This window comes from Trachurus japonicus, chromosome 3 (genome assembly GCF_045865225.1).
Source record: "Trachurus japonicus isolate A0001 chromosome 3, Traja_1.0".
Classification (NCBI taxonomy): Eukaryota; Metazoa; Chordata; class Actinopteri; order Carangiformes; family Carangidae; genus Trachurus; species Trachurus japonicus.
Genome location: NC_140909.1, coordinates 40,340,943 through 40,485,121, shown reverse-complemented (window position 1 = coordinate 40,485,121; position 144,179 = coordinate 40,340,943). Strand labels below are relative to the sequence as shown.

The 144,179-nt window shown below is 41.5% G+C and overlaps 1 protein-coding gene across 5 annotated transcripts; it reads right to left on the bottom strand.

The window, feature by feature from the left end:
* Positions 1–75,258: 75,258 nt before the first annotated feature.
* uacab (uveal autoantigen with coiled-coil domains and ankyrin repeats b) lies at positions 75,259–143,324 on the bottom strand. Of its 5 annotated transcripts, none has more exons than XM_085772724.1 (19): positions 143,093–143,324; positions 99,872–100,002; positions 95,691–95,779; positions 93,201–93,265; positions 91,417–91,474; positions 90,799–90,869; positions 90,394–90,500; positions 87,881–88,062; positions 87,317–87,354; positions 86,873–86,929; positions 85,991–86,098; positions 85,138–85,170; positions 84,430–84,522; positions 83,846–83,876; positions 83,697–83,746; positions 80,802–83,516; positions 79,722–79,874; positions 78,514–78,579; positions 75,259–75,714 (listed from the first exon to the last, which is right to left on the bottom strand). In XM_085772724.1, exons 1-19 carry the CDS (start codon positions 143,138–143,140, stop codon positions 75,643–75,645), a joined length of 4,167 nt encoding a protein of 1,388 aa, XP_085628850.1. In that variant the 5' UTR covers positions 143,141–143,324; the 3' UTR covers positions 75,259–75,642. The 5 variants fall into 5 exon arrangements, with proteins under 5 accessions (XP_085628850.1, XP_085628857.1, XP_085628870.1 ...); XM_085772731.1 differs by lacking the exon at positions 143,093–143,324 and adding an exon at positions 100,502–101,217; XM_085772744.1 differs by lacking the exon at positions 84,430–84,522.
* Positions 143,325–144,179: the final 855 nt, after the last annotated feature.

Genomic DNA, 144,179 nt, shown 5'->3' with positions numbered 1-144,179 from the left:
TCTGAACAGGGCTGTTTTGAGAGGATGAAAAGAGCTGTGATGTTTGATCCTTGGGGGATTTTGACCAAAGCATGTCACAGACATGTCTTTAAGACACCTGGGAACTTAACTATTTTGTTTGTGGCTATTGTGTAATTTGTGGAAAGGGGGCATAATATGTCTCCTTTAAATAAGTCATAACAATGGCACATGTCTGGGATAGATGGTGAGTGAACAGTTGGGTCTCCTGGTCAAATGTGTTAGAGGGTGGAGAAATATGTGGGTGCAAGAACCTAAAGGATATAAATCCTTATGATTAAACAGAGTTAGCACATCTCATCTAAAACACCAACACTTGTGGGCTGCTCCCAGTTCCTAGTGGTAAGAACCTACTGACAGAGGCCTGAGGAGGGACAAACCTTGAACTGGCAAGCGGGTGTTGGGGGGTGGGGGTGTACTGGAAGACTAATCCATGGCAGCTCAACCTCAAAACTTACAGGACTTAAAGGATCTGCTAGTGTAGAGTCCATGTCCCAGTGAGTCAGAGCTGCATCAGGGAACCAGGAGCTAACAGTAACTGTGAGGTGTGGTCATAATGATCATCTGGAACAAATAAGTGATAATAAAATGTTTTGCTTGTCTATCCACATGTGCACTACTCCAAATGAACCCACAAGTCACTGCTCTTTTCTCTGCATAAATACATTTGTTATAGTTGAACCTTGTTGCTTCTCATCCCCCTGAGCTGAAAAAGAAAATATTATGGGATTTAAATTTAGCCCAGCCTCGAAAACAGGTGTCAGTGGACAGCAGAGCTGATCACCTGACTACAGCAAGATACCCGTCTGCAGGTGCCTTAATAATTCAATAGGAGTTTTATTCGCAATCACAATGTCAGTGCTCGCTGAGCCGTTTGTAGACTATCCCTCAGGCCTCAATAGTTATTAAAGACTGAAATTATATATTCATAACATAGGATATTGCTGCTTGTTTATTTATAGCTTGCTTCCATTTTCAGTGGTATTTTGTCAGTCGACTTCCAAGCTATCTACCTTGCTTTGCCTTGAGCAATGTATACCTCTCCCCCACCACCCCCACCCAGAAAAAAAAGAGGAGAAAACCTCAGGAATGGCTAAATTGAAAGCGCGCGTTTTCCATTATTTTCAGGTTCAACCACAGCCAGGCTATTTTCTTGTTTGCTTGTGCCCAGACTTTGCAATGAGGATGTCTCTTTCTTTCACGGCCTCACAAGGCGGCGTGCGCGGTTCAGCTGCTGTCAAGGGACTGCAGAGGATGCTGGAGAGAGCGCAGGTCTAACATTGTTCACCGTAGTCAGGGGCTCCCAAGGACAAGATGATATTATCACTCTCGGGGAGATGTGTGTGTATGTGTTTTATTTTTATGTTTCCCATTATGCCTTTCAAATGAAACGATGGGAGTGTTTTTCTGTGAAGCAACAGAAAATCGGCAAACAATATATAAAAAATAACAATCCTGTGGTTTCCAAAAAAAAACAAAAAACGTTTTTTTGTTTCATTTGGTGATAAAATTTACAATGCAACTTGCTACTTGGTCCTTTGATGTGCCTTTGTTTACCCCTGTGCAACACAGGCATCCTGCTGGACACACAGTCAGTCTATCATCCCCCCAAAATGTTGGCACAGATGAGCGGTGGCAATAAGCTTTATGCAAGCCATCAACCAGAATCCCCTAAGAGCCAAAAAGCGACTTTCACACATTTAACAGAACCCCCACATGAGAGATATTCTATCCCATTTCCCTTTCCAAAAAGCTGTTGTCACAGCACATTTGCTCCCACTTAGCACTCAACATTCACATAGAGACAGTGAAATCCTTGTTGTTCAGAGTGATTAGCAGGAAGGGAAGGGAAAAACACATTTCCCTAAAAAGTGGCTGCCTTCCAAAAGACATTTGTCTTCATTTGTCAAAGGTGAGCCGCTCCGTTCTGCTGCGTGGAGCACTCGGACTGCGAAAGCAGCGAGTTGGCTCGGTATTGACGAGTCAATCAGCAAAGGTCAGCAGGTTTAGGGGAAGTGGGACACCTGAGCACGACTTAATCTCCTTCGTCCTTTAAGTGAAGGATTTTGGATGAATAAGCAGGTGCTGCAGAGCTATTACCTACCCACCTTCCCTGGGTTTGTCATCAGCCAAGAGGAGAAGGGCTTGGAGAAATGCCAAGTGCGTCTCCGAACACACACACACACACACACTTACATTTGCAGGAGAGCCAGAAGTTGGCTCCTGCCATTTTGACTCTCTGATAGGCATCTAATGCAGTCTCCCTCTGTTCCCGTACCTCTCCTCTCCTACTCAACCCCTCTCCTCGGAGACATAAACAAATCAAAGTAATGGGTGTACAGCTGTAGCCTGTGTCCTCTGCTGGATAACTGACATAACAGCCCCCCCACCCCCCACCCCACACTCTCCTCATCTGCTGCTTAATGGAGACAATGTGCACATCTGACATCCGTGTAAGTGCACCAATTCCCTAAGTGACATGACAGTGTTTACGAGTCCACAGGCCCAGAGTGTCGGAAGTTTCTAAATTTGTAGCCAATTGAACAATAGTTTACAGATGATTGCACTGTGTCCGGGAACATCAATGAGATGTCTGAATATTTGAGGCAGGGAAAAAGGGCTGAAAGAGACTTACAAAGTTATGTAGCAAGACACTCCACACTGTAGAAGGTTGTGGACTTTATAAATTGGCATAATCAACTGCAGAGATGTTGAACGTGAAATAACAGCACTGGCCCGAGCCTTTCACAAGATCCAAAATGTGGATCGTGGAGGAAGAGAAAAGGATGACGACGAGTGTTTGTTTAAGTCAAAATGTTCCAAGTGAAATGCACCAGCGGGAGGGATCTCATCGAGTGTCTCCATCATGGCCACCAGTGGCAAAAAGTTAATAAAAACATGGACTCGGCTCCGTATGACTGAGGCCGCTCACTCGAAGTGCTAGACAAACCGGTTCCACACACACATCTACTTGGCTGTCAGACGTGTGGAGGTCAGGGGAGCCAGGGTCAAAGCCACTCAGGAGAGGGTTTGTTTTCCTCTTGTCAGTCTAACCTCGGTGATGTCAGTGGATATTTCAGAATAAATCTAAAACTTTGTATGAAAAGTCCCAAGAATAACAGGAGGGAGCGCACCAGGACAATGAAGCATGTCAAGATCTTGGAAATCGACCTACGAAAATATTTTTTTCCCCCCGAGTTTGTTTTTCTGCCCTGTAACACCTCAAATCCTCACGTTTCCTCACAGCTACATTGTATGGTAGCTGTTCTCTAACACAACAGAAAAGAAAGCCATCCACTCTCCACCATATGGTTGACCTTCAAACCTGATGTACAGACATTCTTTAGTTAAACAAGACTAAAAGTCAAAAGCCAACCCACTAATCACAATGCACAATCCCAATAGATTTCAAGAACAATAGTCAGAGAGTAGTCCACTCAGGGGTGTGTGCACTGCACCTTTACTACATGACAGCACATAGTGACAGACATATTATATAACATTTTATAATACCTGACCTTATAAGTCATGATAAAATGCTTTATAGTGTGTTATGGTTTTTTTATTTTATTTTTTTTTATTTAGCACAAACAATATCATATAAATAAACAACATGAACAATCAACATTACTGGGATGTGCAAAGGGGAGGTATGAAACCCAAGAGGGCTTATATGAAAACCTCACCCAACATATTCTAATATCAAATTTGTTACAGTTTAAAAACAACATAGGAAAATAATTGAACAATAATGAGAAATAAGTAGAAAAGTGTAGAGATTAAACAGTAAAATATAAGGAAAAAAATAATAAGAATAAGAATACATACATAGATGAATAATACAAAACAAAAATAATGAATAAGCTCATAAGGAGAGAGAGAGAGAGAGAGAGAGGGGCCAGAGAGAGAGAGAGAGAGAGAGAGAGGAAAAACACAACAATAATTATCTTATGTTTGATGATACATGGTTGACTGATGAGGTACTTCTTGAGAGCCTTTTTAAATGATGTTAAGTTAATAATTTTTTTCAGATAGTCAGGTAGCTGATTCCAGAGACGTGGACCTTGATAACGAATTGAAAATTGACCAAGAGCAGTTCTAAAGAAGGCAGTGTGGAGGTTGGAAGAGTTTCGTGTCTGGTAGCTATGGACTTGGTTGTTGGACATAAATATGTGAGAGAAACTACAAGGTAAAATATTCATTCTATGCTGAAACACAAATAAACAAATCTGATACACATTGATATCATAAACATTCATGAAATTAAGTTCTTGAAACAGAGGACCTGAACTTGCAAGTGGCTCAGAGTATGTAACCATTCTAACAAATCGTTTCTGTAAAGTAACAAGGTGTTTGAGGTTTGTTTTGTAAGTGCTTGCCCATACAAGATTGCAATAAGTGAGAAAAGGATATATTAAAGTATAATAAAGTGATATAAGGATTTTTCTGGTTATTGTTATAAAGCATTATGGTCATTTATGAGTGTTTAGAACTATAGTTATACAGTGCTATAACTGCATTATAACTCATAAGTATGGTTATAATGTGTTATAGAGATCAAATAAAGTGTCACCAAAAAAAAAAAAAAAAAAACGGAGGCTGGTGCTGGCCATTTAATGGATGACCAACTCCGAAAAAAGGGGGGAAAAATTGAATAATACTCTAACAGAGAATGTCTTTGGTCATCAATGCAATTTCTCTTTCTCTTGATCACTGAACGATCACTGATGGTGAGGTCAACACGTAATAAAAGAAAATGGACCGAAAACTATGAGTGGAGCAGAAAAAAAGAGGGTAAAGAAACTCATGACTGCACTGGCTGATGAGGAAAAGTCCGCAAAAATATTAAATAGGTTGTGCAATGGTCTGTTGGATCTGGTTCTGGATGACCTTTTTGGTTCCAGTCCTTCACTGACAGCAAAACATACTTGCAACCACTATGACAGAATGGAAAATTAACATTTCATTATGTCTGTCATTCAAGATGCGATTCCACCTTTGATGACAGTGTTGGTTGACTGTACTGTAGACTCCACGGGGCAGACGGGTTTGTCGTGTAATGTGAACATCTAGTTTCCTCCAGACCCAAAATAGGTTGTGTGACTTTATATTTTGTTGGAATAAAATCTCAGATCTTGTTTCGTTTCATTAGAATTTAACGTGTGATTCTTAAAACAAGAAGCTGTGGCTTTCAGGCTCTTGTCACTCTACATTCTTGGTTGCATTCATTTGAAAGTTGAACTGATTCACTAAATACATTCAGAGGGCTCTTGGCGTTACCACATATAGACCCTGCTCCACTTAGGTCAGCATCCACTACATTCTCTGGGGTGTGATACTGTAGTGTATGGTGATAATTGTCAGTGTCGATCAATAACAATACATCACATTGATATCATTGGCCATATTGATCAGTCCTACTGTCCTTTGCTGCATTAACCTTTGTTGTGCATTAGTAACACACTGACAAACAGCATCTGAGTCTAGAACAAAAGCCTAAGATGGTTCCTTCATGCCACTGACAAAATTAAACACGTTAACATGCCAACGTCATCATTTTAGTAGTTGGCAAAGTATTTTTAAAAAGTGACTGGAACACCGCAACCGACCTCCTGACACTTAATACCTGGAAGCTCACACAACGCTCCCATTAGCTTCCTGTGGAGCAGGCGCTCATTGGAGAAGAGAAAGAAAATGCTGAGAGAATTAGCAATGTTGCCAAAGCAATATCTATAATTAGGACACAGTGCCAATGGAGAATGAACCCGGAGCTTGGCTCCTTCCCGCAAGCAATTAAGATTGAGGCAGACAAATCACTGTGTCAGAGGTTTGATTGAAGACGGGCCCAAATGCACAGCCGACGATGTTATGGCTTTCAAGCTGAGCACGTTTTACTGCGCTGACAAAATAGTCGTCAGCCACTTTTGTTTGTTTTACTGATTTAGCCGTTTAGTATCACTTAGCATACTCCAAAGTCAGAAGTTTGGGATCAGGAGGGAAATTTATGCGTGCTGTCTTAAGCAAACATCAGCACGAGCCAAGAAATCAGGAGAACAAAATAGATTCTCTGCAAGCTTTTATTTCTGTCTTCAACTGACCTTCCTGTGTCTTCACTGTGGAGAGACTAGGGCTGTCACTTTTTATTCGACATTCGAATATTCGTTTCGAATTTGACATTCGAATATTTGTTCGAATGTGGGGTGAAAAGTTTGTATTTGAGCGGTAATGACCTGCTCGATATGTAGGCTGCAGCAAAGATACTCTATTTACCGTCTTTGGCTGCAGTGCCCAGTACCTGCATAGCGCCGCAGAACGTCCACCGGACGTGGAAGGGCCGCGAAGAGCCGAGAAGCGGAGCCAGTTTACTTTCTGTGCCCATATTAACCGCTGGTGTGGTGTTGCGGCGTGCACCTCCGCGGCCGGCTCGCGCCCTGCAGCTATTGTTTCGCCGTCTGGTCTATTTTGTGCGAGAGCCGCAAGTCAAACATGAAACACGGAGAGTATCCGGACAATTTTCAAAATAAAACACCATGACTGTGTATGCTGCGGCGGCGCACACGCGGGGGGGGTGATAATATTCGAATATATTATGAATATATTCGAACAAATTACGGGTCATTCAATATTCGTTCGAACCTCATTTTTCTAAAAACTGACAGCCCTAGGAGAGACTGACCAGTTTCTTTTCTCTCGCACTGAATGTACCACAGAATCCTTTTGTACTGTTTCTTAGTATCAAACATGCAACAGAAAATATCCCACACACTGTCTACACTTCCGAAAGGTTAAGATTCATTAAGAAAACAACATTTCGGTCCTCAGTGTAGAACGAGAGAACATCTTAAACAGGCTGGGCTATGTATCTTCTCTTACTCCATCTCTTCTTGGGTCCAGTTCAGGAACTTACTTTATCTTACCTAAGCTTTTTTATTACTTGTTATTAGATGCTATGTTTTTAAGCTCTATGTATTTCATTGTCTATTATATTGCTGACTGATAGCATGCCGTGACTTTATGTTATTCTTCTCGCTGTATGATGTCATTCTTTTGTGAGATCTGATTGGTCCATGTGGGTCACCCAGCCTATTTAAGATGTACTCTCATTCTACACTATAAGATTACCTGATGAATCTATAACCAATGGCAAGTGTAGACAGTGTGTGGCAGTATTTTTTGTTTCACTTTGTCGGGCCGTTGTCCATTTTTAAAAGGTGTGCATAACTGCTTGCAGTACCGAACGTGCAAAACCTAATTTGATTTTTTGGAAGTCGTGACAGAGGAACCGATGCTTGTTATATTTCAGTGAGACAAAATAAAAGGAGTTTGTGAGTTTGCCTGGATCACAGGGCTTAATTAGCCAGAGACTGAAACGGAGAGAGAGAAAACGTTATGAGTCACACCTGTACTTCTGCTCTTTAACATCAGCCTGTTCTAACTGAAGACACCTGCACACAGAGCACGGCCTCCAAAAGAGTTGTGGCAAACTATTTATTAATTAGCAACTATTTTAATACCGAAAGAATCATTTCAAGCCATTTTTTAGTTCCAGCTTCTCTTATATGAAGATTTTATGGATTGTTTTATTGTACAGTGACAATATGTGTGTGGATTTGGTTTTGGGACGACAAGAAGAGGTCTTTCTTTGATATTTTATAGAAAACAAGTGATTCAAGTTTTAAGTCCACTCGGAGTCTGGTATTTATCATGTAAACAGGAAAATGAGCTTTCTCTGAGTGCACGTAAACGCAGCATCCCTAATATATTCATAATGATCATAAAGATATGACTCAAAACTGGGACACACAAGTCCATGAAACCATATGATGAAAATAAGTGTCAGTTTCAGCCCTTGTTTGTGACATGGCTACAGATCTGAACCAGACTACCACAAGTTAAAAAATATCATATGAACAGGTTGACTTCCCATTAACCTTGAGCAGATTCCCCTCACAGAAAAAGAAGATAAATCACAGGGTGATAACTCTAATAGGATTACTTGAACTGAAGGAATAGGTCAAACCACAGACCCATCTTACTTTAAACCCTTGATTCACAACTGAACTCCAGACTCCTCCTCCCTCCTTGCAAATACTCACCAGAAAAGATCAAACAGGACTAAATATATCGCCGGCATAATCTATTCAGTCTGTTTGTTGGACACTAACCCCGCTGAGCCCAACACTTACTGATATCAAGCACCAAATCCTTTGAAACTCCCTTTAAAGAACAGAATTATAAACTTCTTAAATTACATTTAGATCTGCTCAGTGAAACAGTAATCATACTTGAGTTTTCTTTTTTTTTTCTTTTTCTTTTTTCGAATAACTGCACACTTCCTTTTAATGGAGAGAGCAGTACAAATGAATAGGCGGTTGCTTGAATAAATAAATGAATAATGCATGAGTTAAAAAGCACACACAGACAAATACATACAAGCGTGTGCTTGCACGGGCGAGGACACACATCTTAGGATGGGCTCAGTGAGAGGCTGCATGTGTGCATATGTGCATTTTAATATTATATGCATAGCTAGTGACATTAAATTTAATAAGGAATTTACATTTCAAATGGAGGGCACATCGACAGTAAAATGTGTTGATCTACAAACCGCAATTTCCTCTGCGTTAAACATGTTAGAAAATGTAAACCTCAGTGCAGATTCCCACTGAAAGGAATAAACTGTAAGAATCTTCAGGCGCTCTGCCTAATTGGTCCCTCTATGATATTTTTTTACAGATCCCTTGAAGATTTGTTGATATTAATATTTTATGAGCATGATTTTGCAGACTCTGGCCAACTTTTTGGAAATTAATGAGCTGAGATGAGGTTCCACAGGATCCCCTGCCAGCGTTCGCAACTAATCTACTGCAGTATTTATCACTAGTATGGCCTTTATATTGTGTGAGTAGAGTTTGGCTGGATGAGCATGACCTCAGTTTTCCTGTGTGTCTATTTTCATTATTTTTCATGTTTTTTTTGTTTTGTTTCGTGTTTTTATTTTTTATTTTTTATCCAAAGCAACCCTTGAGTAAACTCACTCAGATGTTCTCTGGACTGGACTTTGCAATGAGAGGAAAAGATTTAAACTCAGATAGTTTTACAAGATCAATGAAAGGCAAGTTCACGCTCCCCTGGTGACAGAAATAGGGGATTAATATTATGTATGCACAGACTGTCCTCTTCCAAAACTCTTAAGAACAGCTTCACTGGTTTGAGGAGGGAAATCGGCAGCCGCACGGACGCAAGAGACTAGGAACCAGTTTAATCTTTACAGAGTAGATCACTCAAATCATGAAACATTAAGGAGAAAGGTCTCGTCTTGTTTTAGTATTTTTCATTGTCAGAGGATAAGTTGACTCTCTGTGTATCCACTAAAACATTAATATGACTTTGGAAGGCTCATCCTGTCTGAAGTGAGGTTGCCAAGCTTTTCCCCCGACCTCGGTGTATGAAATCTCGGCCAAAACAGACAAGTGTCTTCTATTATTACCATTACATTCAGACTCCATGGTGATTTATCTCACCTCGATCCAGGGCACTGCTCTTGTAGTTTTCACCACTTCGCAGTGATCAATAGCCGTTTAGAATTTAAGGCATTATATTTTTTTTTTGTCTGTAAAGATCTTCCTCCGACACACAATGTGAGGGAACGCTCTGTTCCAGGTTGTTCGCCATCTGCACGGTTATTTCAGTTTTCTTTGATCAAATAATCTGCGAGAATCAAAAGGCCAAGGTGCGCCTGTCAGCACACGGAGCCGTCGTCAGACATGTGGGGAGCTCCACTCAGGGCGAACCTCTGGTAACAATAAAACCATTCAGAGCTACTTTTAAAATTACCAACATCATGAGGCAATTATCAGTTTCCTGGCGACCTCAGATGAAACACGTGTCATCCAGAGAGGGCTTATGACTGAAGATAAACATCTTCACTTAGATTACATTCAGTGATTCTTTCCTGACAAACTGAGGAGGGTTTCTATTTTCTGACGCAGGCTTGATGAGTCCACTTTATGCAAATAAGCTGCATTTAAAACCCTAAGAGCAACACTAATATGAAATCCAAACATTTGTTTTTCATTTAGCCAGGCTGAGCTGCAACGTAGAGAGAAGTGAGTGTGACCCAGAGCAGCGACCCCTGAGGCCAGGAGGTGAAGCCACCGGTGGCTGCCTTTCTCAGTAAGTAACAAATTACTGTCTTTTTGAAGTAATGAGTAGTGTAACTGATGCTATTACCACTATTTATATGGGCTTATACTCATCTATTTATATGAAAACAGGATTATACAGTTTATGCTCACTGATCACCTGACTTGGTGGGTGTGGTAACAACACTACACAATGGAGGAGCGTTCAGGGTTGAGTCTACCGACGTGGAAACACAGGCGGTATTTTTCTCCTCTAGAGATAAGGGACAAGAGTGGTGATCTGCTGTCTGTGTGCAAAAAAAACTGTATCCACAACAAAGACTAGTAATTCTAATCTTCTGAAGCACTGAACCAGACATCACACCACAACCCCCGTCACTAAAGCCTTGTCATGAAGGCCTGTCAAAGCTTCACTTAATACATGTATCAAAAGTTTCAAAATGGATCGATAGGTTGTGTTTTATTCCTCTGATAATGAAACTTTGACACACTGTGCCTCAGGAACACCACAATAACAGCCTGTGTGTGCATCATAAGAGAATTAAAGAGAAAAAGGAATGAAAAAGTTACTTCCAAGCAAATAATTGTATTTATAAAGCGGTCATTTATAAAGTAATTCAATTAATTCTGGAAAAAAGTAACCAGTTATTGTAACTAATAACTCATTTTCAGTAACTTTCCTGACACTGATCCCCATAGACTCCCATTTTAAAATGCACAACTTTACCGTAGAGATAAACATGTAGCACCAGCCTGGTGCAGAAAACTGCAGGCTCCACAGCTAATTCTCTCTACGACGACCAAATGTAAATCTATACACTAACCAAATTACATTTTATTAAGGCTTAAAGTTTTGCGTAATTGAGGGCATGACCCTTTGAATGACAGGCCACACCCAGGTCCTGCTCCACCTCTTTGTCTAATTTTAGGACTAGTCAGAAGTTGAGAGGGGTCAGACGGTGCTAACGTGGCCACAGCAGAGCGGCTCTTCAGAAACCTATAGGTGACATCACAGAGGCTACGCCTATCTCCCTATCACCCGACCCGACTATACAAACACAAGCATGAGGCATCACCCATAAGTGTTGTTCTGCTTCTCTAACACTCCTCTTAACCACTTTACTCACTCCATGTTTTTCAAGGTCAACTGTCACAGGTGTCAGAAGTTCCCTCAGCTCTAACATGAGACAGGAGTCAAAATGATAATGTAGTGATAGTGAAGTAAGGCCTCATTTTCATTTGGTATTAAAAGGAAACAATGGTTTATTACAACTGGAGTTTCATTTTCATACTGTAGCTTTGGCAACTGGTGCGGTTATGATAAGTTATTAAAAATAAGTCCAACTGGGCAATAAGTTCAGTCCATCAATCAGGTCATACAACTCTCAGGTGAGCTCAACAGAGAAACCAAAGGAAAATAGATGACATCAATTAAACTGTGAACATCCATTACAGTTTACAGCTCAGTTCAACACTGATCTATTGTTTTCCTGTGCAATAAAAGATCATTAGCAACATTATGCACACACATGCTTTCGGTTTAACCTCAGAATAATGAGGATGCTGATCAGGCTAAACTTGTTTTACAGCCTGTCTCATCATACGACCTGTGATTGATGTCCCGCTGAACCCACTTTTAGTTGTTACTTTGGTAGATAGTGTTATCACAATGATAAAAGGTATCTTGATAGGTAATAGATACTAGACAATATAATGGATCATTCAATCATGATCCCATATTCACATCTGATATTTCTTGTGCTCTGCAGTCAACCCACATCACGCCTGGATCTTGTTGGTCACGGGGGAGGGAAGTTCCAAGTCTCAAGAAACTCATCATGTATAGTAGGTTACACCATGAGGTGACGTTCAAAGGTTACAAGGTTCAGAGGTAACTGTACACTGTGCTCTTCCTTTACTGCACAAAGGCAGATAATTACATATGGTTGACATAATTTGAGTCAGGCTGGAAGTTGTCTGGCAGGTCTGATCAGTATCTGAACCGCATGGTTTTACACCTTTTCACTGACACAAGCAGTTCCTGACCCAGATTAGATAACCAGCTACATGAGGTTAAATGTCTATCAACTACATGACTTTACATGTAGTCTTTTAGCAGACTCTTAATCCAAAGTGACTGACAAATGAAGGACGCCTCTTAAATTCACTTCAACTAAACTATTCAGCTTTGTTTTTTTGAATACAAACACTTTCTAAAGTTTCTCTGTTTTTTCTATTATGCGAGACAACTCAAGAGTGTTGTTATGGTAAATAACAAAACATATTCTGGAAAAATACATTCAAATGTTTCAGTAATGATTACGAGTGATCATCGAGGTAAAAGGGAGACAAATGTGGGAGATGGAGGAGAGGAAGAAATCTGCATTAGGAATGGAGGAAAGCCAGGAGGGGAAGAAATAGCAACTCAGGGGGCAAAGAAAGCATAAACACAGGAAATTATTCATAGACTGAAAGTTGTGTTATTCGCAGGATTCGCACAAACACTGAACGAACACAACTAAACACACGCGCGCGCACACATGCGTGCGTATAGTAGACACACACACTTGCTTGGCTTTGTGCAGCATGTTTGGGAGCCACATCTCTGGAGTGCGGTGCAGTCTTCCACTCTGCTCAATATTGCATGAGTCTCCACTAAAGTTGAACCTTGCCTTTTGTTTTAGTTAAGCAGCAAAATAAATAGAGCATAGCCGCGGCATCATAGGGACAATTAAATAAACAGCAGCACAGGGTTTTAGGAGACGTTGTCGTGCTAATCACTCGCTGCACTGAGAGCAGTGTGCTGTGGTACAATTAAATCACAGCCATTTATTAAACTGTAAACTAAAGCCAGGGAGAAAAAAAAGAGACAGGGATTAGGGGTATATTTTCTTTCTAAATGTGTAACATGGGCACTGAGCATGCTTCACTGTAAAATTGCAAAGGGATTCTGTGTGTGCATGTGTGTGTGTGTTGGGGTGCTTCTCAAGCTCGAGACTTTAAAACAGTGCAAGGGATATTTGAAATAATAACTGATGCAAAACAGCGGATTTGAAAGGGGATTTATTCGGTTCTGCATCACAACCGTTGAGTCAGCCTTTATGCCGTAAACCAAAGCTTATCTGTCTGTTAGGATGGGTATGATAATACTGCACTGAAGAATAGACAGCATCGGAAAGAGGATGAATTCACACATACATTTATGTGGGTGTGTCACTTTTTTCCATGTTTCTCTGCAGACACACACACACACTGCATGAAGCAAACCAGAAGCTACAGTGTAAATGTAAAATACAACTCGTCTTATCTTTTACGAGATGATTAAAGCGAGATGAACTCTTTTCAATGGAGCATAATGTAAATAGTGCTTCTAAATGACATTAGACAGCAGAGAAAATTGATGAAAGAGACCACCAGCCATTAGCTACTAACTGACTCATTTACTGCTCTTTACTGTAATGTGATGGAATACTGTGGTGTGAGATGGTGAAGGTGTTGCCACTGCTGCGTCAAAACAGTTAGGCTATGAAGTGTATGATGGAAAGGTGTATGATTTCATTATGTTGTATATGTTATAATACATTTTCAAAGTGATCAAAGAGGAATCATACAAGTAGTTTTTATGAAAGAAAGGGAATATGTGACCTGATTCCAGCATGAATAGAAATTGCTACAACCACACTACATGTAGCAGCTCATGCTAATGTGAAACAGATGTGTTTGCCATGTTCACCATCTTTATTTAATGCGTTAACATACAAACATTAGCTAAAAGACACGCAAAGGGATTTCTTGACCTGAGGGTGGTGCTACAGGAAAATTCAGAAACAACCAAAGCCAGTGGGATCCACTGTCAACGACTGCAGCTACACTGCTAAGAAGATCATGAAACACTTTGCTCAACGCAAAGTGAACAAAATCGCAAATTACTGGTCGCATCAATTTATTACAAAGTGAAGCTGAGTTCTTGGTCTGTTGGTACACAGGAAACAATACCATGTTAATCTGCATTAATATTCCTGGTCTTCAGAAGGAGTCCTCAATTAAAGTGATGTGAGGGAACGTGCCCTTGGTTTATTACTCAGACAAGTGACAACACTCCACCACAATTAGCCATCCATTCACTCAGATATATATCGTTTCCATTATTTGATTGTATTTGCTTCAAAGCAGATGCAACAAGTACATAATTATGGCTGTAATTAAGCTGCAAAAAAAAAAACACAAGCCCTGCCACATGAGCACCTTTGAAACAATGAGTGCTCGATTCATTAGCATCTGCTGTAAGCTTATTAATCATCTAACAGGCAATTAGCAAGCTGTTACCATTGGCGGCTGGTATGTAAATATATTCCTGGGTTAATTTCTTCCTCAGATAATAAAGGAAACATTATGAAAATGAGCTGTGCCGCTATGTAAATGATCTATGCTGTTAATTGCACTGCACTGTTTCAACTTGGAGCAGCAAACGGCAGTGTGATGGCCTGGCACTGAGGTTATACGCCAGGCTGCCGGGGGAATGGAACTGGTAGGCATCACACTGCAGCCTGCATGACAATTTATGGGGTGTTCAAATGCCTTCCACCAGCCCTTCTGTCAAATAGATAATAAACCTTGGCTTGCAGAGGTGGGCCCAGAGGGACTGGCTATGTGCGAAAGGGTGGGGGAGTAGAGGCAATAAATATATATATATAAAAAGGGCCTATGTGTGTGTTTTCTAGTCCTCACATGAACTGAACTACTCCACTCCACACTAGCTTATATTACACCAAAGATAGTTACTGGGAAAGTGACAAAAACAGCTAAAAAAAACACAAAAAAAACAAAAGCACCAAATCACGATAACTCATCCAAACATGTCCTATTTTCCATTAGCAAATTAGTCTTCACTGCACATGTGCACATGTCCCCAGCCATGGCTACGCTAACAGGATATCAAGCCATGCTGAGAGGATTTTCTGGCAATCTACTGCTGAATTCACAGCACAACAGCACTAATGACACTCGGGCCCGACATCCATCATGGCAATGTTCATAAAGCCTGTGCCAACATGTAGCTTCCCTTCGGCCCTCGGTGCTAATCAATGCAGTGCAGGCGCGGAGAAGCCATTACAGCTCTGAATACATGATGAGGCTCACAGCTAATGCTCCTCTCCACACCGGAGGGAGGTTGGAGGACGAGAGGCAATATAATTGAGGCCAGGAGGCAGATTGTGATCTATTGACATTAAGCTAGTGCTCTTAATCTTGACAGTTGTTCCCTCGGAGATGTTGACAGACAGCTGGGTGGGCAGCCACAGCCTCATACATGGATACACGCCACATTGTCACGACTATAATATTCATGCCACCCCCAGCCCGGTGTCAGCGGTCTTTTCCGGCTGCATCAGGAGGCGGTTAAATGTGCATCTACAAAATAAAGCTCTGACTTACTGTCACTTACTGCTTTTGGTGAGTATTAAGTAAAGCCCCAGCATGCTTGATTTCATTATTACGTTAAGGTCTTTGTCACAGGACAAAGAGATGGAGAGCAACATGCAACAAATTACCCAGATAACATTTGGTTTGATTCAATTATTTAATTTCCAGCTATTCACATAACTGATCACTTGTTTAGGCCATTTCATAAATTCGGCCTTGTATGAGATTAAACTAAATATGTTTGGGCTTTTGGACTGTTGATCACACAAAACAAGAACCATAGCTGAATAATTGATGATCAACAAAAATGAATCTCCAACTGCATCATTTTTCAAGCAGAAATGTCAAAACATCAAAGTTTGAGCTTCTCAGTTGTCAACATAGAGATCAGCTGAGAAATAATCAAAAAATGAATTAATAATGAAAGTAATTACTGCAGCCTGACATGAGTAAAGAAGGCCAGGCTGTAATGAAATGTCTGGATCATACTCTGAACACACACTGGCTACTGATCAGTGGCACTCTGAGTGTGGATGCACACACACACACACACACACACACAAAACTACTGTGTGCCAGCAGTGTGAAATTCTTTCATTCCTAAATTTCACACACTCTGCTCTGTGAAAGAAAAAAAAACACACACATCTACTCTCTCTCACACAAACTGCTCTTCCGTCTGTGGTGTGCAGCCAATTAGATTACGTCGGTGAGTCACATGCTAAACGGCTTCACCACTTAAGTGTTCCCAAACGGCAGCCATTTCTTTCCACTGTCTTGAGTGCACCAGGCTGTGATGTGTGGCCCAATCAGCAACAGAGCCCTTGTATATTTAAATATGCGTGACTACAGGGCATGTTATTCTCCCCACATGTTCCCTGGTCTGCCAGTAGAGCGTACTGATTTATTGACGCTCAGTGACATGGGGAGGAGATAGCAGATAGCGTAGTGGGAATCCAATGCACCACAAATGATGTGAAAAGCAGCCCAGCGCCTGAAATCATTTGCAGTTGCACTCCCAAGGCCCCAGTGATTTAAAGAGACATACTTCAGAGGGCCTCGGTGCCTGGCAGGGAAATGTAGTCACATCACATTAGAACCAAAGGCATGCAAATAAATGCTGGGCCAGTGGAATCAATCCAGGCACATCACTGTTTCAAGGTTTCATTTCAAGTTCAACATACTTCATGGAGGGCTATTGAGTTTCATTCTGCACGGCCCTCACGCCTACATTGCAGCACGTTTGAATATCATTTAATGGCACAAGTACCTTGAACTGTCAAGCTGAACCAGTCCACGGGAAAAAAAATTCCTGCCGATCTAAAAACAGGCTCATTTGTGACAGCCACATTGACGGAAACTTCGACCACTCCTTTTAAAAACCCTCTACCGTGCAATCAATGTGGAGTCTGAGTAATGCCAGGCCCATTAGAACCAACCAAATTGCTGCGGGAGGCAGAGAAAGAGTGTCATCTATTGTGGGAAACGATTGCTTAATATAGCAGCAGGGGCTTGAAGGAGTGCTTACCAGAGCACAATCCACTAAAATCAATAGCAACAGTCAGGCTATATTGTTTCAAACGAGGAAAAAGTGCGGCTACGATAAAAAGCACTCAATATTGGTGTCTGGGCCGGTGAGACGCTGAGTCAGGAGTCAGGAGTAAGTAATGCAGTGCTGGAGGGAAGGATAGAGGGAGGGAGGGATGGAGGGAGGGAGGGAGGGAGGAGAGCAGGGGAGGGGTGAAGGGATAAAGAGGGGAGAAACAAACTCCATCCATCCTGGCGGTCAGTAAACTTTCAGGTTACAGATACATTTCATCCATCCCAGCAGAACCCTTCACATTCGTCTTCTGAAATCAATGAGCTCATGTTTTACTTCACTTTAGAACAGCTTCAGTTCAGATGAGCAAGGAATGACAGGAATACATGATTACATCTAACACAGGCAGGTGTTTTTTTCTAACTGTTCATGATAAAGTATATTACAGCCCAGCTTAAAATAAAAGCCAATCAATATAGTTTAATTGCAGACAGCTCAGTCTTTCTAACAGGAAGTCTGTCTGCAGTCCCTTGTCTCTCTGTTATTTAGAGAAGTGCTTATCTCTTGTTTTATTGTCTGGACCTGTAGAAGCACAATACGAGGGGGGAGCCATTATCCTCCTCACATCTCTATAAACCATAAACCAGTCTTCATATTTACATACAGTATCAATAGGTTGTTTCTTTCAGCGACCTATGTGACTGTTTGATAGCTTTATCAAATCTGAATCCTTCCAATTACCTTATTGATTTTTTTTCCCAAAGACTTGTGGTTGTGAATAAAAACATCTGTCATTTTCAAAGGATGCACTGTTGTTGTTTCACTCGGCCTGGTGACAAAACAGACTTCAACTGTTTAGATCAAAATTGAGTTTCTTATAATCATGTTCCAAAACACAATCGGTCATTTTAATTGTGATTTAGGAGCCAATTAGCAGAGAGGCATGACACTGACACTGATGGAAATGAGGGTAATTAAGAAATAAACCTGCACCATGGATATTCTGCTGTGTTGAAGGGCTGGGGTGCTTTCAAGCACATGTTTTACTGCTGCTCCGTGACACTCATTAACCCTGTCCTCACTCTTTTTTTTCCCTTTTTGCTACATTTGCATGGGGGGGGGCTGTGCTGCAGCTGCAAAAACTAAAGTGGAAATCAAAATCAGATTAATTCTACTTCATCATTATGAATATCAACCAACTATGGACAATGTGTAACGGAGGTCTGCGGGTATAGCCACAGTCACAAGGTACCAGTAAGTGACAGCGTGTGGCGGTTCGCAGGACTGAAGTTAAACTCACTCACCCATAAAAGACGTGCAAACCCACTTGCCAAGTGGTCATTGACCTCTTGGCAAAACGGTTTGCATCGTCGTCCACGGTGCGGGACACCCGGGTTCGAAACTCACTGGGCAGGCCAGACAACATCGGTCACAAATGCGCTAATGCTACTTCGACATACAGAACCTGTAGAGTCGCAGAATGGTGCATAACATCAACAAGAAATAATTGAAGAGCTTGTTTGTGAGCTGTTTCAATATAACGTGTTCCCCACCAATCAGGCCGAAGCTAGCTGGTTAGCATGCTGCTAATTTCAGTAGAAGATGCGAGTTATCATGAATTTGTTAACAGGGGTTTTATACTAAAGACTTGAGCGATTAACAAAACAGGTATCTGTTCATGCTAAAACCTGCATTAACTTCTTCAGCCACCTGGGGGCAGAACACGGTACAGACATGTTATTACCTCATAAAGTTGTTATGGAAAACTATTATAGGAATACCTTTATCTAGCAGGGCCTCAAGAGGTTGCTACTCAAAAAATCTTTGAGCAGTTTTTGTGAATCCAGACCGATTGTAACCAGGACTTTCAGTAAAAAATGATTGAAGTTTTCTTCTGGTATGTTTCCATCTGACTCCGTCTCCCACTTCTTTCACATATACCGTATAGATATGTTTCTTATAAGGAAACTTCAGGAAATTTCCAAAGGTACAAAAATAAGAAATAAAAAAATAACATTCCACCCACAAACCGCAGCTTCATTGTGATTCCACCATCCTGAACTCAGTCAGCCCGGTTTGTGTGTTTTGACTGAAGGAGAATGTCTCTTTGAGCTGCAGCCTCGAGTCCAGCTCACCTCATCAGTATGTATGTGCCCTCTTCACCCCCCCACCACAACAACAGAGGCAGCAGGATGAAAAAGCGAATGGGATCCCTTAATAAAACAGGGCTGGATGGAGCCTTCTGAAGCCACATTCCCTTCATTCTGGACCTGATATTTGTTGAGCACAGACAGCAGACTCTTCAAAGGCAGGGAACATTCCTGCAGGCCTCCTCAGATCTGAGACTGGGCTGCCCTCACTGCACCCACCACACACACACACACACACACAAAAAAGCGGTGCAAACACACCTTCTATTCCTTACTTTTGCTGACCAGTCAGAGCAGATCAGGACAAAGTTCATTAGTGTGCGCAGTGTGCATGTAGTTTATCAATAAGTTCATCATGACAGCAGCATCCATCAACTGCTCTTTAATCAGCAACACATCATCAAACATCACAGTTCATTCAGGTGTTTAGGTTTGTAGTTGCTCATAAGTTTATGACATTAGCTGTGCACTATGTACACACATTTAAAAAGTCACAGAAGCTGTTACAGAAATGTTGACATTATAAGATTCTCCCTCTGGACACAATGTGCACCACAGAAGACTGAATACAAAAGTGAAGTCACTTTGCCTCAGAGCTGTTGCTGAAACCATTTGTCAAGTGAAACTGCTGTGATAACCCAGCGTTTAATTTGACAAGCAAAAAAAAAAAAAAAAAAAAAAAATGTGTAGACTGGGTTAACAATAACGTTAAAAGTGATTTTGCATTATTCCAAATTATGGGGACGTACAGAAAAAGTGTTGTTTTTTTTTTCAGGGATCAACTACTGTAGGTTCTTCTACCTATGGAAGCAAATCAAGTCAAACAAAAGCCATCTACTGCATCCTCTGTGTAGCCTACTATATGTATACTATATGTATATGTACTATGCTGCGATCATGGTGGCAGGAAAAAGTTGGTCAGCAGTTCATCCTGCAGTCATATGATGCCCCAAAACATAACTCTAAGATAATTCAGCTGCACCTGAGAGGAACGGAGCAAACAACAGGCTTCAGATGATGGAGGAGCAGCCACAGTCACAGTGCAGGCTTCAACCCCACAGAGAACGTCAGGGACAGACTGCGAAGGCAAAAGCAACCTGCAAGTTCAGCACATTTGTGGGAACTTCTTCAACAGCGTTGGGACCAACTTTCCACTGCTGAGAGAATACCATGTGTGTGTTTGGCTGTTGGATAAGGTGGAGTTAAAGAAAAATAAAGGTTAAAAATAAAACTTTATTAACCCATTTGTGCCCAAATTTTTTTTGGAGTTGTAAGGCATATCATTTTATCAGTTGAGTCCCTCTGAATCACGTTATGTATTTATTTTTTCCATTTTGTACTTTGTTTTGAAGAAAATTGCATTTTTATGACTGGCAACAATTGTTGCCAGTGGGCACACAGCTTGTAACTAGGTTGAATGTCGCCTAATAGTAATAGTAATAACAAAATAATAATATAGTCATAGTAAATACTTTAAATAACAAAAAGGTGGAGGGGGGGTAAAAGAAAATGTTTTTTTTTTTTTGGTGGGGGGGGGGGGGGGGCATCACATCACATCAACATTTTTTTTTTACCTCATTGAAACGGGGTTATTCCCACAGGCCTATGTTTCCACATTATAAGATTTACTTTACAAAATTTTACAAAATTAGGCCCTATGTTCCCACATTTCCTTTTTCATGAATTTGAGACTGATTTCATTCCCTCTTCATATACCCTTTTGTATTTTCATTTAGGCTAAAATGTCCAGGTGTGCCTGACCTCAGTAGTCACAACAACAATGATCAGACAGACCTGGATTAATGAATTTGTCCAATAATGAAAGACAGGAATTAAAGGAGCTGACTGAAGTTCAGGGAGTAGGAGTGGAGCTGTGCATACAGCCAATTGTAGTTTGTAAGTGGTTGAAGGCCTAGTGATTTTAGCTTTCTTGTACACCTGTCTTGAAATGTAAGGGATACTGGAGCTTGGTTGGGGTGGTGGGATGGCTCGTGGCGGGCGCCTGTAAATTTCCCTTATTTTCAAATCCAAAACTACATGCTTCATTGCCCTGCCTTGTTATCCACTGTCTTGTCTTGTTTTGCACCTGTTGACTAAACTACACTCTACTGTCCCAACTCAAATTCCTAAATATGTTTACATGTTATAACAATAAGACTTCTGACTTCATATTTCATTTATTTCGCACACCACACTACTCTGTGACAATAACACTGGATACTTATGCAAGTAACACCGTGGATATATTATTATTATTATTATTAGATTAGATTTTAGATTTCATCGTCCTCTACAAAGATAACTGTTTCCACCTCTGTACATTGACCATTTTGTAGGCCTACATATAAAATCACACCCATAGACACCTTTCCACACGTATTTGCATGGTGGTGTCATCGCAGCAGTGCATGCGCCGTGTGATAAATCGCAAATGTGGGAATATAGGGCTGGTGGAACATATGGCTGTGGGAACATGGCTGTGGGAACATAGGGCTGTGGGAACATAGAGCTGTGGGAACTTAGGGCTGTGGGAACATAAGGCTGTGGGGACATAGGCATGGGCCCAGTGAAACACAAGCTAATGTTAGCTAACAGAGAAAGATCGCTTAGCAGCTAGCAAGAAAATTATACCAAAGTCCTGTAGACACAGGTTTTGAATACCTGTGAATTTATTTAGCTAGAGAGAGTATTCTAAGAGGACTAAAATGAGCCGTTGTACACCATTCTACAATTTGAAATAAGTAAATTATGAGCAATCCTGCAGACAGTGTTTTCCTTTAGTTCGGTACAAGCTATGTGCCCACTGGCAACTATTGTTGCCACTCACAGAAATCAGCCCATGAGCAAAAAAATATTTATCCCAGGTACAATTTTTTGGGGGAGGGTTACTCAAGAGACTTGAATGATTAAATAATAATTAATATGTTTGGGGGGAAAATCATAAGAAATTTATGAAAATGACCTCTTTCCAGGAGGATTTGCATCCGCCATGTCTTCCGCCGGAAGGAGCAGGGAGTAGATGATGTCATGTGATAGGAAGCACTTAGAAACAATTTTTTATAAATCAAAACCTTTGTCTAAGTTGTCTACTAGCATATAAGTGGAAAAAGTTGCCTTAGTACCTTTGAGATTTTTAATTGTGAGTAGAAAATGACAGTGATACACTTCGGCAACAATTGTTGCCAGTGGGGCAAAATGGGTTAAACAAAAAAGATTGAATGACTTGCTTCTTTTAAACTAATCTCCAGTTGGTAATTTCAAAATGAAGCGAGACATTAAATTGGAAAGACCCTCTAAAATTAATTGTAGTTAACATTAAAGCAGAAGTAAGCGGAATATTTGTGTTAATATAAGTCTTAAATAGTTATATCTTCCGACAGCAATCACTTATATAGAGTGTTTGGTCCGAAACACGGGTCTGTCAGTCACTCTGCTCTGCTGTAAGCTGAGGAGAAAACTTTCCTTGTATCCTACAACCTTTATCCAATGAGGAGAGAGAACGGCATAAAGGGGCGGTCCTCTCTGTGTGTGAAGCCAAGGGATGCGCGTGAATGTGGTGATGTAGGGACGAGGACGGGGACTGCTAACTCCATCTGCTGACAAGAAGTTAGCCAAAACGACCGGATCGCTTACTTCTGCTTTTATGCAACTAAACTCAAACTATGTAATATGACTGTCAGTGTTGGCTGAATAATTAGAGTCAGGGGAGCTGAAGAGGACCAGAGACCAGACTAACAACAAATTAAAAAAAATGCAAATACAAATTCCCATCATTAGAACATGTTCTAACAAAGTGACCTATAAAACTGAACTGCTCGCACCAGGAAACCCTTTTGTAATGAGACATTTTCTTACAGCAGGCTATGGCAGCCCGCGTCTCTCAGAGGCATTAAATGACATCAGTTCACAGTGACTGACTCATCCCTGTTGAGTAACATTCTTGAATGTCATCTTAGTCATTTTCCACTTTCTTAAATCACTGCATCCACTTAGAAGCCCAATCAGCTCTGAGTAATTAATAGTAAACCAGATATGTAAGCTCTACAGTAACAGTGACAGATGTACATTAATTCTATGAGGAAATAAAAAAGAAAAATATGCATGCGTGGCCTGAAGGCGCACGACTACGAGCTGCTTGCTGTAAACAGATTAGCAGTAGTTGTGCTGGCGCATGGAGATGGCACTAACAACATATTAGCCCTGTCGCTTTGTTTACCTCAGGGCACAGCTTTCCTAGAGGCTACTAAATTAGCATTAGCCAGCACAGCAATACACAATTAAGCCCAGTCTGCTCCATGTCAAAGGCAGATCAACACCATGCAAAGTCATGCTAATTGGCTTAGCACTAAGCCTGTCTGAAGTGTGCTCAGTAGTGGCACGGGCTTACAACTGATGCACAGTTCTGGCCTCATCAATGTGGCGCCCGGGCAGCCTTACAGAGCTACATCTCTGATTGATTCATTCAGAACCCTCTGTGCAGTTGATTGTGGGGACTTCACATTGTGGCTGCAAGGCTGTGGTGGGTTCACTGCTGTTTTCAAAGCTGGAGAAATCTGTGAAAGAGAAGTGAATGCGAAACACAGAACAACTGCCAACCTGAAACCTCTAATGACTCAGGTTGAGCTCCCAATAGCAAGAATTGACAAAAAGCTGATTATACTGAGGTGTGTGCACTGAAATGAACGATCAGCCACTCAGTAATTTAATTTTGTCGGCAAACCAATGGAGATAACGCGGCATGAAATAAACACAGCATATTGTTTGAATTCAAGCAGCTTACGGGGGGCATTTCCCACCTTTCTCCCTTCATCCTGTTAAAATATGTCAGGACTCTCAAGGACATGAATCTGGATCTGCTTGTGTATGACTACCTGTCTGCAGCCTCTTCACCTGCCAAATTTGGGTATTACATTCAGTATTTTTCAGGGACAGCAATAAATCTGAATTTATTTGAGAGGGATGATGCGTACAGGTGTGAATATGGAGAGAAGAAAGTCTTGCTTGATCTGCTCTTGTCTGCCAACAGGCTGACAGCGTCTCCCTTTCCAGGAACATATTAGCATTCCTGCAGCGCACACCAATCCAAATACTCCTTGTTGGGTCAGAGAAATCAAAGCGGTGCACATCTGAAGAATAACAGAGAGGGGACGCATAGATTAGTGCCCACGGGTTGTATCGCTAATTAAAGAATAAGAGGGAAAATGGTGCTTGGCTGCTCTCTGAGGATAGACTGCTGTGAAGTGATTGGCTGCAGGTAATCAATAAGCTCCCTGGGTTGGAGAAACTGCGGGATGGGACCTTACTTTTGAATCCAGAATAAAAACAAATTTGCCTTCCAGTGAAGGAATCGAATTACTAACGTTAGTTTTTTTTTTTTTTTTTTTCCTTTTTGAGGTGAAATGGGGGAAAACTGAGCATGGAATCTATAATGGTAAGAGACAGGGAGCTGTGTGTTTCCAAAATCAATCATGGTGATTCTTGTTTATGTCCACAGTCATGCAGGATCCTTGTCCTTGTACTTTTAAGGATGCATGGAGCAATCCTTAAGCAAAACCCATGTTTAAATTTAATTGCAAATTTAAATTATCATCTTGATTAAAAATGAAAAATTGGTAAATACCTTCCACTGTACAACAGCACCAAAAAATAAGCTCTAAACCAGTGTGGCTGCTGGAGTAAGCTCATTTTTGGACTGCACCATAAAATTTGTCCATTTATTTATACTCCCACAACCCCGCCTGCAGTATAATGAATGAACAAACTATATAACAAAACTATATTAAACTTGAACAAGGAAATGTGAGAATTATGTTAAACCAAAACGAGGAAATGCTATGATTGTGTTTTATACCAAGATACCAGCTGCAGTTTGTCTCATGCAAATTCTGCAATGGGACTGAACTCAACAATCCTTAGTCGTAATTTATGTTTCAAAATCACTGTCAATCAAAAAGGGATTCAGCCTTTAGACAGATCCTCCAATCATCATGCTGAAGCCCAGCATCCTGCATTAGTCAGTGAAATGTAAACACAACACTTCATATTTGACCATTTATTTTTTGACATTTAGCTTCCCTTGAAGTCTTAGAGCAATCACCTCTGCTCTAAACTACCAAAGTAAAGGAACTGATGAGCATCAGCAGTAATCACACAGAATCATTGTTCTGGTGAAGACACACTATCAGTCAGTCAGTACGTTTACATGACACTAGAGAAAACCAAATTATTGCCTTAATCCGGCTATAACTGGACAACTGAGTGCATGTAAACGCATTAGTCCAACTAATATCAGGGTTCTCCAACTCTGATTAAGACACCCAGATAATGCGATTGGAATTCGACTGTCTCCGGCATGTATACGCCTTAATCGGAGTTTAACTGGACGATGCATGTGCGCATGCTCCACACCCCCTCATGCTGGCGTAAGACCCCGGAAAAAAAACATCCAAGAAAGCCGGTCACAGAAGCTGTTGTTGTAGCGTTACAGTGTTCTTGTCTGCCTCTCGAAATCACCATGAACAAGGGATGGCATGCACCTTATCTGAACAATAAATAACATGCACATTACATACAAGATGAACAAAGCTGTACGATTCACCATCTTGCTGTTGTTCGAAAAAGGCTAATAGGTCAACCGGAAAAGGTTCCGTATTAACCTGTTGAAACGACTCATATTGCCACCTGGTGTTGAGGAGGAGAACAAGTTCCTGTCAGTTATTCCAATTTCTCAGTTGCATGTAAACTGGGACAAGGACAGAAGTCGATTAGACGCCAAAATCTAATTTTGAGCATAGCTCTATTAAGCTCTGCTTGTAAACGTACTGACTGACACTGGGTGAATGTAGTGGTGTATTGAACAGCTTAGGAGATAACTTAGTTGGTGGAGACCAAAAACAGAACTCAAAGAAGAGCAGAATTGTACTCGTCAAGTCAACTCTAAACAAATATGATGTTTCTCTACTGTACCTGCTGAACGTATAAATGAGCAAACTTTGTTGTGTTCAATTCAAAAATCTAAATTTTCAGCTTTAAAGTTGAGCAAGGAAAACATTTATTCCCCGATATCAAATGAAGTCCCTCAAAATAATTTCTCTATCATTCTAAAGGTTTCCCACAACTATTCATCAAGCTAAAAAAGCCAACATGCAGACAGTCTAATAACTGTGAGATGGAGGGAGACAGTTCTGGCAGCCAGAACTGTGGATGGTGGCAGGCTTGTTTTGTTTACAGGCCACCTACTGCAACATTCCCATGTAAGAAATGTCTGAATCCTGTCTGCAGGCATAACAAAGCCCTTCAGACACACAAGCCGGTGCCGAGGTAATACTACGGGAGCAGAAAAAGGACTCCTCATAACCTCTCTCCCTTCCTATTTATCCCACAAACCCCTGCTGTGATCAGTGAACGTGTCCTCAGGGATGCCGGCAACAACAGAGCAGGTAATTCTCCCTCGCCCCCTCCTGAGTCCATCATGTCCACAGTGCAAAACAAGCCAGTGTCCCAACAGAGTTGACCCTGATTTAAACCCAACACTCCAACCTTTACTATCCTCTGAGGAAAGGCCCTGTTTATTACCTAACGTGCACTGATGGCTCCACGTGAGGGAGGAAACGCTATGCAAGGCTAGACAGGAGACAAAGTAAAAAGGATTAGAGCACGGGCGAGGATCGAATACAGCCTTATTTACAACTGACAATGATTCGGTGGAGAAGCCACCCTTAATTTGCTGCTTAATAACTGACTTCCACCACCATGTTCAAATCCCCCTGAGAGGCTTTTGTGGTTTGTTCGCAAGATGTCTCCGCTGCCTGCACTGCAAATTAGCCTTTCAGAAAAGGCGCCTCACCTTCCGGCCACAGCTTGCAACACACAAGGATTTACCCCTCGCCTTTCTACTTCTATCTGCCACTAATAACCTTCAACTAACCTTTAAACCACTGTGAATAATTTAAATCCTATTTTCATATCAATGGAGGAGTCAAGCCAGGCAATTATCTTTTATCTGTGTACTTTGCTGTCGGAGCAAAGCATAATAAAGTCTTCCCAGGAGAGAGGGAGCGAGAGGGAGCGAGAGGGAGAGAGAGAGAGAAGGCATGGAAAGTGTAGAGAAGCCATAGGCCATAGAGGCTTAGTGAAGGAGGATAGGAGAGAAAGTTGATGAGAAAGAAAGACAGCAAGAGGAAAACACAAAGAACAGAAATAGAAAGTGTGGATGCTTGTGATGCTATCTGGAAGACTCTAATGAAAAAGAATGAATAATTCACTAATGAGCAGCAGATCTGTCATGGAGAGAAACACTGCTTACATCTGCACTGGTTTCTGGGAGGGGGGTGTGTGGGGTGGGGTGGGGGGGTGCGGTGAGTGCCGCATGTGTGGTTTGGAGGCTGGTGGGAGACGGTGAAGATAAACATGACAAATTGGCAGTTCAATTAGGACTTTTGGAGCAGAGTTTTCTTGGTGCGTAGCCGATGGCTCCATTTAGTGACACGCTGTTGTCCAGGCCAGAGCCAGACTGTGTTAAAAGCTCATTTGTGTGACAGTGATTTAGAGCCACGTAGTAGACGGGTGCATCCCTGGAAAAAAAAAAAAGAGAGAGAGAGAGAGAGAAAAGGAAAGGAAGCGAGTAAAAAATTGTGAAGAAGAAATTCCCCCTGGTACTCATTAAAATTCAGCAGTACAGCAACACCCCCCTCGCTTTGCTCTTCTTACCCCTCCCTCTCTCTCTTTCTCTCCCCTCCGTCTGTTCCAACAGCCATCGTCTCGCCTTGTTGCCTCCCTGCATGCCTCCCCGGACTGTCCATGATCGTTTTGATGAATTCATAAAACTCGCTGCATTCTTGATTGAGATGGAGCAGTGGAGAAAACAAGAGTCACGGACAGAAGAAAAAGCAATATCCACATCCAGAGGGGGGATAACAAGATGCAGAGATAACAAGAGAAAGAGAGGGGAGAGGATGAGGGTAACAGCTATAGGCTTTGCAATATTAATCTATGGAGCAGAGATGAAAAGAGCAGGTGAGCACTGAGAGTGAAGGCAGGATTTCCTTTAGCTGAGAGTGAGAGCAGGGCATGATTTTGAAAGAGCTGCCATCTTTGAACCCACACCAAACTTTTTCTTGACTTCCGTGTGCCTTCTCCTGAAAAACCTCTGAAGAGCAGGCCAGAGCCAGAGCTCATAATGCCCAGGATCAGATCACACAAGGCTCTTCTTTCAGCTGCTCAGTGAAGCCACATGGCAGAGAGATTTAATATCAAACAGCCTAGTAGCATTCATTTGAAGTCATTCACTGTGTTTACATGCATGTTAACAATCTGATCAGAACCAGACAGATCAACAACATGAGTGAGTTACCCCAGGCAATTCACCATTAATTGATTCAACATAATATTTGAAATGAATTTCAAACATTATATATACACACACACACACACACACACACACACACACACACACACACACACACGTGTATATATACTGTATATATAGTATATACTGTGTGTATATATACTGTATATAACCTAAAATGTTTTGAAAATTCTTGCCATGGTAACAAGTCACACCTGATGTGCATCACTTCACCAAAACTAAAATAAAAAAAACAAAACATCTCTGCTAAAATAAGAAAGTACTATCACAATTTTATGAATTGTAATGTTAAGGTTCAGAGGAAATTAGAAAACCAAATATCTAATGAGCTCATGATTGTTTCACTTGTCTTCGCGTAATTAATACAATAATGAAATGAGATGCATCACAAACTTTCCAAACCGGCTCAGTTTGACGAGGTTCAGCGAGGTTTCAGGCACATTCAGGTGGAGTTGGTATGGTCAGATTGTGATTTTTGCATCTAAAATGTGATCAGATGTTATTTCAAAAAATACTTCTTTTCTTTTTTTACAACTGCATTTGGATTGATACAGTGATGGCACCCACAGGCAGAATAGTGGGGGAGGAGGTGTCAGTGGCTCCTACATGGAGCAGCTGCCATGAGCCCACAGCAATGGCAAGCAGTTGCTGTCAAGCTTATTTTGCAAAGGAACATGTGTGTGTGTTACATCTCATCCATCTGTTTGCATGGTCTCTGACTATAGGTGCAGAACCAGTCTGGGTGCGTTACATATGTAGGTGATGCATGTTCACAGGTCCTGCAGAGCCATCCTACAGGACACAGCAATATGACTACAGAGCTCCACTGTGGCTCCCTGTGTAACAAAGAGAACTATCGTCAGATGAGGCCATAAAACCCCATTAAGCAGATGTATGACAGCTTATTTTAATATGACATTGACTATGATAAAAAACAAAACAAAATATAAAACATCCAAAGTAGATACACGATTTCAAAATGTTGAGTGTGATTGCACCGAATCTATGACCTACTAACACAGTGACACACATGTGCAGAGCATGAGCTCTCTAATTACATAGCAAACATAATTTTAAGTAACATTTACATAACGCGTCAAATTCCCTGGGATCAGCAAGAGATTCCAAACTGCTAACCTACATACATCTCAGTAGGTGTGTTTCCAACCAACCAAATCACAAATTTTAACCAAATAAAAAAAGTGCAAATGAATGCATGTTCTCTCTCCCTCAGGCTAAAAACATGCACAATAGCTTGACAGCAGAGCAGACTCTAAAATATATGTCTTGAGTGGCAACCTCTCCTGGGTGTACCCCACCCTAACCCTTTGTGTCCCCCCCCCCCGCAACCCTGCACAGGTAAGCAGTGTACAGACAAAGGATGGATGGAAGTCACATGGTTCATGTACGTCATGACTTATTCTCTTTGTCTGTTTACCTTTAGCCTGAAATGAAGGAATATGATAAGGAGCATTCAGTCTACAAGAGTGCATTTCTCCTGCCTTGCAAAAGAGTGTCAAAAAGGCGATTACATGTAACAGTAATCATTTCAAATGGTCCAGAGAGCAAGATGAGAAAAAATATTCTTTACAACAAATTTTGTGGCAGGATGAGGCACACTCGGCTGCAAGTTGATATCTTAAATACACAGTAGTCCAGAAGCACAATTTTAAAAAGAAACAAAAATATATTATCTTATCAAGAATATTTCCAAATAGCAGGAAAATAAATGCATTATCTACCATCAGGCACATATGATGTAATGTATATTCTCTAACAAAAACCGGTGATCTGATCATTGCTGTGTTATGTAGGCCTATTCCATTAGGTCAGTAATGTGGCTTGAAACTTTGTTTAACCAGCAGGTCACTTACAAACCAATTGTAAGACAAACATGCAGGCATATGGCAGTTTCAAGAGGCCAGATTAATTAGCTCTAGGTCAAGTATTCATTAAAGCCCATCTTTTTTATATGATGGCCCTTAACCTTCCACCCCCACTCATACAAAGACATATACAAATCAGAAAATACATACTCTCCATTTCCCGCTGGTCGTTTCTCAGCCTTTGAATTACACACACTGACTAATCGACCAACAGCCTGGTGCAGAATCTATCCCCGGAGAAAAAGCACTGAGAGGGAGATAGGAGGCTGGTTAAGCACAATCACAATGGGAGCAGACTTAATGATGTGCCGAACATCAAGAAAAAAAAAAGAAAGTCCTTAATAAGCTTAGAAAATTTCTCCATATTTCCACTTGCAAACAGCTCTTCTTCTAAAACATACTGTATATGTTTCTTTAGAAGAGCACAATTAGACACGTACACTAAAAAGTATAAATATCATTAAGACATATTCAGAGCTAATTAATTTAGAGGATGTAGCATCCTCGTGTGGGGAAGGAAATGGGAAATACAGAAATAATAGAGGCGGAGAATGTTGCATTCAATTTTCTTTTTGTTAATTTGCAGACTTCCCACTGGGAGAGGTAAAATAACCCCCAGCCAGACTTTTTTCTTTTGCTGTTAATAATAATAGAGTTGCTTTTTCAAGCTAGGCAAATACAAAGTGTGATTTGCATAGCTTAGGCTGTGCATCGCTGCAGAAAAAGGGCCAAAATGTCCCTAAAAGCTGCAGCAGCTTCAGTGTGTTTTTGTTTTTGTTTTGCTGCCTCTTCTTTCGCTTTAATGTGCTAATACCTTGTCAGAGGCAGCTCTCTGGATTTTTGGCACAGGCACATACACAACAAGTTCTCATTATTCCTTTATCAGCACCACCTTTTCACTATTCCTCTCTCTCTGTGCCATTCTTACCTCTTTCTCACCCACTGCTCCCCCCACCCCCCCACCCAACCCTCCTCTGTCTCCCAGAGGAAAGATGCCCAGGCTTCTCTCATGACAGATCTGGTCCCTGCAGATTTGATCTGCGCATCCCGCCTCTCTTCAAGGTGACAGACTGTTGTCTGCTGCGCTTTACCCCAAAGCTCGCCCCAATGTCTTACTCGCACTTTCTTCTGCACAAAGCACAAGCATTTCCCACAGATCAAAACGCCATCTTGTCCCTGTAAACTTTATCAAAGACTAGCTGGGAACAAATGCGATGAAAAACACCTCGATGAGCTGCCATAGGGAACTACACAAATTACTATGTGAGCATGCAGAAGCCAGAAGCACTGGTGTGTAACTAGTGTTTATTCAATAATAATGTGCATTTATAAAGCACTTTTCTAAACACGTTAGAAAATTAACAGACCAAATGCGTTGGCACCATCAATAAGGTGATCAGTAAAAATAAACAAGGAGAAAGTTGTCAATGAAAGAAAAAAAAAAACTTGGGAAAAGCTCTGTGATAAAAGTACGTTTTAAGAAGAGACTTAAAGCAGAAGTAAGCAGAATATTTGTCTTAATATAAATCTTAAATAGTTATATCTTTCAACAGCAATCACTTACATAGAGTGTTTGGTCCGAAACACGGGTCTGTCAGTCACTCTGCTCTGCTGTAAGCCGAGGAGAAAACTTCTTGTATACTTCCTTGTATCCTACAAGCTTTATCCAATGAGGAGAGAGAACGGCATGAAGGGCTGTGTGTGCAGCCAAGGGATGCGCGTGAATGTGGTGACGTAGGGATGAGGACCAATAGATCCATGACGAGGGCGGGGACTGCTAACTTCATTGGCTGACAAGAAGTTGGCCAAAACAACCGGATCGCTTACTTCTGCTTTAAAGAAGACACCGACTCAGCCGACCTGATTTCCTCAGGCAGCTGGTTCTGGTGTTTCAGGTCCGTCTGTGACAGATCTATCATCTGTGGTTTTTAGCCTTGCCTTGTCACTGATTTGATATTTTACATATTAAGGTTAATGTGGGGTTGATTCCAAAAGCTGTTGGGGATATGTGTGGGTATTTATAGGTGTTGTAAAGTGTACAGTGTTTATTCAGGCAACGCTGACACAGATGGGCTTTAAGCTAACGTCAGCATGGTAACATGCTAATCAGCATGTTAGTTGCAAAGCAGTTGCAAAAGCTTCAGCTTGATGCATCATTCAAATCGATTAAGTATCTTGTCACACACCTAGACAGTAAACAAATCAATATTTTGGCCTGATGACCCATCCAGTAGTTAGTAGGGCTGGGACGATATGCTTTTCTCCCGATTCGATTCTTCTACGATTTTTTGGATGCCGATTCGATTTAAATTGCGATTCTACGATATTGCCGATTCTCTCGATTTTTAGTCGCATTTTTAACATTTATCTGCACACAAACACTGTAGGAGCCTATAAATTAACATACTCCATTATAAAATGAACTTAAACCCTTTTCAAAGCCTGTACTCTCTGTATGTAAAAGAGGCTAACAAATACACATTGCACAATATTTAAAAAAATTCAAAAAAAATTTTTTCAAAAATTCAAAAAAAATTTTTTTTTCAAAAAAAAAAAAAATCGATTTTTGAAAAAAAAAATCGATTTAAAAATCGTCAAAAAAGATATCGCGATATCTATGTGAATCGATTTTTTCTCCCACCCCTAGTAGTTAGTGAGAAATTTAAGTCAGTATATCAATATTAGTTTTTTCCCCTCTAACAGGTTGAGTTTAATTATTGTAATTTGTAAAGAGAATTGGCTTCAATACTGTCCAATAATGGTCATTGATATATTTTTCCTTCTTTACTCTTAAAGCAGAAGTAAGCGATCCGGTCATTTTGGCTAACTTCTTGTCAGCCGATGGAGTTAGCAGTCCCCGCCCTCGTCCCTACGTCACCACGTTCACGCGCATCCCTTGGCTGCACACACAGAGAGGACCGCCCCTTTATGCCGTTCTCTCTCCTCATTGGATAAAGGTTGTAGGATACAAGGAAAGTTTTCTCCTCGGCTTACAGCAGAGTAGAGTGACTGACAGACTTGGTTTCCCTCATCAAACTCATCAAACACACAATCCAACAACTCCAAAATGCTCTGGTGGACAAGTTGTAACCTGCACTCTTCACCACGCTATGAGATAACAACAGAACGTTAGAGTTGTTTTCGAGGTAAATGCAGAGACTTCTTGCCGAAAAACTGCTCCCGACGGGAAGGCTTTTCAGCGGTTTTGCATGAATTTACCTCAAAAACAACACTGTCTTGTAACATTCTGTTATTATTGTGTCTCATAACGGAACGTATGTTGCAAATTGTTCTTGCAGCTCTGAATGTGCAGGTCACAACTTGTCCCAAGAGCGTTTTTGAGTTGTTGGATTGTATTTGATGAAGGAAAGCAAGAAATTCCATTAGCCTCTGTAGCGTAACTCTGACCAGCTCGCGGTTCTGCTCCGCCATTTTAAAAATAGCTTGCACGAACCTACTCCTAAATATATAGGAATTATAGCAATAGGCTAATTTGCCAAAATGTTGAACTATCCCTTTAAGAACACCCTGAGCAAGATGGGAATGCTTGGCTAATGTAGAAAAGAAGGAGTGGGTCATGATGACAAAGCAATGCAAGATGTCTGACAGGAACAGGGGCCTGAATGAATACATAATCTTAGAATAATAGTGATGGTGTAAGAGGAAAGAGGGAGAAGGAGCTGTCTGATGTCCATCACTTCCACTTGCATGTAAAGACCACACCTTCAGCAGAATGTCAGAGGGTGCAGTTCAGCTGTGAATCAGACACGTTTATGTGCTAAATGAGGCGTTCTGACAGCAGCTCGCTCCGACAGCGCCGCGACCAACCTTCAGGTTTCAAAGGGTTTCAACAAGACACCTGAGAGTATCCGAGATGACCACTCTTCTTCTCATCCATCGCATCCAATAAATGTGAAACAGGAAAGGCTGCGGATGAGACTTTTTTTTTCTTATCCAGCCTTTTACTCTCTTTTCACTTCAAGCTAGTCAGAGCGAGTTAGCATCTCACAACGATGTGTTCATAATTCAAATGGCTGGACTGTCTGTTGTGGTGATGTGCCATGCATTATTCAGCGCAATGCTTTCCACTCGCAAACAGACAAATAGAGCTCTATTATGGCGCCACTAAGGCACACAGCAAACAATCAAAAGAGCAGACATTAATTGCTTAATTAAGAGAGAAAACAATTGGAAGTTATCAATGAGGGCGCAGTCACTTTATATTGGCAGGCAGCTATACATAATTTGAACCTGGCTCAGATTATGTTACAGTGCAACAGGTGCAAGTGAAGGTTAAACAATTAATCATACAAACTGCTGTGTATGAATAATGTTGTACTCTAAACATAAACATAACATTGTAGGGAATGTTACCAAAATAGTGTGTATTATATATTTTGTGTCTATATGCTACTAAATGCTAAATAAAGCATAATGTGTTTGAATGGCATCCAAAGCAGAGAATACTGTGATATTTGTGGTAAATGTTTGATTTTTAGAAAAAAACAAAAAACAAAACTTAAAATGTGGAAAGTAGGAATCGCACAATGAAAGAGAACAAATTAATGATTTGCAGTTTCTTGCTCATTCTGGTCAGATTAGAGGAAAATCGGACACAGCCCTCGGTTACTTCAGTGTAAACTCAGGCCATTGATTAAATCTGACTTACTGCTTAGAGGTGCAGCAAGGATCAAATAATGTAATGGCCTGGGTGTATGTATAGACCTTTTGTTTGATGATCTGGATCAATACTGTCAATGCAATCATGGGTAAAGAGTGTGAGGTGAGGCAGTGAGACGTGGCCTCTGCCCCAGGTTGATTAAAGGCAGACTATAATCCCAGACGGACTCACAGAGTCTCAGTGGACAAACACCAGAGAATAATCACTACTTTTTCAGGTGCCTATGGTGCTCATCAGTCAGATAGGCTAACCATCAAAGATACGATTCTGCTCCTATGGATCCCGTTTCAGTTAAACTGCAGATAATGTTTATATATTAACTACGTTGTTCGAGGGGCTGGTTGCACGTGATATCTAATTATTCAAATGAAGATCAAAGCCCTACTTGTCACCATTTAGTTGTGGCGAATGTAATGCAGGATGCCAGACATCTGTGTGCTTTGGTTTAGACAATGAAAACACTTAAATATAATTAAACACATTATTTCTCAAGCAAAGAAGGGTTTTCCTTTCTATAATAAACCAGACTACAATTGGACCTGGCCTAAACACAAATATGAAAAGTTTAATAAAGCTGCAGTGACAAGTAGATACTGTGAAAACATAAACAAACATCTCCTCATTATGTTGATGGAAATCAGAATCTGCTCGTAATTATGTTTCTCTCAAAACGTATTTGTTACAAATGAGTTGTATATATAAATGATTTCCAGGAGACGAGGTTGTTTTCAGTGGAAGCATAATCTAATCCCCAAACTGTTGATCAGCAACAAGCTGTCAGAGTCTCCCGCTGTTCAAAGCAGCCACTGAAATGACAACACATTACCTTAAAACTCACACAGCGTACACCAAAGCAGTGGAACAAGAGCTTCCAGCCTGATAAACTGGTAGCATGTCAGTTCATACCCAGCGGTGTGTATGTGTGTGTGTGTGTGTGTGTGTGTGTGAGGAGGCCAAGTCGTAGGGAGGGGATGTTGTTCCACCTGACACACATTCCCCACCTCCACAACAACAAAGCGCTAATTTGTGGGAGCGGTTGTTGCTTTGTTTCTCAGAGGAACAGAGCCACCAGGTGGCCGCTCAACCTGTCTGCTCCAGTCCCATCGCACAAACCCTAACGCAGCACGGACACATTAGAGCAAGTGCAAAAAGAAAACACACACACACACACACACACACACACACACACACACACACACACACACACACACACACATCCATGCACTTAATGCTTCTGCCATCACAGAAATGTTGTTGGACATGCAAGCATGCACAAAAACACACACAAATACACACCCACACACACACACACACCTGCCACACATGAGGTGCAAAAAGCAAAAAGGAGGAGACACTTGTTCTAAAAAGACACTGATTTATATTCCAAAGTGCTCGTGTCAGATCCCGCCATGTAAAAAGGGTTCTATTACTAATAAATGAACATACGATAAAAAGGAAAATATTCCCTTCAAATCTGCCCGTGTTACGTGAATCTTTTATGCAAATGGAATTTCAAATGAGGTGGAGCTATCTTCAGAGACCTTGACTGTTTTTCCACAGCCCTCTATTAAAATTTATGCCACCGCTGATTTATAAATTTTATTAATAGCCCGCTGCTGAGGAAAGAAGCGAAAGTGATGAAACAGCTTCACTTCTGTCTTTCTTCTTCGCGGCCCCTCTTTCCAGTTGCTGGTCCAGCAGGTCCCTTGTCACTCACTCTCTCACTCTTTCATGCTCCCTCCCTCGCTCTGCTCCTCACGCTCACTCTCTCTTACTCCTCTGTGGCGTCTCAGTGATTTTATAATTGGGCTCTGCTCATTGTTATTCAAAACCCTGTAGAACCAATTAGTGGCAGACCTCCCGACCTTCAGTTGCTATGTAATGGTGGTAACTAAAGACTCTAAGTGAGGCAGCTGAGAGCAAAGGTCTGAATTTTCCTTAGTTCCTGATTAATAATTCTGTCAACCCTATCACATGCAGACATTAAACAGAATTGCAAGTTTAGGGCCTTCGTCTTTTTTTAGAGCTTTCTTTTCTCTATTTTACTGCCTTTTATTAATTTTTAAAGATGGCCTGGATGCTCCCTCCCTGCTCTCTTGTCAGATAAATGTCGAGATAAAAGGATAATGAGACTTTGCAGGGAACCTGGTACAGTCGAGGAGAGGTGGAAAGTGACCTCTGCCAACAAGTGGACAGTCAGAAACAGCTGATTTCCAGCGAGAAAGTCGAGGAGACAAGGTTTTTTTTTATTACCGCTGCCGTGAAGACGTCCCACTTTCCACCACATCTCAGTGTTGTATCCCTGATGTTGACTTTTATTAAAGCCTTTAACAGTTCGTGCAGTTCTTGGCAGAGACAGATTTTTCCGCTTTTATTATTCAGCCGCATGACCATGAAAATGCAGATTCACAGTCGCAGCCTGCCGACAGACTGGGAATTATGATGCAATGCTGTGACAAAAAAAAATACATCTGAAGCTGTGAAATTTTATGTTATTACAGCAAGTTCTAAAAAAATGCCACTTGATTTTTCAGTTATCAAATGTAGCACTCACCCTGAAATTAATCATTTCTTGAAGATGCAGAAGTGTAAAATTTCCTCAAAAATGGCAAAGACAATATTCTAGTTGCAGTCTACTTTGTAATAGAATCAAAAATAACATGTTGACATACCTTAGATGGATAGATACTCTACATACTTTATTCATCTGCTGAGGGAGATTCATGCGTCCAGTAGCTCAATAAAAAAAAAAGATCACAGTTCAGTTGGCTGAGGTGTAGTACAGTCCAGTGGAGTACAGTAGAGCTCTGACCAGCTGTGAGAGGAGATGTTGTGTTGGCTGTGGTGTGGAGAGGGTGGTCGGTGTTGTCCCACATGTCCTGCATCTTAAATTGCACATGTCACTCAACAACAGTCCTGAGTGAGTCCAGACTCCTGTCAATCACCAGCTTTTTTTGAACCATTTGTCCAGTCTCCTTGTGTTCAGGTCAGAGATGCTGCAGCATAAAACAGCTCTCTGACCACCACTGACTTCCCATAGAAGTTCCAACAGATGGATCTGTGCTCAGGGATCAATTGCACACCTAGATGTTCATCACTCTGCACCACCTCAGTAACTCTCTGAATGAGGGGCCTAGACCTCTGAAGGTCAGTGACCATCTCTTTCTTAATAAGTGGGTTAGGGTTGTGCCGATTGGCGATCCAATCGTCTATCGGCGATTGGAAGGACGATCGGCGATGTTTTGTTTTCTTGCCGATTTTACACACACACATACTCGCTACTTTTTCGCTACTTTTTGATCTAATGCGCAATCTGTTTGTTTTGTTTTAATGAAGCTGCTTGGCTTGCTGCTTCCAACAGATACTCTGTCAAATGACAGTGTTTCACCGATCAAATGCAGCCACTGGCGACGTCCAATCAGACGGAGCCAGGTAGTCATATGACCACACACAAACTCTCTGTGGTAAACAGGGTGGCCACTCCGCCTCAAATTTGAGGAAACACGTTTAGCTGGTATTGTGGCTGTGACGCTGCCGACGCCAGCCCTGTAACTGTATGTCACAGCCCGACGAGGTGTTCACTAATGCCACAAATAAATTGCGTCCGCCATGAATAGATTTTTCGGCTTTCGGCAACGCAATAGCGTTCCGTTTATTGATCATAGTGCTCTTTCTCCGTTATTAGCCCTCACACACACACACACACAGAGAGAAGCGCGCATGCATGACAGCAGGGCACGGTGAAAGCGAAACTCATACTACGCCCCCTCCCCCCCGGTCGAACGAACACGTGGAACCCACGTCGCCGCCGCCAACCCCCCCCCCCCCCCCCGGCGATAGATAGGTGTATCGGCGACCTCCAGGGCGATTGGGACGATCAGAGAATGTCAAAATCGCCCAACACTAAAGTGGGTAGTTCATGTTGCTCCATCCACTGAAGGCCACTGTCAGATCCGTGTATTCCACTCCCTGCTTGTTCCTGACACACACCTTATCTCAATATTTCTGGATGCGGGAAGACTCAGGGTTGTATAAAGTCCAGCATGGACAGAGTGAACAGGAACAGAGCCAGAACAGTCCCGCTGTGAAGTCCCAGTGCTGCCAATCACTGTCTCAGAGACACAGTTGTCCAGGACATGAAGCAGGTATCCTATACCAACACTTTGATCTTTAATTTGATCTTTGATCTTCAGGGATTGGGTGCTGTTAAATCCAAATTAAATAACATACTCCTCAAATCAAAGAGTGTACCCCTCATTTAACCATCTGGCTCATCCAAGTAAGAATGGCCCTGGTGGAGTACTATGTTCCTCATAGGGAAACAGAAAGAGGTCTTGAGCACATTCAGAAGACAGGAGTAGCTGCTCCATGATCTTCATGAGGTGTGGGCCACTGATCTGTTGTCATTCATCTCAGCTGGACACTCTCTACGTCGTGTACCCGAGCAAAACGTAATGTTCTCAACAAGACCAGGAAATTCTCTGTTAACTTGAACACTAGTCTCTTAAGAGTCTCATGAGCTGTACCCTTTAAAGGGGAACTTTGCAAGTCTGGTCGCTTTTTCCGCTGTTTTGCTAACCCTCCTCCCAGCCATGTGCATTTGTTTACAACAAAGAAAGCAATCCATAGAGCATCAGATAATGTTATTCATCATATATGGGTTACAATCTGTATATTTGTGTAGTCTTATCTTTCATGAACAATAGATTACAGGTTATGGGGTGTGTTTGTGTTACGGTGCGCCGAGACGAGAGCTGGGACACCAGGTCGGAGGCTCTGATCTTGTAAAGTTGGTTTTCAGCCAAGAGACGCTAGGTGGAAGGCAGAGAGCCTCCATTGTCCCTGGAACTAGTTACAAGTCATTTATTTAAAGCAGAAGTAAGCGATCGGTCGTTTACCAAACACTCTATGTAAGTGATTGCTGTCGGAAGATATAACTATTTAAGACTTATATTAACACAAATATTCCGCTTACTTCTGCTTTAACCATCACAATTACTCTGAAGCTGTTTAACTAAGGTAAAAAATGTAGCATGGTTGATCTTAAAATCTTGCATAGTTCCTTAACATCCTCAGACACACATCATCCAGCCCAGCTGCTCTTCCATTACCATCACCTCACTGTTCAAGTTTTATATAATTAGATGCACAATGTGAAAGATGTCTTGACCCACAGACCACTATCATGCAATAGTTTTTTTTTTCCAACCACCAACTTCAACTTCTTCGTTCTCACTGCTCTCGTTGCGTCATCATCAGCATGCATCATCATCACTGCCGTACCACACATCAGATAAACAACGTTAGTGATGGGAGGCTGAGCAGAGTAGAACACAGAGCAACTAAAGAGGCTGATAGTTCACTTACTCCACAAAATAGAGCTAAAAGAAAAGTCAAAATAAGATGTATGTATTACCATACGGCTAAAAAAAAGACTCCAATAACTGTTGTGGCCCAAATAGGCAATAATAAAAAAAAAAAAAGGGAAGCAGATTTAAGAAGATTACACTTAGACTAAGTGGTCACAGACTCAATTTAGATCAAGCCAAAGTATGACTCTTTGTGTGTGTTGACAATGCAAACTGTTGGGCCTAAAACGCCTTTACCTGTATTACAGAAACTTCATCTTAGATTAAATCTCCTCAGCTGCTTGTGAGTTTCCTCATCCACACTTACAAAACTGAAGTGTTTCATTGTGAGGCTTTGGTGACAGAGTTCACTGACTCTTATCTCTGAGGAACTTCCTTAAATGAATTCTGCTAATCTGTCTTTGTATGCCTGATACTGTACATACTTCACAAAACCATAAAAAAAGAAGCCAGAGATGCAAAAGTGGAGGAAATGAGAAAGACAGAGAAGGAGAAAAAAAAATTCAACTTCACCTGAACGCCCGTGTGACGTCGTCCTTTGACATCCACAGAGAAATGTCTCCATCAGCCCAGCCTAAACAAAGACAACCTGCCACAGTCTATACACGTCTGGCTGGGCCGCGGTCATGCTCCCAACAAACACAACGATGAACTTTCTATGACCTTGTCAACACTGAGTCCCAGGCGGGAGAGAAGAGGAGAAGTCTTTGTTTACCTACAACAGTAAATACTGACAAATGTCATCAGACAGTCCACAGTCATGACAGATAACTCAGATATAACATTTGGCTTAGTCAGATGTCACCCACTAACACTTAGGCAGCACCTGACAGCACCCGGCGTCGTAAGGAAACATCTAACATGCAGAGAGAAAGCCTCAGGAAAATCCTCTAAATATATCCGCAGAGAGACGACAAACACACAGATGTAACGCTGACTTATTGATGGACGTGCAGACAGATGGAGGTAGACAGACAGAGGTATTCCCGGCTCCAGACTGCGACCGAAATGGTCACATATGTGGCTGCTTTTTGTGAGTGTGAGTTCAAATTACTCATGCTTGCATATGGGAGTGCACAGTGATTATTCATTGGGCTGTTTTGCTTCCTCACATGTACGGAATTGGAGCTGAAAGTTGTTTTTTTCCCTTTATAACATTTTTATTGTAAAAACATTGTAAAAAAAAAAAAAAAGTGTCAGAACTTCATTCATGAAGAAACAGGCTGTAATGTGCTGGTGCACCCAACTACACACAACACTTCTTCTTCTGGTTTTCCAAATTTAGAAGATGCTTGAGATGAGGCATGTTACCGCACACATCAGTTTTAAATTCATGCTCATGATGGGAAAGAAATAAAACCCTCACACTACAACAATCAGACATTAAACCACACAATTATTCATCCTGTAGATCAAATGTTGGTTTTGAACTATCAATTCAAGGATTTTCATTTTTACCCATCTTTTTTGTTAGTTTTTTTTAAAATTTTCTTTCGTTTCCTGTCCAGACCCCTGCTTCACACCTGAGAAGTTTGTTGAAAGTCAACCTGACTTTGACCTGTGGCCTGTGTCCACCTCCTTGGTGGCAATATCTGTGTCGTTTCAGCAGGTTTATACATACAGACCCTATTTCGGTTGACCTTTCTGTCCCCTGTAAATAATTGGATATAAATAACTTTGCGTTCTCAACTACAGTTCCCGACCGTATGTGCCGGTCCAGGCCAGGTTTGGGCTGAAAATACAAATGACTTGGCTCATGTTGGGCTATGAGCTTCCTTTTTTTTTAAAAAAAGATATAAAACACATCTTCTCGCTGGTTGCACTGTTTGAAATGCACTCAATCAGCACTTATTTTTTTGAGTTTGGGTCCATTTCTATACACTTTGTGCGGTCTCTACTGTTATGAAGCATGTGCACATGCAGGATGTTGTTACGATGCCATGTAAAGCCCTTTGAGACAAACTGTTTGTAAAAACGGGCTATACAAATAAAATTGCCTTGCCTTGCCTTGCCTTGCATTGTCCAGCTTCAGTCAGATCATACATGCAGAAGAAAACCGGTTTCTAATCGCATTATCTGGGTGTTTTAGTCAGAGTAGCGCGTTAACATGCACCTTAGTTGTACGGTAATAGTCGGATGAACACCATAATTCGTTTTTTTCTTATTTCCTTCGTCACTAGAAAGTTGTGATGTCCTGTTTCTGATGCTCCTCAGCCATCAGCCTGAGGGGAGGGAGACAAACAGTCCGTTTGCTGGGTGGGGTGGGGGGGTGTTGCCCTTCATGATGGAGGAAGCTCACCCACCCACTGAAACTCAGTGCTGACAAAGCATAAAAATCTGCATCAGTTATTTAATTAAAAAGCTCCGCAGTACAGTAATTGTGATTATTAACTACATGACTTGCGACTTGTTACGAGTGAGAACGGAGGCTCTCTGCCTTCCACCTGCCGTCTCACGGCTGAAAACCAACCTTGCAACATCAGTGTAGTAGCTGGCCGCTGCCCCGGTGTCCCAGCACTCGTCTCTGCACATCGCGACACAAACACACTCCATAACCCACAATCTTTTGTTTACGACAGTTAAGACTACACAGACACATTATAACATTGTATGTGTTATATAAGTTATCCACCGCTCCATGGATTGATTTTTTGCCAGCTTTATTAAAAACAAATGCACATGACAGAGAGGAGGGTTAGCAAAACAGAGGAAAAGGACTTGCATAGTTCCTCACGAGGAAGTTTTGGAAAGCGAAGTGTTCTCACACTACATTGAATGAATGAATGAATGAATAAATACTTTATTTCAAACATGTGAATAAGATATTACACTTGTGAATAACATATTACACTTGAAGCACTAGTCGATAAATTTACCATGAGAAACTCCTCGTTGTCCCTTTAAGGTAAAAATGTGGCATAGCCACGGGAGAAATTCTGCTTAGTTCCTCTTTAAATCCTCCAAGTTTCAATGACAACTGATCATGTCCTTTAACCAGAGAGCTTAAAAGTTAATACTGTCACATCATTCGCATAATAATCTATTTCTAGACATAATGGATGTTTTTATAGCTTTTTCCATCCATAAATACAGACTTATGTTTTCCATTCTGACTCATTCATGCGTATTCAAAGAAGAGTGCATTCTTGGAGCACGGAGCAAAGAGTTTTAGCCTAATTAGCCTAAGATGGACTATAACTGTCGTCATCACCACAGGCTGCAGCTGCTGCTCATCACTTTTCAGCATCTCTCCTAATGAACTTCACATTATCAACAAAATTAGAGCTGTGAAAATAATCAGCCTAATGCTTCAGAAACCTCCAAAATGTGTTTTTGACATTTTCTAGGGGGTCCCGGGTGTTAATTAGGGAATTTGAGGAGGATACACAAATAGAGACAGTCAGTGCATCTTTGGAGGAATGCTGTCAGGAGCAGAGGCTATCCAACAGCAGTGGCCTAATCAGTCTGAGATACCTGTCAAACTCCTCAGGCCCTAATTGACATCTTATATTAAATTCTGATCGACAGCCCAACATGTTGACCAGATTGGCCTGAGAACCTGAGCTTCACCGCCATGTGCACAGTAAACTGCAGGAGTAATTGGACCCGGAGCTGGATGGAAAATAAATGCTTTTATCGCAAGTGGCATAATGTGCAGTGATTGACATCGAAAAGCAACGACCGCCATTTCAATAATCTCACTTTAATAAGAATTCATGAGGGTGGTTTGCCTGATTCTCCTCTCTATGCTTGTGTGTGAGTGCATGTGTGAGTGCTCAGAGAGGAAGAGTGTGTGGGTGCACATTTGTATATGTGCATGATTGAGATACTGCACAGTGTGAAAAAGCTGATGGAGGAGTGGGTGCAGAAAAAGACAGACAGCAAAACAACATCAAATATCTTATTTTCACTCGTGGGCTGCCGGAGGGAAAAAAAAAACTAATGAAAAGCAGAAAAGGCCTATTTTCAGTGCTCCTGTGTACAGACACCAACGGCTTGTGTAAGAGGAACTAATGACACAGATGAGAAAACAGGCCTCTGGTTAGTCCCATTAGCTTCACAAATAATGAACTTTGAGACCTTTCACACAGCAGCCTGAAATCCCCTTAGCTCGGGGTGCTAGGGGCCATTTCGCTGTGCATAATGCTAATCCATTAGGGGGCCACAGTTGGCCCTAATCAGCACTGCTCCTCTCTCTGGTGTAATAAATACTGGATAATTTAAAACTGATACTTCCTCTTACCAAACTGGCAGTTAGCAGACCGCTCCAACCACAAAATTCACAGCGATTATTAAAACATGCATGCATGAGCACAAACACAAACACAAAGACGCTCCCACACATGCGCTTACTTCTGCCGCACGATATCAAGCCTGGAACTAATGATCGGCACCGCTAGCCGAGGCATGAGTCAGACACGTCTCTTCTTCATAGCTCCGGTATGAAAGGACCCGTTGATAATTGGCGGAGGATATTATGTGAACAGTATGACAACAATGGAGGCAACGTCTCCATCTAGAGACCAAAATATATGTCAAGGCATCCATACTTGAGATGCCGAAAATTCTCTCTCAGCAAGCGCCGTCTGCAGCAGCTCATGCCTGTCGCATTCCTAAATTGTTTACTTATATCTTTGCTGATATCAAACAGCCCCATCTCCTCTGGCCCTGCTTTTATTGTAACCCCATCTGTCACAGAGAGATAGACATCAACAATTCCCCTTTTATATATTGCAAAAATACAGCTGGATCCCTCATATGGCAGCCTTGTTTACTCTCTTGTAACACCAGCCTTGTTTCAGCATCTTCTTTTATTTAAATCGGAGCGCTTGTGAAGATAGGGGGGGGACGGATGAACAATTTTTTGGCAGGATATTAAATGAAGCTTCCTGCTTTTTATTGGGATGCTGGTGGGATCACAGGACACAGCGGAGGATGTGTGGTTTTTGTGGGAAGAAGAAAAAAGCCCGGTGGCTTCTTCAGATGGCTCAGACATACTACATGTTGACTGTGTGTAAGTACAAGGGCTGCCATATGTTAACAAGCGTTATTCATTCAGATTGGTTGAAATGCAGCCCACATAGCCTGCCCTGAAACACCTTCTACAATTAACATAGTCATGTTCATTTCCATGTTTTGCATATTCTGTGTTATAAACTGTTTTCTTGTCTGTAACAACATCCATTGCACGTCTGCCCGTCCTGGGTGAGGGATCCCTCCTCTGTTGCTCACCCTGAGGTTTCTCCACATTTTTCCTAGTTAAAAGGGTTTCTGGGAGTTTTTCCTCAGTCGATGTGAGGGTCTAAGGACAGAGGATGTTGTTATGATGTTATGTAAAGCCCTTTTAGACAAACTGTTTGTAAAAATGGGCTATACAAATAAAATTGCCTTGCCTTACTGAGCCTCCTCTGCTTCAACGATGTGACAGCATTACTGTGAGGAGTTGTGTAGAAGCCATGTGTTTGATTTGTGTGACCATCCTCCAGACACCAGGAGGTGAGGTAAGGCCAAGGACATCCACACAACACTTAACCTCTAGGACAGTAAAGTCAGCTGCTTATTGTAACCGGTGACTGTTTTCAGACTGGTGACTTTCAACTTTGCTAGGCATGACTGGACATTAGTACCTGACACATTGTACCTGAACCCGAATACGTTATTCGGAAGAACACAGATAATGCTTTGATCAGAATAGTTTTTCTGTCCAAAGTTTCTCCTGATTATTCGGGAGCTTTTTTCGTAAGAAAAAGAAAGGTTTGGATGAGTGTTTTACTACTACAAGAGATTAAAACAGAACAGAACAAAAAAACATGTTTTGGCCTGTTTTGAGCCAATCACATCTATGCACCAGAAACTGCCACAGTTTGGTTTTGGTGAAGAGAGCCCTTAGGCTCAGTCCCTTACGTCATCGCAGAGGAGCAACAGCACATAACCAGATGACTGTGGTTCACACTCCAACACAGTAGGTGGCGCTAATGCACCTTAACGGGAAAAGAAGCAACTATAAAATGGTGGATAATTTTTTTTGAGTGTCACAACCCCGCAAAACAACTTGTTTCTCTACCAGAATTTGATCCATTCAGTCCAATTACGTTTGGAAATTCTAGAAGAGCCGCGCGATTAAATTATTTTATTCCCTTCTTAGTTAGCCGGCTAGCTCAGCAGAAGTCTCTAGTGCGCCCACTTCCGGTTTCTTCCCAAATACGAACAACGAACCCCAAGTATTTTAAAAAGCCTGAATCCGAACTCGAATACAAATAGTGCACTGGCTGTACACCCCTACTGGTGACTCACTAAAGCATCTATGCCGTCATACTCACTACTTTTGATTTGCTATTTGTCTTTGAACAATTATCAGTGTCTGTTTTTCACAATGCAATCTTCGTATTCCGACTTGAACAAGCTTCTCACCACTGCTCATCTTTGATTCACCACTGTCAGGTAGCTATGACTGATAAGCCAATCAGAAGGTGAGGCTGTTGTCTGAGTTTCTTCTCATTCAAACTACCAGCAGTGTTTCCAAATGTTTTAGAGGCTCAAAAACTCTGCAGAGGTGGCAACGTTATTACTAGCATTTAAAAACCTATTTGAGGCTTTGTTTGTGCATGTTAGTTTTTTACTCATTACCTGCACGAGCTATGTAAAGCTGAACATCATTTTTTTTTTAAGTGTGAGCAAGCCAAAAGTCAGTGAAAGGTTCTACATATAAATTCAGTTCACATTAACACACATCAGAGTCAATACTTGCTTGGTTTATGCAATTTTTGCTTCTTGCTCATTTTATAGCACTTTTACATTACATTGAACTTTACCTTATGCACTGAATTTTTACGTAATGCACTGTCCTTGTCCTTTGTTTTGTATGACGTATGTATCTTTTTTGGACGTCATGCCAGTGCCAGAGATAATTTTCCATTTTATGCAAGTTTAATGGATAATAAAGTTGTTTGAATTTGAATCTAAGTACTGTACTCGCCTGAGCTGCAGTCTCAGGGAAGTGACTGTGTAAATTCTGCAGAGGTACAGGTTAACAAACCAGGTCATTAGAGGTGAACCTTCAGTGACTTGAAAAGAGTCGGTTTTCTAAATCGTCTGACTCTCACTGAGATGTTAACACCACTCACGCTGCACATTGTAACACCAGAATCACCAGGTAACACTCTGTATTCAGGTGCTGCAAGGGACCGTGTGAAGGTTTCCAAACCTATGATAGTCAGGAAAACATTTTTGGACAGAACAGCGTCACCATGACCTTTACTTTGACACTGCTTTTATCTTGTTGTATTGAAGTCGTGAGGCACCAATGACTCGATTTTTTTTTTTTTTTTTAGGGAAATGGTGGTGTCGCAATTAAGTTCGGTTCTGTGGGCTGACAGTGAAATGACACAGCAGCAGGCGGGAGGGGAAGCTGAGGTTGCAGAGAGGCTGAACTGAAAGTTCAGCATGAGAGAGAGAGAAAGGATGGAGTAAGGACAGACAGAGTGGGCGAGAGAGATGACAGATACTAAACCAGCCTGATGAGAGAGGAAAGCTGAAGGAGACAAAAGGAGAAATGAGAAAGGGGAAGTAGACGGATGAGGGGGGGAGAAAAAAAGTAGGTGTGAAATGCAAGATGAAGTAGTCATGTTGGGCTATGGTTAAAGCATCATGTGGTTGTGGTGAGAGAGCACGGGCATCCGTCCATCTGAGCAGAGAGGGCAGGTTGTGAAAGACAAATATGCTGACCCAAACCCATGATGTTCCGCAAAAGTCAAAAGTGGTTTCATGTTCACACAATAAAACATACACAAACAAGGTGAAAATTCAAGTTGACTAACTCAGGCATGTCATGTTCCTCTTTTTTTTTCTTCTTTTTTTTTTCCCCCACGCAAAAGATACATTGTGTCACTTCACAAATTCAATTCTTCTTTGAACATATGCATTTCTCTCTAAATTAATTCCACTATAAAACCTCTATCTCTACAAAAGTTTGGAGCTTTTGATGTTGCATAGTTGTAAATGAGCACATATCCTAAAGCCAGAATGCATCATTTTAATGTTAAATTGACAGCCATGACAACCCATTGTCCTGGGGTTTTCCTCCAAACCTCTTAAATCACTACACAGATGGCAATCCACAAAATGGTTTTCCTCACGAGAGAGACAGCAGTGTAGCACAGTGGAGCGGGCCAACTCCATGACGCAACAATTCAACGGGAATATTAAAGCCTCTAAAAACGTAATTGCTTTCACACTGCTGGGGTGTGATGTTTGCATCAGTTAATCTTATTAACTTATTTCCGTTTCTCAACACCAGCACAAGAAGCCTAGCGCTCGACCGCCCGCCCCCACCCCGTGACCGCCTCTGCAGCCCACCATAAATCCTTAACGACAAACTCTATAAACTTCTCCGGGCTTGAATATTTATGGATGCCTGTGGTTCCCCAGAGTGCCGTTTTCTGTCTGGAGCTCAACACATGACAGAAACTTCTCTGGAGCAGCTCCGGCCCCGTTACAGCTCTCATGGTGAAAAGAGCCCGTGAATACAGACGTGGTGGTCTACTCGGTTTGGGCCATAAACAAAATGGCCCCCTGTGGTATAAGAGGAGAAACATATCAGAGTTTATACAAATCCCTAACATGAGCATAAACCGACCTCTCCAGCTGCCTGCAGCTCAGATTCCCATGGCTCACGCTGCTCAGACTACAGCCACACTAATACCTTTACATATTAAAACAGCGTTTAAAAATGAAAACCACCCCTGTCCAGTCAACCGCTACAGCTCTGTATCAGAAATAATCTCCATATACGTATCCCATGACCAGTCACAGACACTGGACCTGCGTGGGCCAGGAAGCAAATAAGTTGTTCTCATCAAACAAAAAGTCAAAAGAGTTCAAAGAGTTGTAGAGTGGTAAAAAACCACTAGAGAGCTGAGATGCTTCTCACTGTATAGATGCTGTTCAGTTTGAATCTCTTGACCTTAAAGGAAAATGGTGAAATGTTAAGTTGCACATGATGTTGCCAATGCTGGATGCTAACCTTGGTGCTGCAACATCAGCCATGATGAAAGGAAGAAGTAACTTTGTAAACCTCTTGTTGTTGTCCTTGTGTCTCTGGTCTTTGTTATGTGTTCTCTGCCTTCAGCTCTTCACACTGAAAACTCTTTGGTTGCTTTGTCCGTTGTCAATCAGCATGAACACCAGTGTGTGCCCAATCCCACTGGCAGCCGTACAGTAAGTACCCGAGCCCCAGCAGCAGCACCACTGCCATGTTTGACAGATGTGGTGGTGGCGGCTTTGGGTCAAGGACTGGTCGTCTCTCCTCCACATTTTCGATAGAGGTGGACTCAAACTTTGTCCCTGGACTGCTCCAGGTTCTTTTCTGCATGTTTTCAGTCTGAGGTTTTTTCCCTCCTCCCAGGTCGTGGTGGACATAAAGTTCGTCTTGATCGCTGATGAGGAAACATGTCTGCCTACATCCTGGAAAGCATTCTTGACTTGCTTGATGGTCCCAGAGGGGGTTTTCTTGATGCAAATGATTTTCTGTTCATCCACAAGACTTGCACTCCTCGGTCTGCTGGGTAAAGCATATCTTCAATATGATGACTGAGTTTGGGCAATACAAGGGCTATATCTCTCACACAGCTTGCTCAATATAGATGATATGCTCTTAATACTGAGGCCTTCTTTTCCTTGATGTTGAATGTACTTAAGTTTGTAGCTGAAAGAACAAAAAAAAAAAGAATGTCCAAATACTCATGGTTTCAACTGTATCAACAGTACAGATACATTTTACGCACAGGGAATTCCTGTCCTCTGACTTCAAATGTTATATAAGCAATATAAATAATATGCTTCATCATTTTTGGTCACTTTGGGATATTTAGATTTGTTAGCTATTGCTATTTTAGCGTTTGTTATTTTGAATAGTTTCCCATGAATTCAAAATAAGAGGTAAGTAATTGTATGTGTGGGTCATGTCTGAATCCCTAAAGCCCCCAAGTAACCAAAGTTTGCATTTAGGATATCAGGGAATACTTTGTTATTGATCACCCTCGTGCTCTCCAGATCAGCTTAGACAATAAATTACTGCTAAATTGCTACAGAACATAATTTAGAGGACAACTCCTCCATGTCTCATATAAACCCAGTGGTTCCCAACCTTTTATGGCTCCTGACCCCATTCTGACCGTCAATCAAGATGCGCCAGCTCAGATATTTTTATATGCTGCATTTTATTTGAACTCGATTTATAGTAGAGAAAGTGAAATACAGTTGTTTAAGATTGTGTGTGGTGTTTATAATCATAATTTTAAAAAGAATATTAATTTAAAAAAAATATTTTATCAATAATTTCTTTTTTTATAGACATTTAAGGCGACCCCATGTGGGGTCCTGACCGAAAGGTTGAAAAACACTTTTTTAGCCTGTTTTTTTGTTGTTATTTTAGCATGTAGTTTTGGGTCACACCATGGGGTTAGGACTTAACTGGGTTTACTTGGCAAACAAACTGACTCCAGACATGAGCTCAGAGACACAGAGATGAGGGACTATCACATAAAGACAGCTGCAAACAAGCAAGAAAGGATGGTACACTACAGATTATTATCAGTTATCAATGAATCTCAATTATCTTTCCAACTAATCTATTAATTGTTTTATCTAAGATGATGGCAAACACCCATCAGATATTTTTTCAAATGTCTTGTTTTGTCCTAATGACTAAAACACAAAAAGCAGCAAATGCTCACACTTAAAACAGGATCATGTCATGTTTGTTGCAGTTTCAGACTGTTGAGTACTGTCTGGCCTGTTGGTCAGACAAAACAAAACATTTGGTCTGTGGAAAATTATATGGAGACGTTTTTCACTTTCACTTTCAGGTAAAATATAGTTTACTGAAATCATTTAAATGAGACGCATTTATATTGTCTCAAGATATATATTTTTGTCTATCTTTTATATTTAACTCAACCCAGTCAAGGCTCATCTTGTTACATTTTAATTAGCAGTTTGCAAATGGCCATAAAATAAGTAAAAGTGGAAAAGAAAAGAAAATCCTCAGACTCGTTTCATGAATAAAATCCATTTCTATTTTTACACCATTGTTCAAGCAGTTTTCAGGAATCACAAGTTAGCACTGCACCCACCACTACCTTTCTTCTTTTGGGGCCTCAAGTGCCTTTGGATAATCGTTAGCACAGGAAGCAGAAACGCAGCCTCACCTCATGAAACTCTGACACAAGACAGAACCTACACTGGGGTTTTATAGTGACTGATCCTGTGTTGTGCTGAGGTGTTAACATGCATGGCGGAGGAGGCAGGACTTGTGCTACTGTCCACGTTCTTCTGGTAAAACCCTCTGACCTTGGTGAAAAAGCAGAAAATAGTTTTTATAAGTCTCTGAGCACCCCTTCTCTGCTGTAATGTTTCACTTTTGCTTTTGTTGATAACTTTCATTCTTTCTAATAACAGTAATCCCCACCTCACCCCCACACACCCCTCTGATTCATAAGTAATACGTCTTTAAGGGGAAAACACTACTCATGGAGGTCTGCCAATATCCCGCTGAAGAAAAATAACTTACAAGTAATTTCCCCATGGAGCTGGAGGATGTATTAAGCCAATCTGACTGGGCTGGAAGTTAATGTGTGTTAGATTTTTAGAGGAGAATGCAGGTGGTGGAGTTGCATATGCGTGTCGAGTTGTTAATGTGTTGACATGATTACAATTACAATCAACCAGATGCCAGCGATACTTAGTATTCCCTCCCTAAACAATGCTGTTATACGCTTTTTACCATGATCGCATGATTGCGTGTAAAGTGACTGAGCTACACTGGATTTTTTTTTCCACATGTGCAATTTCAAATTTTATAATGAGGAGAAAAGAGTTCACCAGCCGGCCATGTGTCAGCGCTGGCTTCAGCTTCAATAAGTCTATGATTTCCACTGACGAATCAACCACAACTCACAACGACCTGCTATTTTTGAACTCTTGCCCACATTGACATTAACCTCGTTACACTAACATTAAAGTGCACAGAGTGTGAAAGCTTTGATTGTCCATTATTGTCTCCCGTGGCAGCGTGCTCCAGGTTTTGAGTGACAGCACAGAAGGGAATCATTTCTGCAGAGTGTGGTATGATGTTATCGCAGACTAAGAAAACATTTCAGTGGAATATATACAACACACGCAGAAAAGATTATGAATTCAGAATATGTAGAATTGATGTTGGGTGTCTCGTAACTTATAAGATAATCGGGGGGGGGACAGTTACAACTCTCCCCCGAAAAAACACATTAGATCCAGCACCCAGTGTCAGCCAACAACTGGAATCTACTCGAAGAGCAAAGCCATGATAGTTGTGAACTCACTCACTCAACCACAACCCATCACAATCCATTCATCTAACACCTCATTCATAAAAGAAACAAACAAAAAAAGCAAATATTGCATCTTATAAACCTGCCAGTTATTACTTTGCAACATTATTAGGAAAACTGTTTGGGAGTACATGAACATAATTCCTTTACCTTCTGGACAAAGGCGTCTATCAATATCTGTAATGTCTTTTCCAGCGCTGTGCAGAAGTTGTAGGAACTTCAGATGTTAAGATTCTTATCCATCACACAATATCATCGGGGAGGAATCAAACTCATTCAGCATGACAAGTCCAAACAGACAGCCACGATCATAAAGTACTATCTTCTGCAACAAGAAGGACAAGGGGTCCTGCAGCAGATGTTCTGGCCCCCCCAGAGCCCTGATCGCAATATCTTCATGTCAGCCTGGGATTACATGAGGAGACAGAAGACACTGAGAGAGTCCCAATCCACAGGAGATCTCCAAGATACTTGAACAACCAACCTGCCAAGTACCTTGGAAAACTGTGTGCAAAGAGAATCATAGAAAATGTGTCTATCATCTGCACCTGATGAATAAAAATGATTCATTCTTAATTTTTAAAGCGTGCTTCTTTTCCTCCATGTGCTGAGTATCTCCTCCACATTCCACATATGCGACATTGCAAAGCTTCTTACATACTCAGTGAAAGTAAAGACCCACTGCAGAACATGACAAACTACAACCAAGTCAGCAATAAAACCATCCTTACACACACACGGCAACATTACATGGATCGTACACCTGACTTGTCTTTCATCAGTGAAGCATAAACATGGTCTGCTAATTAACCAAGCAGAGCAGTATAAAAGCAAGAAAGAGATTTTACAAAAATTCAACATGCTAATTGCATAAAAGCCCAGTTTGTGACTTAACCATCAACAAGGCACACAATTAGCAAAGTTTTAAACTGATGCTAAAGTTAGCTTTCCGGTTGAGCAGGTTGTTCTCCCGACCAGACCGTGTCTAGATTAAAAATCATTACAGGAGGGGAACCTTTACTAAGAGATTTGTTACACCTCCAAAAACTACACGTCAAATTTGTGAAAACACAAAAATGACCTATTCCTTATTTCCTCTCCAGCTGGACCACACTGAATCAGGTCTACGTCAAAAACCCAGCTGTGGTGGTTTGAGTCCAGGGCAGACTGTTGGATTGGTAATGAAAAATCTTAGATTTTTACTGCTGTCAAAGGCTAGTTTGCTAACATATTAAGCATCTCCATGGTGACATAGCAATTGTCTGCAGTTGTGTGCAAATGAGGATGGCACAAGAAACACATTTGCACAAGGCCAATCACAACTATGTCAGGTCTGGCTCAATCAATTCATTTCCATCCAATCCAATCAAATCAAAGAAAAAGAAACCCAGTAGCTGGAAAACTGCCTGGTGCAACTTCCCTGTTTAGTTTATGTGGAGCAACCATTACAATCCAAAGTGGTGCTGTTCCACACAGTCAAAGAGAACTCTATACAATCTGGTAGGAGGTGGCGATGACACGGCAAAAAATGAAGAAACTGTTACAGTATATCCATCCATCCATCCATCCATCCATTTGTCCATTGTCTATACTGCTTATCCCTGCAGGGTCACATGACTGACATAGGGTGAGGTTGGGGTTCATCCTGGACAGGTCCAAACTGTTATGTGGCAAATGGAATAATTGAATTTTTATTAAAATGACAGAAAAGCTTGACCAGAGTAGTGTATGCCTACCTAGAGGAGATGCCACTGCAGCATAATGAGACCAAGATGGAGAGGGAGAGAGATTGAAAGAACTGAAAAAAGAAAGGTAAAAAAAGTTAAAGGATTTAAGCATGATGGATCATAGTATGCACAGGGCAAGAGCAGCAGATTCATTGAAAGAACAGAGTAAGGGATTACAAAATGTAAATCATGCAAGTTTGAAATCCTAGTTTGATTTTACTGTAAAAAAAAAAAAAAAAAAAGGTCTATCTTTCCTTAAATTACTGCAATTCACTTCTCTCCATGGTAGAACTGATACAGTAAGGAGACAGATCTTTTGCATGTGTGGTTTTGTCAATAATGTATTACACAGAATTATTCATGCAGCATTAAAAACATTATTCATTCCTAATGTCAATACTGTTTTAAATTCCGTTTAGTTTTTTAAAAACATGAATAAGAATACACATAGTACACCCCACCTTTAGTGGCACCAATGTCTTAGAGTTATGAGTCACTACAGGAGCAGACAACATGCAGTTTACATTCAACAGACAGCATTATCACCATAAGATGTCAAACCTCCATGTATATACTGTACAGTATGTGTACTATATAATGACACAAAGCTTTACTCGTTCACTGCTTATATCTGAAGGTTTTATTAACTCTACTTTCCACAAACCCAAACATGCACCAGTTGCCTATTACACATCAAATAGATAGAGAGCAAATAAAGGAGCTCCTTTGAAATACAGCTCAGTCACAATCAACTATTTTCAGCACGAAGGTACGGAGGAGATCAAACATTTCAGGACTTTATTAGCATCCAGAGTATCTCTGCTAACAACCGAAGGATAAATAATTTATAGCTTTTACCCTGCTGCTGTCTCACCAAGAACAAGAATGCAAAACAAGTCGGCCAGTCTCTGCAAGACTCTGGAACAGAGAAGCTTTTTACACACTACAAGAGAAAGAAATCGCATTTGTTAGAGCACAGGAGGCAATTTTAAGCCCGGTGAGGGGAAGACTGTGCATCATCATTTAAAATCATGGCCATTTCAAGAACTTCCACGGGCGGCCTCGTCTCACAAACAGTGTTTGCTTCCATCTTGGTCAACATATGGATGCCCTAATCCACAAGGCACTGTGCTGAGGAGTTTTCACAAGCATTCAAGCAGATATTGTGGATTTACTTCATAGTCTGATTCCTTATAGCTAAGAGGAAGTACGTGCAACACTAAATTCTGCACATTGTTATTACTTAAAGAGGAACTAAGCAGGATTTCTCCCATGGCTATGCTACATTTTTACCTTCATTAAAAGGTCCGGACTAATTGTGATAGTTAACTACATGACTTGTAACTTGTGACATGCCTTCACCTGCGTCTCATGGCTAAACCTTACAACATCAGTGTAGTTACTCGGTCCCAGCTCTTGTCTCTGCACACCGCAACACAAACATGCTCTGTAACCCGTAATCTTTTGTTTATGACGGTTAAGACTACACAAATACACATGTCGTACCAGACTTGCGTATTTCCCCCAGAAGCAAAAGCAAGCCGATCGAAGAAAAAAAACAAAACAAGAAAAAGCAGCACTGGTCAGGAGACTCAGTCCAGTAACTGCAGAGGGTTTGCAGTAATTAGCCTGGTTCCTATACTGCATAGAGGGCTTTAAACACAGAGATATAACTTTTACAGTGAGGAGTTTTAATACAAATGAGGGATTAAAGAGGCTGAGAGACAACGGAGGTGAAAAACGAGAGCTAATCTAATTAAGATCTCAATCATTCAGTTAGTCCTGAGCAGGAGACACAAATGGCAAATCATTTCTTTCATCATAACAACTGGTTTAATTGCTCCAAGATGGAGCAGTGACATCTGGCATGTCCCCTGCAGACTGCTGAGCGTCTAAGTGTGCGTATATGAAACACACACACACATACACACTCAGTCGGAGTGAGAGAGTATTTGGTACAACAACATGAAGGGATTGGGAGGGTGGGAGTTCACCGATGAGTGTGCTTTCACTGAGCCCTGACTGCGTTTATGAGCGTGAAACTGCCCGAGTGCAATGGAGCAGCAGCCTGTTTTATCCATCCACACTTCACCCACATGGTCAGTGGAGAGCGGCTGAATTAAGGGGATCGGGGCCGTTTTTCTCATGAGAGAACTGAGTTCAGACAGAGGATGAGGTCACTGGGCTCTTGGGGGAAAGAGGAGATGCGGTTTAGGTGGACACACAAACACGCGGTGTGTGATCATCGATAGTCAGTCTGAGAGAGCCTCGCGAAGCGCAGAAAAAAAACCACGGCGGTGGCCTGAGGTGCCGTGCCAAAACAAAGACAAACGCGGAGGGAACACGCACTTCTCTCCCCTCAGCCTCAGTTTCTCTTTCTCGTTATGAGTCTGTCTAACCACTTCCTCATGCTGCTGGCAGAGAGGTCAGGGTTCAGTCAGGTCCTCTGACAGCCAGAACAGGCTGCAATAACAAGAGCCGTGGAAACGAGAAACTCTCTTTTCACTTACTCGGCTGCTACTACCTTTTTTTTTTTCTCTCTCTCTTTACACACACAGCCCTTCTCCTTTCCTTCCTGTAGCCAGAAATCAGAATGTTCAGTGAATGTAGCTCAGCTGTGGCCTTGTTGTTTACAGCGTCGGTGCACGGCAGGATCATCCTCACGCTCTGTCTCATCGCTGCTTTGACTGAAGAAAGGTCAAAAACAGTTGTTCTCTGGAAGTGTTTTGAAATGCACTAACCAGTCACAGATTTGGAAACTGCATTCATGCAAGAAGGACATGATGTGCAACAATGAGGAAAGGCATGAAAAAACATCCTGAATAAATAATGCTTTGTCAGGTTTCAGCAGCTACAGCCATGCCCACGGATGATGGTGGCTCCCTGATCATTGCACAGCCCACATCAAAACACCATCTCCTCTGAGTGGCCGGGTGCTGGTGCTGAGGACAGTTGGCTTTAAGAGCAGCTCTGGCTGACATTGTGCACTGAACAGATGGGGATATGCTGTCCTCTGCTGGCCTCAACTGATGCTGCAGCTTTAAAAACACTCACTGGAAGATTTCATAGCCACACATACACCGACCACCTAACATTATGAGCACTGACAGGTGGAGTGAATAACACTGCATGACACTTCATCATGGCACCTGCTAGTGGGTGGGATATATTAGGCAGCAAGTGAACATGTTGTCCAGTTAATGTCTTATCTGGTGCACTTTATTGTTTATTTTTACTTTAGCGTTAGGTAATGTCCTGTCTATGTGTGTGTTGTATTTTATTCTGTCACCATGGGACAGTAAGAAACGGTTTTTTCGACTCATCTATGTCTGGTACATGACATGTGGTTGAATTGACAATAAAAATCTTGAATATTGAATCTCAAAGTTGATGTGTTAGAAGCAGGAGAAATGGACAGGATAAGGATTTGATCCAGTTTGACAAAGAGGACTGGGTCTCTCATGTGAAAAGCTGCAGCTCTATGGGCTGTTCCCGGTCTGCAGTGGTCAGGATCTATCAAGTGGTCCAAGGAAGGAACAGTGGAACCAGACCAGCTACTGTTGATCAGACTGCTGAAGAAGTGTTTTAGTTTTGTTTTTTTGTTTGTTTATTATTTTTTTAGGGTGCCTATTGTCATCTGGCCGGGGACTATAGCAGGATATTAACCATGTTGGCTAAAGCTGCCCTTTTTACTGTTATTGATACAGTTGATTAATTGGGATTGTCCTCGACATCATAAACTAATAAACTAAGCTAAACTAAGTTCATGGTGGTTCTGATAGAAAGCTGTCAGAACACACAGTGCAGAGCAGTTTGTTGTGTATTTGGCAGCAAAAGGGACCAACACAATATTAGGCAGGAGGTCAGATACTGATTGATGTAACTCACCAAAATATGTATTAACACCTAGAAAAATTAACTCATTCACCCTTAATGGCGCTCATGGATACTTGGATCTTTTTGTAGTTTAAAAATAACATGATACTTTTCTACATGATGCATCTGTCGGATGTCACTGAATTGAACTGCCACATTCTCCTACAGTACTCGTCATCATTCTGGTATGAAACTGTCCGCCCTTAACAGTTGCATTGATTCAAGAGTGAACAAGCAAAACAAAATAAAAACATTACCACATTTCTCTATTGTCATCCACTTTTGTTTACACCCACATCACCATGTGCTACTAAAGTATATTTTGCAGATAGTTTTGAATAATAATAATAATAAAAAACCTGTTTTAATTAAACTCTTGAACCAAGAAGTTTCTATTAACAATTCAGTCTGAGATATATTGTCATAATATCACATTTGTTTTTATGGTTTCACTAAATGTTGTACTTCAGATTTAATTTAAACATGTTTGTTGCAGAATTTAACCCAAAATGTTTTACAGTATATCACAAAGAATTTTAACTTTACTGAGAAGATTAAAAATATATGTGTTTTTGCACATTAAACCTTTCTGAGACTTTTGTTTAGCTCTTCACACCCTGCAGCACATCTGTGAATCCTTTGGCAGATGATGCTGTTTTTTCATTTTTCATTTGTGCTAGTTTTAACTTGACAATAGTGATGAAAGCTTGTGGAGAGGACACGTTGCAGAGACAGCAGTTTGCCATATTTTTTAGCTGGTTGAACCGCACTCTCTCTGTTGACCCACATTTTACACTCTTGAGTGTAATTAGAAAAGATTTACTCCACTATTTCAATGTTGCTGCCCCAAGTGCAGGAAAATCTCCACTCAACCAGGTCAAAGTCCACATACTGTATACAGAGCCATACACCCATAAGTGCAAAAACAAGTCCTCCCACATGACTGGGTCGGAGTGCCGATACACCAGTTTCCAAGGCATTAGAATCACATCACCAGCAGCGTGTTGTATCTTGTATCTATGAGGTATGAGGTCTTACACAGAGGGAATATGCTGGAACATCAGACTATTCATCTCACAGAAATGTTTCATCTTGAAGTCGTCTCCAGTTCCTTTGTAAGTTTGTCAAACATCAGCTCACTATAGGTTCCAGTCATACAGAACAACACTGTCATCTTTTTAACAAACACCTCACTTCTGTATAAATAACCATAAATACAAATCGTATAATATCACAATCATCTTTTCATATTACGTTGGATCCTGTTGTTTTGGATCTTGACCCACTTTAGGGACTGAAAGTCTGAATATCTCATCCTCTGCAGCTTTAATCATACTTTCTGTCTGTCTTTTTTTTCACAGTTCCCACAACTTCTTGGAAATGTAACTCAAAATCACTAGAGAATTTATAAAATATGGACAGTTTTTCACTTTTATCCATCATTCAGATTTTTCTTTTTAAAAAAAAAAAAAAAAAAAGGTTGATTATCCCTTTTTCAACTAATTTCCTAAATATCTAAATATATCTGCTTAGCTAATTTATAAATTAATCTGACTTTGATTTAACACGTGTATCTTTGACTAAATTTTCTTTGAGTACGCATGCAATTCAGTGGTTTAAAATTGCTTCCCGATTTAATCCCTGATAGTTTAACATGCCCAGTTTAAAACTCCAGAACGCCTATGACAACATCTTCCTCAACTTGGCATACCATCCTCTATTGCAATGTATTTATAAGAAATAAAAAATCACTGCTTAAATTACCATAACACAACAGATTTAGGGGGAATCTAAGTAATTACTAGTGTGTGTGAGTGATTTCATCCCCATCTGAAATAGTGGAATGTAGTAGTAGAGCGCAGCGACAGACGAATTAAATGGGTCTGACAGCAACAAGAAAAACAACAAAAAGCAGATGCACTGTGGAGAAGAGAGGCGGCTGAGATTGGATGCTGGAAGTTGTTTGCATTGCTGAAGTGCCAGATGTTTACATTTGATCTTCCAGCAAACAGCGGTTCACAATCCCACAGGGAGCATGTTGGTATTAATAGGTTCAAATAGTGTGTATGATTTATATAAGTCAGCTAAGTAAGTAGGTCAGAGATGTGGTTGCAGGGACGCTCTGGTGGGTCAGCAGGCGGACCCCGAGGTGTATTTGCACTTCTCTGGCGAGGGTGTCCATCGAATGGCTTTGACCTTGTGGGTTGGCTTCAATATTTGTTGTGCAGATGACTTATAAATATTTCCCTTTGGTCTCCCCAAGGGCAAGATATCTTGCCAAGGGAAAGCTCTCTCTGAAGTGAGGCCATGAAAGTCAGGTCTGTGAGATGCCTGCATACTTGCACACACACCTCACATACGATCAACTATGAACCTCCCTCTCACACACTTACACACATACACACACCTCTCTGCAGCTCGTCAAAGCCCTGATCAGGTTAAAGGGAGCACTCCCCACAAGATTACACCCTGGAATATGCTGGAAACCTCAAATCACACTGATTTTGCATCAAAGACACAAAGAGGCAGTCATCACCCGACCAGACTGAGATCACAGAAATGCTAATGTTTTGCAAATTTCTTAGATAGAAAAAAAACAGACAACGCACACAATTTGAAGACAACACTCTATTTAAACCTTCAAAGTGTCCCTAATGAGGAAAAGAATGGCAGCAATTAAATAAGGATACTGCTGGCTGAGGGCAGACATTATGAGGGTTAAGCGACAAGGCATGTCTTTTTCTGCCTGAACATCAAAAGGTGAGAACCAGTGATTAACAGAGGATGCCATTCACAGAGTGGAAACATCACCGAGTCCAATTAGGATGTCATCTTTTTGTAGGTTTTTGTTCTTTAGGTGGTTTTAAAAAAAAATAGAAAAGCTAATGTTGGATTGATGGAATTTCTATTCAAGCCAAAAGCAGTCCATACTCCTGAAACATACTTGGATAACTGGGTGCGCAATGGCAAATGAAGCTTTTCCCCCACTTATTATATGTAATTATGTAAAATACAAAGAGTTAACAAGTCCTTTTTGTGTATTATCAACAAAATCTGCTTTATGCAACATTATACTAATGAGGTATAATGAATTCTTACAAAGGTGGATAAACAAAGCCAAACCACCTGGTAATGCCAAATTTGTCGATAATAATGGCCTGTGATTGCTGTACAAAGCATTAGTAAATAACTTCATTAATATTTATGAATCCATTAGTTATGAGGAATGTAGTAAGAGCACTTAAAGGAAAGGGATGAGATTTCATGATGCATTTGATCCTGAGTTATTTAGAAATATTTTATATCGATCGGTGTATATTTTATAAGATCATTATGTGGTTTGTATTCAAAGTAACCCGTAAATATAACTGTCACATAACAGCAGTACAAAGCAAAAAGTTAAATATTATCCACAAAAATTCAAACTTGGCTAGAGATCATTTATCATTTTTTAATCTTTTCAGCAAAGTTCATGGGAAATTTTAATTTGATAACTTCTTGATTCAGAGACTGTCTGTCTAAAGATTACCATGTGCAAGAAAAGTAAAAAATGAATACAGATGTCTCCGCTTTACAGCCTGTTTACATCTTTTGAACTGCTGCCCAAAGAAAAGAGTTCCCTTTTATGTGTCTAATTAGATGCTGTGTAACAACATAGCCTTGTATAACTCTCTCAGCTCTTAAACCACCAACCGCTCTATCCAATGAAGTGGATTTGAAGTCAGACTGAGTTAATATGTACAATCCAACAAGACAATAACTCAGCAACTGAAACCACAGCTGACACCAGGGAGGTTTTCAATGTTTGACCTTTTGACCTCCTTGCTACTGAAATCCCAGCTCTGTTGAGGAAATGAACCCCCCCGGAACCGCTACATCACCATCAACCCAAAGCAATTAATTCATGTTGGGCAAGAGGCAGTAAATTAGGCAAAGCCTTGGAACAATTTGGGTTAGTCTCAGTCTGAGCTCTACTAAATGAAAATCAATCAGGGGCCGTTGCACCGAAGACACGATGATGTGAAAGCTTCACTCAGAGTAATGAACCTTCTTGAAGTCTGAAGTTCTCCTCAGCTTCACAGATCTACTATGATTTACACACCGGTACCTGAAGAGAACTAAAAGACTGATCTAGCTTAGTTTGTGTGAGACTTCTGTTCTGTAACTGCTGCAGTAAGGTCTCCACGTAAACATAGAGAGTTTTCTTTGTCACTAAACATAGTTTCTGGCCAAAGAAATCGAGGGTGTGGTGATTCTCACTTGACAAGAGCTTCAGCCAACACTGTGTTTACAATACGCAAGGTTATAAAACATGTTATGAGCAGTGCTGCTCCCTCATGCCAAGTTGCAGGCCTATCGGAAAGTGAGGAGTTGGGGTTAGCATGCTAACTTCAGAGGACGAGAAGACGGTAAAGAGACAAGAGTTAATACTGATGTTGTTTTCCTCCACTGGAGACAACTCCTGGCGAGCAAAGGAGGTTTGATACTCAGCTGCTCGCACTGTTTCTTGAACGCTGGTAAGTAACAGGTACCTTTTAATGTTAACGCTGGCTATGTAGCAAAACCAAATTTCACCAATAACTCCTCCATCTACGTCAATTTGACATGCTATGCATCTCTTATATTAATACCACAGAGATGAGAGTCATGATGTCAGTCTTCCTATTTAACTCACTGCAAGAGGGCAAATAGAGGGTATAAGTACATAGCACATGTGTGTCATTATAGTAGTGCACACTGTTAAGAGACATTGGTGTACTCAGTGCTTGTGATACACACACATAAGACCGTGTAGTAATGTGAGTCATAAGTGTAACGGCCAGAACCTCATGTTATGTTATCACGTTCTGTTTAAGCCACGTCCAGCGTGTGTTGTTTTTTTTTCTGTTCTGGTGAAGAAGTGAGTTCGGCCAACAGAGAAGTGTGTGAGTGTGTGCTAGTCTCTAATAAATATGTTCACAGAAGCTAAAGAATATCTCTGCCTCCGTCAACTACTTATTCTCCGGGTTCAGCGCGAGTAAAAGCTGCGAAGCTCAACACACTATGCCTTATTCGCTAGTGCTGGTTGGGCACATGGATTTATTTTCTTTCTTTGCTGTAGATTTAAATAAGAAGATAACCTCTTCATGTCTTTGTGTTTGATACAAAGCTCGTCCAAGGAGGTGATTAGCTGGGCACACACAGATTGTGGACACTGGTGGCAACAGTTAGCACTGTCCATATAAAAAAAATACACTTACTAACAACTTAAAAGCTAACTAATTAACATGTTGCCACAGCTCATTTGTTCAATTCATGCACAGATAGAAATGTGGTTTCACAGTGAGTTACCTTTCCAAATAATTATAATTATGAGAAATGGTTACAGTGGAGAGGCTGCTCAATGATGCACTTAAATACTGCTAGATTTTCTTTTCTTTTCTTTTTTAACAGAGTGGTGTGACAACAGAAAGTCAAAGCCTACTGTAGATATCATTTCACAACCTGTATCTAAAATCAGAGTGATATGTAACAATTATTCCAATCCACTGACATGTAGGACGTCGCCTTTGTACCCGTGAGGTACTCCTTGCGTCAGCGGTCTGTTTCGGCTGAACTGGCTACCCAACCAGCATGCCTTCCCCAAGATACCACAACTGAAAATTGAGCGGCTCCCAAACGCCAACATCAAATCAGCATCAGTCCACCAGAGTCACAGCTTCTCATCCAGCCCTCATCATGGAATCAAACACAGCCTTTTCCAACCGCGCTAACAAGCTGGAGCTAACACCCCCAGGCCTAACCCAATGTCTTAAAGATGATTGAAGCAACCAGAGGTGGCCCCTGCCATGTTTCCAAGCACCAAGCAACCCCAAAAGCCTTATCCTATTAAACCACATATGCGGTCTCATATGTTACGCCACGAACAGACATGCAGAACTGGGGCGATTTTCCGTTAGAGAGCAAGAGATTATTGTAAAAGAAGTGGTGGGAAGGATGACAGTCAGAAGGCAGAGGGAGATGTGGCGGTTTGGGCCCATCTGTTTCTCGCTAAGTCAATGAAGGGAGGAAGAAAAGCTGAGCAGATACACTAAGCATTAGTGGTTAACCAACTACTAATGAGGGAAAAAGAAAAACATTGAACTCAGATGAAACCGTTTAGCATACAGTGGTGTACAATGTCCTTACTGGGTTTCAGGGAAAGATGGCCAAGACTTACGTAAGCCATATGTGTAATAACCGAAGAGATAAAAAAAGAAGTGGAGGGGTTTGTGTTTTAACCCATCCTCAGAGTCCAGGAATGTGTTTCAATGCATGTTTCCCATACATGCACTCCCATGTCTGATATGGCCAATGTCCGGTGCGCTCGTCTCTGGTGTAGTCTTGGCATGTAAAGCTTGACCTTCTGCCAGGGTCTCAGGCTGGAGGGGTTTTTTTTGTTCCTCTGATCGCCTCTCTTTCCTCATCTACCCCCACCACCCCTCCCCCCTCAAAGCCCTGGAATAAATCCTGGGAAATGAGAGGGCCTCCTGCCCCCTTGCTGCTACTCATTCCCAGGTGTGCAAATCCCAGGTCAACCCAGGATCAGACAGTTACACTGCCAGAGTGTTAGAAAGAAGAATAATAAATGACAGCGGATAAAGAGTACAGGGGGATGTGAGGTAAGGAGCAGTAGAAAGGTGAGAAGTGGAGAAAGATAAAGAAACAAGATGAAATAAAAGACGGAGATGGAGAACAGGCAGGGAGACAACAGAGTTGGTTTTGGGAATGTGAGCCATGCTGAAACCATTCAACTCAAATCAGCACCATGTGTCCTCCAGAGCCTTATTATCCCATAAATGAACTTTATTGAGGCAACAAAGTGCTTTGGAGCTCTGCAAAAACATTAAAGGGGCCTTGCCTGTCTCGGCCTGGAGCCAAGAGTAGTCCGGTTCCTCAAGGGACTAATGAAAAAAGAGGGGCCCCTTGGCCTCGTGTTCGCTGCCCTCAGTGTAGCCTCATGGGCCGGCTGGCCAGCACTGCCTGAGTAATGGCCTATTAGTGACAGAGAAATAGTTAGCAATTACACCAGGGAGACAAATATGGCACAGACCTCTTGACTGACCTGACCTGTGGAATTAACCAGGAAGGAAGGATGAGAGACAAAAGGTAAAACAGCAGGAAGGAAGGAGTGGTGGGGGGTGGGGAAGGAGGAAAAGAAAATAGATACTCCAACCAGGGTGGATGACCAGGCAAAAAACTCCAGGGGCCTGAAATGCCCCAATGCCGCTCCCCGATGATTTGGTGATTTTCATCACTGACCTACAGGATCAACAGGTAAATGTCTGGTTTCTGTTGTGCATCTACACACACTCTAACACTGAAGGCAACAGAATCAGCAAGGGGCAAGGCACAGGTCTGCAAATTGGGGGTTAAGTGTTACGTTCAATGACACTTTGACATGTGGACAGGAGGAGTCTGGGACACAAACCACCAGCTCTGTGATTAGTCGACCTGCCTTGACCTGCTGAGCCACAGTCGACCCTGTTGGTCCTGCATTACAACAAAACCAGCAACCCTGTCTCCGTGAAGCTGACACAGAATAGCTGACAAACACAAACTCTGTGCCAGGTAGACGACGTGTCTGTTGTTGTAACATATAATGACACTGGCCTCTACAGTGAGCTCTGTACATGTTAAGCAGTAGCAACTCTACTGATTTTAAACATCAAAGTCTGTGAATATAACCACATGTGTGTGTGAAAAAAGTGGAAGTCTGGAAGTCTTTTGTGGCTCCCGAGGGACCTGCACAAAATCTGACAAAGGCCTCCGTGTGATGTGACTTGAATCATCATCAGCCGGGTCTGAAGACTACAAGTTTGAAGATTAAATCAAGTGAAGTGAACTACAGACCTAGTAGCCCTGTTCATTATCTCTGCTTGAGGCTTGTGGTGGCTCCAGGTTATTTTAGCTGCTACTAGCACAACACAGCCCGTCTCTGTAGTGGTCAGAGTGTCAGGTGTAAATAAAAGAGAGAAGAAGGAGTAATAAAAATAAGAATAAAAACATTATAAGTGTTAATAATAAGTTAATAATAATAAGTATAAGTTTTGTTTTTAAGACTTGAGTTGTAGAAATATACTGATCGCTGGGAAAAATGGAGTGTGATATTATACAATGATGTATGTGGAAAAATGTATTGTGATATTATACAATGATGTATGTGGAAAAATGTATTGTGATTTTAACTTACTGTATGACCTCATGTTCTTTGTAAATTTCATGTAAATACATTATTAAAAAAGTATTTTTAAAAAATAAACATAACTGGCTCTGCTGCATTGATAACAGTTTTTTACTCAAATCTGTCCATTGTGAATAAGGTAATGTTATAATAAAAGTGCCGTGACATGCTAAGTTAATTATAGGCCCAGGGGCCCTCAAGAAGTTTAATCCGTCCATGTCGGAGAGGAACAATAGGGATAAAAACACGAGCGATGAAAGTGAGGGCAGATGGGAGAAAAAAGAGGATGAGAAAACAATTTCACCTGTGGGGTAGTCACAACAGAAAGTTCTAACAATTACTGTAAGGCATGAGGAGAGGCCTCCCCAGTCTCTGTGTGGCTAACAAAGCACAGCAGCTCCTCCAGGGGGAGAGAGAGAGGAGCAGCTGCAGAGGTGGAAGACTGCTGCGTGAGATAACAAACGTTCGTGACAGCTCAGAGGACTGGAAGCAAAGATGTGGGCGTGTATCTGATGTGTATATAACCACCCGCCTGCTTCCTCAGCCAGTTTACCACTCATGAGGCATGCGGTGGACGGCCGGGGCTTATTCCAACATAAATAACGTCTCTGATCCTTCTCGGGATGACGAATTTTATAAAGATGGGATTCTTTGCGGCCGGGGAAGGGGTTACAATGGTTAACCAAATGGCCGCAAGTGGATGTATGGAACTGATTAGGGACCCTGGAAATGAGATTAAAGAGAGATCTACCAACAGATTGAATTGTATTTGCCATAATTGCTGAGAACAGCTTATTCAGCGCAGACCGCAAAAAAGGGAATCATAAAACCAAGGATGGAGGAGGAGTGTATAGGGAGGGAGGGAGGGAGGGGGGGCTGCCACTTGAAACCAGCAAGCTTCTCTCAAAGAAATCAAACCCAGGACAAGTCTTGTATCAATTAGAGGGTGTGTGTACGTTGTGTTTTTGTGTGTGTGTGTGTGTGTGTGTGTGTGTGTGTGTGTGTGTGTGTGTGTGTGTGTGTGTGTGTGAACAGAGGATGGGATAAGGGATGGATTAGCTCTTAATCATAAACTCAGAGTTCTTGCTTTAAGGTTGTATTAATGATTTTTTTTGTAGTATTACTAATCTTGATTATTTTCAATGGCAAAGGCCAATTCAACCACACTGTACTTTTTAAATGGAAAAATTCCCCCGTGCTCGGTGACTGTGCATGCCATGAATTTATCTGAAATGAGACAACTGAAATAGCCCTGACCTCTGTTCTCAGCATCCTGTTGAAAGGAGCTTTAATGAAAAATAAATCTCGTGAAGAGAAAAAGAGCAACAGACAAATCAATAGAGGCACGGGTTCAAAGATAAAAGTGAGCACTGTGTGCCAAAGAGCTACTCGCTCTCATTCCTGGGTTGATTGTACTTAAAGTGAAACCACATGAACTGAGCTGTTCTCACAGGGGAAGTAAGAGTGTGTGGAGGGAAGGGCACACATATACTGTACAACCTAAAGCCACAAAAAAAAACTGGTGTTCCTTTCTAGCATTATATTTAACTAAATGTTGTGTATTTGTGACATGATTTTGTGGGTGTCACATATATGTCAACATTAGAAAATTACTCCACAAATGACATCTAATAAATCATTAAGATCCTACTAAGTGCAAAGAAATTCGTATTGAAGCCCAGTCCTGTCAAATACAGAGATTTCTTGTGTTGAAACTGAGCCAGGGTTGCCAGGTCTGTGGTTTCCCTGGGGAATTGGGCAACTTTTTAACTGTTAACGCGGGTAAAAAATGATGCCCGTGGGTGGGGCTTGGGCAAGACCTATTGCCTACAGATGATATGAATAATGCTTATGAATAAAGATTAATATTTTGAATGACAAATGTTGATACCCAAATCCTGTCAAACTCCCTGCCAGATCAGCACATGCAGTATACAGTACTTGCCCCATGGACGCACAAATAACATGCCAATGCAGACCCTTACCCTCGCGTCTGGCCAATAGAGGGCGCTATAGGCTGCTGCCACCACTCTCTAGTACCTTGAATAAGAAAAATAAAATTTAAAAAAAATTAGTATACTGGTGTTTTATTATTAGTAATTAAATTAGTATATTGGTGTTAAAGTATACTTTTAGATGAGCAAATAAAAGTGAGGAGTTAATTGTATTACTTGCAATAAAAATGTAGATTATACATGCTCTATACGTTGTCTAAAGTTACCGATTGGTCACTTTTCCGCCATTGGCGTGCAAAAATCTTTGCCCCCTTCAATACAAGAGATAGGAGCTCCTCGGGGCGCAGCTCTCCTGCGCCCAGAACCTCAATGCAGTTCATTGATGGTGCGTTCTAGGTGTTCTCGGGGGTCGGAATTTCTAACATCTAACGTCAACAAGTATATAAACTTATTTTAGATTAATTTTATTAACTGTACATTTTTCTGAGTTCCGTGTTGGTTTTTTAACTGGAAAGCGATCAACGTTGTTCCAAGCTCCGAGTTCCAACTTCCAATATAAATGAAACGCTCCATTACATACCGTGATATATTATAATCTGGTAGCCTATAATAGATTGAGGGACCTGAGCTGACATGTTCAATTGCTCATCCCTGCGTTATTATCTCTTCAGCTCACGTTCTCAGTAAAGCTGCAGCCAACAAGTCAATATTGGCTCCAATGTGTTATTTCAATATAAGAACCCAAATGAACTATAACACATACCACCACCATCATCCACCGTAGTGGCAGTGTAGCCTATCTCAAGAAACACACTGGTCCCAGGTGATCTTCAGAGTGTACAGAGGTGAGACAGAAGCTGGGCCTAAATGTGTGGTGTGGTGTCGGTCTTTTACAATGTTGTTTATCGTACAGTAGTGTTGTATTGTGCAGAAAAGCGGGAAACAGAATGGGCCCTATATAATTAGGCCCCATGGAGAAAACTACACCAGCAGCCACTACCCCTAAAGGAATTCTGCGTCATTACAAAAACACTACTGGCGCTTTGCGTGGAGTCAACCGTGGTTAACTATGACCAACAGCACAGACATGTCTGTGGTTGTTCATCCCTCAGCTGGACCACAAACAAACACACTGATGTCCATGTGTGTCACACAACTCCACTGTTAGCTCCTCCTAGGATGTTATGTTGTGGGTGATGTTTGTTTATCTGTCTGTTTGTTATTAGCAGGACCACAGAAAAAACAACACTGTGTAAAAATGAAGCTTGGGCCAATGAAGAACACCGAGTTGTTTTTACTACGCAGAGATGATGTCAGCCGTTTTCTCAAAACTGTTGTAAAAACACTTGGTTGCTAACATTAGCCTACATTACTCTCATAGCATTTCCAAGACAATAATAGGCTACATTGATTATGCAGGTAACGGCTGAATATCCTGCTTATAAACAAAGTGTCTTACCTGTCCAACAGCAGTAAAGCCACCTCCGATTTTTCAGGGCTCCCCACCGAGGAAAAACAACACCAATGTAAAATTGAGTTTGTCCGCTCCGTCAGACACTTTCTTTCTTTGGTCCTTCTTCTGTTGAACGACCAGGCGTTTTCTTCGTAGTATGAATCCACTCCAGTCTTCGGCGCTTCTTCGGGTTGTCGGCCATGTTTCCACCTGTTGCTAGGAGACTCACTGCCCACCATGGATGTAGCTGCCCACCCACCCGCGTTAAAACGCGGGAATAGACGGGAGACAATAAATCAGTCAGAGGTGTATAAAGTAGGCTACTTGAAAAAAGTAACTAAGTAAAAGTAGAACGACTTTAGTAAAAGTAAAAGTCACGCATAAGAAAATTACTTGAGTAAAAGTCTTAAAGTAGCTCACATTAAATGTACTTAAGTAGGCTATCAAAAGTATTTTGTGAAAAAATATACTCAAGTAGGCTATCAAAAGTGCAAGTACAAGTACAAAGTATTTAGCATAAAAAGAAGCAAAACAACCACTTGTTTTGCTTGTGTGTTGTTTTATTTCACTTTCAGGTGAATAGATGTGGAATGATAAAACCAAAAAACACCTGAGCAAACATGTAGAGTGAGTGAATCAAGTGTCTGTGTCTGCCTGAGAACATAAAGCAAGCGTCTGTCTGTGTACGTTTATGATCATTAGTGGCCGTGGCCCGGGCGTTTAATATGCTCAATCACCTTGCAGCCCAGGCGTTAATAAGAACCAGGCCGGTGTTTGCAACAGGCACGCAGTGGCAGTGGTGCGCGGTAAAAACGAAAATGATCAATTGGCGCATGAGAGTGATCGATCCTGTTACGCATAGAGGATCTTTGGAGCCGTCTGCGGCCACAGCTCTCCGCAGCAGCAGCAGCAGCGGGTCGTAGTGACAGATAGGCTACCGTGTGAATGCTGCACTATCGCAGATTCAAATACTAGCCTAGTAATCACCCGGGCATTTAATTGAACAGGCTTTTACTGAATGGGGTCGGACCTCCGACGGCTTTTAGAGCACAATCGCATATTTGCACGCAGGCGATCATTTGGTCATATAGCCTACAGGTAATTATATTTCTATTTTAATTTGTAACGAGTAACGAGGTGGCAAACGTAATTGTAACGGAGTAAAAGTATATTTTTTTTTTAGTGAAGTAAAAGTAAAAGTCCTGATTAAAAAAAGAACTCCAGTGAAGTAGCCTACAAATCCTCAAAAAAACTACTTAAGTAGGCTAGTGTAACGAAGTACATCTACTTCGTTACTATACACCTCTGAAATCAGTGTTGTATTGTTTATTGAGTGAATGGAAGGAGAGCCCGTCCCTTGGTGTCTAGAGGAGGACAGAAGCCCTCCGTCCTCCCCTAAGCCCCCACCTTCCTGCTCCCTGCTCCTCACCAAGGGGGCAGTTGTCGGTCTGAGAAATGAAGCTCACTTCCGCGTTCAAAAAACTGCAATCCCCTCGGCTTCCTCTGGGGGCTGGTGTCAGAAAGAGCATTCTCCATAGACCCCCATGTTAAAATCACCGACTTTACATCCTCACAAAACATGATCAAAGCCTGGTGTCAGCACGTTTTTTGGTCTCAATCGATAGTTTCTACCCCGCACACACTCTGAGGGGCCTTTATGCCTTTAAAGGGATAACGAGGAGTTTGTATTTGGTTATAAAAAAGTCCCGTCGTCTCTATCGTTATTTTGTTATTTTAATTAAAGCAGAAGTAAGCGGAATATTTGTGTTAATATAGCCTAAGTCTTAAATAGTTATATCTTCCGACAGCAATCACTTACATACTGTAGAGTGTTTGGTCCGAAACACGGATCTGTCAGTCACTCTGCTCTGCTGTAAGCCGAGGAGAAAACTTCTTGTATACTTCCTTGTATCCTACAACCTTTATCCAATGAGGAGAGAGAACATAGGGACAAGGACCAAAAGATCCATGACGAGGGCGGGGACTGCTAACTCCATCGGCTGACAAAGAAGTTGGCCAAAACGACCGGATCGCTTACTTCTGCTTTAATGGTGAAAATGCTGGGTGAGCCGACCAGCGTTTACTTTCGGTTTCGCGGACGCTGCCCGGCGGGTCATGGGAATAACGCCGCCGAATCGCTGTTTATGGACGGTATCGACGGTATCTGATCGTCTTCGAACCTCTGACTTTAATTCTTGATGAATGAAAACATTCTTGGCAAGACGTCCGTCTTGCGCCTGTCCCAGAATTTCAACTTGTGCATGGAGTCATGGTAATGTAGTATGAAAACACTTAGCTTTCCAAAACTCCTCGTTGTCCCTTTAAGCCTTTTTGTCAGTGCCCCCCAGTTATTGAACTATTTCAGCTTTTTGTTTCTTCTTACAACTCACGTTAAAAGAAATTCAAATAACACTTTTCTAGTGTTTTATTATAGGCTGTGTTTAATGTTTTAAAACTGCTGCTGACATTCTTTGATGTTTGATTTTGTGGAAAGCACTTTGTAACATGGTTTTGGAAAAGTGCCATACAAATGTGTTATTTCATAAACTAGTTACCTGTGGGGCCAGCGAGATGTTGGTGACCAACCTAACAGATATCTGTGATGTGCTAATGACTTAAGTTATCTAATAAGCAGTGTCAACACACAAATCACAGTCAATATATTTCACCATTCAAGATGAAACTAAATTATGGCAACTCAGCGAGATGAGAGATCTAAAGATAGATAGAAGACCAGAAGACAAAAAAAAATTGGACACATAAATAAAAGTTAAACTTTGATCAAGTTCATCAACATGAGTAGGATTCATCGTCTGGTATCATCTGTGTATGTACAAATGTCATGGAAATCCATCTGGTTTTGACAAATGGCAGTACACTAAATAACACACATGAGAAACGTAGTTTTCTATGTTAGGCACTTTTATTTATTTTGTATTATTGATTCACAAACACAAATATTATTGCCAAAGAAACCAACCAATTTAAACAGATTGTTAACAGTATATGTATTTAGAGATTTATCTGGATTCAATTCATGTTAACAGAAGAAGGGACTTAGTAACAAATACCTAGAGAGATTAGTGTTAAATCCTAAAAATCTGCATGACAAAATGCAAGAGGTGTGGTTTATGACCAAAGTATAAAAACAGAAAGAAAGAAATTCTACCTTGTTGAAGTGTGTTAGCTGAAAGGTAAAAGACAGGAGTGTTTCAAATAACTATTTGTTAAAGGGGGGATTGTCTATCCACATGACGACAGATCTGTTTTCTACAGTAAATGTTACCCTGAATGGGTTTTGTGCCGTTCTACTTCCAGACCTGCTGAATATCAGGGTTGTCACACTGTAGTAGATTAATTAAAGTAGTACAAAGCTATGAAAAATATCAGTGTAAAGGCACAAGAGACTCGCTCAACCATCACAACACCACTACACTACACCAGTAAGAGTCACAAAGAGCTGGCTCAGGGGTACACGGCCTTTGCTTGAGGAGAGCTGCAAAGTCCACTGTTGCATACATTAAGTTTTATGTAAAGTCGAGCTTTAGCTGAGACATTAGCTGTCTTTAAAAAAAGGAAACAACACTTATCATAAGCTAAGCTCTGTCAGTTTAGTTTTACATTCTGATTTCATATTCTGTTTCATTTAATTTCACATTAATAATTAATTCCCCCTCGTGTTGAGTACAAGCATGCAGATATTACAGCTTCCAAAGAACAACAGCTGCCTACCCCTGGGCCACACTGATTATTACAATTTCTATCAACTTGGCCCGCCAAGTCTCACCACTAGAGGACACTCTGGTTTTAACAAAAAAAAAAAAAAAAAAAATAGGACGACGTGCCACTGCAAACTGTAGGACACAGCAAGAGATCTCTGCTCCACACCTCCATGACCATTACTCACATCCAGCATTACCAACGCACAGGCTCATGGAACCACACTGTATGAGATATGTGACTGAGAGCTCTCCCAAATCTACTGCAGACTCCACCATCTCCCAGAATGGCAAGTGGCTCTGAAGATTTGGATGAACCTTAGGTCTTTGGCATTCGGACTAAACTGAAAACGTGCTAGTTTGGACCTCCAGAGGATAATAACTGTGCAACAAATGGAGTCTGACTCAAACAAGAATATAGCTTTAGTCCTACACCTGACATGAGCTTGATTAAAGGATAGGTTCACTTAAAAAAAAAATCTCTAATCATTGTTGTGGTCTGGAGAGATTGCTTTCTGGTGCTTTCCCAGTGTCAGAAAAATCAAGTCAAAACCTAACTCTGAGGTTAATTCATGTTAATAAGAGGCTTCAGCAAATCTGACTTAGTTTAAGTATATTCTGAGTTAAACACTTATGTTTGTTCATGTGCACAGTAACATGGCAGTGTAACTATTGACTCTATCTGAACTCAACTCCAACACAGCACATCAGAAGTTAAATGTTTTACTCCACTATTTTTCTTTTCTTTTTTTGTTTAAATCTCAACAAGGACATTCTTTTAAATATGTTATCCAACTAAACAATATTATTCATAACCCTCCATGTGTACCCGGTGACTATAGATTGCCTGCATGTTCTGTGAATAGGGGAGTTTTGCTTTTTATTCCAGAAGCTGTCTGACTACTGAAAGAAATCATGTGTTCACCTCTCAGACCTCTTACATGTCACAAGATGAATATGTCAAACATTTATCTTTTTGATGTTAGATGTCATAAATTCTCTTGAATATAACTCTTCTATCATTCCTCTGAAGCCATGTCTCTTCAGTATGAACAGGAGGAATGATAACAGCTTCCTGTAACTAATTCAATGTGTATACTGTACCGTCCAGGCATGACAGTATTGTATTATTGTCAGATTGAAAAAATGTGAACCTACCCTTTCAATCTTTGAAAAGAAAATGCTGTTGACTATTAAAAAAAATAAAAATAAAATAAAAAAAACACTGGATGAGTGCTGACTGTTAGGTGGGAATGTGAAAAGTGGTATTTGTGCATGTCCATTCTACATTTCAGTTGTGCATTTCAAGTCATCTGTGAAAGGGGTTGATGATCATGGGTTACATCCACAGTGTCATTCAAAAAAAGACTTAACAGAAATGTGTGGAATCACGTTTTCACTCATTGAAAAACATTTCTGCATCAACAGCAGGTGATGGAAAAAAAAAGAAAAATCACTTCACTGCTCAGTCTGATCCAGGACACTGACTACAAGTGGTGCACTATCAATTTAGGTCAACTGAGTTTTCATTCATTTGCTGTGTTTCTATTGAACCATATTGGTGCTAGTAAAAAAACAAAACATCCAAAAACCAAAAATGGGTCATGGATTTCAGACTGTTTGTAGAGAGACAAACAGACACACACACACTGAGCACCCACAGGGGCCACAGCGGGGACACTTGGCAGCAGGGAGTTTGTAAAAAAAGAAAAAAAATGGTGAATCGGAGTCAGCAGGTAGAACTGTGTTTGGTAGGAGGCAGCTTTAACACACAAACTCCTGTCTCATACGGATGATCTGTAGCAAGGCGGCTTGGACGTCCTCATCCATGTGGCCCTGAGACAGACAATCATGAAAAAAAAAGACTTCAGTTAATCAATTTAAAGTGTTATCACTGTGAACTATTTTCTCTTGTCAGTTATTCACACAACAGATAATTCTAGGGTTCAGCTCCTGACAGCTACACTGCAGTACACCTACATGTATTTTAGATAATCTAGGCTGATTCCATTTTTTAGAGCCATTTTCTGCATTTTTGATGTTTCCTTTTTGATGAAAAATGCGTCCCCTGCAGACCATTACATTTCCGCAATCCACCTGTAATGGCTGCTTCAAATTACCAGTGGGCTTTCTTCACTGTATTGAGAAAATACGAAGGATGGTGACAAAGTGCTGAAAGTTGTTGCGGCTCATCTTATTTAAAGTATGACCATGAGGCGATAAAACAGGTATGATGTCACAGATACGTATGTTTTTCTTGTTGTATACGTATCATTCAGTCTGTGCAGTGTTGTGATTGTTGATTGTTTTTGTGGTGCCAGTGCAGCACACCCCCCTGTCACTGATCTGTTTTGCCTCCCGGTAATGTTGACTGGAGGCCAGCTAGAGACGTGCTGCAGCTGCTGTTTCACCTCTACACTAACTTAGCCCTGTTGTAATTACTTTCTACTGACAGCAGGCTTTAGAACATAAGAAACATTGTGGCGTGAGCTTTCTAGAACATGCTGTTGATGGGAATGACAGGACAGATACTGAACATACTGAACATACTGGGGTTCGACTAAATCTGACTTCAGTCTTCTTTTTATGAAGGATGGCTCTGTATTTACACACTGTGATCTTTTTTCTTTGTCACCTTTGTATTGGATTTAATTAAATAATTACCCTAAAGTTAACCATGGCTTTGCTTCTCGTCTGGTGAGGCTTTGGACACTTTGGAAGCGCGGTGACGCCAGTTGACACTTTGGACGCTCAAGTGTCGCTGGGCTCTCTTTGAAAATGAATTGACTTCCGGCGTTTTGACACTTTGGAAGCTTTTGGTGTGAACGCACAGTTAGACTGCTGGGGGACACATCTGGTTACATGGAGCCCTCTCCCCTCCTCTCCTTTTGAACTATCATTATCTGTTGCACTTTGTAGTTCGGCCTTGGTGTCTCGCACTCTCTCTGTGTTTCCGCAGATCCATCTCTCTGCACCAGCCGCCGCCTGCATCGCCCCCCTACCCCCCTTTTCCCCTGCTGTTAAACCGGCCTGTCCTCCCTTCCCATGAACCAGTCTGCCATCCAGTCCCCCCATTTTGCTGGCCAGCTCTCCCTGCCTCCCTTGCCTACCAGAAGCTTCCTCCTTCAGCTGTTGTTAACATTTCCATGTTTTTCACATTCTCTGTTGTAAACTGTTTTCTTGTCTGTAACAACATCTATGTCACATCTGTCCGTCCTGGGTGAGGGATCTGTTGCTCACCCTGAGGTTTCTCCAATTTTTTCCCTGTTCAAAGGGTTTTCCATGGAGTTTTTCCTCAGTGGATGTGAGGGTCTTAGGACAGAGGATGTTGTTATGATGCCATGTAAAGCCCTTTGAGACAACTGTTTGTAAAAACAGGCTATACAAATAAAATTGCCTTGCCTGTATTTCTGCTTTGTTTCAAGATTTTGTCCAATGGGAGGGTCCTAATTTGTGTCAGTTTAGGGAAAAGTTTGACAACCACTGCTCTACATAGTCCTCTGATTGGTCTCACGTTTATTCTGCAGCATGACAATGACCCAAACATTACAGCTAGTGTCAAAAATAGCTATTGAATTGACCAGAAGAAACTAAGTCCTGTAACAGACAGTACAACCCCCCACAGAGTCCTCAGTCTGAGATAACATGAAGAGACAGAAACACTCAGACAGCCTCAGTCCACACAACAACTATGGCACGTTCTCCAAGAGGCTTCAACAAGCTGCCAGTCAAGAACCTGGAAGAACTGTGTGCAAGTGTGTGGAGGAGAACTAGATCTGATTTAGGTTTCTTCTGTTGACTGAACTTTGGATGAAGTTTACTTTTCTTTGTTTCTTTGCTGAAACAAAGACTATTCATGGCTTATTTTTGAAAGCATCTCCACTTCACTTAAACTGCCTTAAACTTTTCCAGAGTACCATACATGTACACACAAGGGTAACTAAATTAAAATCGAATTATAAACATCCCGGAGCTGGTAAAGACACATTAACTGAGCATGTTCTAAAGAAATCATTCCTTTTTGAGCACTTTTATCTGTTCTATTATTCTGTCATGACGCATATTATTTCAATCAGGCCTTTTCATGAGACAAACTCCCTCAGTAGTCATTAGGGGTGTCAACAATAATCGATTCGGCGATGCATTGCAATGCGGGACATGCACGATTCAGCATCGATGCGGCAACGTGCCATAATCGATTATGTCACTGTTTATTTTCTGGCCTCAAATAAAGTTGTGAAGTTTCAATTAGCCTACCTCCGGTGGTATTTCCGGAGCAACGACATGCGCAGCCTGTAGCTACATGCTAAGCAGCAGCACCAGCAGTAGCAGTGTTGCCGCTGGCCTGTACCATTAAATTTTATTTTATTTAATGACATTTATGTCAAAGATACAGGAGAGTGATAATACATAGCAGCCGATAAAATCTGTTGTTCAATATCTCATGACTGATGAAAAATTTGCCGTGTTGTGCAGTAGAATTTTGATGCATCGCAATGCATCGTAGAATCGAATCGAATCAAATCGTGAGGGCAGTGCCAATGCACACCCCTAGTAGTCATTGTGTAGTTTAGGAGCTGAAGAAAGAAACAAGGTGATTATCACTTCAATAGAGATTAATGAGAGTTAACTCACCTGTGCTGCACTGAGAAGATGAGTTCGATAAATCGAGACGACCTCCCTGTGTTGCCTCTCAGCATCCTTATCAGGCAGAAGGGAGAAGAGAGAAATGAAGATGACACAGTGATTACACCAGCTTGTGAATACAGATGCAGTTCAGTCGCTAAATTAGAGCTAGACATTATAATAAATCTACCAGCTACACTAAAATGTTACAACAAGAGCAGCTGAACACCCTCGTTCCTTTGTTAAAAATAATCAGTTTACATGGAAGACGCAGAGGTTTCTAAATATGGAGCAGCAGTCACCAATATAAATCAATCACTTTACATTGTATAATGTTATGTATGATTTTGTTCTCTGAATTACTTTCCATATAACTATTTATAATGTAACATGAGCTAATGCACTTTGACCAATCACAGAACTGTGATTGAGGATTGTGAGCCCTATGTGTTTCTGCATTATCCCTCATCAGGAAAACTTTGAACATCATCATCATGTAAAATATAGAAAAAAAAGTTCAAAAAAACTTCACACTGGTTCATACAGTTATTTTTCTGACAGTTACTGTGCAGGAAATCTATCTAAATATGAAGCAGAATATGCTGGGTGCACTTTGCCAGGAGGGAGGGGGTGGGCTGCTCTATATATCCCTGCCTATGCTGAATTATTTTTGTCCCCCAGTGGGGATGTCTAAGTAAAGCATTGCAATGTGAGAACAGTCTATAGTGCAAACAACAATAAAATCAGAAATGGATTTCCACTGTCTGCGCTCATGTGACTGCAGCTTATTTATTTTTGCATTACATTACGTAGCTCATTGTGCTACTGCCTACTGAAATTTATAAATAAGCTTTTCTGGCTCGTGTGGCCAGGCGACGCTATCCATGGTACTGAAAAACAGATTTCATTCTGGGATGCTGCATTAGCATTCAAACGTTTGTTTAGTTGTGTCTGATCCTACGCCACATGTGTCTGCATGAGCACAATAATGTCTGAGTGGGAAAACACACCATGTACCTCATGATCTTTTCTTTTTCTGCAAATCTATTAATATCATTTGAACAACTTAACTTTCCTGCTTAATTTTATGAATAAAAATGTTTCCAAAGCAACCCCTCTCCCTTTTTTCCCCCAGAGACTGCACCCTCAGAATATGCATCATTGTCTGGGTGGGTATACATATTTATATCTATCATATGTAATGTGTGTCCACTCACAGCCAGCTGCTGCTGTAGGCTCTTGATCTGGGCCTGGAGCGTGTCGATGTGCTGCGTCTGCCTCTTGTGGGGTGCGTTGCTGGTGTATGCCAGCTGGGACAGACCGTTCAGGGCCTGCTTCAACCGCTCCACGTCCGTCAGCAACTCTGTGATCTGTGTAACAAACACACACACACACACACGCATTATATTATTGTACATCCTTTTTCCATTGCTTAAAGGGATAGTTCAACAAATCCCCATAGCTTTAGGAGTAGGTTTGTTACCTTTAATTGTTGGTGCAAGCTATTTTTAGAACGGTGGAGCAGAGGTGTGAGCTGCTCAGAGCTACGCTATGGAGGCTAATGGGATTTCTTGGTTTCCCTCATCAAACTCATCAAATACTGTACACAATCCAACAACTCCAAAACGCTCTGGTGGACAAGTTGTGACCTGCACATTCACCACACTATGAGATAATAACGGAACGTTACCAGACAGAGTTGTTTTAGAGGTAAATTCGTGCAAAACCGCTGATGCGCGTTCCCATCGGGAGCAGTTTTTCGGCAAGCAGTCTCTGCATTTGCCTCGAAAAAAACTCCATCTCGTGACATTTCGTTATTATCTCATAGCGTGGTGAATGTGCAGGTCACAACTTGTCCACCAGAGCGTTTTAGAGTTGTTGGATTGTGTATTTGATGAGTTTGATGAGGGAAACCAAGAAATCCGATTAGCCTCCGTAGCGTAGCTCTGAGCAGCTCACGGCTCTGCTCCGCCGTTCTAAAAATAGCTTGCACCGAGAATTAAAGGTTACAAACCTACTCCTACTACAACTTTACTAAAACCTAAAACTCTTTTTTGAATGACACTGTGGATGTAACCCATGATCATCAACCCCTTTCACAGATGACTTGAAATGTTGAACTATCCCTGATGTAGGATATATATAAATGATCAGTAAAATAGAAACAAATGTTTGAAAACATAATTTAACATTCTTTTCTTTCAAACCAGTTACATTTAGCTCTCATTAGTATAATTACTTGCAATAATAAAACCATGACTGACAAAGTCTGTTTATTATAATGTACATAATCCCACCTTCTTGTCTTTGGCCTCGGTCTGCTGAGCTGATGTCTGGATCCTCCTCTGAAGATCACAGATGGTGCTGAGCGACTCATCGTACCTCTCCTTCAGATCTCTAATTTCTCTTTCTACGCCTCGTCCCTTCTCCTGAACTGTCTCCATCTCCGTCCTGGCGTTGCTCTCGCCCTCCATTGCTTGTGTCGCCCGCCGACGTGCCTCTTCGCACTCCTCTGCCAAGCTCAGCAGCTTGTTGTTCAGGTTGGCCGTCTCCTCCTGCAGCTGCTGCTTCTCCTTCGTCAGCTGGCTCATGTGGTCTTCCTTGTAGCGGACCTCCTCCAGAGCCTGCGTGGCTCGGAGGAGCTCGGATTGCAGGGCGGAGACGTCTTCGGCCCTCTGGGCGTTGTTCTCCTCCTCTTCCCGGAGAGCCATCCGAAGCTTGGCCACCTCGCCATCCAGGGCCGCCTTCTCGTTGACGTGCTGTTGCAGCAGAGAGGTCTGATCCCCCTGGTGTTCTTGCAGCTCTTTCTGTAAGCCGCTAACCCTCTGGGCCTCCTCCTGCTGAGCCTCTCTCGCCTTCTTGCAGTCGGCCTGTGCTTGCTGCACGGTGTCGTTGAGGGCTTTCAGTTCCGTGTCGTACGTCGCTATCCGAGTCAACTCCGATTTCAGACGCTCCTGCAGATTCTGGATCTGAGTGTTGCAAAGGCCGTTCTGGTCTTCAAGATCGGCTTTCTGGAGCGTAACCACCTTGTGCTGCTCCTCCAAGCTGACCAGCTTCTGAGTCATCTCCTCAAATCTACCTGTGAACTCTCCCTCTACTTCCTTGTGCTTTTCGCTGGTGACTAAAGCAGCGTCCAGTCTTTGTTGGACAGATTCAATCTCCAGCTTTAGTTTCTCTTTCTCCAGCTTGTCACTTTCTCTAGCAGACCTTTCTTTGTCATACTTCTCCTCCATTTCCAGCAGCTTGACTGTCAGCTCCTTCACCTGGGCACTGTACGAGTGTTCCTTCTCCTCGGCCGCCGTCAGTGGGATGAACTTGGACTGAATAGCCTCCTGTATGGTGTCAAGTTCTATCCTCTGGGCTTCTAACTCTTCTGTAAGCTTCACCGTTTCCTCCTGGGCCAACACGTACTTTTCTGCTGCTTCTTTTGCTCTATTCTCTGCCTCAATCACAGTAGCAGTCATAGTGTCTGTGGTCGACTTGTGATCTTCTATCTTTATGTAGCTTTCCTTCATCTCCAACAAAACTTTGTCCAATTCCTCTTTCAACTTTTCATTTCCTTCTTTCACATTCTTCAGTTCCTCACCACTTTCTTTTTCCTTGGTTTCCAACTTAAACATCTCGGCTTTAATGCTCTCTAAGGTGGAATGCAACTCCACCTTCACTTGCTCATGCTGCTGTCTGGGAACGTACTCTCCCTCCAGGCTCTGTTTCAGAGTTTGGCTCTGTGTGGTCAGCTGCACACACTCTTTATCTCTGTCTTCACATCTCCTCTGCAACTGGTCCAGTTTCTTCGTCAGATCGCCATTCTGAGATCTCAGAGTCTCCGTCTCGCTCTGGTGTCTGTCCCTGGCGGTTTGGAGACTCCTGATGTTCTCCTGCAGCGCCGCCCTCTCGGCCTGAAGCTGCTGGACTTGTCCCTCTGCTTTGCCGTGACGTTCGCTGGCTTCCACCAGCTTGTCCTTCAGCTCCTCCAAAGCCGTCACCATGTTCGTCTGAGCTTCCTCGTGCTCCTTGACGGGTACAAAGTCCGTCTCCATCCTGCTGTTGAGCTCGTCCAGTTGGTCTCGTAGTATATCTCTTTCCTCCTCGCTCTCCTCCACCTCCTGGATGAGGGCCTGGCTTTTGGCGGTGACGTCCACCAGTTTCCTTTTCAGCGAAGTGTTCTGCTCCTCCAGAGCGGCCCGTATCCTCTGCTGCTCCTCGGCGGACGCGGCCCACGCTCCTCCCTGGGACGAGGGGCCATCCAGCTTTCGGTGGAGCTCGGCCACTTCCTCCAGGACGCGGTCGTAGTCTTCCCTCAGCTCGGCCAGCTGTCGTTCCTTCTCATCGACGGCATTCGTCAGCAGGTTTTTCATGTTGTCAAACTTCTCCGACGGTACCACGCCTCCGTGTTTAGCGTGGGTCTCCTTCAGTTGGGTTTCCATTTCTACGAGGTTCTCTACCAGTTCGTCTCGTTCTGCCGTCAGGACTCCCACCTCTTGGGTCAGCCTTTCAGCCTCAGTCGCTAACTGGTTTTCGCTGGACTTGTACTCCTCCAAGGCCTTCTCGCTCTGTTTGAGACGATTGCGGACACGACAGACTTCGGCTGAGGCTCCTTCGTACTTGGCCTTGACATCCAGGAGCTGCACTCGCAGTTCCTCCGTCGCCTGGCCTCCCAGGTGTTCCTTAACTGCCACTACGTGGGCCTGCAGCTGTTTGACTTTACACTCAGAGTCCAGCATCCTCTTCTGGACGTCTCCAAGGGCGTCCTCCAGCTCTTTAACCTGCTGGTCACCCTGTTTCTGGATCACGTCTCGGCTGTGAATCAGTTCTTGGCATTCTCTGTTTTTACGGTTCAGGGCAGACTGAAGTCGTGTGGTCTCCTCCTCCGCCGCCTGCTGTCTTCTCTTCACTGCCTCAAGTTCACGTCTGAGTGCGTCTACCTCACCAGAGAGGTCCCAGCCTACAGCTGCTGGACTCTTCTCTAGAGGCCTGGACAGTGAACGTGACATGGCAGGATTCTGGATGATCTGCATACAGAGGAAAAAAACATGTGACAACTGAGAATATAAAATCGCTGTTTTTGCTCAAATGTTTATGTGAATGTTCCTTTTCCCTCCCTTTATATAGAAATTGATTCATTCTAGGGAACGATGGAGCAAACATTTGCAATTGACATGTAACTGTTCCACATATATATAAATATGTACCTGATCAGAATCCAGGCTGTGAGCTTGTTTGACCAAAACATTTTCTTTGCCTGCAAGACAACATCGAACAAACACAATGTTTAACATGTGACCAACTCATATTTTAATGATTAAATATGAAAGGACTCAAGAAATTGAGTAAATCTAACCTTTAATGACAGACTGCCCACAGTAGTCCCCCTGTGAACACATACAGATACAAACTCATTACAAAATGGCTCAATCTTACAATAAATCCTATTTAACTCTAAACAGAAGGTTTGAGCAGAACTCATTTTCATATTATTGAATATGCATAGCTCAAAGTAATGCAGTTCAGTACAATGAGTCACCAGCTTTCCTACTTTCATGAAGGTTGTAATGTTCAGCTTTTTGTTGAAACTCTGTTAGAGATTTGCTGATTCATCTCTATGGTCATTTGTGAAGGATGTGGTTTGTGCTGATGTTGAAGTGTATTACATTATGCAGCTTGTGTGATGGACAAAATAAGAGAACTGCCTATCAGAACAGGTACAGCACTACACTTCAACACAAATGACATCCTTCAAAACGACTGTGAAGTTGTACCAACACCTCAGCATAGACTGAACTTAATCACCGTCATGAATGTGGATTTATTGTAGAATTGTTGAGATGAGTTTAGCAGGTCTGCTGGTCACTGGGTGTTTGTAAACTAACAGAACTTTACACCGTCAGACTTCAACAGAAATCACACAGACATCAAGTCACTGACCAAAGTACTACGAAGCTGGACTTTGACAGTCTCCAGTCCTCGAGCCCCTTCCTCTTTCTCTTTAGTACCGAGCAACACCTTCAACTGCTCCTTCTGATCCAGTAAAAAGAAAATCACAGGGATGAGTGGGTTGATAAGTAGATAAGTTAAAATTAAAGTCTAGAATTAGGGCCTCATGGTTCTGTGTCTCCACCAACTAGTCAAGTTGCAGTTTCCATCTATGTCTATCCAGGCTAACAATAGCCTATATATAGTTAAGACTTGAAGGGAGTCAGTAAGAAGGTATTACATGTACCTATTTTTAATTATTTAGAATATTTAGAATAGAAGTTTCTGAGTAGCTCAAGTCAACAAAAATCTGATCACTTCATGCTTGTGTCCAAGTAGATGTTTTGAAAAGGTTAAGATGTGGTGTTGCTGAGGATTAATGGATGAGCTGAGAGCGTGATGTCTCCAGCCACAACCAGTCTAGCAATATTTAACCATTTCTATGGGCTTCTTGACGTCATTTGTAATAAAGTTATCCTCCAAAGGGCTGTACGTGGCAAATTGCAGTTAATGCCAAAGCTTTTAAGGCAGTAAAGCGGTGGATGTGGGAAGATTTCAGTGGACAACTTCTTAGAAGTGGTTTGCAGAACAGTATTTCTTTGTGAGACCCAGCTGCATCTGTGTGTTAGATATTGAATAAATTTAAGAAAGTGAAAATACCTCTTTCTGAGTGTCCTCAGCAGACATTTTTTCCTGCAGATCAAAGAGAAAACACAAAATAACTGACCATAAACCATTACAATTCTTTTTAGTGAATGTCTTTGTAGTCATGGGAATAAAAATCATGCTGTTGGCTCATATTGAGCAATCTCACTGGCTTGCCATTCTTTCTTTGAACCTTTATTCAAATCTTAAAAAATCTTTTTCAATTATGTCAAAACTAAGCTTAAGAGAATAAATTATACATATAATAAGAAAACAAACAACTGAGCAGCAGCAGCAGTAGGGGTAGCAGAAAACAGAAACAAACATCTGTAATGTCTCACTGTTAGAGATGCTTCCCCACCCTTTTCATATAACATGCAATGATGGGTAAAGCAACTGTCATCAGTAATGAATCTCAGGGTGGAGTGATGAAGTGAATCAAGGGGTTTGAGAGTGGAGGCAGAGGCATGTCTATAGATAGCATCACCATCATCTGAGACAGACAAGTAGACAGCCTGAATTACCCGCTTCCTGCTGAGCGTAGGAAAATATGCTCAGTTTCTGTACAAATAGCCTTTTTTTTTTTGCCGTGGCTTGTAATTAATAGAATTAATCTTGTCTATAAGCAATCAGTGCTAAAAGCCTGCTCTGAAAGAAAAACCTGTGATTACACATTTACTAAATGAAGTAGTGCATTTATTATCTTGGCAGAACTTGTGACTATGGTATTATTCTAAAGGAGCAGAACTCATCTCAGCATTTATTATCATATTCCTTTATATTTCACACTCAAACATCTCAGATCCACCCATCCACAGAAAACCTTACACACTGAAAAACAAAAACAGTGTGCTGGTGTATTGTTTACCTGTGAGAGCTGTTGCTGTAGCATGTTAACCTTGTCCAGCAGGGATCTCTGCTCCTGGTGGTACTTCTTCAGACTTTCCTGCAGGGTCTCATTCTGTCTCTCCAGGTCCTGGAACACATCCACACAGACAATATTTAAGGCTTACAAAAATACACATCTAATGATGCTTTTCTGTTTCTGGCTTTGTCCACTAGGGGGCAGCTGAGACAAGCTGTAGACACCGCACTGGCATATCATCATCTCTTAAGTTAATGCAAAGTTGTTCGCAAACTGCTATGTATCAATACATCCAGTAGTAATGTAGCCATAGTGCATTCTTCTTTTTCTGACGTGGTCTCCATCAACTCATTTCTGGCTACATGTTCTCCTAGCTTCACCTGCTCCAGTCTAACTGTATCTCTCTGCTGTCTGGACTGTTCATGACCTGCTCACAGCCAGTGGGCAGTGCAAACAGCTGCCTTGTCCTGGTGAAAATGACACTAGAACACCCGGATTGAACCAAAACAGTAAATTTATGGACCGGCCAGCCAAACAGTGAAGTGAAAATTGCTTATAAACTATGTAACGCAGAGTGGAGCTGCAGATTTGGGTGAAAAAAATTACTTTTAATCACTTTGAGTGACATCCTTTATTTTTTTATTATTGTTTGCTATTGTTGTTAATTTGAACTTGAGAGTGAAAGATATAGTATAATGTCTTAAAATAAATTAAAATCTAACTATTGGTGTGGGAAAAAACTAATAAGTAATCACTGCTGTGTGGACAGATGCCTTGGTTGGTCTTAAATGTGAGTGCAGTGAATTCACTCACTTTAAATGGTATGAGTTGCTCATGAGTTCCAGTCAAGCTGAATCAATATGGCTGAAGTTAAACAGCACTTACATGTATGACCTTATCCCTTCTGTTAAGCTCAGCTGCTTCTGATCTCTCCACTGAATGCTGAGGATGACACAGGATTTTTTGTTTTACCATCTTTTCAGCATATGACATAACAACTGGTTTGCAAAGCTTATGCAACAACTCTCACTTATAACCACTAGATGGCAGCCACGCACAACTGAGCAGCAGCCTAGACTCTGAAATATGAAAAGGCTGAACAGGCTTCAGAAAGTATTAGCGAATGATGGACAGATAGGATTCTCACAAATTAATGACTTTGGGATGTAAACAACACTGACCGTTGTCACATTTTGAACTGTAACTGAAATGTAATATCATTGTTGTTCTCATCATGCCACACGTAAACATGGAAGTCCTTTAAAATATGTAAAGGAGAAATGGAGAACAGCTTCTCTTCACTATATGTGACATTTAATGGAGGGTTACCTGTCGCTTCCACTGTTCCATCTTTGCAGCCTCTTTATCTGCGATGAAACCAGAACAAAACAAATTCAGTTTCTTTCCTTTCATATATTATCAAGATGGGACAAAGTGGTTTGTTTACAGAGCAGCGTCTCAAGGTCAGGGAAGGTAATACACAGAAGAAAGACAAAAATAATATATCAGAAAAATATGCAAATTATGAAATAAGAGTGAACTCTAAGAGACTAATGCACGTAAGACTAGAAAATAAAAGCAGTCTATAACAGTGGGGATGGGGATATTATGTTACAGATTGGCAGCTTTAAGAGGATTTTATAAAATACAAGAGATGTTTGTTTCACACTACATGGTGGGCATCAAGTTTGAATTTCAGATTTCAGTTTTTCTTTCTTCACTGGCAAGGCAAGGGCAAGGCATCTTTATTTATATAGCGCATTTCATACTAAGGCAACTCAATGTGCCTTACATAAAGACAAAACATTTGAAAAGAACAGCATCATTGGTCTGATCAGTCTCTGTTTCTTTGTTTGGTTGATGTTCTGTCTCAGGTGATGCTTTGCTACCTACCTCTGTTGACTTTGTCGATGTAATTCTTGACCATTGCGACGAGCTCTGGGTTCTTGCTGAGGCGAGCGTAGTGAAAGGCATCGTGACCCAAACCGTCGATGGCCTTCACATCAACACCGCTTTTCAGCAACACCTCCACTGCGTCCTTACAGCCGTACTCGCAGCCCAGAATCAGCGCCGTCCTGAGGATGACAAAAAAGTCACAAACATGAACGAACTTGCTATGTTTCCACTGTATTATTGATATGATTGATGCAAAGAACTGAAATATAAACAATGCAACAAAAAAAAAAATAATTCTGTGAGCATTTTTTACAACTGTTGCTGAATTCTTGTCCTTTGTAATTGATTCTTTGCTTTGTGTTAGGGTTGAATAATAAATAAATGAATAATAAAAAACAGAATAAGTAAGTGAGGAGACCTTGTATTATACTGTCATTTTGTAAATTCATGAAACAAAACACATGGATTTTGTAACTGAACTGCATGTGCCTTGTTAGCTAGACATGCACACTAAATCTTTTCTATTTTACATCATATATTCAGGTACACTTCACAAATATACAGCGGCATTTTGTCTCTGTTGTAATGTTAAAGGGATAGTTCACCCTAGAATGATATTTCGCTCATTATCTACTCACCCTCATGTTGACTAAGGGCTGGAAGAAGTTTCAGAGTCCACCGTCCCTTCTCTGAGTTACAGGGGGTCTTGGCGTAGCAGTGCATGTCCATATAACGGTTGCAAAGGGACACCAGAGCTCTTCGTAAAAAAACACACACAAAAAAACATCCAAATACCTCCATGATGCTCGTATGTAATGTCCGTCTTGTGCTGAAGCCCAAAATTGCGTAATTGTCCCGAAAAAAATTAAATAAGTCTATATTTTAAGCTTGTTTGTAGCGGAAGCTTCTCGAAGCTCCTCTTCCTGGTCCTTCCAAATCTCGCGTGATTCGCAGTAACCGCACTGACGCCGGCGCAAATCACGCGAGATTTGGACGGACCAGGAAGAGGAGCTTCGAGAAGCTTCCGCTACAAACAAGCTTAAAATATAGACTTATTTAATTTTTTTCGGGACAGTTACGCAATTTGGGGCTTCAGCACAAGACGGACATTACATACGAGCATCATGGAGGTATTTGGATGTTTTTTTGTGTGTGTTTTTTTACGAAGAGCTCTGGTGTCCCTTTGCAACCGTTATATGGACATGCACTGCTACGTCAAGACCCCCTGTAACTCAGAGAAGGGACGGTGGACTCTGAAACTTCTTCCAGCCCTTAGTCAACATGAGGGTGAGTAGATAATGAGCGTAATATCATTCTAGGGTGAACTATCCCTTTAAGTTGTAAGGGTGAATTCCAATTCCTATTTTAACCCATAATCTCAAAAACGCGCACTCCCGTGAAGTGCTAGTACTGTCCCGATTCTCAGAATGTTAAGTTGAGGGACAAGTTTAAGGGCTGTATAGCCTCAATATTGAGATTCTCCGACACCATCCTTGGGAGCAAGGGCTACCCAGAATGCAGTATTTTCTTTGTTATAAATATTAAGAAAACCATTGTATCATCTTAGTTTAGGTCCATTTTGTTGATTATTTACCTCATTGTTGCATAACATTTATTTTTTATTTTACGATCTTTTGTCAATAGCCGGTCGGTGCGGACAAGCCATGTTGCTATGGTTTAGTTACAAAATGGTCATTTTTCTCTGTGGTAATGTAGTTGTTCAGTTGTTTTCTCAAGATACAGCCTACGTACTGTAAAATGTTTGCGCCGATAATGTTCTAAGATGACCAGGCTAATTGAGAAAGGGAGAGTGCCCTGCACAGCACAGATTAGATCCTCACATTGGTGCCAGTGGTGTCAGGAAAGGAGTCCATGGAGAAAGGAAGGAGTTAGGGCTTATGGCCTGATGAAGCCCACTGGGTGAAATGCATTGCTTAACTTTTAAAACAATAAATCAATATTTAAGTGACCACATTGTGTGCGGTGGAACTCCTTCCTTTCTCCATGACCAGGCGAATGTCATCTCCCGTAGCCACAGAGTTATCTAAACATAGTTACAGCTGGGGTTTGTCTTTCAATAAGCCGTAGTATGTGGTGACTTTCAGATGAACATGTCCGTGGTTGCAGTATTTATATAGATTATTTGTTTGAATATCAACTTATAACTAACTCAACTAACTTATAGGCTACAAAAAACAACTAATAACCGAAGTAATAACTGACAGATTGTCCACAACAATTTCAAAAGCATGGACCTGATGGAACCCGTCGATGATAGCTGCGTTTGTGGCTTATGATTAAACTGGTAGGGTTAACAGTGCAAATATAAAAAAAATAATAACCTAATGCCAAACCCTCCACAGTCTGAAGATGTATCTGTATTTAAGGGGTGTCACAAAATAGCCCTTAACACTTGGTTTTGAGGGCTACTAAGATTAAGGGTTGAGCTTGAGGGTTAAGATAGGAATTGGAATTCACCCTAAGTCACCAAGAGGGATGATGTCTCTTACTTGTTTTGTTTGTCCCGTACAGTGATATCAGCCCCTCGCTCCAACAGCAGCTGACAGATGCGTGAATGACACATCTGGGTTGCAAGCACCAGAGGTGTCCTGCCGTCCTGGATCAAAACCATAGACACATATGTAAAGAAAACCCACACAAGGCCCAGAATGACCGACAATTACAGAGCCCTGACTCAAGCAGCCCAAGTTAAGATTTAGCGAATCCCTTTGTGTGTTGCTCTGGCTGTCCCTACATGCAGTTAATGGCTGCCACTAAAAAGCCTTTAAGGAGCAAGCAGATTGATATGCTTTTCTACAATGACAACTAAACACCAGAAAAATGGAGAAAAGAAATCGTAGACAAGGCCATTACAACACATTGTGTGTGAAATCGAGTGCAATATTAATTCTCACAAAATCACTGGCATTCACAGAGGCCCCACTGTCACAGAGGAGTTTCACGCTGGATGAGCAGCCTGCCATGACTGTGGAGAGAGAGAGTGGAAACGACAGCAATCATTTCATCCCATTTAACACTGAGAAAATGTCAATGTCAGCCTGAGTTTATATGTTGGAAAGTGCAGTAAGGCCAAACAAATTCTGCCTTTAAATTAAAAAACTAAACATTTTGTTATTCTTGTCAACAGTTTGTATTATTAGTAGTTTTTCCTGGTAATATTTTTTATTAGAAGAGTAGAGTTAAGTAGGACCATATGAAAGAAAAGTGAAACAGTAGAGCTGGGACTAGAGTAAAATAGCTGCTATAGTAGAGTGATGTCAGTGCTACAGTGGATTCTGTGGTAGAGTACAGTGGACTGTCAGTCAGTCAGTTTTAGATTATTACATTTAGTTGAGTCCGTACAGTAATATAACCAATAATAGTGTAGAATCAGCACTATACTATAGTTGCTACCAGATTACAGTAGAGTCAGTGCTATGGCAGAGTAGAAGCAGGACTAGAGTCAGTACTGGAGCACAATCAGTGGTGTCAGTCAGTACTGCAGTGAAGTCTGTGGTAGAGTAGAATCTCACCAGCATCATGTAGAGCTGTTCTTCCTTGTAGGTCCACATTCCCAACTGGACAGTTGTGCTGTAAAATAACATAAACAGATGTGTTATATTAAAAGTACAGTTGTGCTCAAAAGTTGACATACCCTGGCAGAAGTTGTGAAATACATTTTGGCTACATTCCAGAAAATATAATTGATGATGCAACAAAAATTATTTTATTCAGAGTTAGTGGCTGGACGAAGCCATTTATTATCACACAACTCTGATCTAAACACCAAAATGGTCCTGATCAAAAGTTTGACCCTGATAATAAACACACAGATTGACACAGACTGGTTTAAATGGCTACTCAGGGGAACTGTCCACACATGGAACTTGATTGTTTGTATTCAGTGTCTGTGTAGAAAAAGTCAATGAGATTCTGGCCTCTTGACAAACACCTGCACATTTCATCCATTGCTGCACTGACTGTGCTGGATTCTGAGCCGTGGGGGAAGCAAAAGAACTGTGAAAAGTCCTGAGAGAGAAGGTTGTTCAACTTTATAAAACAGAAAGAGGATATAAAAAGATTTCCAAAGATTTGAGAATGCCAATCAGCAGTGTTCAGGCTCTCATAAAAGTGGAAATTGAGGGTTCTGTTGATACCAAGCCACGGTCTGGTACCATCAGAAATTTGTTGTTTTTTATTTTAGGAGTCTAACAGTTTAATTTGAATCCCATTAAAAACAAGAGAAACCTGTTTTGCCTGATCACTCATGATTTCCTTAAAGAAGTTACAAAATCTTCCAGGGTATGTAAACTTATGAGCACAACTGTAAATGTATAATAATTAAATATTCTATCAACATCCAATCCATAAAACACCTTTCACAATGGTTTTCTCCCCACTGGTTTAATTATGATGTAGTGTTGTACCTGTACAAGGCAACATCTCCAAATAAGTTATTTCCAACCGCTGTTACAGCAGCAGGCGGGTCATATTAGGCTAAGTGGTGCTGTGCTGATATGCATGTGACACATCTACACAGTCTTTCAGCTGGTTGGACAGCGGCTGACTGCAGCACGGTGGTGATGAGGGCCTGCTATGAAAGCCTTGAGGACTCAATGCTAACAGGGGCCTGATGTTGCTGGGTAAGCTTGCCAGTGAGCTCAGGGCCCCCCACTAAAAAAACCCAACTCTCTCTAGCAACAAGGGCCAAAAATGAGCCACACGCTCAAATGACAAAGCTTAGGGAGGTGGAGGCGGGAGAGCAGCAATGGGAGCTGACAGTAGAGCATGAAGGGGGGGGGATACCCTATACCTTGAGAGTAGAGGCAGTAGAGGGAGGGGGGGCGGTGGGTGTTGGCGTCCAGCTGCTATGTCTGGTGCGATGACGGCACCAAGATTAGATTGCAGGTTTGCAGTGGGGAAGGCTTGTCAACACCGCTGACAACCGCCTGCCAACAGCCTCCACCTCCGTTAGATCACCACCAAGCCAGATATTGGGAGGGGGGTGGGGGAGGTGGCTACAACGCTATGAGAGCACAATATTGAAGAGGTAGCCCCCTCATTGTAAACACATAAATCCTCAAGTGGAGCAGGGTGACTCAACAGGGCCCACTGTTGACCGATACAGAGTGGGCTATAATTATTTAAAGGAGCTGAGAGGGAAACTGAGTGGCCGGTGACTGAGGGGCTGCTCATACAGCAACAACAACTGAATGAAAAACAAAACTAAAAACCAACCAAAGTATGAGATATTATCTTGTATTCTGGTATGTTTTGCCACAGCAGGGAATGTGTGTGAAAGACAATCGCTGTTTACCTGCAGGAGTTTTTGCACACAGAGAGAATGTCCGTTTCTTGAAGCCAGATGAAGAGCGTTTTTACCTAAAAACAATAAAAAAAAATATATATATACATATATATCAATCTGGTGTTTGCATCTATGCAATGCTCAATCCTCACTACACAGTATGTTTGACTGTGCTGCTGTTTTAGTGATCATATTTGACTGTTGACAAGAAAGCACAGAGTACAGAGAAATCATGACACTCAAGGACAACAAGTTAAGATCCTAATTAGTTTTGAATCAATCAGGGCAGTTAGTGTAGCAAAGCTGTGTATAATGATCCAGTGTTAACTGTACAGAGAGTATGTACAGAACAGGATTACATCACCAATTGCAATAGATCACCATGGGAAATTATTTCATGATACAATGCCTTTCATTTACTGTTAAAAAAGAAGCAGCTTTACTCATTTTACCAATACTGGATTATGCTGCTGTGAGTCTGGGTGCATTCAAAATGCATCCTCCTCTCAATATAATATGACTGCAGATTTGTTCCTGGCCATTCCTTTAGGCCCCTTTTTATTGATTTTTTCCCCCAGTTTTATAAGACCCACATTTTTTATATATATATATATATATATATATATATATATATATATATATAAGGTTAAGCAGTTGAAATCAAATGAATAACCTTAAATGGTACAAAAATGAGCAGGAAACTGCCCAAGGTAAAATAAAAAAAAACATTTAGGTCACAATCACAATCACTGAAATGTAAATTTAATGGACAATTCTTTCAGGGATTACTGATATTATATTTAATAAGAGATTTGCACATTTCCTACAGCAACATTACTAATTTAAGCCATAAAACAAGTAAATGCAAACCATTCCTACAGGCAACATAACCACGGTTAATGACTTGCAAACTCTTGTGTTGGAACAAACTGTTAAAGGTCTCTGATGCCGTATAGCAGAGGTCAATGGACAGGACTAACTCCTCTATAACAGAGAGAATCCTCAGACAGAAGCAGATTCAGGACACATGTGCCTTCAGTTGGATTGAGAAAGGAGAGGTAGGAGACTAGTAAGCGCTGTAGCCTATATACTGTTGTGTTACTGCTAAAATATTATCAATAATCACAGCAGCAATGACACCATTGCTAATAAAAACAACAAAAGGTTTCATAAATAGCTTTTCTTACTGTAGCGTTTTCAGTCACATTCAGTCATTACTGCAACAAGAGTGTGGAGTTTCATTTGCTGCTTCCATCCTTCTTCTTTTCAGAAAATAGGAATGGCTCTCTATTTCTCACCATTTAGCCATTATTATTATTCCTTATTCTAACTTATGCTGCCATAATGAGGGAAATGAACACATTTGCTGCCAAGCTGCACTCTTTGTAGTACATTGACAGAAATAGCCTGCTAATCAAACCAATTTTCTCCCCAACACATCCTCATCTCCTTCATTGTGCTCGTGTGCAACGTGCCTCGGCACAAAGTACCTTAACCTGCCTTAACGAAGTGTATAAAGAGAAGCTGTAGTACTGGCATTGATGACAGTGAGACAGAGGAGCAGTGTGGTTTGTTTTCAATCATAGCAAGAGAAACACACCAAATCAAGAAACAAACACACAATTTAGGTTCTTTCAACCAATGCCACTCTAACTAACCCCAAACCATTAGGTTTCTCTTTGAAACATTGAGGGCATTTGTGTACGGTTTTCCTAAAGTATTAGTCCTTTAGTAACATGGAAATGGTTCACCGTTAAAAGCATTTTCCTACATCAGGATATGCAAGTTTTGTTTTTTTTACCATGGTTACCATACACTTAAAGGGATAGTTCAACATTTTGGCAAATTCGCCTATTGCAATAATCCCTATAGTTATAGGAGTAGGTTCATTACCTTTAATTATCGGTGCATGTTGTTTGGAGATCCAGAGATCCAAGCTGTACATCTAACACAATGAAGGTGAATGGTACAGGTCCCCTGTCCCTCATCAGACTCATCAAACACACAATCCAACAACTCCAAAACACTCTCCTGGAGAAGTTGTGACCTGCACATTCGCCATGCTATGAAATAACCATGTATAATTATGTAACATTACGACACATGAAGCAAATACTCTACTTGCACTTTTGAAATCACACCAGCCATGTCTGGAATTAATATTTGCCTCGAAAACAACTCTGTCTCGTAATTTTTATCTCATAGTGTGGCGAATGTGCAGGTCACAACTTGTCCACCAGAGCGTTTTGGAGTTGTTGGATTGTGTGATGAGTTTGATGAACAACAGGGGACCTGTACCATTAGCCTCCATTGTGTTCACTGAACAGCACACGTCTCAGCCCCGCAGATCTCAAAACAACATGCACCAAGGGATTATGGATTATGGCAATAGATGAATTTTCCAAAATGTTGAACTATCCCTTTAAGATTAGGATCTGCAAGTTAGGAGGTTTCTATGATATGGCCACAAGCTATTGCTTTGATCCAGCCTCAACTCACCGGTGGCATCAGTTGCAGTGACATCAACGTTTTGTCCCAGGATGAGATTGAGGCAGTCTAGGTGTCCCCGTGTTGCAGCCAAGTGAAACCTGGAGAAGAGGGAGACACATGGAGAACATGAAAAAGATATGGAGTGGGGAGATGGCAAAGTGTAGACGGTACAGAGTTGTGAAGGGCAAGTGAGAACGTGATAGGGTGTAAAGAGAAGGGGGTGAGGGTGTAACTGGAGGACAAGTTGAGAGAGAGCAAGAAGCTGCCTGGCTCCTGGCTATCAGTCAGATCAGCAATCTCAGAGTACATAACAAGAAAGCTCAGGGCATGCAGTGACTCCAAGGCAACCAAGAGCCACACACATCATTTTCCTACAGTTTCAGCTTCCTACTGTTTTATAATGAGAGCATCAAATTCTAAAATTAATTCAGAGATCACCTACAAATAAAACTGCACCAATAGTCCGGCTTTATTTTTGTCTCTTTAATTAGTAGTTGTCAGTGAAGGCACCAGCTTTGGGACTATTTAAACTTAAAAGGGATAATCGTTTCCAGAACAAGTAGGAAAGTCAATCTGCTAATGAGGATTGTATGACTCCATTAAGAGCTACTAAATTAACCTTGAAATGTCATTCTTTTGTCAATTTTGTATTCATGTTTAATTGCCACAAAGTTGGCATATCCCCTTGTTCACTGCCTGCTCAATTAAGCAGATTCTCACTGCATGTGTTTGCCAACATGTCTTTAATCATCACTTTTTGAGTGGAAACATTCCTGCTGCTCTTCTCTGATTTAACTCACAGCAGCACTGCCGCCACCAGCCCTCACAGTCTGCAAAGCACTTGTGTAAACCTATCTCAGTACCGTCGCCCATCAGGCCACATGAACCTGTTTATACACTAACCCTGAGGTATCTGCCAAGGAGACAGCTAGGCTGTCACCTCAACACTGGTGTGGGTATTAAAAGCCGTGTTGATGGTCAGGAGATGCTGGTTCTCTGGGGAGCAGAGGAAGGTCCTGATCTCTGAGGGTCAACAGCAGACAGGAAGTAGACTGCAGTTATTCAACTTAGGGGGACATAATGACAGGAATCGTCAAGTTCATGAGGCACAGCACTCAGGAAACTGAGAGAATGCTTCTGCAAAGAGCCAAAAATACAATCTGAGACCAGTCTCCCAAAGTGGACTCGGACATTGGACCCCACTGTGAGATTTTACTGGTTCAGCAGATTTACATATAAATAAGGAATGGCAATTGTTTTGTTCCAGAACTCATACATTTGCAACACCAGTGTGACTGTCCAACAAATCCAACAAGAACTGCTAAAATGTCCCACACTGCCCCAAGACACAAAGAGTTTATTCTATGGACACACACTTGCTTACCCTAGAATGTGGGGGGACTAATGGTTCTGGCTTTAAGGGAGCACATTTAGCTATGTCATTTCATCTTCACACCTGCTCCTGTGGCAGCTTTCAGGTTGACAGTCCACAGGATACGGTTGCTATTTTCAGTGGACAGGGAAGAGTAAACCAGAGACTATGTGCTGGTAGCTGAACCGTATATTACATATACACACCACGCTGCTAGCTTTGCAACAACAGAGACTGCAGGTTGATCTAAACGCAGCCGTACTTTATTCAATGACAAACCGGCACTGGTTGACTATAAAATCAACACATCATGTTACATATCTGGGTTTTTTTTTTTTAATGGAAAAGGGGTCATGCTTTTGCCACTGGGTCTGACCCAAAACAAAAGTGAACCACAATGGCAACTCAGCAAATCTGCTTATAGTTCACTGGGCCACACACAGACCAACATGTGTCTGTGGCATTCAGGCCTGTGCAAAAGCCAGCAAAGGAATGCTGAATGGCAATCCCTTGTAATCATGGACCTCTGTGTGGAAACTAATTACAAACTGTGGCTCTGATATATAATTTGGGGGTGCTCTGGATTACCCTCGCCACGTTGGGCTAATGAATCCAGCTCTTGCTGCTCTATTGCGGCTTCCAACTGAGTAAACAGTTTACATCTCTGCCGCGGCATTATCTGGCTCCCAGAGAGACGAGCCCACCCGTCACACCTGCGGTAGTGATAGCTAACTGACGAGGGCTTAGCAGCCAAACAAGTGGGAATGACGGTGCGCCACTAGAGACGGTGACTCACTGGGCCCTGCAGCCTGAGGCCGGCTCCGACTAAAGATACTGCTGTGCGCCCATTGTTTGTCAGGATTAGCAGCAATTAATTGTGCGATCAAGTGTCTTAAGAATAAACATGACAAGCTGTGAGTTTGACAGTTGGACCTGTGTGATGTTCAGATTGATCTTAAAACAACAGACTGAGGATATGCCGCCTTTGACTTTATCGACTAGTTTGTCTCTGATGTGTGTTTCCTAAATACTTGACAGTGTTTGATATTTATTTTATCATGGTGGAAAATTCAACAGCTGACAGCTCTATCCATCCCATCCTAATCGTCCAACACCATGATTGAACTTGTCATTATCCAAGTGGTGTGGTGGTATACCAGCATACTGATGAAGCTCTGACAGAGAAACTCAACTCACACAACACAAATGCATTCTCCATCCTGTAAAAAACAAAACAAAAAAACAACACCCAAGACAAAAAGGTCGGCAAACAAAGGCCTGAATGCAAAGGATTGTGGGGATTAATGTGCTTTCTTTAAAGCTATGCTCATACGCTTGTTATCTACAGTATGGGTGAATCATTTTCAAAACAAGATGACACACACACACACACCATACTTTAGGATTCAGCACGTCATGATTGCATGCACGTAGCATGTTTTTTTGTTTTTCAGGAGGTCCAATAATCCAACACCAAGATGCTGAGAACAGTGGGTTTACTACTCTACTCTCTATAGAATGTGCAGCAGCGACGGAGCAAGTTTGACAGACGTAACTGGGGTTTACATCATACATCATACACCCCTCAACCTCAACATTAAAAAACCGGTTCCCTGGTTCTTACACTGAGGCTGATCAGTGTCTACAATCACTGGGCTGTGCAAAAGAATTTCACACGCTCCTGAAAATCCTCAGCACATTTGCTTCAGGCATCTGCTGCTCCACGGTTTTATGTTTTAACAAAGCATTTTTCAACCAGTGACTTCTTCATATATCTGGGTGCTGTTGGATTCTGGGTAAAATTCAGGAAGAAAATACACTTTCAAAAGGCTGCCCACCTTGCATTTGGTCTGACTCAATCTTTTCTTCACTTTCCCTTTAATGAAACCATACAAAAAGTGTTAAAAGACAAAAAATAGGGGTGTTGAGGCCACAGTCCTCACTGCAGGTGGCCCCAGTTCGAATCCCGCATCGGGCAGCCCTTTCCTGCATGTCATTCCCCCTCTCTGCCTCCCCACTTCCTGTCTCTCTCTTGACTATGCTATCAATTAAAGGCAATAAAAAGCACAAAAAAAGAGACAAAAAATAAACTAAACCTGAGGTTCCCGCTGAAAAATGAGATAAGGTCCTTCAAGATGTCAACTCATCCTGATAATGGTCTGCAGCTGGACCTAAATGTATTGCTTGGTTTTGCAAGCACCACAGTGGACCTGATCCGAATTTGCAGGGAGTCATTTCCTGTGGAGTCTGTAAAAACAGCCTTTGGCCTGAGTGGTCAAGCCGTCAGTGGCCACAAACATTCTTTACACCGACTCCCACACTGACCTCCAGTCGGTTGCACACGGAAATGGAAATTTCTGGATATAAAAATGGACACATAATAATGTGCAACTGAAATGCCTTTCATATGCAACGCGGCTAGATGGAGATTTAATGGAAAAATGTCCACCAGGGTCATCAGAGCCATGGGAAATTGGGAGGACCTGGGAGGACTTAATCCAGTGATGTTATAAAAAGGAGGTAAGAGGTGAAACTATTCTGAGTAAGTGTGACCTAATTGTGAAGGAATTCCCATCTACATGTGCTTTATCTGAAAAAACAGGGTCAGGAGCATGCTGAGGGGAGGGCTCTGCAATGTTTGGTATTTGTGATGCACAGCTCTTTTGGATTCCCAGATATTCCAACATGCAGGGTAGTTGGTAAGACTAAGTATGCCAACAAACTGGACATGAATGTATTTGTGTGTAGGTTTATGCTTGTTTGTGTATTTGTGAATGAATGTATTTGTGTGTATGTTTATGTTTGTGTGTATACTCACGCAGAACGTCCCTCCACGTCCAGCTTGGTGGGGATGATGCCCTTCTTGCCAAGAACAGCAGCCACTTTATCCACCTCGCCACGTTCCACCGCCTTCATCAGACGGTCATCATACTTGTTCCAGTCTGTGTTCTGACAATGACAATGGTGAATTATCAGTCATAGGGTACATATAACAGTATTTACTAAAAAAAAAAATAGAGAGAAATGCCCATAATTTGGTTTCCATTCTTCAGCTCTAAACTACAAAGAGCAACATGACAAGCACAATGTCCACTTCTGACACAAAAACAACAACAACAACAACAGACAAAAGGCAATGTCATTTCTCTTCAGTACTTTCACTAAACAAGAACAGAGTTAACAGAAGTAAGGCTTCTGGGCAGAACATTTAATTGGGTAAAAGCTGAAATTATATGATGAAAACTTTGGCTAAGAATCAATTATTGAGTCATAAAATAGATCCACCACAGAAATAATTGTGACTTCAGCCTCAAGAAGAATTTCTTCAGCACCATAATTACTTTGTTTGCAGCCCTCAGGTAGTTCAACTAGTAATTCAAGAATAAGAACAAAAGGAACAGTAATGATAAAAATAGCTTTTGACGACAAACTGGCAAAGAATACCTACAAAGTGCATGGAGGTGCATTTTAGCCAGCGGCTCATCTTGGGTGAGTGGAGCTGGTCCTTGCACCGTGCTACTGAAAAGGTTGCCACGGTTCCGGTTTTACAAAAGCACAAAGTGAGAAAAAAAAACAAAGCGTATAAAAAAATCCTCTCAGTCTCTCAATGCACTCAACCAGTGAGTACAAGAAGACAAGACGACAGTCTATTCTGCAGTGGAAGTCCTCTGACGGGAGGCTCAGCCTCTGGAGTTTCCCTCATTTGAGGCAGAGAAGTTCAGCCGGCAGGATTTGTCTCAGCATTCCTGTGCTGCTCAGTGGATCTGCCCGTAAGTTCATCACTGCACAGCAGTTTGGTGGTGAGGGTTGGAGGGAGGAGAAGGAGGAAGGAGTGGAGGTGGAGAAGCAGAAGGGCCAGCCCTGCCAGCCCTGGGACCTGCCCTGGCTGGCAACTGCAACTCCTCCTCTGGGTAAAAGTCAGCTCAGCCTGGCTACCTCCGACCTCCCCTGACTGTCTCCTCCTCTGTTCTCGTCTTCACCCTCCAAACGTCTCTTTAACAAAGTCTTCCTTTGTTTTGATGATCTTCTTCCTCTCTGGACTGTTTTTAAATCTGCTTGTTTATGGAGCGGTGGCTGAAGAGCCTCTGCCTCCTCTCTCTGCTGTTAGTGGTCTCCGGCGTCTTCACCCCTCCAAATGGCAAGGTCAGTCAGGCTCAGTGGGGTAAATATGTGAGCTCTCCCAGGTTTAAAATATCACCCCCTCCCTGGTAAACAGCGGTGGTGCAGACAGCCCTGCAGACTGGTTACCTCTTTATTTTTTGACCCCCCAACCTTTCTGTAGTGACTGATAGGAAGACAGGGGCTAAGAATACATTCTGGACATGCCTGCACCATGAGTAATGACGATAGTGTCCATCACCACTGCCAGCATGAAACAAGGCCAGCCAAAAAGACCTTGCTTACATTGCCACCCCCCACCTCAACCACCATGCTCCCTGCTTGCCCCCCATCTGAAAATATTAATGTCAGAGGGGGATTATGGTTTGCACATTTGAAGTGGTGTTGGCACTGACCCTCACAGGACACTACAGGGGCCAAAGCTGCCGTTAACTCATCCATCTAAAGTAGAGTGGTGTGGCTCCAACCCCCCCCCCCCCCGATCCCGGCTGCACAGTGGCAAGGTTAGATGTCAGACGTTTTGCAGCCAGCTGTCTGAGACTGCAGCCCCACAGCTACAAGTGGTGGAAAAAAGTTTTCTGACAGCCTTAAAATTTTACACAATTCCCCGCACCGGATCAGGATGCGGACATTTCTTGCTGAAGAAACCCTTGGACGTCCAGATCTTGGTTTGTCTTCCAAACTGTTGGTTGGTCCGTACTTCTGCAGAAGCAGCTGGACCCTCCCTGGCTGAGAATATGGATCTTCAGGCGTGTTTCCTGCTTTAGGTTCCTTGTTTTGGCCATTTTTGTCTCTGAAGAACTTTCAAATGTGCTGGCTTTATATAGACAACAAGCATGACAACAAAATCTATGTCCTTTAATAAAAAGCACAACCTTCATTAGTGGATCACTGGTACCAAAATGACCCAATACTCAAAATTTCTTATGTATTTTTAATGAACCAATCCAAACAATTTCTTTTAGTACAGTCACAGTCAAAATACTGAACAAATCCTAAAAAAGCCAATTAAAAACTTGGTAACACTTTATTTGACGCCTATTTCTATAACGCATTATAACCATACTTATAATGAGTTATAATGCAGTTATAGCACAACTATTGTTATGAACACTCATAAATGATCATAATGCTTTATAACAATAATCATAACACACTATAAAGCATTTTATCATGACTTATAAGGTCAGGTATTATAATACATTATAATTGTTAGTACTGTAACTCGCTCAGAATGCCCACATCGATAATGCAAGTTAGAATGGTTTATAATGGCATATAAATGTGTATAAGACTAAAAATTATGATAAGGCTTTATAACAATAAGCATAACACATTATAGAGCATTATTATAATACTTGACCTTGTAAAATGTGTTATGCTTATTGTTATAAAGCCTTAGTGTTTATAATGATAGTTATACACATTTATAAGCCAATTATAACACATTCTAAGTATATTTATAATGCATATATCGATGTGGGCATTGTCAGCGAGTTACTAACAATAATAACGTATTATAATCATGATAAAATGCTTTATTGTGTGTTATGATTATTGTTATAAAGCATGGTCATTTATAAGTGTTTATAACTATAGTTATACAGTGCCATAACTGCATTATAAATCATAAATATGGTTACAATTCGTTATAGAGACAGGCGTCAAATAAAGTGTTACCAAGTTTTTAATTGGCTTTTTTAGGATTTGTTCAGTATTTTGACTTTGTACTAAAAGAAATGGATTGGATCATTAAAAATACATAAGACATTTTGAGTATTGGGTCATTTTGGTACCAGTGATCCACCAATGAAAGTTGTGCTTTTAATTAAAAGACACAATTTTTGATTTTTGTTGCCGTGCTTGGTGTCTATATAAAGCCAGCACTTTTGAATTTGAATTTGTTTTTCAGAGACAAAAATAGCTAAAACAAGGAACCTAAGCAACAGGCCTGAAGATCAAGATTCTCAGCCAGGAAGGGTCCAGCTGCCTCCAGATAGCCAGGAAGTCCAGATGCAGTCCTTTAGCAGTTGGATCCACTCTGCAGAAATACAGACCAACCAACAGTTTGGAAGACAAACTAAGATCTGGGCGTCCAAGGGTTTCTTCAGCAAGAAATGACCACATCCTGATCCGCATGTGCAGGGAATTGTGTATATTTTTAAGGGGGTCAGAAAACGTTTTTCCACCACTGTACAACTACACCGCGTCTTCACTGACGCCAATGACACCCACACCAAAAACATGTTCACTTTCAATCAGTAAAACACTGCTTTGGCTCTTTTGCACATGTCCAGGGATTTTGAATTTATGGGAGAAGGTAATTAGCACGATAGCAGCGCTAACAGGGGTACAGTTACCAATGGAACTTGCTATACACCTTCTGAATGATGACTCCCAGCTCTCCCTTGAGGGAAAAACAGGTCAACTCTGGTTGGCAGCTTCTTGGACATTGCGTACCTGGAACTTTCAACAGCAAGGATAAACAATGCTGAAACAAGCACAACTACAGGACGAATCTGACTTCACCAAACAGAACTTTTTTTGAACTAGAACACAGCTGTGTGGTGGGGGGGTGAAGGAGGGAGGGGGGGTGGGGTTAAAATGTTCAATATAACAAGTGGAATGTGGAATAGATCTGTTGCATTGGAAGTTCAAATAAAAAGTTAATAATAATAATAAAAAAAAAAAAGTAAAACACTGGGTACAGAGACAGCACTGTAAGGAGTGGAAGATGAGGGGGAGGTGGAGGGGCCCGGTTAATTTACACACTGCATCAGCGCCTTGTGGGCTTGTGTTACTGTCCGCTGCCAGACTGGCGTTAACAGAGCGGCACCGATATCCACAAACATGCAGAGAGACCTCCTCCGCATGACATGTCATATGAAGAAGTAGGTGTCAACTTACCAAAGCTGCTCAGCCCGGCATGGAGACAAAGGCGCCAAAATGGCACCTAGCCATGCGGCATGCTGTACATCGGTCACGTAAATATCTCACATGGGTTCGCTGGTGTGTACGTGTGTGTGTGTGTGTGTGTATTTGTTTGGGAATCTGTTTATGTACTAGTTAATAATAGGGCTGTTAGCAAGCTGCTGCAGTAGCCACCCACTGTCAAGGAGAGCTGGCTGAGACTGACAAAAAAAATCTAATATCATGACTGTGATATTGATTATATGTGCAATCATTAAAACATTCAGGTAATATATTTTAATACAGAGATCTGTACATGTACTGCTACTACATCTTTTACAACTGGAAAACATGACCATAACACATGATGGTATCTGGTTTCATACCATGACATCAATATGATGCATGTCCCTCCTTTCATATGCTGGAGTCATGTGATCAGTAGAGAGAGGTGCTGCTTCATCTTCACCAATCAGCTGTGCTTGATATTCTGGTGTCTGCAGCTAAGAAGAGGTCCTCTGTGCTGCGTAGTGCAGTCCCACCCTGTTCAATGTCGGCCATGCGGAACATTTGTTAAAGGGATATTTCAACAGTTTAGCAAATTCACCCATTGCCATAATCCCTATAGTTTTAGGAATAGGTTTGTTACCTTTAATTTTCGGTGCAAGCTGTTTTTAGATTGGCTGCTCAGAGCTACGCTACGGAGGCTCATGGGATTTCCGGGCTTTCCCTCAAAACTCATCAAATACACAATCCAACAACTCCAAAACGCTCTGGTGGACAAGTTGTGACCTGCACATTCACCACGCTATGAGATAATAACAGAACGTTACGAGACAGAGTTGTTTTAGAGGTAAATGCATAGCCTGTTTTGTGCCGAAAAGAGACTCCTTGTCGAAAAACAACTGCCCCTGACAGGAACGTGCATCGGCGGCTTTGCATTTACCCATGCATTTACCTCGAAAACAACGTAACATTCCGTATTATCTCATAGCGTGGTGAATGTGCAGGTCACAACTTGTCCACCAGAGCGTTTTGGAGTTGTTGGATTGTGTATTTCATGAGTTTGATGATGGAAAGGCAAAAATACTGTGCGCCATGCAGAGCTCATGTCTCTGCCCCGCCGATCTAAAAACATCTTGCACCGACAATTAAAGGTAACGAACCTACCCCTAAGACTATAGGGATTATGGCAATGGGCCAAATGTTGAAATATCCCTAAGTGTTTAAGGCCGATTTAACGAATGTAATCTCCAATGCATCAGTATTGATCGTGGACTGGCTGATGTTATTCATCACTGAGGTCAGGGTTCGTCCACTAGGAAAAAGACCACATTTGAAATTGTCCTCATATCTCAGTCTCCTGCAAAGCACTGGATCTACAGTTCCAATCCGAGAGCCACTGAGCTAGTCCTTCCATTAGTACAATCAGTCCCTCCAGGAATTTGCGATGTTGCGATCGCAACAATTAACGCAAATTCAGCCAATCCCCGCAAATTTTTGCGATCTTGCAATTTTGTATAATCACCGCAACTTTTCCGCAAATTGGACCAATTGTCGGTGCTTTCCGCGAGTTACACAGCAGAGAGTGCGAGTCTGGACGGAGCGGTGGTTGAAAGTGAGTTCACGGAGGAACGGCGTGGCTGGGCTGACGGCAAGAAACTTGATACAACGTGCACAAAGTGATAAGTAAAGGAGCGCAAGCTGAGTTGAACGTGTTGAGTGTGTGAGTTGTCCTGGTTGACCACCCGAGGCTGTGTCAACCCCGAGGGGGAATCCAGTGAGTGCGCCACTGCAGGGCCGGAGCGGAGCAGCCGGCGGCCAGGTGCCCCTTCCCCCATCCTAAGGCCCTGGCCCTGGACTTGAGTAGCCACCCTCCCCTTTTTTTTTTTTTTTTTTTTTTTAAAGTATATTTTTCGGCTTTTTGCCTTTATTTGATAGTGATGACAGTAGAGATAGACAGGAAATGGGGAGGCAGAGAGAGGGGGAATGACACGCAGGAAAGGTCTGCCCGACGCGGGATTCGAACCGGGGACGCCTGCGGCGAGGACTGTAGCCTCTACATGGGGCGGCCGCTCTACCCACTGCGCCACGCACCGCCCCCACCCTCCCCTTTTTATTCAAAGACTGGACTGTTTTAATGGCATTTTAAAACAGTTATTTTACCACGATTTTTAAACAGACATTTTAAATAAAAGTAAAACAACTTTCAACTCTATGTAATTTTCCTGTAGCCTGGCTCTCGCCAGACCCTTGTAGTTCCGCAAAGCTACGCTGAGCTCCACACAAGGGTCTGGGACTGCTCCATAGGCGATTCATTTCAGAAGGCGGGGCCTTGTAAAAAAATCTTGTATGTGATTGGATAAACCACTTGTCCGTTATCTTGAATGACGTGCTACTTCAGCCACTCACTGCGAGCCGCCATTGTTGTTTGACTCAAACAGTCGCTTCAGCGCTACGTCACACCTCAGAAAGTCCCGCCCGGCGATCCTGATTGGTTCATTATTTTTTGCTCCGGGGAAGAAGTTTGCATTGGCCTCGAGTCCAGACCCTTGTGTGAAGCTGAGCGTAGCGCCTCTGGTGGAGCTTTGCGGAACTACAAGGGTCTGGCGAGAGCCAGGCTAATTTTCCTGTGCCTTTTTTAACAAGTGGAAAATTGCTGGTATAACAGGACCTCACATTATTTTGTGACATTTCAAAATTTTCAATTTTCCTTTGATTTTTAATTATTCAGAACAAAACTGCAACTTTTTTTTGCAACTTTAGCTGTCTCCCGCAATTTAATCGCAACAAAAGCGCTTAAAACATCACAACATGCACCGCAATTTTTTCAAAATGTGGCCGCAAAATCAGGCATTTTAGGCCGCAACAATCACAAAAAAAGCCTGCGAAATCCTGGAGGGACTGTACAATGCTCACGCTTTGCACAAGTGCACGTACTAAGACGAAAATGGAACACAACCTTGTTTTCGACATGCATCTCCTCTTAGGGTGCATTCGCACCTGTTTTTTTGGAGCAATTGTTCCAAACCAGGAAGCGTTTCACCACAAAACAAGTGATCGGCTGAAGGGGTGGTCTCGGCTCGCTTCCATTGAGCCCTGGAGTAGTTCGTTTGCAGTGAGAACGTAATCTGGCTGGATTTGGGTCAGAAAGATGTGTAGGATGAACCAGGTTTTTTGACCGAGTTTGGGTCGACAATTGACTCAGATTGGGTCAGGTCAGGTCCGGGCTTCAACCGTGGTTCAGGCTGGGCCAGGATTTTTATTTTCAGGCCCATTGATACCTCTATTCCATGGTTTTTGTTTTTCCTGGGTAAGATTTCTGACCAATGAGAGAACAGTTGGTTCTCACATGGCATTTGTGTACAACTTTGAACCGCTTGGGACTGTTACTGTGTGAACACAAACGACCCAAAAGAAAAATGCAACAATTGTATCAGTTTAGCTACTGAATCAGAACAAAGCAAACGGGCCACAGGTCTGAATACACCCTTAATTACAGTACAATACGATCTCTGTAAGGTGACTATTTACATCCAGATATTGTTGTTGAAACAATACTCAACTGTGTAACTGAGACAAGCGCATTAGCTCAAGTGTCTATTTTAACACAGGGACCTTTGGGGCAAAACATCAGCTGACAGTGTGTGGACAGGTAGAGGCCTGACCTGTCTCATTCTAATTATTCTGGGTGTCCAGTTATACTTGAGCTTCAGACTCTTGTCGTCTTCACTCCAGGATTTTCATCACTTTCTCCAGGCTGCTACTCTCCAACACCTTAGCTTCCTGCCTCTCTAAGCCCCTGGCCAGACTAATGGGTCTCCGATGTCCTCACAGATGAAATCACCGGCAGAAAATATCTAACTGGTCATCTGATAACAGAGCGAAGCCAAGACTAAAACATAAAGCTATACACCGACGTGTTAAGTGATAGTCATGTCTAATGCCAGTTACTGATGTGGTTTCATATGATGACGACTACGGCCGTAGGACACGTCTGTGAAAAGACATTAGCCTATGTCATGAAAGGTAAACCATTGACATTTTGGTGGGAGAAGTAGTAAGCACTGACCTTCTGCAGTACTTGTTTTGATTTTCAGTGCTTTACTGCTTGATGTGAAAAACTTCTAAAAATGCTAGACAAGAAGAAAAAGGGCAAGTTTACATATGAGCTAGTTTTAGGACAAGTTCAAATTTGCAGGGTTATTGTTCTAAACAGGTCAAAAAGGTTGAGGGTGTACCCTGCCCAAATCCATGTCTGCTGGGATTGGCTCAAGCATCAATGTGACCCTGCACGTATCAGTAGAACAGCAAACTGATGGATGGTTTTAAAAAGAATTGGTTAGTTCTTATAAACTCTGTCCCAAACTATACTAGTGAACCCTAAAGCCATCAGCATCATGGATAAAGCTAATGTTCTCTATGTGGCTTTTTGAACGTCATCATGTCTGGAATCAGACAATAATGAGAAAATGGAAAGATTCTGCAGGCCCATTATTCAGGAATAGCTTTCAGAACTGGCATTTGAAAATACCGGTAATAGATTCTGATGAATGAGGTAGAAAAACACAATGATAAATGGGGAAGGTCTCTGCAATTTCACTCATTACCAGTTTTCCATCCATTTGCATTGACCTCTGTACTGTTCTTGTAAATATATTTCTCTTAACGTGTCACATTTATGAATCATTTAGTATGGATGTGGTGATGGCGCTACATATTATTACAGTGTACAGTGTACAATGTACACTATTTTAATGTTTAAAGACCACAGTTCCTCACACGACAGTGGTACAGTGGACTGGACACTGAACAAAACATTACGTTGATTTTTTTTTTTCCCTCTGGGCAACAAATTGAATCGAAGGCAACTTGACTTGTATTTGTCTAGGAAGACGTTTCGCCTCTTATCCAAGGGGCTTCATCAGTTCACAACGCATCGGTCTGACTTAGGGATGTGAACGTGAACTACACGTGTAAACAGTCACTGCAATGCTTTCCGTTGAAACGAGAATAAATGAGAATATCCATAGAGGTTGAAGATTTTACTTCACACCAGCACTGATGTTTGGAGGTGGTGTGTTCTTCTATTGTAAAATATAAAACATAATAAAAATGTAAGTCTCAAAGAAAGAATTGGTTAGTTCGTATTTCCAAAGTTTGATTACTGAGCCTTCACACTAGCCTCACAAAAACTTGAAGAATTCATCTTTACGCAGAGCCAGGAGGGGATGTGGCTTTGCTTCATCACATCCCTTGCTACTTTGGTCCATACTAGAGTTGTCACGATACCAAAATGAGTAACCACGGTACTATACCAGACAAAGTATCACGGTTCCGGGTAATATCACGATACTGCAACCTTTTTTTATTATTATTATTTTTATGAATTTTTTATGTATTTGTACAAGTTATAAATACTTATTAATTACTAATAATGTTGTTTGGTGCATGATAAACATAATACTGGTGAAGTAGGAATTAGACTGAAACAAATATTTTTAAATAAGCAATAAAAAACAAATAAATGAAGTTAGAATTTATATGGTTGAAAATAAACAACCATTCAGTCTCTTGCACATTCATTTATGTTTAACATATAAATAATCAACTTAGGATAAAAACAAATCCACTGTCTTTTAAAAAAATCTATTTGACAATAATGCAATAATGCTTCTTCTCCAACATAATAAACCATAGAGGACAGAATACAATGAACAGGAACTGATTCCCTGTGAAAACTATATTTTTATGCATTTTCTAGGTGCTTTATACTTGGACATCCTTTAACTCTTTATTCATCAGCCTGTACACGGAGCATATAGCCTGATATTAGCCAATGAGAAAATAAACAGAGCTAAATTAATTAAGTGCTACTGACGACGACGCCGCAGCAGACTCGCCGCTCGCGCCCGGTGCTTCTGCCGTGGTGAGTGTGTTGTCTCGTGTTTGTGAAGCCGTGTGCGCGTCTGGGCGAGACAGAACTTTAGCTCGTTGTTTGTTTTGAAGCGAGTTTCTATCGAAGCGGCCGGAGCTGTCTCAGCTGTCTTCATGGAGTCTGTTCTTGCCGGCATGAACACACGAACAGCCAATCAGATAACAGACGGGCGGACCCAGCGTGCGGAAACAGCCTATCATATCCCCGGACATCACCAGTAACAGGCAAACAGCCAATCATTCAGCAGCTGTGTAGTTAGGTTGCAGTGGGTGCATGTGGGTTTTGTTTACAGGGGAGTAGCATGCAGTGAGAAGCCGGGAGGAGAGGAGAGGCGGCCGCTATAGCGGAAACTGGCACCGTAGTAGTAATCCACGGTAGTACCGTCGTGTAGGATTTCTAGTATAGTAGGAACCGTTACGTTTTGGCACCGCGGGGCACCGTGGCTACCGTGGGTATCGTGCAACTCTAGTCCATACTGTCCATAAAATTAAAATCTCTGTCAAATATTGCTACAGTCTAACAGAGTGATGAACTCTTAGACTGTCTAACAGAGTGATGAACTCTTAGACTGTGCATACGATTTGATATAAAAACAGACTTGAAAAATGTGAACCCATTATTTAACGCCCCTTCTCTGACAGACTTGGTGAGAGGACAGCACATCATCAAATTTGGATTTGCTATTGCCATCTCATTTAGGATATGCCATGTCATTTTAAACCTGGTACTTGTGCTACATCAAGTGCAGTATCTGGTATAGAATTTTCATTGTATGTCTAGTCATCTGCTCATCTCTGTAAACACAGCACATCATTCATTCACGGTGAAGGATACAGGCAAGATAAATATTAATTAATTTGTTAATAAATATTAACAAACAAGAAAATTGACACAACTGTATATCTTCACAGTTTTCACTCGTTTCACCATAGGCTACATTTCCAAAATGTTATTCAATATAATTAAAATGTTACTATAGTGAATGTAATTGTCTTAAAATTACACATGCGTACAAAAAGAAAGATTTCTTCTCATACACATATTATTTTGATTATGCATGGTGAAAAACAACTTAACAGTGGCAAATGATAAGGTTTGGCAGCTCTAACTGCAACATATTAATGCCAGCTGTAGCTGGAATTCAATATACAGAGAGATATGCAGTATGCAGACCACCCACCCCAAAGTTCCTGAACTTTCAGAAAGTAAAGTACGGTACTACCCGCCTACCAGGGCTTTTTTTTCTCACCTTTTTTTTGGGGGGGGGGGGCGTTGGAATCTTTTACCCTGGAACAAAATGTAGTTCCTGGTTCATCTGGTGGAAACGCCCCTGAAAGGTTCCTGGGCAAAGTTCCTGTGGTGGAAATGCACCTGATGATGATGATGATGATGATGATGACCATGTATGGACGCCATTAAAATGTCACTATAATAAAAATGATCACTACAATATACAGTGGTGATGACATTGTGCCTATAGATCTCCATTCATAATATTATGTGTGTAGCTTTGTGTAATACAGTTTAATTTACCTGACCAGCTATGTTAACAAGTGATGCACTGATGTTGATGTGTTATTTGATGACTGGTATGAGGTAATGCATCACCAAAGAAATTAAATAACTACAGGTGTGAAAATGACCTCAGATCAGGTGTTATAACGACCCAGATCACATTTCAGCACTAAGCACAAAATCTTTACTTCTAGTTTATGAAGAGGCTTCAACCTGACACCAATCATCTGCACGATATTTTTATCTTTTATCTTCAGAGATACCTGTTTGTGACATTAAAATAGCTGCATGCTATGTGAATATCCCAGTGACAGGTTGATTTAATGGTGCAATATACCCTGGCAGCCCATGGCAGTGAAAAGCCAAAAGTCTAGCAGTTTCAGAGTTAATGAGGAACCTAAAAGTAGGTTTAAATACCAGAAACTGTGGCACAGAACGTCACGCATAGCTGTTATCCACTCAAACAACGATGCTGGGACAACCTGTTTTGGTCAATTTGGTTATACATACAAGAGATGAGTGAAATGACTGCTTAGCAGTTGATGTTGATAGTTTTCTGTTCTCTTGTTCTACTGTTGCCTTCTCAGAAGTAGTGTCGTCTTAGGACTGTTAACAGTAGCAGGTTTACACCTCCTGCACCCCCAGTGAGCATGAAGTGGTGTGTGCAACTGTCTGGGCATGTAGAGTGTGAGTAAAACCCCCCTCGGGACAGAAGGAGTGAAGGAGGAGGAGGGAGGGAGAGAGAGAGAGAGAGAGTCTAAGTGTGATGACTTAATGTGTTCAAGAAGAATGGGAGAGGTGAGACAGTGACAAGATACAGCATGTTCCGTCATTACGAGACGGGTTGATGACTCAAAATTAAAGTTCTTCTTGATGTGGGCCAAGCCCCCACACGCCCACCCCCAATGATGGTTCAGGCCAGGTGTCCATCTGCTTTTGGTATGAAAGTATGAAAGTGAAGCATACATCTGCGTAGCTGCTAAACACAGGACTAGGTCTACTCCTGCTGGGCAGAGTGTGGACTAGACAAGGACGGACAGACAGAGAGACAGACAGACAGACCTGCCCTCTGGTGGTAGGTAGAAAAATGTCTTTTAGTAACACTGGAAACCATGCAGGAGAATCCCTTTTCCCTCAGTTTTTACAATGCTTCAGTAATGAGAATTTTTATTTCATGCACTATTTAAACCAAACTCCTGAGGCCATGAAATTTCTAGAACTGAGTGCACCATTAAGTGATTAGCTTGGCTCTTTTTGTTTTGTTCCGTTTGTTTAAAAGTGCATTAAACTTCCTTTAAGAACAGCCACTCTTGTAATTCATCATAACACGGAAACTGAACTTGATGAATTCAAACGAGTCAGATACAAAATAAATATCATCCGTAACCTTGCTGCGGGGTTTACTCCTGGCCCTTTATGCTTCTCCTTCTCTCACTTCTTAATTCTGAGCAATGATAAAACTAAAGTGATTGAAGTTGGACCTAAAGCACAGAGGAATTATATAAACTGGATTGTGGTTTCCGAGGGCCTCCAGCAAATAAGATTACTGTACAGGAGAAGCTACCCCTCTGTCCTATTAAAAAACTTATTTGTTACATTTTTTGTATGAATATCTGTTTCCACTTCTGATAATATTGAAACTACAGTATTTCAGGATGCGACTGTGCTATGTATTTTCTGTTTTTATGTCTTGTTTTTCTGAAAAGTTCCCTACACTCTGACCTAAATTGAGAACAAACATATCAAGAAAGCACACTCCATACTGTGACACACTTAAATTATCAAGTATTTTAGAAGGACACAAGAATCTTTAGAGGACAGCGAGTTAATTTTTTTAAGAAAATAAAAAAATCAACCTAGAGCAAGCTGCTCTGCCCTGAAAGACATATAAAAGCTTGTGATAGCTGAGTGAAAAGATAATACAATGTGGTAAAGCGGTTTGGGAATTTTCAGTTTACCCTCACAAGATATTCTCACTTGTGCTGCCCATTGATCCAAAAGGGAGAGTTGTCAGTCCAAGTCCAGCTGCTGGGTCACACCGTTTTAGATGAGTTATGACCCTGAGGGCAGAGCCTGCCCTTGCTATTTTCTTCTACTTCCGACACCCGCTGCCAGGGCAGGAGATCAGGCTTCCAGTTGCCAAAACTCCGACCTTTGCCCCTGCCAGCTCCCCAATAAAGACCCTCCCCAGCATCATGAGTAACAGGAATATCTTTCCTGAAAGTTTTAGAAAAGCTATGGTTCATGAAAAAGAGGTCAAACCAATCCATTACCAGTCACTGATAACAGCAAAAACTAACGTCTAATGTTGAATCTATCTGACAACAACGCTTCCTTGGGGATCAGGATGTTTTAAACAGACCTTATAAAGGTTACTTGATGATTGTGTAAAATTGCTAAATAATAATAATAATAATAATAATAAAAAAAGAGCAGTTCTATTTCCGATGAGGAAAAAAGGACTCCAGGGAGAAAAGAGCAATTATTGTACAAGCATGGTTACTATGTGGAGGGCAAAAAAACAAAAAGTGAATCACTGAGAGGACGTGAAAACAATAAACAAGAAGGCTTTCAGAATATTAACATTTGTATCCCTTTAAACCAGGAGAGCCAGTGATTTACTGCTCAGTCAATTGACGTAGCGTCTCTTAGCAACTTCCTTTCCATCAATACCATCATGTAACTTAAGAAACCAAAAACACTACATCCTTCTATTTTTAGCCATGCTTGTGTCTTGGAATGGAAAATATGGAAATGTTGGACAGTCTTTTCTTAATGACCACAGCATCTCACATGTACCACAGCTTGACACAGAATTTGGATCCTTGACAATGACACCTAATGACTTTGATGACCAGCTCTTTTTTTAAGGCCATCATAAGGTTGACTTTTTCTCTCTCTCTCTCTTTTGAGTGAATTGTCTGTTTGATGGTAGATCCAACAGACTGAACAGTCACACAACAGAAAATTGAGAATGTCAGTGGCTTTGCTGACACATTTTAAATAGCCATTACTGGAATAACAATGTCCCCCAGCAAGACAATTCTAAACAAGCAGTGTTATGGGTTTTGGCTGCAGATGAGTGCTGGTTATCACTGATATTATTTCAGCTGGTCTCATTATGTGGAGATTTTTGAAAAGCGATCGGGGCGAAAGAGCACAGGGTTATGAAATGATTTTAAATTACTTTGTAAGAAACTATTTAAGTTTTGAATACAAAAACACCACAGCAAATTTTAAAAAAGAACACATTTTCTTGAAAAAGCCATTATATGAAGTAAAAATGAACACACACACACAATTCAAATCAGCACTGGCAGTGCTGATTTGTTGTGCAGAAAAGCCCATCGCCCGAGGTAACATGTGTGACAGTCATACTAATACTAAACATTCTGTGGCTCAAGGGGAGAATGAAGGCTGGGTTTTCTTTTGGTCTCACCTCAGGAAAATGACGAGGCAGTATTAGTAAAAACAACACGGCAGTGTTTTGTCTTGCATGCCCGTATTTGGTTAAATAAGGAATTCTTGGGGCATGCTGCTACTTGGGCACAAATATTGGTGATGATGCTTGTTTGGCCAGCACTTACATGTCCACACACACACACACACACACACACACACACACACACACACACACACGGCAAGGAATGCCTCTGGAGGGTTGGTCAAATGGGCCAGACTTCATAAAAACATTTTTTTTTTTTTTTATGTAATGTATTAAACAATGGTCACTCCACTTTTATTTGCTCAGTGGTAACAAACCACTTCAGTCAGAGGTTACAACATTTCCATAGCCATTATAGTTAGTTAGTTATGTAAAACACTGACATACTAATAAACATACTCAATATATGAATTCCATCATTTAGTGTAGAAAATGACATTTGAGCTGCTGTGGCCTTCTGGCCAATCTAACCTCTGAGACAAGCATGTTCTGAGATAAGGTACCTGGAGACAGCAAGTAGTAACTTGCCCCTTCAACCAGTTAACTGCTCAACCTATCTTCTCTAAATGTTTTCAACATAGTCTGTGGTCCTAAAAATAAGGTCAGGAGCAGGGGACATATTTTGAACAATATTTTGTGTCTCCACCAGCTCCATCTCTTCCTGGTTTTTACAGACAACATCACCCTCATTCTTGTTTTTCTTTAGTAGCAGCGTGTACTTTACAAAAAGAGACATGGGCTATACAAATAAAATTGCCTTGCCTTGGCTTTTGCCTCCTTAGTCTCTTGCCTTGTATTGCTTTTGCTTTGTTGCCAAACTTTTCGACTCTGTTAAAGCAGAAGTAAGGCCGATATAGCATGTATTAAAATTAATTAAATTCTACATGATCCCACACTGATTTTGAGTCAATTGATCACATGACCTGGAAGCTATTGACCTAAAATGCTAAGAAATGATGAACAGATGACAAAATGTAAAAACAAGAGGTGTAGGCCCTATATCGTGCTGCCAGTGGTGTAGCCTACTAATATGATCCCACACTTGTTTTGAGTCAAGTGATCACATGACCTGGAAGCTATTGAGCTAAAATTCTAAGATTTACATATAGCCTAATTATATTTAAAGCAGAAGTAAGTGGTCCGGTCGTTTTCGCTAATGCTGCGTTCCAGGCAGGCTTTTGAAATCGTAAATTACAGCTTCAAGTCACAACTTACGACTTTGTAGCGTTCCAGGCAACCCACTCGTGTTTTTCCGACCTGTTTTACCGGTGAAAGTCACTATAACGGCCACTCGTAACTTCCGACCGGTGAACTCGTAACAGATCGACCTGGTACCACTTCACGGTCGGAAAAATACGAGTTTCCTTGAACGCACCATAACAGTCCTCGTCGCTACGTCACCACATTCACGGCGTCCCTTGGCTGCACACACAGCCCTGCATGCCGTTCTCTCTCCTCATTGGATAAAAACTGTAGGATACGATAAATGTTTTCTCCTCGGCTCAGAGCAGAGCAGAGTGACTGAGAGACCCGTGTTTCAGTCCAAACACTCTATGTAAGTGATTGCTGTCGGAAGATATAGGCTAACTATTTAAGACTTATATTAACACAAATATATCACTTACTTCTGCTTTAATGAAGGGGTGCTAAATAAAGTTATGAACAGAGTTTAGTTGTAAGACACATTTCCAGACATAAATTCTTGAAAACAGTAAAAAGACTGACAGAAGCCAATTAGATTTGTCTGTGCTTTATACATGCGTCTATCGTGATCCAGTGATAACCTTGCCCACTACACTGACGCCAGCATTGGTGTTGAAAACACAGCACTAATTGGCTCCACCACTTTCTTTCTTAAAAGCCTTTTTTTCTTTTGGACAACAAAAGGCTCAGTGACATTTGTAAAAACTATCAAAATTGTCCAAGTTTGATTGTCTGGCAAAGACAAGACACCAGTCTAATCCACAGGAAGACAGAATGATACAAACACACATGGAGCACAGCTTGATGAGGCTTAGTCTGAGCCATCTCACAGCAGTTTGTCCCTCATCAGCACAATCTTTGTGCTACTGTTGCTCAGCATGCCTGACGTGTGTGTGTGTGTGTGTGTGTGTGTGTGTGTGTGTGTGTGTGTGTGTGTGTGTGTGTGTGTGTGTGTCAGCTGCAGCCCACCCAAAGGAAGTCAAAGTAAGCTCAGCCCCCTCTCACATGCCATCCTCCCCCAACACTGGTAATCTCTCTATCCCTAACCCAACACACACAGTTCACACAGACACAGACACACACACACACACATCCTAGCCAATCGGCCCCTTAACTCACACATGACAAACATCACATATGCACGTTGCCATCACACGCTGACTAATGCAGTCTGTTGGTTATTGGGCAAAGTGAGGCCTCTGCTCCTCATCCGTGCCGGAGCAGCATGGGAACGCGGGGCGGGTAACGCTGCTGAGATGACCTCATGGCTGCCCCCGTGGAGCCAGACCATAATCCTAAAAACACAGGCCGTCACGTTGCCACCCACTATACAGCCAACACTACATCCAGCCTAAAACAAACTTGTGCCGGTCTGTCTGACGGTTGGCCTCCTGCAGTGAATAAAAATTAATTGTCTTTGTGTACACATCCGTAAAAACGACTGTTAGCCTAAAGCAGAAAAAGAAAAAAGAAAAAAGCAGATTTACTGATAATAAATAATAATACAAATCGGAATAGAGATATTGGCCATTTGCCCAAGAAAAATATCAACAAGCGCTGGACAGACATCATGAAATCTGATAAGTGTTCAACACCAAGAGGTTTTCACCATCTGGCAAATTCCAACAACAACCGCTTTCACAATTTGTGTCATTTGGCTTTGAGTTTTTGGTAACCCTAACCCTAAGTACACACTATTAAGCATTAGTTAAGTATTAAATACTGAATTCTTCATTTACAACACATGAATACTCACCAGTATGTAGTTTATAATACAGTTAGTGTTTCTCAATGATGAGTAAAACATTTTTAAGAGTGTTTATAAACTACATACTAATGAGTATTCATGTGTTATAAATGATGAATTCAGTATATAATGCTTAACTAATTCTTAATGTGTACTTATTATATAGTGTTACCAATTTTTTTATATCTACTTAAAAACCTATGTTCTTCTTTTCATTTATTAGTAAACATTAACTTTTGACTAGGGCTGCAACTAACGATTATTTTGATAATCGATTAATCTGTCGATTATTCCTTCGATTAATCGATTAATCGGGTAAAAAAAACGGCACAAATTTGATTTACATTGTAGGGAAGAGAAGAACGAGAGGAGGAGTTGTTTCTCAGTTTGATCCAGCATGTCACTGGTATAATTTATTTCTTTCTCCCTAACTTTATTCAAAAACATAATGTTATTCCAAATGGACAATATTAGTGCAAAAAATTGCACAAATAAGTTTTTTTTTTAAGTTAGTTGAACGGCCCAGAGCTGTTAAACTAATAATAATACATTAAAAAATAATAATAGACAAAATTCATTAGGGCACTGCCTGATTTGCTTACAAGTGGAAGTCTGCAGCATGTTTACATCCAGAGGAAAATTCTGATCAACCCTGAAAGTTCATCATTCACCGGATCAACCGACAACAACCTGACGTTGCTCCGACAGTTTTCAGTTTGGCTCACAGCCCGCTTCCCCGACCGGCCCACGTAATCACACCGTGATAAACATCAGTCACCGCGGGGGGACAGGCTGGACCCTCCGGTCACATCCAACGTTACACACACAGCAGCGATCTGATGTAAATTAAACATCGGTATTAACTGTAAGCGCCCATCACCATAAAATAAAACGGGTAAATGATGATCAAATCTCTAATCTGAGTCCTCCACACACCGAGCTCTGAGCAGAGGAACAGCTGATCAAACCTCAAAGCAATATTTCTTACCTTTACTATGTCCAAATCAGTCAGCAGCAGCAGTCATCAAACGCCAACAGTTTTATAATCCATATTATTCCCGTTTGCATCGCGTTCCTCGCGGCCAGCTGCTTCATTCATTTGCATTGTGTGAAAAAAAAGAAAAAAGTTTTAGCTAACGTTAGCTTTAGCTTTAGCTTTAGCTTCAGCGTCCTGACAGGAGAGGCTGACAGAGGAGACAGTGAAGCCTCTCTGCTGCCGGTACCGAGTCCAGACTACCGGTCCAGACAGTCCGTGACCATGTCCGTGACACACCGCGTCCGAGCCGCGCGGACCGTGTCCGTGTGGGAGTAACGTTGGACCGGGAGTAAACAACGCGGTGGAACCGGACAACACAGGTCAGGTTGATCAGAAACACGGCTGTTGCTGTTGCCGCCGCTAAAAACACGTCTTTTTTTTTTTACATGATGCAAATGAATGAACAGGCTGGCTACCAGGAACGCGATGTAAACGGAAATAATATTAGTGGATTATTGGAGCTGGATGACTGCTGCTGCTGACTGTTTTGGACACGGTAAAGATAAGAAATATTTTCTTTTTTTCCCTGGCTCTGGGCCAAGTTAATCGCCACCCAACGAATCGATAATCAAATTCGTTGCCAACGAATTTAATAATCGATTTTTATCGATTTTATCGATTAGTTGTTGCAGCCCTACTTTTGACTTTTGACACTAGGCTTGGGCGATAGGACGAATGTATCGCCAATCGGCCACCGGCTGAGTCCGTCACAGTTGATTTAATTCTGGGCGATTGTCTGGGCGATTTTTTTTGCATTTTATTTCGCCAAATTAATGGTCTGCCTCCACAGAATTCAACTCTAATTTACATGGAGCACAATTCAAAGCGTGCATAAATTGGATCTGGCAGCTATAGTTGTGTATGTAATGTAATATGTTATTCACACTGATTTCCGACGAGTCTGAATTATTTTTAGAAGAGCGTTATGGCTCTAATGTTTTATGATATTCAGTGTGCCCTTATTTTGAAATCCTTGTACCGGGCCGGGGGTTACTGTTACCAAGGAGACGGAAATAAAAGTAGCGAAGCTCCGGACAGAGTCGCGGTGATAGGCCTATTTCACGACTTCCGGGTTTAGGTACTTCCGGTCGCGGAAGCGCAATGGCTGAATCCAAAAATAAAAGCTTCTGCTGCGTACCTCAGTGTACAAATTCAAGACAAAAAGAGCCGTACTTTTTCCGCAACGCATTTCCATGAGTTTCCGAAAGAAAGACCTGAGAAAGAAGTGGGTTTTGGCTACTGCTAAAAAACAAACAAACAGCATAGACCAGCATAATTTCCATGCTGGTTTTTCTAGCAGGGTAGGCTATACGAAGAGATGATGGAAAAGACTTTGTTTAGCTTGCTTTTGAACGGCAAAATATTAAAACTAAACCGTACACTGGTTTACAACCGTTACTGAATTACTGTATATCAATGTCAGTTCTCCAACAAAATCTTCTTGCTTAAACGTTTTATTTGTCACTGTCCAAATGGAAGATTAGCGGCTAATCATTAGCCTACTGTAATAATGCCATACATAAAACATATTAAGCGGCAATATGTATTTAATCATCAAAGATGTTCACTCAAACCCACATTATTTGAAACAACCTTCAAACCACACACAGCCAGTACCACTACTAAGCATAAAGTCCGCTAGCTTAATGCTAACGACGGGCTAACAAATTAGCATCGCTATCGCCGTTCAGCAGCAACTGACAGTGATAGCAGTAGGCCTAAAGCTGCTAAAAGTTTTAATATTCTTTAATGCGAGAACATCGCCGTTAAATCCGCAGCCTGTTGTCAGTTTATCCAGATATTGCCCGTTAGGAAATGTGCTTGTTTTGGGAGAAATGCAAAGGGAGCAGCGACCGGGGGCTAGTAGGCAGATGCTCGTAGGCTACATCCAGGTAACTTTATCCACAGGTTTTTAGAGGTTTACCGCTGACTGGTTAAACTTTTTTTAGGAGATTAATGTTAGTCTCACTGATTAAATCTTTTGTGGCGGTCGTATTAGTTTGTTTGAATGAAAAGTGTCGCCACTCTGTCAATCGCTCTAGCCGCAGCTGACCGGACCGGATGTAGATTTACCCTGTATGACGTCACTTCAGAATCTTGTGAAATAGGCCTTGTATCCACTTTATGATACATTATGAAAACACATGAGTCTATCACAACAACGGATTTTCCGGGACAGAGCAAATCCGTTAGATCATCACGCTGATTATCCATACGAGAGGTAGGCTGCCGGTTCTCACTGCCCGGACTTCTGACAATAGTTTTTTTTTTTTTTTTTTTTTTGAGGGTGTGTGTGTGTGTGTGTGCGTGCGCCGAGCGGACCCGTCTAGAGAGACACGCGTCTATATGGGACAAGCTTTTATTTAATTTAGAACAAACCTTATGCTCAGCAAAGATGGAAAATATATAGTATAATATAATAAAATGGTTCTGTTGTTTGGATACTGTTTAAAATAATCAGAATAGAAGGAAAGAATCGGATCCAGAGCAGCATTCATTTACAAGTTTAATCAGCACCAATTAAACTTCTAAATAAACGTAAACATTTAATACCTCGGGTCAGGTCGGACCAGAGGCTTCTTTTTTTTCTTCTTCCTCACAGGAGAAATAAGGTGTGCGCTGCGCTCACCTCACTTCTGGTTGTGATTGGTCTGCTGCCTTGAATCCGCTCTTTATACATGCGCGTTCACAGATTCACAATAAGACAAGCCGGGCTTGAGTTACCGAGTTGATAACCAGTGTCGTGGTACCGCTGATCCGGAGTGACAGTGTTGTGTTGTGTGGTAGGTTGAGCTTGCTTCATGGTACAGGCCTCTGCCCTCGGCGCTGCTGGCTCAGTGGTCAGCATATGCACACTACAGTCCACACATAACTTTACCATGCCTTTTAATTTAATACTTTAATAATTTTCGATTTGATATGTGCACATTCTGTTCAAATAAAACGTTTTATGCAATAAAATATAATTATTCTGTTGAAATTATGTATCCACACACCTGCGCTCCGCACACGTGTCATAACTGCCGAATATATCGTCAACCGCCGATTTAAAGGGACCCGGTGGCCGATTGGAAATTTTTAACCTATCGCCCTATTTGACACTGTACCCACTGCAGGGACAGTAGAAGGGCCTTCATCTATTAGTCTTCCTCACCTTAAAGCAGAAGTAAGCGGAATGTTTGTGTTAATATAAGTCATAAATAGTTATATCTTCCGACAGCAATCACTTATATAGAGTGTTTGGTCTGAAACATGGGTCTGTCAGTCACTCTGCTCTGCTGTAAGCGGAGGAGAAAACTTTCCTTGTATCCTACAACCTTTATCCAATGAGGAGAGAGAGAACGGCATAAAGCGGCAGTCCTCTCTCTGTGTGTGCAGCCAAGGGATGCACGTGAATGTGGTGACGTAGGGACGATGGCCGAGACTGCTAACTCCATCGGCTGACAGAAAGTTAGCCAAAACGACTGGATCGCTTACTTCTGCTTTCATCACACCGTTTACCTATCTAAGCACATTTGAAGGGCAGCAGCTTGGGTTCCATTCATCTTAAAAGCTTTGTTTATCAGTTTATGTAAAGTGATTTTTGTTCTACAATTCAGAGCAGTGAAAGTTGATTTAGACTCTTTTGTGAAACCATTTCTTTAAAAAAAAGGCAGAAATGCAAGAGTCTAGTAGTGGTATGTAGATTCTGAGCAACCAGTAAAATTGTACATGCTCTGAAATATCTATGGACGGTGTCACACTGGTTTGCACGCACGATCTGATATCACCAAGTAAACAACAGCCCAGGATTAACCCTAACCCTAAACCTAAACCTAACCAGTTGGTTATAACAGCACTCCTGGGCTGTTAGCTAATTACTTGGTGATATCAGATCATGCGGTTTGCACTGTGGCCTCATGGCAGGGAGGCCTGGGGCCTTTCTGAGTGGAGTTTACATGTTCTCCAGGCTCCACATGGAGCAGCAGTATAGCTAACTGATGGATTAATATCAACACAGAACTCATGATTTTACTCAGGCAGTGTGAGAACAAGTTCATTATCTTGAGTAGTTTACAGTCACTGTTGAATGAATGAATGAATGAATGAATGAATGAATATGGACCCCCTCATGGTGGTGGGTGGTTGGGGAAAGACAAGCCTGTCGCTTAAACTGTTATGAATAATATGAAGATATCAAAATAAAGTGTTCTCCATGTGGAGTGCAGTGTGAGGGAACAAGCTGAGGTCAAGTCATTGTACACTAATCATGTACACTTGCTTATTTTGGACTATGCAGTTATATTCTGATACATTATAATGGAACTGTACTTGAAATCAGTTTTTATTTTCACATTGTGCAGGTCGATTTCATTGTATGTCACAGATTTTATATTACTGCAGTTTTGTACAGTAATTGTTTTTATAATATCTCTGTACAACATGAAGTATATCCTAGTAAGGATTATAGCTGCTTCACCAGAGATTGAGCCCTTCAGAAGGGGGGCAGCAGCCAGGCCAGTTGAGTAAATGACAAGAGGAAGAGACAGAAGAGGCCCAGAGTTAGAGGATGTACCAGCAGCATCGTCTCCATCTGCTGTTTGGAAACATTTTGAATTCAGTGCCCTGATGATGATAAAGGCAGAAAGGAGAAGGTGGAGGAAACTGCAACTATGTGCAAAGGGGTGGGGGGAAATTGATTCATGTAAGAATCGTGATTCTTATCCTCTACAATTCTGAATCGATTCATAAACTTCAAAAATCAATTTTTTTATTAACGTTTCCAATGCCTCTCTGCGCGCCCTCCCAGGCTTCCATACACAGTGTTGCAGCGAGCTAAGATAACCAACGCTTGTTAACCGATTAATAACCATTAACAACCATTAACTGATAAGATTAAAATTCTCTATTGAATGTCTGTGTGACTAAGCTTGTGCCCATCAGCAACCTGACCCTCTATGGAGGAGAGAGGACCATCGCTGTTTTTTTTTTTATTGGTGTTATAGAACACACAAGCTGCTCCAGCTGAGCAGTCACATCCACTGAGCTCTGGATCACTGGAGAGTGCAGCACCGTTACAGGTGATGCATGTCTATGTGTGCAAACTGTGCATATGAATATGATTTTGAATCGAATCGAGACACCCAAAGATTCAGATCTCTAGAGACCAGGCTTTTGAAAAAGTATATGTTTAGATAAATCTAGCAGTTTACTTTAAAATGGTTCAAAATTGCTGCTGAATAAATCATATCGTCCCAGCTCTAATAAACACTGTGCTACCCTTGTTGCTCATGCCAGTGGCAACACTTCCAGTATGTTGCACCTAGTTTTGTCACAGTGATGTGCCTAATGTCAAACTGCCTCATTCTTTCACTGCTTGTATGACTAAATGACACGTCCTTGAGAATAAGTGATTTTTTAATAAGTAAATGGTGGATTATCAGGCTACAGTATCAATGTTGTGTTAAGAAATAGGAAAAAACAAAACAATACTGAACCAAACTGAAAACCGTGACCCTAAATCCATGATACAAACTATTATTTTGTGAACCGTGCTGCCCCGAATTTATTTCATAATCATCTATGCTTCAAATTGGGATATAAATTTTAGACCATACCATGCAGCCCTACACACAGGTACAGGGAGATGCATCACAGAAATGACAACTGATGAAGCAAGAAACACAACAACAAACAATTCTGTCTGCAAAATTGACTGAATGTGTAAAAAGTTTATGAACAACAAAACTGGGCGCTGAGAGCTCTTGTGTTTGTGTGACAGCAGTCTTTGCTCCATTGTATAGTATGAACATCTTCATGACAGAGCAGCAAGCAGAACAGTAATTTAGTCTGAATATTGCTTGTCAGAGGAGATTTGAATGACCTAAGTTTAACTCAAATTAAACAGTCAGTCCTTACAGACTCAGACCCCAACAAGCTAACAAAAGGCATACTTTGAAAATGAGGAGAGGGGAGGAGGGAGGAAAAGAGGATTTTTCAAATCCCAAACATTCTCACCCCCACCAGAGCAGGGGTGAAAACGCCTGCAGGGTGTCTTTGAGTTGAAGCCAAAAACCTGCTGGAGTAGTCTTCTACTTGATAACGCTCAGTAGGTAGTAGGTACTGGGGGCCTTAAAGGCTCAGCAGCTTGAGAACAATCCTCTGGGATTCAGGAGGCTTCACAATGTACAAGTTCCCACATCTGGGTGATATTTATTATTAAAAAAACCAACAAAACCCCTCTTCTGTCTGTAACATGGCAGTTCTGAAAACGGTGATTCTGCTTTAGCAGATACTTAGCTCTGATGCTTCTTAGATTATGGGAAAGCAGACAAAGTTTTCACTGTTGTCATTGGCTAAGTGACAGTAGCCATGTTTAGAAAGTAATTCCTAGGTTTTCTGTGAGTCTCCGTCTCTGCATCAACTGGACCTACTTAAAAGGGATATTTCAACATTTTGGCATTTTCGCATATTGCCATAATCCCTATAGTTTTAGGAGTATAGGTTCATTAATAGTTGGTGCAAGAGACGTGAGCTCTGCCAGCATGCGGTATTTACGGTCTTTCCCTCATCAAACTAATCAAATACACTATCCAACAACTCCAAAACGCTCTGGTGAACAAGTTGTGACCTGCACATTCACCACGCTATGAGATAATAACTAGTTGTTTTCGAGGTAAATACGTAACCATTACTACATTCGAAATGAGAGGATTCCTCTCAAGGGGTTTATCCTAAAATTTCTGAATGAATGAATGAACATGGCTGCTCGGCAGAGTGACTTCAAAAGCTAAAGTAGTTCTGGGTATTTGCTTAATGTGTCGCAATGTTACATAATTATACGTTATTATTTCATAGCGTGGTTGGAGTTGTTGAATTGTGTATTTAGTTTGATGAGGGAAATGTAGAAATGCCATGAGCCTCCATTGTGTTAGGTGAGCAGCTCGCGTCTCTGCCCCACCGTTCTAAAAACAGCTTGCACCGACAATTAAAGATAATGAACCTACTCCTAAGACTATAGGGTTCATGGCAATAGGCGAACTTGCCAAATATTGAAATATCCCTTTAATCGGACATAGTGCCTAGCCTTCACTTACTGCTTTTCTTTTCTAACAGGGTTTACACAGTTAAACTGGAACCAAGTTATGCACACTCCTGGATTTGTAACCGTAGCACTAGACCATTACACAACTCTCCAAAGAGCTGCAGTGGTGCACAAGTTTTAAAAGCCTCAGTGTGTGGTAGCAAGCAGGTGGGAGATGAAACTAAACCATTTGTTTTCATAATGGCTTCAGTTCTGGTTACACACAAAAACCCTGTGGTGGTTGGGTATCAGATAGATTATTATCTCTTTCAGATTCGGCCAGGTCTCCTGTACTCTTGTAATTCTTGGCAAGGAAAGAATACGCAGATTCTGAAGCAATATAAATTTGGAGTCCAGGTTCTATTTTATGCTATTGAACAAATAATGTTGTGTTAGTTGTACTCTATCTCTTGTATTGTTATTGTGAAAGATTTTAAGAACTAATATCTGTAGCTTTATTGAACACATAAATGTAGCTGCAAAGGACAAATTGACATTTTCCAATGCACAGTCTGGGAACATCCACTTGGTTCATGGGGTTGACTGAAGGATTGTGGCTTGTGTGGGGGTAATAAAATGACAACACTCGGCAAATTGTTGCAAGCTGCACAACTGAGCAGTTGACTTTTTTTTTAATAAACTAAAAGAGAGACATGTCAAACAGGCCAATTACATAACTTAAAGGGACAACAAGGAGTTTCTATTTGGTTATAAAAAAGTCTCACGTTAATGTGGATGAATCTACGCTACCCACACTGTTAATGGGCCCATTTTCGATAAATATATCGTTTTGTCTCTATCGTTATTTTGTTATTATTAGTGGTGGTGGAAATGCTGGTCGAGCCGACCAGCGTTTTTTACTTTCAGTTTCGCGGCGAGTCATGAGAATAACGGCGCCAAATCGTCGTTTATGGTCGGAACTATGACGGTAACTGAACCTCTTTGAACCTCTGACTTTAATTCTTGATGAATGAAAACATGAGTCTGTCTTGCGCCCGTCAAAGAATTTCACGGTGCGCGCGGAGGCTCATAAATGTAGTGTGAAAACGCTTCGCTTTTCCAAAACTCCTCGTTGTCCCTTTAACAAAAGTTGGTGACACTGTGACTTACACATTCATATTTTCTAAATTAATGAAAAACTCAACATTGGATAAAGAAGCACAGAAAGTCTACACCTCGTAAAGAATCTGTCAAATACAAAAGCATGTTTCTGATGAAACTTCATAATCTTAAAGGGATAGTTCAACATTTTGGCAAATTGGCCCATTGCCATAATCTCTATAGTCTAAGTAGTTGTCGGTGCAAGCTATTTTTAGAACGGCGGCGCATGGCCACGAGCTGCTCAGAGCTATACTACAGAGGCTCATGGAATTTCTTGGTTTCCCTCATCAAACTCATCAAATACACAATCCAACAACTCCAAAACGCTCTGGTGGAGAAGTTGTGACCTGCACATTCACCACGCTATGAGATAATAACGGAACGTTACGAGACAGAGTTGTTTTCGAGGTAAATTCATGCAATGGGCCATTTTGCCAAAATGTTGAACTACCCCTAAACGCTGAGGCACGGCTAAAACAGCAGATGGTGATCACAGCTAAAGGCTTGGGGGGCATCATGTTCCTTCCACCCATCCCAACCCCCCTTTTGACAGAAAACAACCCTGAAATCAGAGACAATCCCAACAAGAATTTCAAACTGCATCAGGCTTCCTTATCCTAGTGTGCAGCCACCGACACCACCCTGCTCTCTATTTTGTAAAATAACACCACTTTGATGGGAGGGGGGCCCTTGCAAAATAACACCACTTTGATGGGAGGGGGGCTCTTGCATTTCACCCTAAAGGCCAATGTCTACCAGCAGAGACTACAGGGTGTGTCAGGAGGACAAAGAAGCAGAAGAACATTGAGGGGAGACTCCAAATTAAAACTGTGCTAGGGTTAGTGACATAACAGCCTTAAGAAAGGTGCATCCATGTGGAGAGAGAAATAATGACAAGTCTGACAAAAATAGACTGAGGCCTGGTGACCCCCGTGGACCTGGTCCTGGGTCTGGTGAAGAGGGCAGTATGGACTGTCTGTCCTTCAGAGAGGACTTGAGGTAAGGGATGTCATGATTAGTTTTCACAAAAAATGAATTATTTACAATTAATAAATCATTAAGATTCCTAAATACCGCAACTTTCCAAAAAAGATTATGTTGGAACCATATCGGCAGATGTGCACCAAAGGAAAGGTAAATGCACACATACCGGTCCATTTACCGGACGTAACACTAAATTGGTAGAAATTTAGTGTGTCATTTGTAATTAAAAAGAACGATTAAAAAAACTTCAACATTTTGGCAAATTGGCAATTATTACACACTGAACCTTTAAGAAAGGTGCATCCGTGTGGAGAGAGAAATCAGTGGTTATTTCTGATACAGACAGAACCATGATGCTTATAAGGCTGTGACCTGCACTTGGTGCTCACATCAGTTATAATAAGCAGATGAGAACAAGACATGGCCATACCAGTGAGGCATCACATACCTGAATAAATGCTTTATCCTTGATTAACCCCTTTCATTAGACTCGTTAGGCGAGTGTTCCACCCATTACTGATGGAGGCTTTCCAAACCAAACAACAAGCTTTATAATGAGGCGTTCGGTATGGTATGCTGTGTATTCCTATTAACTAAGAGGGTGCCACTATTATGTGAATTAGGGGGTCAACTTGACTTTTTTTTTCCAAAAACAAACATGGAGCCACAACAAGTTGTAGTATGAGCATTATTCAGGGTCATGAAATACGTATGAGTGGCACAACATACCTGACTACTAGTTTACCAACAGTAAAGGTCATGGCACACTAATTATCTGTCATCTGACAAAAAACACCTTACACACTGAATCCAATCTGTTTTATAACTATGCGTTTTTATTTTCTGTTCCCAATTTTTCAAAAGAAGACAGGCATCAAGCAGTGAGGATTATTTTGTGATCCTCTCATTTATCAGAAATAAAAAGATTGATCCTGAACAGTGGCTGGCAGTAAGTCTAGGACGCACACACACACACTAACACACACACTGAGGCGGCTGAGCCAGACACTCCGGAACAGTCTGGGAACAGTGATGTGATTGGTCAAAAAGGCTTTTTGCAGGGAAAAAAAAGGAAATCAAACATATTCCGAAATCTTTAAACACAGATCAAAGTTTCAGTCAGTGTATAAATGTAACTGACACAACATGAGGTCGTACGTTGACGGTATCATATATAGTCAGACTTAGCACAATACGTCTGGTCAGTTGTGTCATTGTGAATACTTTGGTCTGAGAGTGATTTTTTATTTTATTTATTCACTGCTTCTTGATTAATTAATGTACAAACCAATCAGAAATGTTTGTTTTGTATTTCGGAGGATTTCGTGTAAAACTAAGTTTGTGGTCTATCTTTTAAAATGTCCTTGTGGCTTATGCTATGTCGGTAAAACTAAGGGGGAACTCAAGACCCGTATATAATTGTTAGTATTAGCCTATGATTCATTGTACAAGTATCTGTTTTTTTCCTTCTGTACTTTTTTGTATACTGTATGTAGGATTTGACTTAGATATATTTTCAGATATATTTTTGTGTACAATATTGTATTATTTAGTTTACCGTTTTTAACATTTTTTTGCCCTGCGGGTCCTATATGTATATTGTTTATGTATGTAGAGGAGACTAGTTATATTGTGAGGAGGTTGATCGACTGACTGAAGAATGTTTCACACCTGTGGTAATCAGTCTGATGGTACTTATCTCTCACTTCAGTCACCTGTGATCTCACATTGAAAAAGACTTCAGTCGAAACGCCTGTGCTTGCCTGTCCTACAATAAAGAACCATCAAAGGGATATTGAGAATGTGCTGGCTTATTCTCTCCTCTCAGTCTGCTGCTGTAGCCGTGCACTAGAGTTGTCACGATACCAAAATGAGTAACCACGGTACTATACCAGACAAAGTATCACGGCTCCGGGTATTATCACGATACTGCAGCCTTTTTTTATTATTATTATTTTTATGAACTGCAATGTATTTGTAGAAGTTATAAATACTTATTAATTACTTACAATGTTGTTTGGTGCATGATAAACATAATACTGGTGAAGTAAGAATTAGACTGAAACAAATATTTTCAAATAAGCAATATAAAACAAATAAATGAAGTTAGAATTTATATGGTTGAAAATAAATAACCATTCATTCCCTTGCACATTAATTTATGTTTAACTAATATAAATAATCAGCTTAGGATAAAAAAAAATCCACTGTCTTTTAAAAAGATTTATTTGACAATAATGCTTCTTCTCCAACATAATAAACCATAGAGGACAAAATACAATGAACAGGAACTGATTCCCTGTGAAAGCATTTTCTAGGTGCTTTATACTTGGACATCCTTTAACTCTTCATTCCTCAGCCTGTACACGGAGCATATAGCCTAATATTAGCCAATGAGAAAAACAGAGCAAAATTAGTGGTGCCACTGATGCTGCGGCAGACTCGCCGCTCGGGCCCGGTGCTTCTGCCATCAGGGTTTCCCCCAGAAAACTTGTTAAGCCCGGTGGTAGGGTGGCACTGGCGGCCCATCGGCGGGCCACCGGTGCCCAAGCGTGTTTTTCTGTGACAGGGGCCTGGCCCTGACCATTGACTGATGGCAGGGCCCTGTAGGTAACAGATTCATTAATGGAGCAGGAGCATTTAGAAGGCGTGATTCCATAAGGCCTTAAGATCAATGTTAAAAGTTGACCGGAAATTTGAAAATATTATAATTTATCATAAACATTTGTTATTATAAGACATTTATGTAACATATTTAAACACCTATAGCAGAGTCTTACAGAAAGGCACTCTTGAAATAGCCTATAGTTCAATCAACCACAAATTATAGCCTAAAAAACTATTTAAATAAATAACATCAACTCTTTGCATTAAAAACTAAAAAACTACTGCCTGGTGTCTCCATTGTTGAAGTGTAGCGTTATTTCTCAGATTTTTTTTGTATCTGGAGTCACGTTACAGAGGCTACACATGACGTAGCCTGTATAATGCATCCATGACTGTACCACGCTCTTTTTCCGGTCAGTCGTCATGGAAACGTGACACTCACGGATCTACTGTTTAGACCAGAGAAGACAACGTGTGTGGTCGCAAACGTTACGAGCTGAAAAATGAAACAATGGATCATTTTCACATCAGGTCAAAGCCCCACGGCTCACAGGAGTCCGGAGCTCTGACGCTGCAGGGGATATCTATGGCAGGGGACGACGTGCTAACAGCTAACAGCTACCAGCTAACAGCTACCAGCTACCAGCTGTAGCAGCTGTCCAGCTGATTGAGCCTCTGGAGCCGCGGCTCCGCTCACGTTAACGTTTGGACTCGGTGCGCTCCTCTCGGTCAGCTGGTGAAGCAGCGGGCTGATGAGCAGGATGTCCGTGACGTGTCCCGTTATGCGCGACGAAGTTGTGACGTTGTCAGGTGATGAAAAAGACACACCTGATCACGTGTTTATGGAGTATAAAAACTGATTAAAAAAATTAATAAACGATGCTTAGCCTGGCGGGGGGGCAAGGAAGGCCTGGCGGGCCACCAGGCTTATAATACACTGGGGGAAACCCTGTGCCATGCTGAGTGTGTTGTCTCGTACCGCGCGCGCGTCTGGGCAAGACAGAACTTTAGCTTGTTGTTAGTTTTGAAGCAAATTTCTATCGAACATGGAGTCCATTCTTGCCGGCATGAACACACGAACAGCCAATCAGATAACAGACGGACGGACCCAACGTGCCGGACGTCACCAGTAACAGGCAAACAGCCAATCATTCAACAGCTGTGTAGTTTGGTTGCAGTGGGTGCATGTGGGTTTGTTTACAAGGGAGTAGCATGCAGTGAGAAGCCGGGAGGAGAGGAGAGGCGGCCACTATGTAGCGGAAACCGGCACCGGTATAGTAGTAATCCACGGTAGTACCGTCGTGTAGAATATCTAGTATAGTAGCAACCGTTACATTTTGGCACCGCGGGGTACCATGGGTACCGTGGGTATCGTGCAACTCTACCGTGCACCTCTACAAGATTTATCCTTTTTTTTTTAAAGATTTTTTGGGTGAGTGCTCGCTTCTTCCTCCTGTGTTTTATGATCAACACTCCAAACCCAAAAATATTTAGTGTCTAAAATATAATGTTGGGAAAGAAGTGACTAAGTTTGACACTGCAACAAACTACTGTGATGTCGAACTGTTTCTGGAAACTTCAATCTACCCCCAACATACTTTGGAAATATCAGGTATAAAGCTGACCAACTGATCACAGTGACACCGAAATACCAGTCTATGAAGAGATTCATGAAAGCATCCAGAATAATGCCATGAGTAGGGTTGCCAACAGTTCCTTGAAATACGGAATTGTCCCATATTTGGAGACTAAAAGACGTGTCCCTTATTGAACTGATACAGGACGCACTTTGTCCCGTATTTTTGAAAATCCATGTCTGGTGATTTTTATTAATGACCCGGTGCAGTTGTGACTGCCGCTGCTGCCGCTGCCTGTCTGGAATGAGCCTCTCATTGACCAATGAGACACCGGTATGTTGCTGGGTCGCTGAAGTGTTGCTCGGATACGTCTGCGAAGCCGCTTTCAGAGATGTGGCTGATAAACTAGTGCAGTGGCAAACAATAACAAAAATGATCGCCTAAGTACAGAAAAGAACAGGAAAAGAAACACAAATGGCAGGAAAACGTGAGAGATAATAGAGCCAACCGCACATCTCCCAATGAAATGTCTGCATTAGTCACGGAGGAATCACTGAGGTTAAACAGTCTATGGTCAGGACTCAGACAACCACAGAGGAAGGAGAGGTTTCACAGGAGTCAGGGAGCTCTTTCAGTTTGTTCTTTACCTGGTATCTCAGGAGGCCGATATAGCATGTATTAAAATTAATTAAATTCTACATGATCCCACACTGATTTTGAGTCAATTGATCACATGACCTGGAAGCTATTGACCTAAAATGCTAAGAAATGATGAACAGATGACAAAATGTAAAAACAAGAGGTGTAGGCCCTATATCGTGCTGCCAGTGGTGTAGCCTACTAATATGATCCCACACTTGTTTTGAGTCAAGTGATCACATGACCTGGAAGCTATTGAGCTAAAATTCTAAGATTTACATATAGCCTAATTATATTTAAAGCAGAAGTAAGTGGTCCGGTCGTTTTCGCTAATGCTGCGTTGCAGGCAGGCTTTTGAAATCGTAAATTACAGCTTCAAGTCACAACTTACGACTTTGTAGCGTTTCAGGCAACCCACTCGTGTTTTTCCGACCTGTTTTACCTGTGAAAGTCACTATAACGGCCACTCGTAACTTCTGACCGGTGAACTCGTACCAGATCGAACTGGTACCACTTCACGGTCGGAAAAATACGAGTTTCCTTGAACGCACCATAACAGTCCTCGTCGCTACGTCGCCACATTCACGGCGTCGCTTGGCTGCACACACAGCCCTGCATGCCGTTCTCTCTCCTCATTGGATAAAAACTGTAGGATACGATAAATGTTTTCTCCTCGGCTCAGAGCAGAGCAGAGGGACTGAGAGACCCGTGTTTCAGACCAAACACTCTATGTAAGTGATTGCTGTCGGAAGATACAACTATTTAAGACTTATATTAACACAAATATATCACTTACTTCTGCTTTAATTTGACTCAAATCTGGTTGATAGATAGGCTAGCAGTGACAGAGAAGAAGGTAATCTGAAAGCATTGCTGGAGAAGCTGAACCACAGCTCATGGGGAAGTGGAAGCTACTGCAAGATGTAGTTCACTGCTCCTAAAACTGTGACTGTCTTTGGGCTACCAAAAGTCCATCATATTTAAGGTCTACTTGTCTCCAACAACAACAAAAAAACTGTATTATGTACAGCTATAATAATATAGTGGTAATTATAATAACAATATAAGTTGTAAGATGTAATAGTAGCTAGAATAAAATAATAATAATGATAATAATAATTTAAATTATGTTGTATTTATAACCCAGCCACTCCCCCACCCCCCCACCCTCCCACCCCCATTGCCCAGTGCCCCCTGTCCCTTATTTTCACTTCAGAGCGTTGACAACCCTAGCCATGAGGAATCAGTACATTCAATCCAGCAATTATAGATAAGGTCAACCAAAAAATCATTCATTGTACCACAGTGATTGCTGCACAGGTAAAAGGTGAAAAAAATAATAGCTATTCTGTCTCAACTAGTAAAAATGAATATCATCTCACAGTTCATACCAGATCACACTTAACCCCATTTGCCAATGAAAATGTGTACACCTCAAAACCATTAACTTGTATTGCGTAGAACAGGGGTACTCAAATACATTTTTCGAGGGGCCAGAATTTTTCTTAACCGACACCTTGGGGGCCGCACATTCAAATAGGCCTAGATTGAAATTAAATTCACCTTTTTCGTCTAATAATTTAAATATTTTTTATTTTACTTGTAAGCACATAATTTTTATTTATACACTTCATGGTGTTTTGTATGATATAAAATGAAAAATCTTGACATTGTCATATCATCATTTACATATCATGCTGGAGCTTTACACTGCTGACTTGTATCCTCAGACATGCCCTGTGATTTTCAGCTTAAATATGAAAGGAGGCTGACCATCACAGGACGTCTGACTCTGTTCTGAGGATACAAGTCATTGGTCCTGAAATGTGTTTCTCTTCTATAACACACATTCTACATCTCGAAGGCGACGTCTTTCCACACACGGGCTTCCTTCACCTTTCAAACGAGGCAGAGCTCAGTGGGAAACAGTAGGAGAGACACAGGCCGATGGAACAGGGACACAACACCGGGGGAGAAGCAGGTCGTGCAGCTGTGCGCCGCAGACGTGCACGAAAAAAACAATTGCGTCTCATCAAATGCGCGCAGCTACGGCTGTTGAGTTGTGAGCGTGCATGACTCGCGGCTACATTGAATGGGTTTGAGCGCGCGAAAAAGACGCTTCATCTGAACGGCCCCCCATGCATGATGCACACACAGTTGAACCAAGACGGCGGTGAAAATCACCCACGGTCTCTGCAGACAGGCAGGGAAAACCCTGCAGTCCAGCCCGCTCCCCAAACACTCGCGCATGGTGATTTGGGTTCGTAAGCGTTTCTGTATCCCAGTGCAGCGCCTCACAGGCACACACAAACGCTGTGCGCGTGTTTCAATGTCCCAGCGCTTTGACTTACAGGCGCACGGAGCCCGAGAAATACAGTAGCCTATACAGTAATATGTAAACTAGTAGAACTCAGTCGCGGGTCTGATTGTAGGGTTCGGCGGGCCGGATGCGGCCCGCGGGCCGCCTATTGAGTACCGCTGGCGTAGAAGATGAAGTAAGCTAACGTACCTGCACTGTGTCAGAACGCTCTGTCATCCTATTGGTTAAAGGGACAATGAGGAGTTTCTATTCGGTTATAAAAAAGTCTCACGTTAATGTGGATGAATCTCCGCTACCCACACTTGTTAATGGGCCCATTTTCGATAAATATATCGTTCTGTCTCTATCGTTATTTTGTTATTATTAGTGGTGGCGGAAATGCTGGTCGAGCCAACCAGCGTTTCCTTCGTGGCGAGTCATGAGAATAACGCAGCCAAATCGCCGTTTATGGTCGGAACTACGATGGTATGTGAACCTCTTTGAACCTCTGACTTTAATTATTGATGAATGAAAACATGTGTCCGTCTTGCGCCGGTCAAAGAATTTTACGGTACGCGTGGAGGCTCATAAATGTAGTGTGAAAACACTTTGCTTTTCCAAAACTCCTCGTTGTCCCTTTAATGTCAAGGTTCACATAGGAGATGTCAATAGGACGGGAAATACACTTAACATGCCAGACATCTCTTCAGGGCTGTCCGTTGTTCAGAATCGGGCCTGGCGCCAGAAATTTGTCAGCCACAAAAAAAAATCGAACTGAACTTTTGTAGCATTAACAGTTCATGGTCATGACATAATAAATGATCATTTGTCTGGCAGGCAATTAGAAAGATGGTTTGGCAAATAATGGCAAATAAGGTTTCGATATATTATATTATCATAAATTAGATTTTTTAATAAATGCCCAAAATACAATAATTTGATTTATTTAGCATTTGTTCTTTCCACAAATTTGCTGAGGACCTCCTGGCAGCCCCAGCCCCAACTTTGAAAACCACTGGCTTAAACGACTCAAAATTCTCCACATCTGCATGTCATGTCTTTTGCATTTAACCTGTGGACACAAAGGACGAGACATTGCAGTGTAACAAGCAGGCAGCCGTATACAGTCTGGTGGGATTTACCGACCATCCAACGGCTTGTTTATCCTCGGTGACTGCACTGGGCTCTCCAGATGTCTCAGAAGACCAGCTACACATTCTCCTTCTCCTGAATGTACTTGTACCTGTGGCTAACGTTTGCCATATCGACCTGACAAGAACCAAGTTTAGATAAGACACATTACTGAAATACCTGGAAACTCCCCCTAAGCTTTCATCCCAGTCCAGTCTGCCCACTGAATACGGACCAAACGGAAAGACACGTAACTTCCAGGAAGACCACAAACAAGCCGATCCCCAAATGTCAGGTCAATCAATAGTTATATGGGCCAATACAACAACTCACAAAGCTTAGCAATCTGTACAGCAATCAACTCTCTCTGTCCTTTGATCTCTCAGGTTAGGAACCCCACCCTCTATTTATCCTCTGTAGTGTAGTTTATGAGAAGAATTTCAGAGTTATCTGTGTGTTGTGTTATCTTGAACATCCACTGGGCGCAGCTGTGTCCCGGCCCAACAGTGTTACAGGTGCCAGAGCCAATCACAGCAGATCTATTCAAAGTGTGAATGTCCACTAGAAGCACCAGCAGTGCTGTGGACCAGATGAGGAAATGATGCACCGTTTCATTTCTCAGCTTGGACGGTTCGAGTTCACACACCTTCATGTCCACCCTGGTCCAAACACCACGCCACTGGCAGCGTCTCATGTTTCCATGACGACTGACCGGAGAAAGACGTGTGGTACTTCATGTTTACTTAAAGGAGTCATCACCTGGTTTTTTATGTATCCAATCCCCCTTAAATTGCTTTGAATCAGTTCTTAAAACTTATTGGAAACATTTTTTTATTTTTAATTCCAAAATAGAGCTGGTTCTGACACTTTTTCATACGGCAACTTTCTCTCGTGAGAGTAAGCACGAGGTTTTGACTGGTCCGGATGTTCATTGTATTAATATGTAATGAGGCGCGCATTGATTGGATGCAGGAAGGACAGAGCCGGAATGGTGGCTGGCCCAGTGGGTTACATGCAGGCTGTATTGGAAACCGCATACTATGCTGCTCTCTATACCGAAACCATGCTGTATAACTTCATAAAATAAAACAAAATTGAATCGGTTCATTGTAAAACATGTATTTATTGATGCAAATGTGGTGATTTCTGTACGTAGGCTACAGAGCCCCGGTGCAAAGCTGCTGCTGCTCTGTGTGAAGTTTCACTTTTCATTCAAACAAACTAAGACTGCCACAATTGTTAGATTTCATCAATGAGACCAACATTTATCTCTTGCAAAGAATTTAACCAGTCGGCGGTAAACCTCTACAAACCTGCGGGTAAGTTAATTAACAAACGTTTCCTCCGCGGGCATAACAACGTAGTTTGACCGGTTAACGAGCAGCTGCAGGCGGGTTGCTGACGAGTCACTCTCCGCTCCTCTGCCTCGCTGGAGCTCGCTGGAGCACTTCTCCCAACGCGAAGCAAACTTCTAAGCCGTCATTTGGATAAACTAACTGCACATTGGGGATCTAAACCCTTACTTTCTCGCATGAAAAAATATTTAAACTTAATAAATTAACGATCGTTTCCTCCGGCGGCATGACGACGTTGTTATCGGCCGGCTAAACGAGCACTGCAGGCGGGTTGAGGAGTCACTCCTCCTCCGCTCCTCTGGTGCTCGCGGCAGCAGCTGGCTGCACCTCACATCTCCCAACGCGGAACAAACTTCTAAGCCGTCATTTGGATAAACTAACCGCACATTGGGGATCTAAACCCTTACTTTCTCGCACGAAAAAATATTAAAACGTAATAAATTAACGGCCGTTTCCTCCGGCGGCATGACGATGTCGTTCGGCCGGCTAAACGAGCGCTGCAGGGCGGGTTGCTGACAGTCACTTCTCCGCTCCTCTGGTGCTCGCTGGAGCTTCACTTCTCCCAACGCGGAGAAAACTTCTAAACAGCCGTCATTTGGATAAACTAACCACATATTCGGGATCTAAACCCTTACTTTCTCGCATGAAAAATTATTAAAACTTAATAAAGTGACGAAATAACAGCGCTACAGTGGGAAATAAAACAACACGTAATGGCGGCGCGGCAGAAGTCGGGGTGGTGGAAGAGAGGTGTGTTTATGAAAGCAGTCTCCACGGTGATGTCACCGTAGGAGCAGAATCAAAATCTCGTATGTTGTGGTGTGCAGCCTCATGAGCTACTCTGGCTTAAACAAAGAGTCCAAACGAAAAAACTCAGCCACTTTCAAACCCCAGCTTTTCAGGCAAGTTTCCACTGAGGTCCAACACCAGTATACAAGGAAAAATGCGATTTCCGGGTGATGACTCCTTTAATGATTAGGCTACATGGCTGCTGATCGTAATGTAGCGCAGACCAAACCAGAGTTCGACTGTAGCTGCACAGTTTGAAGAAATGGTCTCGGTGTGCACCTGTTGTGTTCACACTGCACCAAGCCCATAGTTCAACTAGGCCAACCTAAACCCAAACTTTCCATCCACCGGGTACAAGCAACACGGTCTCAGCTGTTTCACCCATCATGTTTGCATTTTGTGTCTGATGGCACTCTGGTGCATCGGTATGACCGGTATGCCAGGAACTGAAAGGAACAATTAAATGCATTCATTTCTTTAACGCGCTATTTTTTCTTTCATTAATTAATTGTAAGTAACACGTTTAAGTCCCAGCCCTAACAAAAATATTTCATTTCAACTTTATGAGCAACTGTGTATAAACTAAACACCAGCACCACATGCATAAACAACAAATCAATAGACCACAAAGAATCCATACAAAACATTTCATAACAGAGTCTGTTCATGTTCAAGTGAGCACACTGTAGTCAAAAGCCCTTGAGAGTTGGTTTTTGAGAAGTTACTCTGAAAAGCCTGCACGATGCCACACATTTTTTAATTTTCTTATGGTGGTCTTGCAAGGACATGGACAAAGCTACCATAGAAAGAACTATTCACAAAATGTGTGATAACAGGTACAGGTTGAAAAGACCACCTCTCCCTCTTCTCTTTTGTTGTGACACTATGAACCAACCAACCCAACCTGCAATTCCAGCCATGATTGATCCAGCGCAGTGCTTTTCTCATTATCACTGTCTGTTCATGTTGTCTGTCAAAACATCATGGATAAATCAGTTCTTGCTGTATCGACCATGTCCTTTATCGTTTGGAGTTCTGGTCGGACGGACAACTCTATCTATATCTGAAGATGTCATCTTGGGCTATGGGAATCCAGGATGGACATTTGAAGAGATTGATTGACTGATCATCAGTGAAAACAATCAAGTACTTGAAAATAATCGTTAACTGCAAACCTAGACACTTTTGTCCTCTGTCAAACCTAAAAATATCATGAGTCCTTGTCTCTAGTGCAATTACACATGACATTACACATGACAATGACTTGTCAAGAGAAGCCCTGTAATTAATCACTCTTACCAGAAACAAAGGAGTAAGAGAAAGTGCAGCCTTGCCTGGTGCAGACCTGAGCCAAACCTGCAGACCTCATCCTGCTTTGAATCTACAGCTGGTATTAAAAGAATGTGTTGGCATTTTGGACCCTGCATGGTTGATAAGCTCAGCTTTGTTTTCCAGCTACTTTAAGTGGTTTGGCACAAAGTGAGAATTCCTTGGATCTAACCTTTTTCTTGTAAATGAATACTTGATAGGCATAACCTGTTTGGACAATGATGAGATATGACAACAGAAATAAAAGACAGTGCACCTTGAAAACAACAACAGTCCGAGGTGGATGTTTAGGGCCCTATTATTAAAAGCAGATCCCAGAACAGCTGCGCTTTGCACTGTGCGAGGCGTGAAAGAAGATACTGTTACCTCAGCTGATTTGTCTGTTCTGGCCGGAATTCAGTTACTCTTTGTTATTCACATAAGCAAAAGCAAGTTTCCTTTGAATTCCCCCTGGCCTCTCCCACTCGGAGAATGTTGAAGTGTTATTCTTAATTATTAGTCACCACCACGCTAGGAAAGAGTGAATGAGTTCACCTCCCAAGCATTGTGTAGGAATGAAAGAAGCATGTGCTAAAACATTAAATCAAGACCTGATGCTGACTTGATGCATCTAATTCCTTGTTGGCAGATCGGGTCTGTTTGTGTTTTATTAACAAAGATTTCAAGATGAAGTCGGATCAGGAAGCCATCATATGACACAATACATGATATCATATCATATCTCATATGATATCATATCAGACTACACCTTTACCTCTATAGCACACAAATCAGAACAAAGGTTCAGTCTGTCTTTAATACATTTTCAAGCAGCTTAAACCTACAGTGATGGCTGTAAGGATAATGCTATCTGTCCATTTCTGCTGTACACAGATTAATGCAGTGAAAAGGTTCTGAAATACTCACTCAGACCTGTGTAAATGTCAGGCCTGTTTCCTCAATACAGCTTACCTTGAGATTTTCCCTGAGGTTGTTTTTCAACAAATGGTACAGAAAATGCCGTAGGGTCATCAAGTTTTTTTGTTTTGCAATTGAATTTTAAATGGCTGCTTGCTATTTCAAGGAGTGAGACATTAACATTGTGGATATAGCCTACGTAATACAACTTCATTTCTCAAAGGCATTTTCGACTTCTTCTCTCACACACGTCTCCTCTGGCTTTGTGTCTTTCTCTTAGCAACTGCCGGAAGCTGAACACCCACTGCATGTTGAACTGTGCAGAATTGTAAAGACTGCCTATCAGGAGAAGTTCACTGGCCATAGCTGGATTGTGAAGATTTAATACCACATTACAGCCCCAGTTTGGGGTCACTAAGGTTAACTGAAAAGCATAGAACCAATGAATATTCTATTCACGAATAATTGTGCAGTCTTATTCATTGTGCTCATTCGTGACTGTATCACATGCAAACTCCTGAGGACAGGGTCACTGCAACATTCCTGGAAGGACTTGCTGTTTATCCGTGGTGCCATGGTGCCCTGATGGCTGACTGCTACAAAGTCTATGTAAATGGGAGGTTTCATTGTAGTATTTTTACAAAAGCACAGTTAAATGGTACAGAAGGCTTACCCAACACCGCCTTTCTTGTAGATAAGAACAGACAAAGAGCTGTCAGTTTACTTGGTACTCTTACCTAATACTAATGATGTGTAATATCCTACAGATAAATCTGGTTTCAGGTAGGTTACAATGTTTAGTTCTTGTCCAAATAGGTCATTTTTGAGGCTGATGTTGCTGAAAAGCTGCAGAGAAGCACGGGTGTGTTCACAACAGCTATGTCTGTGCTGCATTACTGCTGCTGCTGTCAGTTCTATCATCATCATTTTCTGATTACAAAGTTGGATTAGTTGTTAGTATCATTTCATTGCTGGTATGATTTGCTGCTCATACATTATAAAGCAAACTGGTGATGTTCAGATTTTTCCACTGATGCCCAGATGAAGACTATAGCATGTTCGGGAGGTTCATCCTATAGAGCCGTAGCTTCAATAAACACTAGTAATATCACTATAAAAAAGAAGAATCTAGTAAAAAACCTTAGTCAGTTGAAACTATGAATTCAATAGTGCTTAAACTGTGAAACGCAAAAGTACTCATTATGAAGAGAAATGCCCCTTTAAGTGTTAGTTTATTATATGTTATAGCCTATAATTATATTATTGATACTCTTTGCATTTATGTCTAAGCTGCATTTTACTGAGGTGGAGCTTCTTCTGGATTGTTTTACGCAAGATTTAAACCAACAGCTCTTTGCATTACTTTCTTGATTGATCATCTGATAGTTTGGCTGGTTATAAATAAATATCATAGACTACAAAGAAATGCTGCAACAGAGAGAACCTAAAGTGACACCATCCAATTCTACGAACAAATTCTTGTGATTACTTTGTCATTTTAGCATGAAAGTTCTTGTTACCGATTAGGTTAAGTTCTCTTCTTCTACTGTACAAGTAGAAGAACAAAATGCAAAATTCTTAAATTTACAAATTAACTATACCAACTTTATACGCATCTGTATTTGTCTTTTGTATTTTCTCTATTTATATCATATATCGTTTCATATACATTGGATGCATAGAAGAAATAGTCTGATGGAATACTTGAATTTCCCTTAATTAAGTAGCTATCTTTAAGTCCAAGTAAAAGAGTGAAACAGCAAGAAACAGAGAGAACTGCGTCAAGCACCTCATATTTGTACTATTGCCATCATCAGTCGGCGTCAAACTTTGAAACTCAAGCTTTAAAGTGTCGTGAGATCTCCCCCATAGTCTTGGCAGGACACAAAAGAAAAACCCTGGTCAAAACAGCCCCACTGTGCTGTCGACAGCGTGAGTGTCCTCGCTGATAACCACCAAGACAAATGGCACTAAAGCGCAGTGATTTGCGGTCGTCTGCTCCCTGCCGCGCTTTGTTAATAACGACAGTCGGTTGAGGCAGGGTCATAAAAAGCTCTATATGAAGGCAGGCGGCGGAGGAACACTGCAGGGCCACATCCAGAGGTGCAGGTGCTTACAGTTGCTAGCGGTAATTTATCCGACTGGACCCCGGAGCCACCGTGGGAACATGCCCGCGGTTAACGTGGTTGTTGTGGGCAAGAGGAGGGGGTCAAGTTACAAACAATACCCGGTCGGTATTGAAACACAGCGCCTGGCATTAGCTTCGTTAGTCACCTCCCGGCTAATTCAACGGCTGGAAACGGTGATATTAGCAAAACAAAGTGAATGGAAAGAAAACAACAGTATTCAACTTACTGTGATAGTAACTTCGTGCTTTTTCAATCGATACTTCAGGCTCTTCATCTTGTAACGTGTTGGTTCCTCGTGTTAAAAGTGTCCTTTGGTGATTACGTTCATCGATAGTGCAAAAAAAAACTTTCTACAAAGTCCAAAAGAAGAAACTTTTATCTGGCCCCTTTTCCTCACGGAGCGAGTTTCACCTGACGCTTAACCGCAAACTGGTGGCGCTTTGATTGACATCCTCTTGAGCCAATCAAGCTGGAACGTGCGCGGTGTAGTTCGCTTATGATCCAATCAGCAACACCGGGGGGCGGGACTTCCTAGTAAAGCGTCGTCGAGCAGAGTTGGACATATCCTGGGACAGAGCAGGAAAACCTGGCATGACGTCAAACTTACCTGGAGACTGAAACACCTGGAAGAAGCGCCTATAAAGCTATAAACACACTGGAGAAAGAACGCCCACTATGTCTTATTTACTGTAAATATTTGAATGCGAGTGGTTAACCCTACTGCCCTTCGTATGTGTTAAAACTAGTAGGCCTACTGGAAATGATCTGAATATCAGTCTGTAACAGTTTTTCATGATGTATGGAGAGCCTTCATACCTGGAATAGCCTTATAATTATGTACTGTACAAACCTAATGATAACTTACCTGCCAAGGTTACAGAAGGAAATGTTGTTCTAAGACATGTGGTGCTTTTCTGGTGGGTTAACTAGCCTACATTTACATTCTTTTTCTCAGATTGAGATCAATAACAAATCAATCAAAAATGGCCCACAAGAAACCCAGAAATATATAAAGCAATAAGAAAAATAAATAAAATCATTGTTGCATCAATTGAAGTAATCCACCATTATTAATTTGAAATGCACCATTCTGAGGTGAACACATACACACAATTTTAGTAAATAAATGTTCTGAGTACTTATTACATCACTGCTTAACAAAGTCATTCAAAAAACCAAATCAAATCAGAGATTAGAGATTTCTGATTGACTCAGTATTATACTTGCTGTTCATCATAGAAACATTAGGTCAAGGTAAGTTCATGCTGAAATACCATGATATGAAAAAAATATTCTATCCTGATAATATCCAG

Bases quoted from the DNA above. Each gene is read 5' to 3' on its own strand.
- uacab (XM_085772724.1), bottom strand. From the start codon at position 143,140: ATGAAGAGCCTGAAGTATCGATTGAAAAAGCACGAAGTTACTATCACA. The intron at 95,780-99,871 runs GTGAGTATACAC...CCTCTTCTCCAG, and splicing joins GACGTGGAGGGACGTTCTGC to GTTTCACTTGGCTGCAACAC. The intron at 83,877-84,429 runs GTCAGTGACTTG...ATGTGTTCACAG, and splicing joins TCCAGCTTCGTAGTACTTTG to GGGGACTACTGTGGGCAGTC.